Raw genomic sequence first — 144179 nt, 5'->3', positions numbered from 1 at the left:
GTCAATGGCTATGTCATTCTTGGATACCACATGCCCTAGGATGCATCCATGCTTGACCCAAAACTAGCACTTCAAGGGATTCAATGCCAGGTTGTAAAGCCTGCATCGTTCAAAGACTACTTGCAGCTTCTCCAAGTGTTTTGCCCGGCTAGAGTGCATGCATAGGTCATCTACAAACACCTCTAGCTCTTGTCTAACCATATCTTTGAAGACGGTGCACATTAGATGCTGAAAGGTTGCAGGTGCATTCATCAACCCAAAGGGCATTATGATATAAGCAAAGACGCCCTACTCATTAGCAAATGCGGTCTTGTGCCTATCATAGAGATGTACTTGCACCTGGTTGTATCCTGAGAAGCCATCTAGAAAGCTATAGGGCTCTTTACCTGCTACCCTTTCGAGCATGTGCTCCGTGTATGGTAATGGGTAATTATCCCTTTTTAACATAGCATTAACCTTCTTATAGTTCACACACACTCGAATCTTCCCATTCTCCTTCATGACTATCACGATTGATGATACCTAGTCTATGTGCTCTATTTTGTAGATGAATCTTGCCCTCATTAGCTTATCGATTTCCTCCTTCATGGCTTGGGCATATTTTGGATTCATAGGGTACGGTCATTGTTTTGCAGGCACCGCATTAGGGGCCATTGGTATGTTATGCGTCACCACTCTAGGATCCACTCCTTTGAGGTCATTTAAGGACCAGCCAAACACGTCCACATACTCTTGCAAGAGCATAATGAGACTGGCCTCTTCCCTCTTGGTTAGGTCATCAGTTATAAACACAGCTCGAGGCTTCTCACCTTTCCCTACCAAGTTCACTTCTTTGATCTTGGTGGGTCCCTCAATCAACTCACTTGTCCATCCTTTTCTTTTCGCCCCTAGCAAGATCACTCTCCTGTCACCTTTCTTAAACCTTGTAAAGTGTTCCGATAGGTCGTGTGGTTTCTTTTGTTGTTCTACCTCCAACTTCTTCATTTGACCTCTCCTTTCTGCCTTCAATCGTCTGCGCTTCAAAGTGGACTCGTAGGTCCCCCTTGGTGCATTTCATCCTAGAAGGTCAACGTATCTCTGGGTCACTCTCCATATTAACCTCTAATTCAGAATTAAACTCACAATCCTCACTAGAGGAGGGAGTCTCCCTTGGTGGTCGAATCTTAGTGGGTGTGTCCGTCCTAAGCAAGGGTCTTGCCGGTGATTGGGTTATCCCTACATGTTCGTAATCTATTGCTCCCACATGCTCCAACCATGAGCAATCACACTCCATCTACATGACTCCTCTCTCGATCTTGTAAGCACTCCCTTTCTGAGGCTTGGAGTCCTCTCTTATCTACTCTATCACCCTTCCTTCAATGTTGTATTCTATGGTGTCTATTTCTTCCTCACTTTCCTCACTAATGGAGTGGCACTCCTCATACTCATCATTGAAATGATCTCCTCTTGACTGCTCGTCATCCCCTAGACTCTCATCTTTAGCATGTCTTTCATCAGTGAGACTAAGGCCCAATTGTACATTAAGTTCAAGTCATGCACCTTAGTCCATTTCCACTTAGGTTCATCCAGGAGGTCTTTGAGGGGCTTGAGATATTAGCAGCGATGTTGCCAGTCAATTTGCCTGTCAGATACTCAAGGATCTTGTGAAGTTCTAGCATGTTGCTAAGAACATGGAAAGAGATAGGTCTAGGTCGACTACTTGAGCTCCTAGCCATCATGTAGAGTGGCACCGTGGGCTCCTTCTTTCACAGTTTTTGTAGCATGTTTGTATGTCTCCTCTTCATTTGAGAATGGAAAATCGATGGTCGCTAGGACATGCATCCAATCTCACTCATCCTCAGGGCAAGGGATATACTTGGTTAATGGCCCGTATGATTTCTTTATTGGCACATCACCCTTGAGCATGGCAGAGATGGCATCTAGGTCGTTGACCGGGGTTGTCTTCCAAGTGTCCATCTCGACCCTCACTGCTTCCGTTCGGTTTCCTAAGAAGATTAGACCGTTGCCCTGACCGTTGCCCTAGTCTTCGACAACTCTCTCGTTCCTCATCTAGGGTCGGCCTAGCAGAATGTGGTAGTCCACTCCCTTCATGACGATGAAGTTCATAGAGAACTAGACACCCGCAATCTTCACTAGCCGATTCTTCAGGACTCCGAAAGGCCTTCCTTTCATTCTGTTAGCTAGAGTGACATTGAACCTAACAGTTTTGACAAGTGGGTTTCCCCAAGCCCGGAGCATAGCATGGCTCAACACACCCACTCTTGCCCGAGTATCTACAATTCCCTTCCGTGTTACGTCTCCTAGAGCTAGGATAGGCAAGACTGTGTGCATCTCAGTGCCTTCCCAAATGGCGTTGACGTGTAGTGACTTTGGCACTGAGTGCAGGTCAAGCTGGGTATCTACGTAACTGCATCATGATCTTGCAAGTTAGCGGTAGCATGCTCCATCAGTTCTTCCACCCAGTGTTCCAACTCCTGCCATAGCGTAGGGTGCTGGCTAAGCAAGTCTCCTAAACTTAGAGTCACTAGAGTGGTTACTAATGTTGCAAGGAGGTTGTTGGTTGCTTGCCTCTCTCCTAGGTTTGTGCTTCTTGGCCATTGGTATTGACTGATTGGCTGGCCCGTAGCATCTAAACTCGGCCTAAGTGGCATCACCTATGGCATGGGTGCGTCTCTCAACCTTGGTCATGTAGGTGAGACTAGCATGCTCACGTTAGATTTTCTTGAGTTGGCGCCTAGGATGAGGATACTCCCCTACCTTGGCACTCCCTTTCTTTGCCATCTTTGGAGTGGTGGTCTCTGTCTCTACATCCGTTACCTTGTTGCTACTCTAGCATTATTACATCCTTAGTCTTAAGCGTGACCTTTGCATCAATCTTTTTCTTCCTTCTCCTTTAGCTCTTCTTTTCCCATTGAGGCTACGTCTAAGTTGCTAGGCCAAGGAAATGATATGTCTCCATGCTTCATCTGTGCTCTGGTCATGACGTGCAGTAGGATGAGTGTGTCCTCACTGTCAAATGTCTCGACTCCAAACAGCCCCAAAGGCATTGATGGCATGATTACCCAGCTAGAGGATGGATTCTGTCTAGGGTAATTCATGAAGAGATGAGTGATACCACACTCAATACATCTGAGGTCGGCTTTTTCCATATTCGCTTGTTCTCTCTTTGGACAACATGATGAGATATGGCCTGGGTGACCACAAGTCCAACATGAGATTGGATCTTTCGTTCCTGTGAATCCTCTGCCCCTACCTCTACCTAATGCCATCACAAGTATTGATTGATAGCCCATTAGGACTAGATTGCCCTTGTCATTGTACGAGATGAAAGGGTTCACATAGGCTTCATCTTCGTTAGGCTCCTCCACATAGTGGAGTAGAGAACCACTTGGTGGATGGGTTGCGTAGGGTCCTGGTGGCTTGCCTATGCCTGTCGGGTTGATCTCCATCCTAGGGACGGCTGGTCTTGCATCATTTGGTGTTGGGAGTGCTAGGTGGGCTTCTCTCCCAAATAAATTAGGTGGCTTGTTCCCTAGGTACAACGGATTATACTGCTGGACATAGGGGAATCTCCTAGGCAACCTACAGTGCATGGCATCATGGCCGAACCTACCACAATTTGCGCAAGGCCTAGATCTAGGATCCTGGCACTTAGCTGAAAGGTGGTTGCCGCCACAATGCACACATTGGACGTGTGGTCACACTAGTTTGCTCACCTATTCCTACAGTCGTGCTAGCTCCATCCTCACCTCAACTAGCTCCTCATCTTGATCTATACTCTTTCCCTTGTCATGCGTGCTAGGGAGTGATCTCTCATTAGAGGTTGTGGTCCTGTCTAAGTTCCTCTGACTAGAGTTATCACGGTTTGAGCTTTGAGAGATCCTCTCTCTCAGCTAGTTATCCACCCTAATTGCTTCATCAAAGACCCTAGCTAGCACATCTCGCTGCAAGCTGGAGTTTCTTGTTAAGGTTTTCTACAATTCCTTCCTGTAGATTCCGCTTATGAATACAGTGGAGACAACTCTTTCATTGGGTTGCTTGTTCGTTGGAATTCTCTTGAAGAGACTATGCACATGAGTGACGTAGTCTCTTATGTCCTCCTTGTCCTTTTGCACTATGAGGTTGTTAGAGTATCCTGCTTCCAAGAATCTCTTACTGAAGAGATCTTTTAGTCGAGCAAAGTTCGCTTGCTTTATCGCATCTAAGATGGTGTACCATGTCCTATCTTTCTCACCTAAGCAGGGCCCAGAAGCCGGGGAGCATTGTGCAAGGTCCGTGAGATTGTTGGCCTCGCAAACCTACTCGAATTGCTCTATGAAGCTATACGGGTTGCTACTAGGCTGGTACTTGTCCAATTGCTTAGCTACTACAGGGATTTTTTATTGGCTTTTTGCCCCATAAGTAATTCCTAGGCTTGAGAGTAGCGAGGTCGCTAGCATGATATAGTCTAACAATAGCTTTGGTGCCTTATACCACTAGGTCATCACATATTCTATCATCATGTAGTTGGCTTTTGAGGCATTATTCCTAATCCTTGCCACCCAAATTTGCAAATTTTTACGTGATAGTTGTTGGAATATTAGAATTGTAGCATGAAAAGCTATGCCCAAGAGGGAGAAGAGACCTTAAGTACAAGAAACTTACTCAGTAAGTTGCTAAAGTACAACTAAGGCACACTCTCTCATCTGTGAAAAAGCAGAGTTGGAAGCATGAGAGAGAGAGAGAGAGCTCAAGTATAAGAAGAAGATCTTGCTTAGTAAGTTGTTCAAAGGTACAACTATTACACTCTCCTCAACTGTGAGAGTGACCTTTAGGCAGTTTATATAGCCTCTGGAGAAGTTAGGGTTAGGGTTTCCCCTTGCTCTCTTGTCCTCTAGTTCATTTACACCTAGCTACCCTTATTCTCTCTAGTATAAGGAGAGTTCACATGCTTACTTCTCAACACCTCCCCCTTAATGCCAGGTGGCATTGGATAAAGCATGATAGGATGCCCCCCCCCCTTAATCCACAATGAGATACCTTTATAAATTAGGCTACAAAAGATGGTTATAGGTAGAGAGTGTTACAAGACTCAAAAAAGTCGATCGTCTATGGATTGGAAGGCAAAGTTGGCCTCCAATTCCTTAGGTACTTTGGAAATACTTGGACACTTTAGCTGGTGATATGCCCATTCTTTTTGCATTTATTGCACTTCATTTTGTCATGATATTTTCTCGAGCAATTACTTATAATATGTCATTTTTTATGATAGAAGGAGCACTTTGTAGAAGCTGTATGGACTAACACTTGCTCATGAGAAGTAAATGCTGAAATCCCTTCATTACGGTTCCTCTTCTCTTCATCCAGGTGGCATGATTGGATGGTACTTGCCAAGGTTGGGTTTGGGATATTAGTAAGGGTAGTAACAAGGGTTGGAAAGACCTTCTTTACAGACTTCAGAAGGATGGCAATGGGATCTTCATCATGAATTGGTGCTTGAACAGAGGCCAGCTATGCCATGAGCCCCTTCATATGTGAAATAAACTTGATTAGATATTCTCCCTGTTTATACTCCAAGCTAAAAAACTCAATCTTTAGAAAAATCTTGGAATTCTTCCCTATAGCTCCATAGAGCCTTTCAAGCTCATCCCACTTCTCCTTGGCAGTGAAGAGTTGGTCAATATGATGAATTAAAGATTCACCCAAATGAAGCATGATGATGGCTTAAGCTCTTTCATCATCTTTTACATCAAGGGGATTGGATGGGTCAATAACTTTGGTCCCTTTTATGAAGGGCCAATAGCCTTGTTCCATCATTTTATATTTAACAAGGACTTGCTAGGGATGGAAATCTTTTCCATTGAACTTGGAATGCCTTACATCTGCATAGGACATGGCCATTATAGGAAGGCCTTACCTATTGCCTTAGGCAATGGCAATGTCTAGTCCTTTACAGGTGGCCAAGTACGAACCAAATAGTACAATTTACAGGTGGCCTCTGGAGAAGTTAGGGTTAGGGTTTTCCCTTGCTCCCTTGTCCTCCAGTTCATTTACACCTAGCTACCCTTATCCTCTCTAGTATAAGGAGAGTTCACATGCTTACTTCTCAACATCATCTACATTGAGAGTGACATTTGGGCTATTTATATACCCACTGGAAGCTAGGTTTAGGCTTTCACTTTGTCCTCTAGTCCATTCACACATCACCTTCCCTCATGCACCCTTGCTTATAGAGTGTTAACCATTAGACGAATAAGGTAAAAAATCTGAAAAAGCTAAAGCAAAAGACAAAGGCCAAGGTAAAAGTGAAACAGAGGACGAAGGTGCGCCAAGAAAAATATGGAAGCACAAGAAATGAAGAAAAGTCCTTAATAAAGGAAAAGTTCGCACAAGAAAAAGCGCGAATCAATACTTTTGTAAAAGAGCATAAGTGCATCATGGTTTAATTTAAAGAGCGACGGGCTCTCACTTGTGCAATTTGTAAAGGTAGATGGGCGGTAGGAAGGAAGCTAGGAAGATACAAGGGCAATGGGAAAAAGGGCCTAGGCCACGGTCGGCCATGTAAAAAAGGGAATAAGGGGATGACCACCCAAAAGGGATTTAGGGTTTTGTATATAAAGTTGAAAAGTGAATGAGAAGCTCATTCTTGTGTGTGGCCAAAAGTGGCTCTCCTCTTCTTCTTCTTCTTCTTCTTCTTCTTCTTCTTCTTCTTCTTGCTTGCTTGAGCTTGTGCTTGAGAGAGGGAGTGTGAGAGTGTGAGGGAGTGAGTGTGTGAGGGTGAGAGACTGAGGAGGAGAAGCTCTCCATCTTCTCCTCTCTTCTTCTCTTCTCTTATCTTCTCTTCTCTTGTCTTACTCGCGGCGATGGAGCTTGGAGCTTTAGGATGGAGCTTGCTTGAAGCTTGCACTTGGATTGTGGAGCTACCGGAGTGTGCGGGAGAGGAGGTAACTCGATCGGCATGGAGGTAAGCTCACTACACCCGTAGATATGGATGGCGCGTCGGCTATGTGAGAGGTAGCCATTAGTGCTCGGCTTGGAATGCTTGAAACAATAAGCGGTCCGTGGGTCTTGGCAGTTGAGCGAAAGCTCCCACATTTTGGTTCGGTTGGCCGGGACCAATGGATTCAAGCCTTGAGCACTTACGCGCTTCGAATCAAGCATCGAAGGAAGGGTTTTCCCCCCGAACCGGTGCTTGAGGTAGATAGGTAGAAAGCGAGGGAGTTTGAAGAGGTATTCGATCTCCTTAGCAAGTAGGTTTTTGGTTTTTTGGATTTGGAAAAGCATGTTGGAGTAGGGTAGTTATTTGCTTTGTGATTTGGGTGCATTAGGGTAGGAAAAAAACAAAGAAAAAGAAGCATCAGGGTTTCTGCTGTCATAACAGGGTATGAGGGTTTGATTCATTTGCCGATTTGCATTTTGGAGTTTATTGGCTATTCCAGGTATATACAACTCTTCCCCTCCATCCATAGCTTTGATCTGGATGTGTATGACAGGCCATGACCTAAATCTGTGATTCGGGCGATTTATCATTGCATCGGTAAAAAAACGCGGCGCGCTCGGTGTGTCTAAGTGACGGCGATTCTAGGCCAAGTCCTAGAATCAGCCCTCGGCCCACTACCACTCGGACCACTTGACTCAGCCCACCTGACTCAGCCCTTGGACCGCTCAGCCATTCGGCCCTCGACCCACTACCACTCGGACGACTTGACTCAGCCCACTCGACTCGGGTACCCACCGCTCAGCCTATCCGAATTAATCATTTGGACCAACTTTGAAATTCGGCTCTCGGCCCTTGGCCACTCGGCCCTCACACAACCAGACTCGGACTGGCCAAATTTGACATTCGGTCCAGTCACATTCGGCCCTTCCTACTCGGCCCTCGGATGGGCTGAATCGGGCACTCGGCCCTTGCAATTCAAACCTATCGGGCCGAATTTAGATTTTTTCAAATTTTAGCCTGAAGGCAGTGAAACTGATCGAGAGATCATATAGAGCCGAAACCATATCATAGATCGATCACTGGGTTGAAACTTAGAGCAAGTAGTTTAAAATTTGGCTATAAACAATCTTTCAAATCATGTATGGCATTTACCATAACGGCCCTGTGGGCCGAGGGGGACTGCCCCCCCGGACCCCCGCAGAGGGGGCTGTGCCCCCTCCGCACCTCCCCCGAGTAGGTTGGGAAGAAAATGCGCGCCATGATAGGTCCTCCAAAACAGACCCTAGTATAGCAATGGCTCTACACGAGCATGGATTCTCACTTGCAAAATAGCAAACAAAAGCATGTACCCGAATAGAGACAAACGGAGACCCTAGAACCTCAATGCGCCCATCTAGCCAACAAGGGCAAAAAGGCCACACTGCAAAAACACATACGTGTTGCATTCGGACTGCATCTAGTCAAAGCGGAAAGCAACAACATCAAGCTAGAATAGCGAGAATGACTAGATATGACAGTCCTGATGATAAATGCTCCTTGAATAGCACTACACTAACGATCCAAGGCACCAATGGAGAATCCACATCTGGTCGTGCAATTGGGAACTCAAGGGCATTTGTTAAAAGGCTTAAATTTACAAGCCAAGACCTGGAAGATGAAGACATAGTACCACCTGCTTATCTTAGGGTCAAACTCACCGCGAAAAGAGAGCATACTATCGATGCTCTGATTGATGAAGGAGCAGATTTTAATATCTTGACCTATGAATCATGGACCCTACTAGGCCAACCAGAGCTCACACCGACTAATGCAACTCTTAGCCCTTACGGGGGATACCCACAAGCACTCATAGGGAAGTGCAAAATCCTTGTGACAATTGAAACTGAAAGCTTGCCTATCATATTTCATGTTCCTCCAAATAGTGCTAATTGTGAGAAGAGAACCCTCCTTGGAAGACTCTTTAAAAGGGCGACCAAGTGTGAGGCCGACTATGTAGCACAGAGGATACACCTGACACTACCGGGTGTAAGGATAGTCACGACCTTTAGCAAGGATAACCTCATCGAACCTCGAGGGAAAGGCAAGCTGACATAACAGTCAAGCCTGCTGACGAGAGCAAGGACTTGTTGGAAGAGTTAATACAAGCACAGGTCGAACAATGAGAACTAGTGAGTGAGTCCATGCCTGAAACAAGAAGGTCAGGAGACAATGCCAAGGACGGCCTTTGGACTTACAAATATCGTAAAAGACCCCAAAAGAAGCCCAAGCCTTATAGACGAAGGCATCGATGGAGAGTCAATACAATGCCGCAATGGAGAGGTGGGGAATAAAGCATCAAGTCCATCCACCAATGAACCCATTGATGTCTCTCCTAATAGCGGTGAAACCTCAAACACATCCGTGTGCTCTGAAAAATCAAAGCAGTCGTTGCCATCAACATTTGCTTTCAACACTCAATCCACCGACAATAGAACTCGCATCGTCCAATCAAGAGTGGACACAACGCTGTCACAACAGGGTGACAAATCTATCCCAGTCACATCTGAGGAGAATCATGACAAAATAGCAGCAAAACCTCAGGAAAAATGCACAATCCCCAAGAGCATAAGCAATCCTAGTGTTGACCAATCTTGCTCATCTAGGCCTGAGTCCCCAGCTATGCTAAAGCCTAGGCAAACTCCTAGAACCTTGCATGAGATAGCAACCTAGCAAGCCCTCGTTGAACATAGAAGTGTCGCAGAATGCTTAACTGAGTTGGATGCTAAGCTCAAGGTGTTCGCACGTATCTACATCCTTGCAGACATGGGCGCATTCCCTAAGGAGCAGCTTGGAGAATACTTGCCATTTTCCCTATCCTGGGAAGAGCAAGAACATCTTAACGAGCACTATGATAGGCTCCTGCATGAGCGCATGCGACTCATCTCTAACGAGGAAGCCGACAAACTATGCTTAACTGTAACATTCAATGATGTGCTCTACCAACCAAATCTCTTAGAGATAGAGCAACTAAAGCGACAATCGAAGGGTCAAAGTCAATTTGAGAAATGTTGGTTTGAAAACTGTGTTGCAATGGCTGAACTAGAAGCCCAAATAATGACAGTCTCAGAAGAGCGATTGGCCAAATGGCAGTCTCAAAGAGACCCAACCTATGTGGCACCAACTTCCTTTCAAGTGCTAACTGCCATTCGGGGTATGAACTTAGCTGGAACTAGGCAAGAGAACTCTTTGGCTGATAAGGTTCTCACTGAGGAGGAGCTACATGTTGCCAATAGACTCGGACAAGGTTCAATGCTACTCAATGTTGCAAAATATCTATCGATATTAAGTAAGCTGCCACGAGTACTAGATGCATGTGCCACACTTCAGTACAATCCAAAGTTCTACAATTGGCTTTTATCCTCGTGAAGTGACATGGATTCGTAAATATGTATATAAATAAACAATGATTTTTGTGTGACCTTATATAGACAATATCAACACACACAAGCAATGATAGTTAAGGGTAGGGAGAAGAGTTGGGTTTGACAGGCTAAGCTCCTCAGGTCCTCCTCTCATCACACATTTAAAAATCATGTGACCATTCCCACCTCCAAGTGAAGGGCATGCAACCCTCATTACCGCCATAGGAAGCCTTGACCAACAACTCTAATGCTGTAGACGGGGTACTGTCCCTTTCTATACACCTTTCCAGTCTATCCTTCCGAGGATGAGTCCTGCCCCACTCCATGACAATCAATCCACACAACTTAGCATAAGCCAATATCTGCTAATGGCTGGAGGCAAAACGAACATCATCATGGGGGCCATCCCTCTACAACAAACACTGCATGTCTCACCTCTCCCCTCCTCATCATATGTGCTTGATAACCCACTGTATAATCCCTTCCATGCAAATAGTTTTATCCTGCCTCGAGGCCTAATCCTTGGTTCGCATTTTGTAGGTCCCCCTACAATAGCTGATATGGAGCACCAAGTGCAGTTGGCTTGCAAGGACGCTATCGGCCGTCGAAGGAAGCATGTAGCAAAAGAGCCTCCGCTCGGACGTAGGCCAAAAGATCCCCAGGCCAGGGGAATAGAAGCTCAAGGGAGCACACAGGGCGTGGCAACACCAGCCATGCAGGCTCCTACCAAACGCTCGAGCACCAGGTGCTCAAAAGAGGAGAGGGTAGCTCGAGACAAGCAAGAATTTGACACATTGTTTAAAAGCATTCTAGAAATAGTTGCGGCCAGGGACTACACCATCCAAGTCCCAACCGACATTTTTCCCTCCCAGCCTCACAAGAGCCCCTCACCAGCACAGCCTCGGTCGCCTGACCACCTAGACTCGCCCTGCCTCATACAAATAGAGCAGCTCCATGTTGTATAAAAGGCTTATCAAATGCTACCTGGCCATGACTTTTTGTCTTTAAATGGTTAAGTGTTGACATGTTCCCCAATTGTACAAACTTTTCATATCTGTGTTTAATATATTTCACATCTTTAGCAAAAGAAAAAGCTAATCAAGCGCAGGTGATAAGTATCTAAGTCAACACCATGGAATTCAGATAAGTGATGTCTCCTTGCATTGCACTGGTTTATTATAGTTGCGGCATATACCATGCATGTGCTCTCATGAAGTGACAAGTGGATGTAGGATGATACAAGTCTTTGTGCGAAAGTGTTTAATGCCCGATCATCATAAGACCATCGACCCCACAAAGAGCCGTGACAAAGCCATGCTGCTGAAAGCAAAAATCACCCTTGCCAATCGCCCACATCGCATGGCCCAAAGCATATTCATGGGCTACGCTCTCTTTCTGGATCAAGCTCTATAGTTGGCTCATAGTAGTTGTTACCTCAATTGTACCAACATCGCATGTCGCAAAGAGTTTTGCAATATCTCAAGTGTATCTCCCCATCTCAACAACTGCTTCTCTAACAACGAGGCTAGGGCACAGTCATCACTGTAATATCCATTTCCCAAGCCTTCGAAGCTTGACATTTTCTAACCCATTGAAAGGCTGATAGCCTTAACATATTGCAATGGTTGTACTCAGGCAAGTCAAAAAAAAAAAGAAAAAGAGGAGAAAAGAGAAGAGAAAGAAATAAAGAAAGAAAGAAAGAAAGAAAGAAAAAAGCGCAAGAAAAAGAAACAAAAAAGAAAACAGAAAAAAAGAGAGAGAAAAGAAACGAACGAAAGATAAGAAGCACCCATGATCACAGCACAACACCTAGGGGTCCTCAAATTAGGTACGTCCAGTGACCTTGGTCGACTAGCTCCGTCCCTAGTCCCCTAGCCCTTTAGCATCACCCACAATTGTTCAAGGCACATCAAGGGTAGGACATACCTAGGGAGCTTGTCTCGCCTATGGTTAGACCTGTCACCGTGACCCACTTGCACAATTCCCTCTTGCACTCTACCTTAATACCATTGCAATCAATTGTGGTAAGCACCGCACGATTGGCCATGAAAAGAACACCGTCCTCATCAAGCAAGTCCAATAGCTTCCAGCTACCAAAAGTGCGGTGTCCCTGTATTCAATTATGCTACGTCGTGCAGTCACAATGCAAAGGATGTCTCATATACCTTCACATATACTTCTTCTCAACATGGACAACTTTGCTTCATCCACACATTGTGACGAGAAACTAGCCCGCAATCTTCTAACTACGTAATATCTAAGTATGCATGAGCACTCAAATAATATCTGCACCGAAGTATATACACAGTTTGGGTCCTCAAGTGTAGGACAATACTCTCAGCTTGCTTAGAGTTTAACCTGTCTCCCAAACTAATTGCACTATGTCTTGTGCACAATAGAGAAGACTAGCACTACCCCTAGGGAGAGACCACCTATGAGAGGTTTTCAATTGCAGGTATTGAAGACTCCAACAACAGTGTCATTCGCTCTTCATCGACACCCAACTCTGAATTCTTATCCTTTATTGTCCTGCAGGCCCGCCAAGAATCGTCATGTGCCGAATCCCCAACAAAGAACAGCCCTATCACCAACTCCAACAACCCTACCACCAGCCACCTAGGTCACCAACGTGCCCCCAACGACCTTCCTCCACACCACCACCAACACTCCTCCATGGCAACCACCAATGTCTCTCCCACCCACGTCTTCGGTGCATGCTAAAGCCTGCTACCTACGACGGTGAGTGCCATGGGACTGGCACTCATCTAGGAGGGGGGTAATGTTAACTGTTAGACGAACAATGTGAAAAATCTGAGAAAGCTAAAGCAGAAGACAAAGGCCAAGGCAAAAGTGAAACGGAAGACGAAGGCGCACCAAGAAAAATATGGAAGCACAAGAAATGCAGAAAAGTCCTAAATAAAGGAAAAGGGCGCACAAGAAAAAGCGTGAATCAATACTTTCGTAAAAGAGCACAAGCGCATCATGGTTTAATTTAAAGAGCGCCGGGCTCTCACCCATGCAATTTGTAAAGGTAGATGGGCGGTAGGAAGGAAGCTAGGAAGATACAAGGGCAATGGGAAAAAGGGCCTAGTAGGCCACGGTCGGCCATGTAAAAAAGGGGATAAGGGGATGATCGCCCAAAAGGGATTTAGGGTTTTGTATATAAAGTTGAAAAGTGAATGAGAAGCTCATTCTTGTGTGTGGCCAAAAGTGGCTCTCCTCTTCTTCTTCTTCTTCTTCTTCTTCTTCTTGCTTGCTTGAGCTTTTGCTTGAGAGAGGGAGTGTGAGAGTGTGAGGGAGTGAGTGTGTGAGGGTGAGGGACTGAGGAGGAGAAGCTCTCCATCTTCTCCTCTCTTCTTCTCTTCTCTTCTCTTCTCTTCTCTTCTCTTCTCTTCTCTTCTCTTCTCTTCCTCGCGGCGATGGAGCTTGGAGCATGGAGCTTTAGGATGGAGCTTGCTTGAAGCTTGCACTTGGATTGTGGAGCTACCAGAGTGTGCGGGAGAGGAGGTAACTTGATTGGCATGGAGGTAAGCTCACTACACCCGTAGATATGGATGGCGCGTCGGCTATGTGAGAGATAGCCATTAGTGCTCGACTTGGAATGCTTGAAACAATAAGCGATCCGTGGGTCTTGGCGGTTGAGCAAAAGCTCCCACATAGAGGTTCCACATACTTTCTTTATTATTGTACCTAGCAATTATACGTAATAGCTAACATGGGTGTTTCAACGAATAGTATAAAATCTATAGTGTCACTGGTCATGTTTACAACATTCTTGAGTTGAGCACATTGACAAAATGTGCTTCAAAATGGACTGTGGTGTCATGGTGTAGTTTGAGTAAGAGAGTCGATGGCAACCCATAGCTCTAAATATTATAGGGGATGAGATGGAGTATTTTGACAACTTGAAAAGTGTTATTTCAGTAGATTAGTGTGGCTTCTCCATTATTATATTTGATATATAATGGTTTAAAGTGATATTAGAAGGATCAGGGGAAACCATTTGACGAGGATCATTTGGATTCTTAGAGGTAGATTCTGAGAAAAGATAGATCAATTTGCACAACATATTTGTCTTGTTGGGTCACTATGAGCAGGTATATGACCTTTTTTGTTAATTTTTCCACAACACAAAATAGTCACAAATGCTTTTTCATTATTTGTGGTAGGCTTTTATTGTTGCAAGAGGGTTAAGATAATGAGGGCTTGCACAGTGTGCATGGAGGAGACAAGCATAGGAAATGTAGGTGAAGAGACGGAAGTACTCTAATTTTTCGAGAATGAAATAGACTTGAGTCTCTTTCAATGGGGATCTATACATAGACCTTTCAATGTATGCCATAACTATCCCAAGAGCTTGTCATGGAGCCATAGAATCGGTTGTATTTGCGTCTGCTTGTTGTTAGCTTGTTGTTAAATTCATTGACTATTCACTTATATTGGTACTTTATAATACATTTTTAAATTAATATCCTTCTTTGCAAATATATGATATTATGCTTCACCTCACCCTTAATTGATTGTGTTAACATCATTTTCTGGTTCTGTAGGTCACTATAGACAATCTAGATATACAGGATAAGCTGAGGGATGACAAATGAGGAGTTGCAAGAGATCTTCACATGTATGTCTTTGGAGTAGATGATGTGCTTTAGAGATATAGCAGACTAGGAGTTGTGTCGATTATCATATGGACATGCTACATGTTCTACCTTAGTACACTAATGCATCGATCTCTAGTAGTTGGAGTCAGTACTCTACACCAATGGAGGTGGTGGTTACAGTGGATACCTCAGAGAGCCACAAACTTCTTCTCCTCCTCATTCTAGGGGTGGTTCTAGAGGGTATTGCAGAGATACAAATGCTATGATCCCATGCCTAGCTACTACTCACACTCCTATATCAATTCTAGGGAGAGTGGCTCAGGTGCATGTTGTGGAGACACTGATATAGTGTCTCCATCCCATTGCTCAAGTGGACACTTATTACCTCCAATATTTGCTACACCTATAGGGACATCTAGTTCCCTGACTCCAAGTTTCACTTAGCTATCCGCGGTAGTGACACCCCTATGGATACTACTCCAAGAGATACCACTCCTACAAGAATGCCAAGACGAACATGAGTCTCCTAGTTATGCCCAAAAGCATGATCATAAGTGGAAGAGGGTATATCTTAGATTCATCCCACCAGGGTATGGGTACTTAGTGGATGAGAAAATTGGTGTCATGCTCATAAATGGTGAGGGAAGGAGGGTAATGGCATGCATAAGAAAGTTGTGCCAGTAAAGGAGAGTTTTTCACAATGTATGTGTTTCAATAACAAGTTGTATACTCAATTTATAAATGATTTTTGGGACATTGTTCAATACATGTGGCTAGAAGGGTGGTAAGGCCTACATCCTTGCCATCCAAAATTGTTTTTATCTTTGCAATCATCACTATTTATGTCGCAAGTAAACTACACACATTGCTATTTGCATCGCAAAGAGCGATCGATCTGTAGAGATGTGTAACTAATGATTTTAGTGGCTATGGGACACATTTTTAAATGAATAAAGAAGTTGGTATATGGCCTATATCTTCTAGTGACATAGACTATAAAAACACGTAAACAATACATGCACACATGTGCAAATACATATATACATATATGTATATATAACATGTATGCATATATGCGTGTGTACATTCTCATACACACAAACATGAGTAAGAGAAAAAGGAGAGAGAGAGAGAGAGAGAGGAAAGAGAATTGATATACTTATAAAACATGCATTTACAAATATGTATACACATACATATGTAAACACATATCCACGTACAAATAAGTAAATAAATGAATAAATAAATACATATGCATCCACATGCATAAATGTACATACACATGCACACATATGAGGTGAAGAAATATGAGAGATAAGGAAAAAGAAAGGAGAGAATAAAAATGGAGAGAGAGAGAGAGAGAGCAAATAAAAGAGGAGGGAAAATAATGAGAGGAGAGTACGTGTCCTTATGAGACAACACAAATGGACACGTATGTATAAAACACATATATATCCGCATAAATCAAAACATGTATATGAGAGAGAAAAAGAGCAAAGGAGAGAGAATGGATATATATTTATAAAATACACAGTTACATACATGTAGATATACATACAATGCATACATACATATGGATACATAACATGCACACATATGCGATGAAGAAAGATGAGAGATAAGAGGAAGAAAAAGAAAGGAGAGAAAATAAAATCGATGAGAGCGAGAGAGGAAATACACAAACCACACAAATAGATGTACATGTATTGCACACACACACACACTACATATACATTTGTGCGCACGCACAGACACGCACACAGACACACGCACAGAGAGAGGCCATACAAATAGACACACATGTATTAAACACACACGTATATATGTACATACACATACACATATATACCAATATATATGCATGTACGCCCATACGCACATGGAGCATAGAAAAAGTAAAAAGAAATAAGCGCATGTGTGAATCATACATATATACATACATGCATGCATCTGTGTGTGTGTGTGTGTGTGTGTGAGAGAGAGAGAGAGAGAGAGAGAGAGAGAGAGAGAGAGAGAGAGAGAGAGAGAGAGAGAGAGAGAGAGGAGAATAAGAATAATAATGATAATAATAATAATAAGATAGATATGAGAGGGCAAAGAAAGGAGAGACAATAGATTTTTTTAAATAAAGGAGAGAAAATAATGAGAGGAGAGTATGTGTATTTATGAGACCATACAAATGGACACTCTATATAAAACACATATACTCACATAAATCTAAACATATATATGAGAGAGAAAAAGAGCAAAGGAGAAAGATTTTAGATACGTTTATAAAATATGCACTTACAAACATGCATACATATGTATACATATATACATATATGCGTACATAGCATGCACACATATGCGATGAAGAAACACGAGAGATAGGAGGAAGAGAAAGAAATGAGAGAAAGTAAAAATAATGAGAGCGAGAGAGGGGACATATTTATGAGATTGCACAAATAGATGTACATGTATTAAATACACACATACACACATGTACACGTATCACTACAAGGATATAGGGGAATAGCAATGGCCATTTGCGACGCAAATTAGCGGCATCACAAATAGTCATCGATGCAAATAGCGATGATACTCAGACAAAAAAAATGGGCCGAAACCCGACAGTGACATTTTGCACAAAAGAGTGAAAGAGACACCAAACAACATTGTGCATTTGGGAGGAAGATGGAGAGAAAGAGAGAGAAGGAGAGCTTCTCACCAACGCCGTTGCCGTTCGTGAAGAAGAGAAGGAAGTGCATGAAGGGCGAACAGGAGCCGCCGGATCCATCCTTGGGCCTTTGCAATGAGTTCATTGCTTCCTCTTGGTTTGTTCTTGTTTTTCTCATTTTCTTTTGTTTGTTTTTGTTAAGAATGATGTGTATTGAGGGAGAAATAGAGGAAATGAGAGAGGGAGAGGAAGAGAGAAAAAAAAAGAACGAATGAGAGAGAGAGAGAGAGAGAGAGAGAGAGAGAGAGAGAGAGAGAGAGGATTAACATAAAACATACTAAAGAAAGAGAAAGAGAGAGAGAGAGGGGGAGGGAGAGAGGAGAAGGAATGGATGAAAAACAAAGAGAGGGTAAGATATTTTTCTTTAATTTCTTATTTTCTTGTTTGTAGTAGTAGTAGTAGTAGGAGAGAGAGAGAGAGAGAGAGAGAGAGAGAGAGAGAGAGAGAGAGAGAGAGATTGTTAAAGGTGCACCTTGGGTATGTTTGACGCTTCAGGAAAGCGAGTAGTGGTAGTAGAGAGAGAGAGAGAGAGAGAGAGAGAGAGAGAGAGAGGCTTTGTTAAAGGTGCACCTTGGGTGTGTTCGACGCTTCTCAAAAATGCTCATTAAAAAATGATAGAGACGGTTTGCAACGCAAATTGCGATGCTAATAGCGATGGTTATAGAGAAAAAAATAATTGTGGCATGGCAGCTAATACATAAAACAAATACAAGATCGCGTAATGAAAGCGACGGTAGAATCATGGCAAGATACAAAGGGTGATAATAACATAGTGCATAGAAAATGCCTACATAAATCATATTACCAAAAAAGAAAAGGATGTGCGCTCCATGGATCCAAAGGCAAGCTATAGATCCTCGCAATTTGAAAGCTTATCCCATCACAAAGGAGCATCGAACAGACTTTGTAAAAAAAGAAACAACTACACATCAGTCCACTATACAATAATACATTTTAATCAAATTTAGTAACTATGGACAAGAAAGATGAGTGACTTACTAGGCCGCCATGTGCATATAATCGGTTGATCAATGCAGTGAGACTGTGTCTCTCTGCATATTGAGTCTCTAGGCTGATGAGATTGCGGTTTGTAATCGAGTGCTGCAAAGAAAACAAAATACAATTGTTAGAAACATGATTGTCACTACAAGAAATATTGTAAAAAAATAAGCGAGAAGAATAAAAGAAAAACTTACAAAGTTCTCCAGATAAGTCATGTGGCCGCCACCCCCAAGATGATAGACCACTCCTGCCTCCAGTCGTGCCCTCGCTGCCTCGCACTACTATCTCCAATGTCTTGGAGAATCTGTAGCCTCCTCCCTGAGTCGGCGTCAGTCATCTACATCTAGCCACTCGGGCTTTGAGGCCCCACTCTTAAGTGTCTTGAGTGCCTTTGATCATCTGTATGACATGTATGCACGCGTGCACTCCATAATCCAACCTATGAAAATCTATCTGCTACGGTGGGTACCAGAAACTCCTCATGCAAGGATGCTACTATCTAGTCCTTACTCCCCTCTCCGATATGTTATTCCAATTATCAAAGACATTGTGCCAAAATACTTGTTGGCACAACTCTCTCATACGAGCCATCACCCTCCTCCCCTCATCATTCATGATGACGGCTCATGTCCTATCATCTACAAGGTATCCATATCTCTCTAGGGTATGTCTAAGATGTGTCCTCTCCAACATGCGACCATGCTCCCAGGCATCTCCAGGAGACCCCTATACATCTAGTGTACCTACAGGGGTGGTATCTCTCGGAGAAGCACCCATAGGGGTGCCCTGTGAACGGCTGGAGTAATTGGAGTAGATGTCCCCACAGGTATGACAAATCTCACAGGTGACACAACTCCAACAAAACGACGAGACGAAGATACTGCGTCGGTACCTCCATAATAACCACTTGAGCCACCCTCTCTCAAACCTACACGAGAGCAAGGATTAGCACATATATCTCGAGCCAACCGCCTGCTTACTGCATCCACATCTCCGCAGTATCCCCTAGAACCACTCCCTCTGTCCTGGAGCATCGACCTCATCTACTGGAAATCAAAGCATCAGAGCGTACCAAAGTAGATCTAACAGAACAACCTGATGGTGTTCGAGACAGCTCCTAGTTCGCTATATCTTTGAATCAAGCCATTTGATTCGAAGACATACGCGTGAAGATCTCCTATAGCTTCTCGTTGCTTATCCCTCGACTCATCGTGCGGATCCAAATATCCACAAAGGTCACTTGCACATACAAAAATTGATGTTAGCATAATCAATATAAATCAAGCAAAGCACGATAATATAAATCTTTAAAAAATGATCTTACTTAAAATGCATATCTTATGTATCCCTATAAGTAATTCATCAACGAATTGAGTAGATGGATGCTCCAAGTATGACGTACCCTATGGTCCCATGTCAATCTCCTTATACAACTCCGCATACACTAGAAAGTCGATAGAAAGGTCGCCACAAAAGAATGAGTCCACCTTGTTTTGAAATAATTATTGGTCTCCAATCTTTCCATCATTGTTACCCGATTCTGGCTCCTCTACATACTCCAAGCTTTTAGCGGTCCCCACCCCTTGCAATATCAACTCCTCTATTTGCATATTGTCCTCACCTACCATGGGAACATTACTTTCATCACATACTCTCGCACTTCATGGAGTTGAAGGTACAATATACCACCATGGAGGTTGTCGGGGGTTTGGATAGAAATTTACATGTTCAAAATCACGTAAAAGAGAGATTTAACTTTTGTGACGTACCATGTCGTAATAAATTTTTTAAAAAAAACATTAGTTCATACACATGTTCACAATGGACCGGTAATACAAACATGTCGCGCAAATCCATCCATCTTTTTTTGAAATCTATTTCGAGAAATCTAGATGGACCTCATCGAATTGTTGCCCACCGGGCTCCTTCTAGTACCACTTTGAACCATTGCACATCGAATAGGATCATGGAGAAGCTATGGTAATCTACCGTGATAATACTTTGCAAGTTCCCAAAATACTCAATCTCATCTATAATAGTGTTTGGATCCGTTACTCGTCATTGACTCTCTTGCTCAAACTTTGCTATGATACCACGATTAGTTGTAGAGCACATTTTGTCGCACTCCATACAAAAATATCGTCCGCGTGACCACGCCGCACTGTATGTTTTATACTATACATTAAAACAATTAATTAGTTATTATATATAAAATCTAGATACAATAGCTTATAAAATACGTCGTCACCTTTGGATTACATCCCCTCGAGAATTCCCACTCCTCAATTAAGACATTCACCCCTTCGCGAGAGACTGCAGTCAAAGCTCCATGCAACCATCGCATTGACATAAACCACGGCATCTCCTCCATGTCCTCGGGATGTCAAATCAGTCAATAGCATGTACTACGTCAAAATTCAAATCATGCTTCTTTTCGGTCTTTCCTAGCTTGCTCGTACTTAGCGAACCACGTCTCCATGGAGGAATGGTGCAACATACAAAAATGATTCACTTTCTTTTCCATTGCAACATCCATCCTTTTTTCTACCCCATTTTTAACCACCATATCTCCAGTCAATCTATCATCGTCCTTCAACAACCATAGTATACTATTGTCTGAATCCATTGTTGGTAACCACTGTGAAATATGTACTAATGCCCCAATCAACCTTTAGCCATGCTACCTTCTGGCGAGCTTGTTGTCGCACAAAGCCTTTCAGCAGGGTTTTCATGAAGCACTCTAAGAAGAACATCCATCGCATATAGATACGTCCCGAAATCTCTACTTCCTCTACAAGATGCACCATAAGGTGGGTTTGTATTGTGAGCATGCTAGTGGGCATGTACTTCTCAAATAGAAAAATAGTCTCTACTGCTCCTTGCCTTGTGGATTCAATAGAGGATGTCTTGATCTCCTTCTGTGAGATCCATTGCACTAAATTTGACGACTTGTAAATCACCCCATATATTTTTGGAGTAAGGTATTCCGCAATCGCGATCAGTAGTACAAATTGCCACAAATGAAGAAGCATTATGAATAATGACTAGACTCCAAATAGCAAAATATGCAAGCCGCTTATAATCCATTCATAGTACAAACCTGACATATCTTATGCCAATCATGGGATTTTAGCCTTGATAATTAGTTGTCTTTAGAAAACATCGACATGAGAGAATGGGTCATACCCATTGGAGTGTGGATAGACTTGATAATTTGCTTCACAATGCGCTATTCTTTAGTGGACAAAACCTAAGGAGCGCGAGGTAGTTATGTCGCCTATCATCACAAGACTCGAGCATTGCATTTGTAAGTGGTAATATATGATACTTTAGCAACTTGAAAATAAATCATAAAAGACCTTGAAAAAGTACAATTGTTTTTTGTGATGGTGCCAAAAATAAATCAACGAAGCGTATGTAGAGGCACCTGAACAACTCGGTCACACTCGCATCGCTCCATCTGTATTTTGCTTGCACACTTAGGAGTGCAAGTAGTGTCTTCAGGTGAGATACTCAACACCCATCATATAGTAGTATGGATGCTTCCTCTCTAAGTGGATCATATATCTTGACATCCATGGGTATCAATGCATCGATCATTGCCTCCATCTCAGGCTCCAAGGTTGTAGAAAAGTCTAAAAGACTGCATGTCTCCTCTGGTATTGATGGTATAGATTGGGTAGTGCCTTCCAAGTGGTGAATTGGCTCAGGTACTCCATTCATCACATGCCCACAAACTCTTCTAATTGGCTGCAAAAGGTGCACTCCTCCTTAGGATGAGACATCACCTCCCTGTAATAAATTTTAGGGCCACATCCAATGTTTTTGTATGTGATATTCAATTAGTTTGAGAATACAATGCATGATTGATATACACTTTTCTTACCGTTTGCTCAAAATCTAAGATCGCCTGATCAATGATCTCTGGTTGAAACTCACCGAAGCGTCATACGTGTTCTATAGATAATTCACGTTTTTATCTAATTGCCAGCTTACATTGAGAGCAAGGACATGGGACACACTGATTAAGATATGCCTTACGATATTGAACATCACAGTCTTTATTGTTTTCCATTTGGTCTATGTTACGATAAACAAATTGTTTTTGTTATCATTCTTTTTTTCTTTCTTAAATTGTTTGAGAAGGGATTTCTTCTCTTGTAACTCAACAAAATTAATGTATGTAAAGTCTCCATCAACCTACGGATGGGCCTACACTATGTAAAGTCTAATATGCTAACATGGGAGCGAGGGACTAGCTACCCTATGTCGGAGTGTTCCCCGTCTTGTGGTGTTGCACCAGACCTCACCACCTTTTTTTCTTTGTGTGTGACTCGATATGCAGAGCGTAGGAGGAGGTAGCACAAAGCATGTCAATAAAACCATCCATTCACCTCCAAGTCTAATCTCTCTTTTGCTTTACCAGACCTGGAGACACAGGCCTTCCGCGCCTTCCCGAAGCGTCGAACACACCTAAGGTACACCCTTAACAATATATATATCTCTCTACTACTACCACTACTACCACTACTACCACTACTACCACTACTACTACTACTACTACTACTACTACTACTACTTCTACTCCTCCTCCTCCTCCTCCTCACCTTCTCGAAGCATCGAACACACCCAAGGTGCACCTTTAACAAAACCTCTCTCTCTCTCTCTCTCTCTCTTCTACTACTACTACTACTACTACTAGCCTTCCCGAAGTATCGAACACACCCAAGGTGTACCTTGAACAAAACATCTCTTTCTCTCTCTCTCTCTCTCTTTACTACTACTACTATTGCTGCTGCTGCTGCTGCTACAAACAAGAAAAGAAGAAATTAAAGAATAAGATCTTACCCTCTCTTTGTTTTTCATCCATTTCTTCTCCTCTCTCCCTCCCTCCCTCTCTCTTTCTCTCTTTCTTTATTATATTTCATGTTAATTCTCCCCCCCCTCTCTCTCTCTCTCTCTCTCTCTCTCTCTCTCTCTTTCTCTCTCTCTCTCTCTCTCTCGTTCTTTCTTTCTTTTTCTCTCTTCCTCTCCCTCTCTCATTTCTTCTCTTTCTTCCTCAATACACATCATTCTTAACAAAAACAAATTTAAAAAAAGAGAAAAAACAAGAACAAACTAAGAGGGAGCAATGCACTCACTGCAAAGGCCCGAGGATGGATTCGGCGGCTCCTCTTCGCCCTTCATGCACTTCCTCCTCTTTTTCACGAACGGCGGCGGCGGCAGTGGCGGTGGCGAGAAGCTCTCCTTCTCCCTCTTTTTCTCTTTCTCTCCCTCTCCCTCCCAAATGCACAATGTAGTTCACTTGCTCTTTTGCTCTTTTGCGCAAAATGCCGCGCTCGGGTTTCGGCTCATTTTTTTGACTGAGTACTATGGCTATTTGTGTCGCAAATAGTAACACAAATAGCATTGCAAATGGTGGTCGCTATTCCCCTATATCCTTGTAGTGTAATAAAGAATAATTGAAAGTTGTAGCATCAACATGGTCCATATTAAATGGCTAATTGTACATAAGAGGAAAAATAATACTTTGCATATAAATGTACATATTTGTGAAAAAACACGTGTTTATTTGAGCCACCACCATTGAGAGCCTCTTTGTCTCTCTCTCCCCACACAATGCAAGGACCATTGTCATTCGCTTCTTGTTTCTATCCATCATTAACCATAGGAAGGTTGGGGCCATAAATACAAATGTGATGTTTGTGTATGGAACATATATGCTAAGAAAATGATAAAAGCATATTTTGTTTGTATAACACGATGTGAAGCATTGCTTAAGTGCATAGCACTTAGCAATATAGTAATAAGAGGTCAGATGAGTGACGATGTTTGCTAACAACCAAGTTTTAATGTAAAACTAGGTGCTTCGCCAGTGTTCTCCTAGTGCTTTGCAGTAAGGTTAAAAGCACCTAAGGCACACATACATAAAAGTAATTATCACGAGAGAGAGGATAAATGCACGAGTAACAAAGTCACTAAGTACTCTTAAATGGAATCTCTTCTATTTGCTATCCTTGCCACTAATACTTTCTCAATCACCTTTCATGCTAAAGGGTAGTGCATGCCCAAGTTCTTGTCAAGGTGCACTCTAATAAACTCCCATGCTGCTTTACAAGAGAGTGATGGGCCATGCCTCATCTTGCTTTCATCGAATGCCATTATTCTACCTCCCAACCAACTCTGAGATGTGAAACTTTGTGGATCCCTTTTTTGATTAAGGATTTTCCTCTTCTGCCAAGTGTTAATGCAATTGGTGGGGGGGGGGGTGTAAAATATATTAATTATAATGTTAATAATTAACAATGTATCTACTACCCCCCACCAAAATCATGCTCTTGCTAGTTGTGCCTCTCTCCTTTCTCTCTCCCCCTCATGCCCACCACTGATATACGATATATATTAATTCTATATAGTATACATAAAGTTAATATTATATAACTTAATCAATGTATAATGTATATTGACTAATGCAAATTACCTAGTTTGCCTATACATTATATAATTTAATGTAAATACATATAACTTAATAACTTCTATAACACTTCATTAATATTATTTTAATTTGACATAATTATGTATATTATTAGTTCTTATGCATTACTTTGTAATATTATTATATAACTAATTTATACTATATATTCAAAATATAACATAAATAAATAAATAAATATAATTGACGCAGTTGCATCATTTTATAATATTTCACACCTTTTTTTTGGGTATTTGCTACCTTCGTGAATAGAGGATGTCTAAAAGGGCAAACGAATAGAGCAAAAAAGGGCAAGACTGCGGGAAATGCAATCGAGGGAGCCAATGGGCAGCCCCGGGATAACCACCCTTAGAAAAGAACAAGCTTCCACCCGGAGTAGTATGAATCGGGTCTTATCCACAGGCAGTTCACTCTTGGATATTTCGGAGCGCGGGACTGTTGCGAGCTTCCATGGCTGCATTGTGCAGTGGCTCCTCCTCCTCGGCTCTCGCCGGCCTTCAGGAGCGGCAACCGCCGTCATACTTCCTCGCATCTCCGGCGGTATCTCCCAGCTTCTCACCAGCGGGAAGGCTCTTCGCACACAAAGGCATTTTCGGTACAGCTCTTCCTTGTCTAAAGGGCCGATTCTGCGAGGATTTCAGGCAACAGCGCAGCAGGTTGAATGTGGAAGCCGCCAAGAGAGTAGATAAGGGGAGGACCTTTCTTCTTAGCTCTACCTTGAAAGCGCAAGAAGCGGAAGTGGGGAAGGTCGCCAAGCTATGCGAAGGTATCCGAAAGTGGGCCTCTGTGAAGCAGGTTTGCTATTGTTCTCTGCTTGTCGAAAAAATGTAGAGGTGTTAACAAAGGAAAACAGCAAATGCCAGCTCTACCATATTTGAAGGCTGCCTGTTGCATTCTAGGATTTGTTAAGAGTATGACACACTGTCTAGCTTATCATCTCTGCCCTTGTCTAGAAAGTGCAATAGGCTTGAGATCTTTTAGGAGAAGAGGGTTTTATTGGTAGTTTACTCAGCTTACGAGTGAGTTAGTGCATGCCTATTTGTGGATTGGGCATAATAGAGTCTTTTTATTTCGATTTTTAGCATTTATTGGCTGGCCGATTGCATTTCTGGGCCATTATTTGGTTGGCCATCCCAATGCATTTTAGGTATTGTGTATTGCTTATTTATTCAGGCTTGCTCATCCTCAGTCATTATCATTCACTTGTAACATAGCCAATAACTCACTGTTGTACATGGTTGTCTTGTGTTTGGTAGATGGATTCCATTTCTTGAGCATATCTCTGAGTTCTCCTTTTGCAGTGTTCTTGTATTTTCTCGTTTCTCGTGTTGTGCAGTCTATCACAACTGTCTTCTATGCTTCCATTATTGCTCCCACTTCTAACATGGTATCAGACCTCTATGTTGGGCCTTGGAGTACTATTTTCTGTTGTTGCAAGTTTGCCGACTTCTGTTGCTGATCATCTATGTGTGCTACAGCAAATTTTCAGCCTGGCGACACCTACCTGCTGCCATAGTTGCACAAAACGCCATTTCTGGCCCTAAGAAACGGCGTACCGTTTCTGACCCCCCCTCTCTCCCCCCCTCTTTTTTATGACTTTTCAACGCATTCTTTGCAGGCCTTTTTAGGCGATTTTGCCCTACATTTTTGAGCCCCCACGTGAAAAAACGAGAGCCCTAATTTGAAAATTGCTGCAGCCTGCGCATGCTCATTTCTCGAATGTTGCCGGCAGCCATGGGCTCTGCACACACTTGTGTTTTGGCCTGCTCTCTCTCTCTCTCTCACGAGTCCCTCCCGAGCTCTAGCCTCTCTCTCTCTCTCTCTCTCTAGACTCTCTCGCACACTGCACACACAATCGTGGGCATTGGAGTTTGGGCCTTGGCACCTGCAAGTTGCTCTCTCTCTCTCTCTCTCGTCTCTCCCTCTCTCTCTCACACGCGCGTTTGCGCGCGATGCAGCAAACTCAAGATACAAGTGGGATTCGGGAATAATCAACATGCCAAAGGATCAAGCATGGAGTCATGTCACAGTGCTTTAAGCTTACGGAGGTGGTGGTGGCTCCAAGCGGTGGCAATGCAATTATTGCGGCATTCAAAGAGGAGGGGCAGCCACAAGGATCAAAGATCATCTTGCCCATGTGCCCAATAAAGACATTGGTCCATGTGAACATGTGCTTGCTGATGTTAAGGCTTCCATGGAGCATTGGAGGCTCAGCCGCTTGGCTCTTACAGGTGCATCTAGTACAGGAGAGGGAAACCATGGAGATGATGAAATTTTAGCAATAGGAGGTCCTATAAAGAGGAGTAGAGGAGCTTGAGAGACTGACACAATGAGTGGTGCACATACAGGGGGTTCTACTGGTGGAGCACGCGGGACACTTCAGGCAACAAAAGGTTCATTGCAGGATGCTAGTATCAAAGCGGGTATTCAAAAGCAAGCCATTGTAGAGGCCACTAGAGAGCTCACTCGATTATTCATTTCGTGTGCCATTCCTTTCCATGTCTTGCGCACACCGAGATGGAAATCAGCCACGAGGGCTGTCAGCTACATTGGATGTGAGTGGGAAGGGCCATTGTATAAGGGTATTCGGACAAGAGAGCTTAAAAATGAGAAAGCCTGCATAGAGGTTCAGTTGCAGCCATTGAAGGCCACTTGGGTGAAGTATGGTTGCATGATCTTGTGTGATGGGTGGTCTGATGTACATAGACGGAGTGTCTATAACATTCTAGTCTCCTCTTGGAAGGGGACAATGTTCTTGAGGGCCATTGATGCTTTGGCAGCTGGCACAGTGGTCACTGGCTCATATATTTGGCAGCATATACGCAAGGCAATCATGGAGATAGGGGTAGATAATGTGGTTCAAGTAGTCACAGACAATGGGTCCAATTGTGTTTCCATGGGTTGCATGCTTGAGGCTGAGTTTCTGAAGATAAGGTGGACCCCATGTGCTTCTCATTCTTTGGACTTGCTTATGGAGGACTTGGAGAAGTTAGATCGGGTTGATAGGATTTTTTCAATAGCCAAGTCCATGGTGCATTTTGTCACAAAGCAGCCTAAGGTGCAAAGTATCTACCGTTTACACAATGAGTTAGAGCTACTCAAGCCCTTAAGCACAAGGTTTGCATATATGTTTATTGTTGTGGAGAGGCTTGTGTGAGTGCGCAAGGACTTGATATGCACAGTGGTGTCCCGAGAGTGGTGTGCTTTGGAGGATAGCCAAGATGCAAAACACATATCTTTCTCACGGATGGTAATGGATCAATGATGGTGGGAGGAAGCTGAAGCCTTAGTGAAATCAATCCAGCCCATCTATTCTATATTGCGCATTATTGATATGGAGGGGATCACCATGGGGCTACTCTATGAGTACATGGATAAGGTTGGAGAGGCCTTGGACAACAATACCTGCCTTCCTCGTAGAAAGTAAGTGATTTTTATGGTTTTTGCAAATATGTATTATCATTTATGGTTTGCAAATTTATGTTTATCCACCATAGCTTCAATTGCCCATCTTGAATCCGGGATCGAGAAGCTTTGATGTGTATAGCAGACACGATGGAATTGGTTTCATAGACCAATCCATGCAGTTGCACATGTATTGCATCCCCTATGGCGTAGTGAGCATCAGTCTGCTGATGATGAGCTAGAGAACGGTATTCAGGAGTACTTTGAGAAGTGGGCAGATGGAGATTTGCAGATGGTCACGAGGCTTGAGGATGAGCTTCTCTTGTTTCGTAACCATAGCCTCTCCTTTGGTCGCTCGACAGCCCAGCTTCAAGAGACACAGTTGTAGCCTGTGTCGTGGTGGGAGAAATATGGGGCATCTGCACCTACCCTAGTAAGTTCTAGGCTAAGGCTCTAGCTTTTAAGTACTTAGTATTCATACATTGTGCATTAGAAATGTTGTGCAATCTGAAATTTCTTTTCTTGTGGATCATGATGGAAATATCTTGCTATTCGAGTTCTTTCACAAGATTGCAGCTCAGGCCCATGTGAAAGAAATTGGAACACTTGGGGCCTCTTACATACAAAGAAGAGGAATCGTTTGAGCACAGCTCAGTTGGAGAGGCTGGTCTTTTGTCACTGCAACCTTCTCCTTCTTGAGCACACCTCTACCTCTCCTGAACCTCGCCAGGTGAATGTGGACAAGGTAGACATAGAGAAGGTGAAAGACATACCAAATATTCCTAGTGAGGAGTTGGACATCTACACCATGTTGTATGAGGAGATGCCAGCTCCTGCCCATCGCACACGAGCTTCACGGAGGGCCACTTCGCGATGGGATGGTGCCAACACTTCAGCAGTTGCAGCCTCACCCTCTTCTACTAGCTCTCATTCTGAGTTAGATTCTACTTCTTCTAGTGCATCTGCTAGTGATGCAGAGGCCGAGGATCATGATGATGAGTAGTCACTCCAGAGTCTAGATTCCAGACACTTTTCAGACATTTCAGCTATTTATGATTGTATCGAGGCTTGAGCCTTAACTCTTTATCTTTTTGGTATTTTGCTTTGATGATCCACTATCCATGCACGATTGCACGTGTTCACAGTATCTTGTACTCTTCTTTTTGAAATGATATAGACACACATGGATGGTGGCAAGTGCATGTGTACTGTGTAATTTGATTAGTGTTCTCTGATAATTGATTGTTGTGGACTATAGTTAAGAGTCTATGAACTTATGAAGACTCTAGAGGGCCGAGTGGCCTGTGCGAGAAATCAAATGATATTCATCTTTGCTTTGGATTTGGATGGTCAATTGTATACAATGGTTAATGAAACTGTTTAGTTTGTTATATTTTACATGTTTTTCCCATTAAATTGTTTTGCCGTTTCTTGTCGGGACTGAAACTCCGTTTCTACTGTTTCCCGCCCGTTTCCGTTTCGCCGTTTTGGAAACTCCTGGCAACTATGCCTGCTGCAAAACTGCCTGTTTCCCAGCCCTTTTACTTACATTTTGTTATAAGTTGCCCATATTTTCATTTCCTGCATTATTTTATTTCTGATTGCATGCATTTTACGTTCAATAATTCTGCTTTTTGATTTACAGCTGTTGTGTTTTCATTATTTAATGCCTTTGCAGCTGGATGACAATGTTTTAAGCCTTTTAACTGTGTCTATTGGCTGTCATCAATGCGATTTTCCTTGTTTCTGCAGTTGTTTTAGTGATCAGCCATATATCCATTACTTGTGAACTCGACCGTGTAGTTAGTGCTGACTTTGGATGTACACTCTTTCTATTTCTCTTCTTTTCTTTATCTTCTGATCCTATCCTCTCCAAATTGCACCTTCCTATTGGTCTATTGATGATAAACTTCATGGCCCCAACTATCTCATATGGAGTGCCATCACGAAAGCATGGTTTGCGTAGAAGTGATTATGGTAAGTGGTTCCAGGAGCTATTCAATCATCAATGGCCTTAGCCTCCCATTCCTCTTTTAGACGACTGGTACCTTGTCAACTACGAGGAAGCTATATTTACATGGGATTGCGATGATGCTTGTGCATATTTTGCCCTTTTTCGATGTATCTCTAAGGTTGTTCTACCAAAGGTCACCTCTTGTAGAATAGCTTTAGCAGTATGGGAGAAGCTTCAGCTATTTTATGAGGCTTTCTCAACTATGCATGCAGTGACCCTCTATGGACAGCTCTAGCAAATGAAGTTGGAGTCAAATTATACTAACCAGTTTTTCTAACTAAATGTTAGATAAGTATAGGATCAGCTTTGACACATGTAGTTTGTGATTCTAGAGGCTCATCATGTTAGGACGGTGCTCTATAATCTCTCTTCGGAGTTTGATGGAGGAGCCAATGCTTTGCGAGTCTAGACATCATCGATGCCAGGGGAGTCTTCCATCTCTGTATGGTGGCCATGATGAGGCATTTGCAGCTTCAGAGAGAGATGAAAGAAAGTAGTTGAAAGCCTAGTGCTATCACTATGGTAAGAAGGGACAGTTGCACAAGGATTGTAAGGAGGAGGAGCAGCAACAGCAACAGCAGGAGCAGCAGTAGCAGTAGTAGTAGTTCTGTTACTTTCTAGTGTAGCTCTCCAATGCCAAAGGAGTGTGAGAGAGTGGTGAGAGGTGAGCCTTATCTATACAGGTATATAGATGCAAAGGATCCAGAGAGGGACTTCCCTTTCACATCGACTAAAATCTGGCAAGGCAGGTTTTGAAATCTTGGAGCTGGGATTGACATCTAGGTTTATGATGGGGTGGTTATTGATAGAGAGTGGGATTGCCTTCTAGTCCGAGCTCACATGAGGTGACACTTTGGTGGTTTGGCCAAAGGCGGGGAATCCATGGTTATGTATGCTGAGAGGCATTGTTGACATATGGATAAGTTTGCTACCACAAAGCATTGTTGACAGACATAGAGAGCTCTTATGATTCTTCTCTATTTTCAAGAGCTAGTATATTAAATTATTTCCACTGTCTTCTACAGACTGTCTTCTTGAAGCACAAGAGATCTGTTCTCATTTCTTCCACCCAGCCATGCTTAGGAGAATTTAGGAACCGTACGTGTCTAGCATGTTGTCAGCTGTCAAATTCTTAGGAGTTATACTAATTAATAACTCTCTTTCGAATTGCCTTGTTTCTACTTTTGTTCTTAAACCCCCCGAACCTAGTACGGGTGCCCAAGGCTCCTGGATGGTCATCTCTTGTGCTGTTTCCCCATAAGTTATATTCATTAATGTAACATTTCCTCCCCCTTAAGAATCGGTTTTGTCCTTGAAAATGATACTTGGAAGGTCCAACTGTAAATTGGGAAACCTTTTCCTTAAAGTACTTACTTGCTCCCATGTTGAGCTTTCTTCTGAATAATCTTTTAATTTCACCAAATATTCTTGATAAATAGTATTCCTTGTTCGTCTGTTACGAACATTTAAAATTCTTTCTGGTTCATGTAGAATAGATTGGTCACCTAATAGCTCTTCAATGTTATCATTTAAGATTAGATTATCCATATCACCCAATTTCTTTCTTAGCTTGCTTACATGGAAAACTAGATGTGTTTTACTACCAGCAGGTAGTTGGACCTTGTAAGCCTGTTTCCCCACCCTCTTAAGTATTGTGAAAGGACCACAATACCTAGGTAAAAGCTTTGGACATCGTCCCGTTTTCATGGTTTTAGTTTGTTTAGGCACCTTAAGATAGACCAATTCCTCTTCCTCAAAGGAGATGTCTCTTCGGTGAGTATTTGCATAAGTTCTAGCTCGATCTTGAGCTTTCTTAATATTTTCTTGAGCAAATTTTAACATACTATTCATATCCTCCAAAAAATCATTTGCTGCGTGAACCCTTTTCTTATTAAATTATTGTCACTGTCTTCTACAGACTATCTTCTTGAAGCACGAGAGGTCTGTCCTCGTTTCTTCCACCCAGCCACGCTTAGGAGAATTTAGGAACCGTACGTGTCTAGCATGTTGCCAGCTGTCAAATTCTTAGGAGTTATACTAATTAATAACTCTCTTTCGAATTGCCTTGTTCCTACTTTCGTTCCTAAGCCCCTTGAACCCCGTACGGGCACCCAAGGCTCCCGGACGGTCATCTCTCGCGATGTTTCCCTATAAGTTACATTCATTAATGTAACATAGTATGATTCATATCAACATTAAGTTCCCTTTGAGGCAACTTGATAGTGGCTTGATCACCCATTGATTGGGTATCATGGTTCTATTGTGGTGGTCTTTGTTGTATGGACTATGATGAGTCATTATCTTTATATCATTGTATTATATAAGATCACCCACAATCTGAGAGAGGGTACTAGTAGAGTAGTCAGCTTATGAGCGAGTCTGTGCATGTGTATTTGTAGGTTGGGCACTGTAGAGTATTTTAGGTATTTTTTGATGCTTATTTTTTTTGTTTCTGTCATGGCTTGAGTGAGTTGCTTATTAGGCCAAAATTTCAATGTAACTGAATTCTAAGGTACATACTTTCAATCTAATGAATGTTTCACATTGCACGTTTACTTTGTATTGCTTTTGTATAACATAGTCTTTGCCTTGTACACTTCTTCATTGAAAGCCCTCTTTCCCCCAAACCCCTCTTTTTTTTGTTGTATGGGACCATAGAATGGCTCTTGATGCTATATGTGTTGAGCTAAAAATTCCTGTTGCTTTCCTCTCTTCATTCCAAAACTTGGGATTGCACTTCACTTCTGCATCTAGTGCACTAGGAGTTGGATCCCTTGTCTCTGTTCCTAGCACTTTCTCTTTCTTCGCACAATATTCTACCCTATCTCACTACATTATCACTTTACATCTTGGTATATCATTAGGGGGAATGCCACCCTTTAACACAATGCCTTTCACATTCCCACACGTGAGCACATCTTTTTACCATGGGAAAGGTGTGATAGGCATCCCCCCTCACTATCCTCGGTCAATCACCTCTCTACTCATTAATCATCTAAATGCAATGATTCCCATCCTTTGCTTATGATGTGTCGTCACACACTCCATGGGTCACTACTACGTATTGATTTTCATCCTTCGCTTCATGTGTCCCTATCTCTTCTCCATGGGCTACTCATGCGGTCACCATGCCTATGCCTAGTCCGTCTATGCCCACATTTGGATCCACTGTATACGCTTCTCGTATGTATGGTGGGCTCCTTGGGATGAATTTCCAAGTGTACTCCACTCCCCTACCCTATTCACCCTATCCCCATTACCCACCTTATTCATCTCTTGGCACTACCACTCTTGTTGCAATAGCTAATAATGCCTTCATAGATAGGACTCATTCTAGCGGGTCGAATTTCACCCCCATTACCCACCTTATCCATCTCTTGGCACTACCACTTCTGTTGCAATAGCTAATAATGCCTTCACGGATAGGACTTGTTCTAGCGGGTTGAATTTCACCACTTGGTCCAACTTTATGTAATAAGTGCTTGAATCTTGGGGCTTTTAAGACCTTGCCATTAGTCTAGAGTATATGTCAGACCCTTGATTAGGTCACCATGAGCACATCTATCAATGGAGAGCTCGTAATGCCAAAACCAATGTTGAGTTAATGCAGGGGTTGCTTCTTGTATTCAGCACTTGTCTTCGACATCGGTCTTTGTTTCTTGTTGTACCTCGCCTCTGTACTATATGATTTTATCATTTTTGTAAAGGGTGCTTGGGCAAGTGAATAATTTCCCCATGAGGGACATTGTCCAAGTGACACCTGTTGCATGCATATTCTCATCATGTACTATCCTACTATGCATCTCTTTGTGCAGAGTAGCCCTCAAAGGATCTTGAGTTGTCTTCATTGGCGAATTTTCACCATCTTACCACCACCTCACCGTCCATACTTCATCACTGTTTCCCTTATCATCGACACTCTCGAGTGGTTGGGTCAACTTGTTTGTTTTGTGATTTGTTGTATCTACCCAACCCCTTTCACTCTCCCTATCAGTCATAGTTACTTGAAAGGCCATAAACCATATCCATTTTCACCCAAAAAAAAAGAAAAAGAAAAGGAAAGCTCAATGTGGTTTGGTCTCTCTTTGCAGGACTTGGACCCTTTATTTGATACCCTAACCTCTTTGGGGTGATTGCTTGGACTCCCTTAGTAAGATGACAATCGCGTTTGTAGTCTTTCTAGGCCATTGGGTAGTTGACGTGCACCCTTTGTCCGATTTCCTAGATGCTTTGAGATGGGATGCCTTGGGGTAAAAATGTGCTCGAGCGTTTCTTCAAGTCCCTTCTTGGTTCTAGTTTTGGGCATGAGAGGCGGTGTTGAGGTAAAAATTTCTTCAATACTAATTAGCTCTTTAACACAACCTTAATAGTAAATAACGTTTCTTTGTGGGTGTTGTTTGGCCAGGCCATTGGGCAACTACTATGCACCCTTTGTTTGATGCCTTGGGTGCTTCGGGGTGGGATGCCTTGGGGTAAAAATGTGCTTAAGCTTTTCTTCCAAGCCCTTCTTGATTCCAATTTTGGGGTAAAAATGGGATTGAGCTTTTTCTTCCAGTTCTTTCTTGATTCTAGTTTTGGGCTTGAAAAGAGGCGTGGAGGTAAAAATTCCTTCTGTACTATTTAGCTCTTTAACACAAGCTCAATTAGTAAATTACCAAAAAGTTTCATTAAACGGTTCTAGAGAGTTTTTGTTTTCCACATGCAAAACCCTAATTTGGGAGAATCCTTCCATGTCTATAGATGGATAGGCTGCCCTCCATTCAACCCCATCCTTCTAAGCAAGTTTCTCATGTTCACGTGCAAATTTCAGCCATCAGCCCACCGATAATATGTGCTATCCAGCCATCGCTGTGCCATTTTGGAGGTTTCTATTGCTGTGTTTGCTGTTCCTGGCACAAGCAGTCATGTTGTGAGGCATTTTTTGCAAAAATTAAATCCACTTCAAATAAGTTGGAAAAGACATTTCCATGAAGAGGAGCAAGCACATCCGAGCTAGCAAGTTGGTTACAGGAAGTTTGGTTTCGAGAGATTGAGCAGATGGATAGTAAGCATGAGATTTAGTCTGAAATAAGGTGGGCATTATTTGAAAATATAGAATATTGGATTGTTTGGACAAAGGTGTACTTGGAGACAAAGCTGATTTAGAAAACTTTGAGTATGGGAGATAATGTGCAAGGTTTATTAATGCCTATGAGAGTGAAAAAAGTATGCGTTTGAGAGAGGGTGTTAAGCCTTAGAAAATATTGGGAGTCGTAAGCCTTATAGTAAGAATATATTGGAAAGCTTTTAAACGCTTTTGTTTTGAAAACAGCTTTTGACAAGGACCGATGTGTTGCAGAGATTTTTGCGGAGTTTTAGAGGGCAAAGATTATTTTGATTTTGAAGCTTGGAGTTTTGTTCATACCTTGCAGGATTATTTGTCATCAATTTTAGAGTCTTGGGGAGTTGATTTTGATATATGTCACTAAAACAAAGATTGATGGTGAGGTTGAACACCGGAGCATTTTAAGATTTATTTCGATCGTTATGGGGGAGTATTATTCAGCACCGGAAGCTGATTATTAGCCACAATTTTTATTTTGTGGGTTCATGTAGTCATATTATAGAGCATGCTGATCGAAAAGTTGGTGGGTGTCGATTAAAGAACGGCTTATCTTGCAACATTCTGAAAGGTTTTGCATAAGCTTTTTGAAAGAATTTATAGAAAAGGCTTGAAAGCTATACCATTTGTTTTAAAGAGGTGTAAAGTGAAACCAATCCGAGAAGAAAATTGAGATTTGAGACGTGCTTGGAACCTTGGATTTGGGAGAGGTTGCAGGATTTAAGAAGTTTTTGTTGTAGACCAGCTTTGGTTAAATCTTGGACAGATTACGGAAGGAATTATAGTGACACAATATTAAGGTACTTGAAACAATGTCAAATTCGGATGACTTCTATCATTGATCAACTTTTGGCTTAATCTACTTCGAATTTTCGAAAATTAAAGAGGACGGAGGGCATATACTATCTTTTATTTTTGAAGCTAGAATTCTTTCAACTTTGGGGAAAGACTATGAGTGCTCGATATCTTTGAAGTATTCTTAAGATGTTCTCTATGAGCTACAAGAGGCACAACTTTTAAGATTTCTTTGTGTGTTGAGATTGAGGAAAGATTATTGAATTGATGAATTGATTAGTATCTTGGAGATCGTTACTTTCTGGGTAGCATGAAAGTTTTATGAGATATAGTACTAGGACATAACTTATACCCGCACTCCTTTTTCTTGTGTGTCTTGGGTTGTGTGAGGGATTTAATCCCGATCACCACTCGTAATACAACATCACCATTGCAGCAATTTGCCCTTCGTTTGCTGCTCCAGGTACTAGGCGACACACTGTTCTTCACTTGTGTTGCTATAGAAAGACTCCACGGCGGTCTAGCATCCATTTAGCCATTTCCAGCTGCCACTCTAATCAACTAGGTTATGGAATTGCTGCATTTGCTGTTGCCATTGCCCTAGAGGTCTTTGCCATTATGGATACACTCTTATAAATTGCGTCTTGCTACTTGCCTCTCTTCAATTGATGGTTACAACACTCGGGATTCGTCTTTGGTGGGTGACATACTCTGACACTTGTTGCTTTGTCCTTGAGCATGTGAGAGTGCGCAACAGAAGAAGAACACGAACACAGAGGAGAGGAGAGAGAAAGCAGAGAATGAAGGAAGAAAGTCTGCACTGATTGAGATGAATGCTGAATACACTGAAATGGACAGAGCAGTCCCTGCACGCAGCCCGGAGCATCAGTGAGGGGACCAGGACAGACTGGAAGCAATGGCAGCACCAATGCCGGAGACGGAGATGATGGAGGCAGTGCTGAACCTGCAGAGCACAATGCTGGAATGACTTGGGGGGCTGCTGTATATAGCCCCCAGGCCAGAAAACTGGCCGACCTGCCAAATCTGGCCGACCTGGCCAGATTTGGCCGACCAGCCAGATCTGGCCGACTTTGGCCAGATCTGGCCGACCTGCCCAGAAAATGGGCCGACTGCAGAAAAACATCCCAGTTTGGGCTGTATGACACCCACAGGCTGCCGACTGACAAGGACAGCCACAAAATGAACTGACAGAGCTCCTCTGTCTCCTGTCAGACTCTGACAGGAGCTCACAACCAGGAGATGACAGACTGAGAATGATAAAGAGCAGGCTAACACCCCCTCTCAACTCCTGGGAGAGTCTGAAGACCCAAGAACCGCATGTGATGAAGCAAAGAAGCCTGAGGCAAAGGCTTCGTAAAGAGATCAGTTGCATTGGCCGCCGTAGGACAATAGACCACCACCAGCTCCGAATCCACGATCTGCTCTCGAACATAGTGATACTGAACCTCAATGTGCTTCGTGCGAGCATGAAACACCGGGTTCTTGGCCAGAGCAAGAGCACTCTGGTTATCCACGCGCAGCTCTGTAGGTCCGGTCTGGGAAAAGCCAATCTCCGCGAGTAAGCGACGGAGCCAAACTGCCTCCATAGCGGTCGAACATAGGGCCCTATACTCAGCCTCTGTAGAAGAAAGTGCCACAGTAGGTTGCTTCTTGCTGCTCCAAGAGACAGCACCAGATCCAAGGGTGAAAGCATAGCCTGTAGTGGATCGTCTCGAATCCACATCACCTGCCCAATCAGAATCACTCCATCCAGAAAGGGTAAGCCCATCTCCATACATGGTCCCGAAGGATCAAGTCCCCTGTAAATAGCGAAGAACCCTCAAGGCCGCCTGCTAGTGATCCTGGGTAGGAGTCTGCATAAAAGAAGACAATAAAGCCACCACAAAAGAGATATCCGGCCGAGTGTGAAGCAGCCAGATAAGAGAACCGACAAGGCACCTGTAACGGGTGGGATCTGGAAAGGGAACTCCAGCTGTCAAAAGCTTGGACTCGGGGTCCATGGGGCATGAGATAGGCCGACACTCAGCCATATCAAACTCCGAAAGAAGCTCGGAGATGTACCTGTGCTGCGAGATAAAAATCCCCTGTGCCATCTGATAGATCTCCAGGCCTAGAAAGAAGTGAAGGATCCCTAGATCCGTCATGTCAAACTCCTGCTGAAGAATGGACCGTGTATGCTCCACGTGCTGAGTGTCGCTCCCTGTAATGATAAGATCATCCACATACAAGATAAGGAACACTGAAAGAGAATCCACAACCCGTAAGTAGAGGTTGGGATCATAAGCGGAGCGCGCAAAGCCACTCTGTAGAAAGAAGCGGTCAATCCGCTGGTACCAAGCACGAGGAGCCTGCTTCAAGCCATAAAGAGCCTTCCGCAGCCTATAGACATGATCCTCCTTCCCCTGCACAAGAAAACCAGGAGGCTGTGTAACATAAATCTCCTCCTCAAGAACGCCATTCAGAAAAGCAGACTTGACGTCCATCTGATAGACAAGCCAACGGTGGTGAGCAGCAAGAGCCAAAAGAACTCGTATGGTGGACATCCTGGCTGTAGGAGCAAAAGTCTCGAAGTAGTCCAAGCCTGCACGCTGTGCAAAACCCTTGGCAACAAGCCTAGCCTTATGCTTGTCCAAGGAGCCATCTGCAAGATACTTGGTCTTAAAGACCCATTTCACACCAATCACCTTCCGTTTCGCGGGACGCGGAACAAGCTCCCACGTATGGTTTCGCTCGATGGAATCGAGCTCGGCCTGCATAGCCTGTCTCCAAATATCCTGTGCAAGAGCCTCCTCCACAGTGGAAGGCTCGGAATCCTGAAGAATCTGTGACATAAGAGCATAGTTCACACATAGTGAACTGTCCCGCTGGGCCTGTAAACGTGCTGATCGACGTGGACCTGTAGAAGAAGCAGGAAAGTGAGTAACACCTGAATCCTGCATGAGCCGGCGATACCATAAAGGAATCCTGAGAGACTCCTGCTGCTGTGAGGGAGACCGGGGGGTCTTCGGAACCTGCAAAGCACCCAAATCGGAGAGGGACTCCCCCTCACCGAGTGAAGGTAGATCCTCCGCATCTGAAGAAGGCTGTGTATCCCGTGAAGATCCCGAAGTGGCAGTAGAAGAGCTCGTAGTAGACGGAGTCACATGCACCAAAGGGGAAAGGGAAGCCAAAGGAGGAGGAATAGGGGGGGTGCTAAGGGGCATCCTGGAAGGAAGTGAAGGGAGAGAAGGTGGGGGGGGGGGGGTCCGTCAATGACGAAGAAACATCTGTAATGGAACCATCAATCGGATCCTCAGAGGCCGAAGCCTCATCAAAGATCACATCCCTGCTCACCTCAAACTTCCGCGTCGTCGGGTCGTAGAGCCGATATCCCTTCGTGGTCGTACTATAACCAACGAATATAAGCTTTCTCAACTTAGAGTCGAACTTCGTCTTCCTCTTCTTCTTGTCCACATGGACAAAAGCATTGCACCCAAAGATGCGAAAATGGGACACGGAAGGCTTCTTTCCAAAGAAAGCCTCATACGGAGTCATGTCCTGTAACGCCGAAGTCGGAGAGCGGTTGCGAATATGCACCGCTATAGCCACCGCCTCACCCCAAAGGAAATGAGGAAGACTCCTATGCTCCAGCATAGATCGGGCCATCTCAATCATGGTCCGATTCGCACGCTCCACCACACCTTTCTCTGATGGTGTGTTCGGATGGGAATACTCCACCCAAATACCATGATCCTTGCAAAAGTGAGAGAAAAGGTGAGAAGTGAACTCGCCACCGTGATCAGCTCGAACGCCACGAACCTTGGAAGTTGTTTGGGTCTCCACAAACACCTGCCACTCACAGAAACGGGAGTACGCCTCGCTCTTGTACTCCAAGAAATAAGGCCACACATAACGACTAAAGTTGTCCACAATCAGCATCAAATACTTGGCCTTCCCAAGGGAGGCCGTGCCCATAGGTCCGCAAAGGTCAGTGTGAACCAACTCAAGCGGAGAAGTAGCCCTCCTAGAAGCAACCTGCGGGTGAGGCTGCCGGTGCTGCTTGCCCCTCAAGCAGCTAGGGCACAAAGTGTGAAGAGGAGGGAAATCAGGAAGTCCCTCCACCATCTTCCTCCTAGAAGCCCGGCGAAGAGAATCGAGGTTCAAATGACCATACCGAGCATGCCAAAGCAGCCCTAGCTCATGGGAAGTCCGCGCAGCCAAGGCTGTGAGCGTATAAAGCCCACCCTCCTGTGTACCAGTCCAAAGAGCATCACCTGTAGAAGCATCCTCCACTGTGACTGCATCCTGTGTAAAAATGACTCCGGTACCTAACTGAGTAAGGCCATGCACAGATAACAGGTTAAAACCCAAATCAGGGACATAGAGAACTTTGGCGAAGGAAGACCGCTTGTCAGAAAACATAGGTAAAGTCCCCACGCCTCGAATAGGGACTGTAGAATTGTCACCAATGGTGACTATACCCCCTCTCGAACAAAGATCCTGAAGCCAATCCTGACGGAAGGTCATATGTGAAGATGCTCCACTGTCGACAAGCCAAGGCTTCTCCTGTGTGGTAGAAGCTAGGGCTGTGTCCTCCTCAACAAAGACATGCACAAACGCAGATTCTGTTGTGGCTGGGGCCGCCTTCGAGTCCTTCTCCTTAGGCTTCAGATGGGGATACTTCTGCCAACACTTCTCCTCGGGATGAGTGCCCTTCCCACAATGGGGACACTTGGGCTTCTTCTCCTTCGCATCCTTCTTGTCCTTGGCCTTCTCCTTCTTTTGTTTCTTCTTCTTGCCGCCACCTGTGCCAGCCGTAAATGCCTTGGTGGAGCCACTGGCTCCCACCTCTTTGAGTCGCTCGTCATGCTCCAAGACAAGCGGGGAAAGCTCCTCCCATAGGAGTGTCTCACGGGTCCTCGAAGTGATGAGGCTGGTGTAGAAGACATCATAACGGGGTGATGGCAGCTGAGTCAACAGAATCATCGCCATATCCTCAGACGATATCAGACGACCAAGAGAGGCTAGCTCGCCTCGCTTATCCTCCATCTTCGTGATGTGCTCCTTCATGGAAGGAGAACCATCAAGATTGAGCATCCGCAACTTCTTCTCCAGGGAAATCTTGTGGGCAAATGTCTTGTGCTGATACAAAGACGCAAGCTTTGTCCACACTTCCGCCGCGGTCTGTAACCTGTGAACATGTACAAGAACAGAATCATGGAGACTCATAAAAAGAAAGGAACGGGCTCGAGAGTTGAGCCTATCCCATAAGGCTGCACGGTCCATAGAGGTGCCATCGGACGAATCCACGAGGGGACGGTCGATGGGTGAAGAAACAAGCTCCCAAAGGTCAAATGTATCGAGGATGCAGGCCACCTTGCATGACCAGAGGGAGTAGTTGGAACCATCCAACTTATCTTCCTTCGGAAAGGAAGAGAGAATTGGCACCTGAATAGAGGGAATCAAAGAAGGCATCCGCACATCTGAAGCAGTCTTCACGGAAGAAACCTTCGCTGTAGATGGAACCCTCTGAGATGCATGGACTGAAGAAGGACGAGTGCGAGGAGATTCTTCCCGATGTCGAACCTCACGATAATCCCGCCTCCGCTCAGAGGAATGATGAGAAAGAAGTTCATTCTCTGAGTCTTCAAAGCCTGAAAACTGGTAAGACATCTTCCAATCTGCAAAATACCAAAGAAAATTGTGCCGTTGTCGAAATAGGACCAGCAATGTGGTCACCAACCACCAAGACGCAGGTAGAGAGTGCCTACAAACACCTGGATCTGCAAAACGCAAAGATAATTGATGTCGATCACCAGGAAAGAGACCACTAGCACCAGGAAAGAAGTCGCCAGCAGGAAATGTGCCGCCTGGAGTGAAAGCGACCAGCAGGACAGCAAAACGCAGCCTGTAGGGAGGTCGCCCAGTAGAAAGATGGACAGCCTGGTGGTAAATGCAGGATTTCGTTGTTGATCAGTTGGCAGCAGCAGTAGGGTATCTCACTCCTGAGGGTATGTCCTCCGTGCTCTCAATCAGGCGATGATACCATGTGAGAGTGCGCAACGGAAGAACACGAACACAGAGGAGAGGAGAGAGAAAGCAGAGAATGAAGGAAGAAAGTCTGCACTGACTGAGATGAATGCTGAATACATTGAAATGGACAGAGCAGTCCTTGCACGCAGCCCGGAGCGTCAGTGAGGGGACCAGGACAGACTGGAAGCAATGGCAGCACCAATGCCGGAGACGGAGATGACGGAGGCAGTGCTGAACCTGCAGAGCACAATGCTGGAATGACTGGGGGGGCTACTATATATAGCCCCCAGGCCAGAAAACTGGCCGACCTGGCCAGATTTGGCCGACCAGCCAGATCTGGCCGACTTTGGCCAGATCTGGCCGACCTGCCCAGAAAATGGGCCGACTGCAGAAAAACAGCCCAGTTTGGGCTGTATGACACCCACAGGCTGCCGACTGACAAGGACAGCCACAAAATGAACTGACAGAGCTCCTCTGTCTCTTGTCAGACTCTGACAGGAGCTCACAACCAGGAGATGACAGACTGAGAATGATAAAGAGCAGGCTAACAGAGCATTCTATACACTCTTACATTCATTTACTGCATTGATTCATTCACTTCACACTTCACTTCTTTCATTGTGTGTGTTTATGTTTTTGCGTTGAGTTTTGAGTTTGCGTTTTGCGTTTAGGGTTTGAGTTTTGCACATCATTGTTTGAGTCATTTTGATTTTGCCATAGTTACTCTTTTTCTGTCTTCTTAGTGCAAACCCTAGGATATCTTCATAATATTCTTCATTGTAACCACCTTCTTTGTAAAGACCATGTAGGTCTCTGGTTGTATAAGGCGATGTATTGATACAAGATTAAAGCCTAAGTTAGGGATATAAAGGCCTTTAGTTGATGAATCTTGTTTCTCACAAAGAAGTAGGATTATGATGACACCTCAAACACATAGTAAAGGGTTGTCACCAATGGGGATTATGCTTCCTCTATCATGAAGATCTTGTATCCAATTGGAAAGAGAGGTCATATGTAAAGATTCTTCAGTATCACAAGCTAAGTGTTCTCTATGTAATAAGCAAGAGGAGTGCCATCTATGCATAGAGATGCATAAAGTATAAGTACAGGGATGAACGTGAGAATGACAATACTTTGAACTTAACCAACCTGATCAATTATCAACATGACAATTAGAGAGAGAGAGAGAGAGAGAGAGAGAGAGAGAGAGAGAGAGAGAGAGAGAGAGAGAGAAAGAGTGGTGCACACATCGGATGCTGTATGTTTGTAGTGAACGTCGGAAGGTCCCCAAGAACAAAAAAACTCTACTTTTTGCACAAAACTCAAGGTAGAAAGCATGCACGACATGAATAAGAGACCAATTGGGTGCAATCTCCCCCCATGCCTTGTGTGAGTGCTCCACAAAGCATGTATTTTTTTGTATTAATCATCTTGAAGCTCAAATAATAGCCCAAATTACAAAATAGCACGCTTTTGGCTTTTGAGTTTGCTTTAGCTCAAAATAGAAATAAAGCTAATGAGCGGGCGCCCAAAGAGTCAGGCATACCCAATACAATGTCCAAATACAAATATCATAATCGTACGCCCATACGCATACGAAATAATAAATAAATATCCAACGCCTTAATAAATAGGCGCGACAAAATATAGACGCCATGTCTAAGGTATGCATCCATCAAAATATAAGTAATAACTCGAATACGCGCTATTCTCCAATGCTTTCCTACGCCACTGCTGCTATCTCTACACATCAACTGAAGCATTCACAATCGTTAGTAAAATAATACAATTAAACCGACAAAAGTGAATACCTAGCAGTCTTCAGCTACATAAATAAATCAATTGGTTAGAAATCAATCCTAACCTTAATTTATCACGAGTGCGCACTTTAAACTCATAAACGTTTATTAATTTAATATGTATTTTGTGGAATCACCCGCTATAGAATCACCCATGTACATACTAAATTAATGAAACGTCCGAAAAGAATATGCATCCCCATCAACTTCTGGCACAAAGAATCCACTTTGTGTATGAGCCCCGGTCAACAAAGTTTACAGAATCCATCGTAAAATCTCAAGGAATCCACCGTGGCACGGAATTCATCGTGAAATATGCCTCCTGGCATCATACTCTCGGGGTGGGATAGCAATTGTCCTCAATTGCTATTAGCTCAATGTGGAGCTAACAGTGTGGGGAAAGCATTTAAGTCTCTAGCGTGCATGCATTGGGCTTCTTCAACAGGATGGTTTTTAAACTTGACCAAATATCTAGAATATCTACAGCCAGTTCTAATGGTCATAAAGTCAGTATCTATGATAGCTTCAGGTTCAAGTATTTCAGTCTCTTCATCTAGCAAAGGTGGGTTTTCATAAACAGGGTGTACAGGTAATTGGTCTCTAAAGGGTCGTAATAAACTAATGTGAAAGGTGCTGTGAATTTTCCAATGAGGTGGTAGTTCTAACTTGAATGCATTGTCATTGATTTTGTGAATGATCTTAAATGGTCCATAGAATCTAGGTGCTAATTTCACAACTGGGTGTTCATCTACACTTTGTAATCTACGTTTTTCTATTCTCAACCAAACATAGTCATCAACTTTGAAATTCATGGCTTGTCTTTTCTTTTTAGCTTGTTTTGTATATGATTACTGGGCTTTGACAATCATGTCTTTAACCTCATCAAAAATAGTAGCGTCTATGTTAGTAATATCATCAGCACTCTAAATTCTATTTGATAAAGATGCAACATGTGTAGACAATCTATAATCATAAATCACTTCAAACGGTGCTTTCTTTATAGCTGTGTGTGGTGTATTGTTATATGCAAACTGCAGTAAATGCAAACGTGTGTCCCATGTCTGTGGTTTAGAAATAATGTAAGCACGTAAAAGATCTAAAATAATACTGTTAGTGGCTTCTGTTTGTCCATTAGTTTCAGGATAAAATGCAGATGAAAAATCAATCTTTGTTCCTAGGTTAGCTAACAAAGTAATCCAAAAGTTATTACAAAATCTAGAATCACGGTCAGAAATAATAACTCTTGGCAATCCATGATTAGTGAAAACAGTTTTAAAAAACAATTGTGCTGCTTGAGATGCTGTTAAAGTTTTCTTACATGGAATGAAATATGCTTGTTTACTAAACTTGTCTACAATAGTCCAAATCATATAATGGTTAGCTTTAGTATTAGGTAAACCAGTAATAAAATCCATAGAAATCTGTTCCTATGGTCTTGATGGAATAGATAAAGGCATAAGTAAACCATACTGTTTACCATGATGTCTCTTAACTCTTTGACAAACCAAACATTCAGAAACAAAGTTAGATACATTAGTGTCCATATGTGGCCAATAAAAATCTTCAGTCAATGTACATAAAGTAGATATGATACCTCTATGACCTTGATATGGAGGACAATGAATCTCATTCAAAACAAAGGATCGAAATGGAACTGTAACACATAATCTCTTTTCATAAAATATGAATTCATCATTGTAAGACAGTGAATCAATAGGAATCCAGTTATTTCCAACTAATTTATTCCAATCAGCATGAAAAGTAATGTCCTGATGATAAGTATCTTTCATAGGGGTTAGAGAATCAAATGATATAACAGAAATATTATGAATGGTCGGTTTTCTACTTAATGTATCGGCCATTACATTTTCTTTACCTGGTTGATATTGAATAAGGGGATGAAAACTCTGAATAAAAGCTGCCCATTTGATATGTCGGTCAGATATTTGAGGTTGACTAAGGAGATGTCTAATACTTTGTTGGTCAGTCTTAATCATAAACTCAGAACCCATTAAGTAATTTTTTCATTGTCTTAAAGCTTGTACCACAGCTAACAATTCTTTATCATATGTGGAATATTTAAGTTCAGATGGTTTCAGTTTACAACTAGAATAGACTATGGGATGATTATCTTGCATAAGTATGGCTCCTATTCCGGATCCGCTAGCATCAGTAACTACTAAAAAGAATGGTCTATTAAAATCAGGTAGTTGTAATACAGGAGCATGGGTTAATACATGTTTCAATAAATCAAAAGATTTCTGTTGATTATCAGACCAATGATAAATAATACATTTCTTTAAAAGTTTAGTCAAAGGCAAAGCAAGTAATAAAAAATTTCGCACAAACTTCCTGTAAAAACTAGCAAGATCTAGAAAGGAACATAACTCATGCACATTTTTAGGTATAGGCCAGTTTAATATTGCTTCTATATTCTAAGGGTCAACCTTAATACTTTCTGATGACACAATATGACATATATTCAAATTTTGTTTGAAAGAATTTACTATTTTTCAGATTAGCATACAATTGATTATCTTTCAGCAACTTGAAAACCAAAGACAAATGTTCATAATGCTCTTTCTCATTTTTACTGAATACCAAGATATCATCAAAGAATACTATAACACAATGCTGATATTTCAAAAATATGCGATTTATCATTCTACTAAATGTAGCAGGTGCGTTAGTCAATCCAAAACGCATCACTAGAAATTCATAATGACCAAATTGTGTTCTAAATACAGTCTTAAATATATCAGATTTATCTAATCTCACCTGATGATAGCCAGATTTAAGATCTATTTTACTAAATATGGCAGAACCTTGTAGTTTATTCATAAGATCATCTACCCTAGGAATTGGATATCTATTTTTTACAGTAATCTTATTTAGGGCACGATAATCAATGCACATACGATAAATATTATTATTATTCTTTACCAACAAGACATGTGCGCTAAATGGAGAACTACTAGGTCTAATTAATCCTCTGTTTAATAATTCCTCAACTTGATTTTGAATTTCTTTCTGTTCAATCTGGTTATGCCTATATGGTGCTTTACAAGGTAGTTGTGTACCAGGAATTAAATCTATTTTGTGGTTTTCAGGAGGTGAAGGAGGTAGTCCAGGTGGTAGATCTTCAGCAAAATAATCTTTAAATTGTGCAAGGAATTCTTTATGTCTAGGGTGCATATGTTTTTCTTTAGCTTAAAGTTCATTCATCCAAATTAGATAAGATTTATTACTTTTGCATAATGCACGTTTAGCTTGAGTATGAGTAAGTAGTGGAAAAGCGTTAGATGCGTGCATACCATACGATGTAATGTGTTTTCCTTGAAAATAAGTTTTAATTGAATGCGTGGAATAATCTATGTCAGGATTATGCTGATGATGCCAAGGCATACCTAGGATAATATCACTAGATTGTAATGGTAAAACTAGAAAATTTTTTCTTTCAGTGCATTCACCAATTTGAATTTCTAAATTATGTACCTCTTGTGTTCCATTATACCTTGTGCCTAAGAATGCTGCTTTAATGCAATAATGCGTAGGAATAGTTTGTAATTTCAATTCTTTCACTAACTTTGCAGAAATAAAATCATGTGTACTACCATCATCATACAAAATAATCTTTTCTTTTCCATGCACTAAACATTTCATTGACAACAAAGAATGTAGAGTTGGTATACCTGGTAAAGTATCCGAAGGAATAGTAATGTCATCCTCATCTTTCGTAAAGTCAGGCATTTCCTCATGTTCTTCATCTTCCATTACTCCAAGATAGTTGATATGGACAGGTGGCTTCTTCGATTGGCAATTGGCTGCTAGATGTCCATGTTAATGGCATTTGTAACACACTATAGGTTTGGCTTTATATACATTGTTTGCAATGGCAAGAAGTCTAGGAATATTAGGATTTGACTGTGAAGATGACTTAGGGTTTTAATTGGTATTTGATGGCAAAGTAGGTGGTTTTGTCCAAGACTTACGGAAAGATGATGAAGGAAATCGACTTTGATTGAATCTTCTAAAATTTGAATTGAATTGCTTAGAACCATAGTTACCATTTGCTTGAAATTGTTGTGGACGCTTGTGTCTTCCTCGAAGCTTGTCTTCAGTGTCATGAGCTAAAGAAATTGCATCTTCAAGAGTTGTAGGCTTGAACATATTGACTTCAGCGTAGTAATGGCCAAGTAATCCAGATATATACTTGCGCTTGTGAGTCGCTTCAGGTATGTCTTCAAGCATGCGTAATTGGAGTAAGGCATTCCAAAAGCGCTCGGTGTACTGAGAAATAGGCTCACGATCTCTTTGCTGAAGAAGGTCCCATTGCTTTATGGCTTTTTCATGGAATTGTGGAGGAAGGAAATTTTGCATAAACTTCTTTTTAAAACTCTCCCAAGTAGTGGGACAATCTATGCTCTTACGAACCACAGTCCACCAAAGAGATGCTCTATCCACTAAATGATTAGTGACAAACTTGATTTTATCTTTTTCAGCGTATGTCTCTTTATGAAAGTAATCATCAAACTGACTGATGAATGCAAGAACAATCTTTCCATCTCGAGTGCCATTGAAAATACAGAATTTGAAATTTCTTTTACTTATCTTTGTTTCTTTGCGGATGGATTGAGCTTCGAGAGTCGCATCACTCCTTTGTCGGTAGTCGATCTTTGTAAATTGGCCAATTAAACTTGCAAGGCTCGCCGGGCTCTTCGTTCTTCGTCCAACTACATCATAATTAAATTCAATTTTTGTTCCATCGTAGGTTCAGGAAGATCGTCTTTAGCCATTAAATCATCCATATTTTGTTCCGTCATCTTGCAAAAATTCAAAAGATCTCACACTCTCAAAATCCAATTAGCAGGATGAGCGTAGCTCAAAGTCGGGTGTACAAGGCTTATAGATTTTTGTTTGGCTTTCACGGTCTTCGACTTTTGCGGTTGCGGGATTTAAAATCTTCGTAAATTCTGCGTATGACCTTCTACATGTGCTGAAATTGGTTCAACAAGTCTGTGTATGCGAACAGAGTCTTCCAAAGAACAACTTTGCAATTCAATGCTTTTGTGCAGGAACAGTCATTATGGGAGTTTTTGGCATAAGTCAGTTTCGACTTCTGATGACTTGATTGACTTGTGGAGTTGCAGAACTTATGGAACTTGATGAACTTTGAAGATTTAGAGGATTAGATAGCTTAGTAGCTTTAGTAACTAAAGCTTATGGAATTTTTGATTTGAGGACGTCAATATACTGTTGCCGAATTTGATGCTGCCAAGCACGTCCTCTTGCCGCTTATTGACGATTTAATTCCTGAAGCTTTTTAAAGCTTCTAACTAATCTTTTTGTTAAAGCTTTATTGACTTTGAAGTGAAACTTGGAGATATGGAAGCTTATCTCTTCTCTATTGAAAAACGACTTGAAAGGAGAGATATTGACGTGGTCCTCCGCCTTCTCAGGCCGGTCCTTCGCGATCAGAGGTTGTAAACAGAGGTTCTTGACCGCTAGGAATCCACTCGTATCGACCGTTCGCGATGAGACTGACTGTAGAGCTCGATCGTTCCAGGAGCTTCGCCTTCGCTCAAGATGGGTAGCGATTGGAAGCTCTCGATCTCAGCTTCGCTCTGATACTACTGGTGCACAGATCGGATGCTGTATGCTCGCGTAGTGAACGCCGGAAGGTCCCCAAGAACAAAAGAACTCTACTTTTTGCACAAAACTCAAGGTAGAAAGCATGCACGACATGAACAAGAGACCAATTGGGTGCAATCTCCTCCTATGTCTTGTGTGAGCGCTCCACAAAGCATGTACTTTTTTGTATTAATCATCTCCAAGCTTAAATAATAGCCCAAATTACAAAATAGCGCGCTTTTGGCTTTTGAGTTTGCTTTAGCACAAAATAGAAATAAAGCTAATGGGCGGGCACCCAAAGAGTCAGGCATACCCAATACAATGTTCAAATACAAATATCATAATCGTGCGTCCATGCATATACAAAATAATAAATAAATATCCAATGCCTTAATAAATAGGCGCGACAAAATATAGGCGCCATGCCTAAGGTATGCGCCCATCAAAATATAAGTGATAACTCGAATACACGCTATTCTCCAATGCTTTACTCCGCCACTGCTACTATCTCTACACATTAACTGAAGCATTCACAATCGTTAGTAAAATAATACAATTAAATCGACAAAAGTGAATATCTAGCAGTCTTCAGCTAGATAAATAAATCAACTGGTTAGAAATCAATCCTAACCTTAATTTGTCACAAGTGCACACTCTAAACTCATAAACGTTTATTAATTTAATATGTATTTTGTAGAATCACCCGCTATGGAATCACCCATGTACACACTAAATTAATGAAACACCCGAAAAGGATAGGCGTCCCCATCAACTTCTGGCACAAAGAATCCACTTTGTGTATGAGCCCCGGTCAACAAAGTTTACGGAATCCACCGTAAAACCTCACGGAATCCACCGTGGCACGGAATCCACAGTGAAATATGCCTCCTGGCATGAGAGAGAGAGAGAGAGAGAGAGAGAGAGAGAGAGAGAGAGAGAGAAAGACACACACACACACACACACACACATGTTGAGAGGAGAACCGGCCCCTTCGCCTTTAGAGGAATTTATTGAAACAAATCATGGGCATTAAGTGCTTGAACTATATACAAAAGAGCTGATTTGTTGCAATTCTGAACAATGGGATTTTGAAACGCTAATCTCTGCAAACTCCGGGCAATAAGTTGATTTGCTTTTTTAGTGCTTGGATTAGATCAAACCAAGTAGAAAGTGCTTCTTGGATGAGAGATTGATAGGAGAGTACAAAGCATGTGGTTGAAATTTCAGCACGAGAGCTTGTTTTAAATGAAGAAAGAGACCTATAATATATAGGTGTGGGGCTTGTGCTCTTCTAGAATTCACGTCACTTTTCTAGAAAAAGAAGCTTCCAAACTTTCTACTCGAAAATTCTCTCTAATGGTTAAGAATTTGAGATAGCTGCTGAAGACAAAATTGTTAGTTGAGAAATCCGGAGCCTTTGATGCGATCAAAATTTCCATTTGAGAAACTTCCAGAAATAGTAACCTCCTAAATTTTTAAAGTTGCGAAATTTAGCTTTTGGAAAGCTTTATTGTATAGGTTCATCGGTTCATGGTTTGTTTCTTCAATCATAAGTATCTAGTTTCACTTTTTGAAACCATTCATTGTATGGGCTTCTAGTCAATGTGACTATTTGAGTATAGAGGTCTCAATTAGTTGAGCTTTTTGGTCAATCTGACTGTCGAGTAAACTTTTAATTTCTCTTGGGCATCTCGTCAATGATGACCCAAGTTTAATTATAGGGCGTTCTAGGCAATGGCCATCCTTAAATAGAAAGATGAATATTTAACTTTTTTTTGAAACACTTATATAATATAGATTGCCTTTTAACGTATATGAGCATCGAATTAGTTTGGAATCATTGAGCCAATATGTCTTGGTAACATTTGATATATAAAAGATTTGTTACACAAAAATAGACTTGGTTGTTGTGGTTGATGTAGCATTGGAATCCTTTGCTTTGCTCTTTGCACTAGGTAGAAGACAAATGTATTTCTTCTAACATTTGCTCTCAAGTGGGCCATCTTCCCATAATGCGAACTTAAGATAACCCTTGCAGTTATCATTCTTCTTTTGTTCCTCTTTCTTTGGTTTCTTGCCCATGTGCTTTTGGTTGCAGCTTGAGGTGCTGCAAGTTGCAAAAGTACGATTAGCTGTCCTTGCTCCACTTGGACTAGTCTTCTTATGCAAGCATCTTACTCAAAGATGAAAAGTATGATGTCTTCCCATGTGATGGTGTCCCACACTTTGGAGGTGAGGAGTATTTTGAGGATCGAGAAGGTTGTATCAAAGATCTAAGAAGTCTGTGATCAAATGGTGATTTAGACCATGGTCCATCTCCATTTAATGCACTTTGCTTTGCATTTCTACCCATGTTGGCACCAGTGGTCCACACCTTGCTATCATTGCACCCTTTGTTCACGTACTACCGCTACCTTGCTTTCCCAAAAAGGAAAGTTGGATGGCTCCAACTACTCCTTGTGTCTTGCAAGGTGGAGTGCATTCTCAACACTTTTAATCTATGGGAAATCTATGAGACATCATTATCACCCTTATTCCCCCCAAACCATGGATCCACACTGAATCCATTGTTGATCAAACCGCTCTACGAGACCAAATCAGCTCCAAAGCTTGATTTTTGCTCTTCATGAGCTGCCATGAGTTTGTCCTTGTGCATGTATGAAGGATCCACTCCACAACAAGTGGGGCAGTAAATGCAAAAAAAATTGGTGTAATTACAGCGATTCGATGGTCTCCTCTTTGGGGAGTTACTCCAGCTTCTCTTGTTTTGTGATGATACCATATTAGAGCGTGCATGGAAGAAGATTAGAACATAGATAGAGAAGGGAAGAGAGAGATGTTAAGTTGGAAAAGGTGAATTACACACTAAACCTTAATGGGCTTGTTTAAACAGCCCCAAAACCTCAAAATGCTACAACAATTTCTATGTCCCATAAGCAAACCCACAAACTTTGGTTGGTTCCTCATATATAAATAGATGAGCTACGTACATAGTCACTTGGCATCCCTGATTGGTCTACCATCAGTCTTCAGCTGGTGCTCGCTTCTCCACTGCTGTTCGCACTGTTATTGGTGGATATCTCAGTCCATTGTGTGTTGTCAAGCTCTTCTTCAGCCAAGCAACCTGTCCAGTCATATTTGCAGGCTGTTTTTTCTGATCATCCCGAGTTACACATTTCCCAGAGTCTTGTGTAGATGTTGCCTATTCTAGAAGCTGCATTTTCAGCATCTGCAGGCTGTCCAACAGCTGATGTCATCATTCCACCAGTTGCGATCCTTTGTTGTCACAATCAAATGACATCATCATTGGACTGGCTAGACGTGTGTTTTCAGCAATTTGGGCTGACAAGCTGCCGCTGCCAATTCATCGACATCATCGGAGATTGCCTATTGCCTATTGCCTATTCTGGATCCATTTGAGTACATCACACTGCAACACTCAGTCAGCTCTGTCCTCGATCCTGGTCCTAGAGACAGGGGGGTTGGAGGCTCTATCGGTTACATTATTATACCTTCATGCATTCATTAGTATTCAGCATTCTTCAGATTGCGTTCTTCACGTTGTTGTACACTTTTGTGTTTTCGTGTTTGTCATGACATTTCTCTATACATTGAACATAGAGAAAAAAGTAACAAATCTGCATTGGTTAGAAAATGAATGCTGAATACTAGGCTGCATCAAATATCCCCTGCACTTTGTTGATTTGTTTAAGCGAGGGTGATTTCTTGGCCCGATTGCATGATGGACATTAATTGATGGGCTGGTGCTGAGGTCCCACACTTGAGTATTATCTTTCGAGCCCCCCCACAATGGAGAGCTCCGAGGGACGTGATCGAGTGGCCCTTGGCATAGGCGGCCCGTTTCTACCATTTTACAGAGTCATGACTCTCAGCATGGCTGATGGATGCATTGATAGTACCACCTAGAGCATCTATCACCCCTACGGTCCGGCTGAGGGCCACCATGGGGGTCTAGAGTTCGCCGTCCAGACTTGCGGCAAAGCGTACTTGCATGCCCCATAGTTTTTCCTCCTCATCAGTAGCCTCCACACCAAATAGATGCATGTTCGGTCAGTTGCAGGTTTCCCCATGAGCTTACACCTTGCATCCTCGAATGTGAAAGAAGATGATTAAACATGGCAGGCATTGATGAGAGAATGGAGGCAGGGAAATCTGGCAGATTAGCCCTAATGGTGCCACTGCTGTAAAGAGGCTGCAAGTCTGAAACTGGTTGAATGCTGCTTAGGGAGGTGAAACTGTGTGGCCGACCAGCATTTCATGCACTGACAGCATCTGGCTGGCTTGCTTTATGCCACATTGCAAAATCTGCAACACGACCATTGGCTGGAAATGCCATGAACAGCATGTGAACAGGGCTGAAACAAATGCCTTCGGGCTGGCAACTCATGAGTCATGGGATTAGGCTGGAAACTGAAATGCAATCCATGAATAGTTAGAATCCCTTTGCCTCCATCAGGCTTCGATGGAGCTCACAACTAGGAGATGACATAACTACATACATGGAATACTAACACTTTTGCCACCTATTCACTTTGATGGTTTCGTGCATTCGTGTCTTCTGTAGTTGCTGACCCTAGATAGAAGGTGCTCTTACCATTATCGGTCTCTATATATGATTTATGCAAGATGGCAGTGGCTAATCAATCTTATTCTCCATATTTTCTTTTATAGATGCAAAGTCACAATGTAACTGAGGACCAGCCACAGGCTTCTAATCTCTCTCTATCCAAGGATGCAAGGCGATGCAATGATGTGGTGAATGAGTTCACTACTATAAGAGATGAGACCTATCAAGATCAGGTTGGCTGCTGGGTACCTGAATGAGGTGCCCAGCTGTCCACTAAAGTGCCTAATGAATGGACAATAAGGGAGTACCTCATGCCCAAGACATGCATCACTTGAATAATTTTCATCTCATTTGCTCCAGGCATACATAGATATAATTATTTGAAGCCCTCTTAATTGAAGACACCTCAGGTCATAAGCTTTCAGCCTTTAATTTAGGAAAGTAATGTGTTGTAAATCTAGTTTCGGGGTTTTTTGCAAACTAAGCACAAAAATGACAGAAGACACAATATTTCATAAGCAATACAAAATTCGGCAAAATTTGTAGGGTGAGAGATATTCAAGTTCCAAACTTAGCTTTAATGGCTCCTACAAGAGAAGAAGGGGATGAGTTTGAGAGCTTGGTTTGAAGGATACCCAGCAAGCTTAAAAACGCCAATGAGATGGGTAAGAGCCTCCTACTTGGTTATGGAATCACATATTTGTGTGAATATTATTGACAATTGAGAGCCAAAGATTGATGCGCTAAATACTAAAACAATGCAAGAAGGAATGAGTGAGATGGAAGTGCACATAGCTTTGTTGGGAATAAAGGGCCACCAAGCCTTTTTTATGTGCACGGGTGTGAACACACCCTTCGCACTTGTACTTTACATAGACTATCACAAAAACCTAAAAGAAGTACAACTCATTGTACCCACACCATGTCTCTCACTCTCTACTGCTGCTCACTCTTTCTCTCTTTTTCCCCATTGCCACTGCTGAATGCCTCCATTGCACATCGGGCACCACAAACTAGTATCAGAGCTGAAGGTTGTCGCAAACACGCTTCTCGAGTTCTATGCAGGCTGCAGGCCACGCAGGGTGCATGCACAGGTGGCAGGTCAAAAACAGGAGCAGGTTGCAGCCATCTTCACTCGCAGGTCTAGGTGACAGGCAGGCCACGCTAGCCAGGCGCAGGTGGGTCACGTTGATAGGCAGGCCATGCAGGTCCAAGCAATAGTGCAGGCAGCATAGGCGACAGGTCAGCACAGGTCATGTGCAGTGGTTGACCTGCCGACAGTCTTTCTTAAGAAGAAATCATTAAAAAAAAACGAGGCTTATCATTGGTAATATTCTGCGGGCTGTTACATGTGCACAAGCATAGGTAGACAAATTTGAGAGATTGGGCATGCATCTACTCCCAAAAAGTGGGGCTTTTGGCGTACAGGTCAAATTTTACTTGATTGAGTAAAATTTGTGGAATTTTGCACACTCTTGGGACTCAGAAATTGGGGTTTTTCATGTAATTGCAATGGGATAGGCACAATTTCTTGAAATTTTGACACATTGAACCTTGCACAATTTGGGGCTTTTGCAAAATTTAGGTCATATTTGGTCTTGGTATGTACTTGTTGTGCAATTTCTATGCAAATTGAGCACATTGGACCCCGATAAATTTGGGGCTTTTGCAAAATTTGTGAAATTTTGGCAAAATTGGCTTGTGCAATCCACTCGGGAGTTATGTTTGATGTAATTTGAGCAGAGAAATTTTGGGCTTTTGATCGTGTGAGTCAAATTTGTGCCCATGGATGCATTTGCTACAATTGCTTGTGGTGTGCTGTAGTACACATTTTATAAATCTGAAAATTGATTTGCAGAGCTGAAATTTCTGCAATTACTTGGTTTTTTCATTGCTGCTTGGTACGTGCTTTGTACCTTGGTCATTTGTGTTACCGTTGGGCTCACATTTGTTGACTTTTGAGTCACTTTGGAGCTACAAATCATGACTGACAGTAGTGATAGCATCAATCTTTTGCACATTAAGAAGCTTTAGGGTGCACACAACTTTGTTATAAAGTAGAAGTAATGTTGTAATTTCTTGGTGTAAAAGAAATAGGTGAACCCCTTAAAAACAATATGGGTAAAATCAGCAACCATGGATCCAGATGAGTGGGATGAGTTAGATGAGCTTGCACGCTTTACCATAGAACTTTCAGTGCAAGTGAAACCAGCCTTTCTTCCGTGGATGGGTGGTAATTCCTTGATTACAACTTAGTTACAGTAACAACATTTATTAAAAAAACTGAGAAATGTAAATTAACTCACAATCTTGGATAATGGACACCTTGTTGGCCCCAAAACTGGTGCCCCTTTTGGCATTTCTTTAACTTAATTGAAGAAGAAGTTGATGTACAATGGGATTTTCCCTATCCCTTTTGGTATTCCAACTCTTCTTGTTATCCAAAATGACGAGCAAGTCTTCAATTTGGATTGCTCCTTGATTCGGGCAGTCAATTGGCCTTCACCACTTTGATGGAGATGGAAAATGCCCCTAATTCATTGATTTGCTGGTCCTTTCAATTGAGTTTGATTGAAAACAACTTCAGCCCTATTGAATCCAAGTCTTGAATATTCACTTTTTAGCAAGCTTCCTGAAGTTGTTGTTAAACCCTAACATTTGTTGCAGATTAGGGTTTACAGCAAAGATATCTAAAATTTCTCAGCCTTTGGTGATCTTGTTAGACAGTCATTTCCCGGATTTAATGTAGTCGACCTGCTCCAATTATTTCCTATTTTTTCGGCTATTTATAGCCGGTTTCGTGGCTCACTCCAGCATTCATTATTCAGATTGTGATCTTGAGATCTGTTGGCTGAGACAGACTGTGCTTGGGCTGACAGAGATCGAGGTCCTCAAGTCGGAGACATATGTAGATATTTTCTTTGCCCCCTTGTGTATTTCTGCACTCTTATACAGCATACTACACCATAGATTTTCTGCGTTTACACTGTCTCCTTTCTCTCTCGCTCTTCTCTCTCTGTGTTCACTCTCTCTCAGTCTTTGTCCTACGCTTCCGCATCGCTGCACTCTGACATGGTATCGGAGCAGTGAAGATGGACTGACTGAGGGTTGAACCTATTTGAAGAGGAGATTTCATCGCGACGCAGTGGTGAGCCATCAGCCATGTGTCTCCTGCATTCGTGGGAATCTGCATCGAGATGCGATTCCCAACAAAGCTTCTAGGGGGTGAAGTAAAATGCGATTCCCAACAAAGCTTCAAGGCGGTCTACTTCACCCATGGAGCTTGTATCTACGGATCTTTGTGGCTTGATGAGGACCGAGTCCCTGAAGGGGAGCTTGTACTTCATGTTGATCGCAGATGACTACAGCAGGATGACTTGGGCCTATTTCTTGACTTTAAGGTTGGAGGCTTTCTCTCATTTCAAGGATTGGCTTCTTTTTTAAGAGAACCGTTCTGGCTGGCGATTGAAGACCTTGCATTCAGACAAGGGAGGTGAATTTATGTCTAATGAGTTTGCTCGTTTTTGTGCAGATGGGGCATTCACTAGGAGTTTGCTAACACCAACACTTCCCAAGAGAATGGCATTTTGGAGTGGAAGAACCGAAGTGTGATCGAGATGGCACGCACCATGATGGAGCACCGCAAGACACCTCAGTTTTTGTGGGCCGAGGCAATGGCTACCGTAGTTCACATCCTTAATCGATCTTCCACTTCGGCCGTTGATAGGATGACATCTTTTGAGGTTCACTTCAGGACTAAGCCTGATGTCTCTTATTTATGGATCTTTGGGTGTGACGCCTATGTGCACATTTCGAAGATGCAGCGTGATAAGTTCGAGGCGGCTTCCCGACGACAGGTTTTTGTTGGCTATAGCTCCCAATCCCAAGGTCATCGTTTATTTGATCCCGTTAAGCCGTATGTCTACACGAGCCAAGATGTGCGGTTCGTGGAAGTACCGGCCACAAAGGGGAGTGAGGAGCACCCCATCCTTGGAGATCCAGGGGAAAGTTCGGCTCCGAGACAGTTTCTTTGAAGCCAGAGCCTCTTGATGGAGATTCTTCTTCGGATTCAGAGTCTTCTCTTCCACCGCCCACCCCCGAGGAGCTTCCGCCGGTGGATGTTCCTGAGTCTTCAGCAGATGGAGAGCGATGGGGAGAGGTTCGTCCTCCTTCTCGTTGGGCCCTTGACACCCTCCGAGATTTAGGGGTCGAGGGGGTCCCTGAAGAGTGGGAAGCGCAGGATGGACTGCGGAGGTCACGGAGGAATTAGGCACATTCTTCAGAGCTTGTTTGCTCCAACTATTGTTTGTTGACCTGTGTTATGCAGGATCGAGAGCCCACTTCGGTGAAGGAGGCTTTGCTGTCTAATCATTGGCGGAAGGCTATGGAAGCCGAGTTTGAGGCTATTGAGAGGAATGATACTTGGCTTCCCCAGGCTCTTCTTAGGCAGCATTCCAGATCCCTTAGTCTTTTGACCTGTCCAGGATTTGAGAGGGGGTGTTAGATAGTCATTTCTTGGACAGTTGGCAGACAACAGGTTGGTGGACAGCACGCTGCCTGTTAGCAGTACGGTAGTCCATGTCAACAGTACGGCAGGGCACTGGTACAATTGGCCAGATTTCTTGGTACAGTCGGCTAGATTTAATGCAGTCGGCTGCATTTAATACAACCGACCTGCTCCAGCCTCCAATTATTTCCTATTTTTCCGGCTATTTACAGCCGTTGCATGTCTTTAATCTCTAAAGATGTTTTTCAGTCTTGCATGGACATTTTTGACAAATGACAGTCTTTCTAAGTGGTTTTTTCAGTATTATCCATAATTAAATATTAATTTTTAGTCTTAGTGAAAATTAATCTAATAATTATTTTGGTGCCCAAAAAAATAATTTGATTGGCCAATAATTAAACTGGCTAGGAAACTTTCATTTCCAAGTGTCTGTGCATTATCTTTGACCATGAGAGAGATTGATGTTAGGTACCGTTAAACAACACTTTTTTAGTATCACCAATTTGACACTTATGGCCAAATGAATGACCTAGGCCAATAATTGGCATCGGATACTATCCAGTATTTGTGCGGCATAACTTATAGTAACTTTTCTCTTTGACATGTTGTCCCTTCCTCGGATCTCGGGCTCATAAATTTACTTCAATCCTAGTTACACTTCATATATGTAACATTTACTTAACCATGTGATTAAAAATTAATCCACATGTTAAATGAGGTCTCAAAAATACATGTTCTCATGACAGTCAAACACTATGCTTTTGAACATAGAGAAATTGAAATTTGCCTATGATATGTGGCAAAGACTTGAGTTATATGCTTATAAAAGTGCAACTAGCAAGGTTTACTGGTCAAGGAAGATACAACTATGTTTATACATTTAAATGAGTTTAACTCTATTTTCAGCTAGTTGATTGTTTTGGAGGTTAACATTGGTGTGGAGTTCAAGGCAACATTTTTGCTATGCACTTTGCTTGAAAGTTGGGACACTTTTAGGACAACAATGAGTAATTTCAATGCTATGCTGTTATATTCAGATGTGGAGAGCTCTTTACTCATGGAAGAGCTCAATAGGCAAAATATTTCAGCAAACGAGTCTTCCAAAGTATTGCATACTAGAGGTAGATCCCAACAGAAGGGTAACTCTAACAACAAAGCACACAATAAGTCTCGTGGAAAAAATGCAGAGTGCCATTATTGTGGCAAGAAAGGCCATTTCAAATGGGATTGTTTTAAGTGGAAGGAAGAGAAGGGCAAGGGCAAAAGCACTGATGATAACAAAGATCAGAAAAAGGATAGCCAACATGTAAAGAAGATTAGAAGAGGGAGTCAATGTAATCAGTTACGAGAGAGTGGTAGTGATGTACTTTTTACTTCTTTTAGTGCATAATCATTGATTGCAGATTCTCATAATGACATGCATACTTGGATTCTTGATTGAAGTGCTTCATTCCATGTTACACGACACCATGAGTGATTCTTTGACTATAGTGGTGGTAGAGATGGTGTTGTTCTCTTGGGGGATAACTATGCATGTGACATTGTAGGAATTGGCAATGTGTAGTTGGCATTTCAATGTGGTTCAATGTTCACTTCACATAATGTGAAGCATGTAGCTTAGCTCAAGGAGAGCTCAATAAGCACATGACAACTAGATGATGAATGCTATCACACCGCCTTTGGGGATAGCAAATGGAAGATATGTAAGGGATCTAGGATTGTTGCTAAAGTCTCTAAAAGTGATACTCTATATGCATTACATGTATCTAGTGTGCATGATCATGTTGTTGCCATAATCAAGCAACCAAGTGTTTTTGTGGCATAGCTAGTTGAGGCAGATGAATCAAATTGGAATGAAAGCGTTTTCTCATTTGGGTTATTTGTTGTGTTTGAGGTATGCTGATTTTGGCCATTGTGATCATTGTATTTTTGGCAAGCATGCTCAAACATCACATAAAAAGTTTCTTTTGTTAAAATCTTCACCCTTAGAGTTGGTACATTCAGATGCATGTGAGATGCCAGGGTGGCTCTAAGGAGAAAGAAATATCTTAAAACTTTTTTTGATGATGCCATACACAAAGTGTTGATTTATCCGATCCATCGTAAAGATGAGGCCTTAAGATTAAAAATTTCGTGGCACTTGCTGAAAATATAACCAACAAGTCATTAAAGTGTCTTCGTTTTGACAATGGTGGTTAATGTGTCAAAAACCTTTCATGCTTTTTGTGATAGCAGAGGAATAAAAAGGGAGCTCAGTGTCCCTAATAATCCGCCCCAAAATGCTATTGTAGGGTGTATGAATAGGACTATTAAGGAGAAGGTCTGTACCATGTTGTCTCATATTGCATACCTCATGGATTTTGGGTAGAGACTATTATGACGAGCATACACTTTATAAACTAGTCACTGAATGGGTCTTTGGGGAGGAGAGTCCCTTAAAAAGTGTGGTCACGTAAGCCACCTTCGTATATACACTTGAGAGTGTTGGCTGTAAGACATTTGTGTACATATGCAAGGAACAATGCAGCAAATTAAAGCCAAAGTCTTGTAAATGCATTTCCTAGGATATGGTGATGAGGGAGAAATGGGGTATAAATGATAGGATCCCAAGAAAAGGAAAATTATACACATCAATGATGTTATCTTCCGGGAAGATCGCATGCATAAATAGACTGAAAAGACAGAGGAAGTTAGAAGGGTTGTGTTTTGAGAAGAAATACTTGTAGGCTAGGAAAGAGTGCTTGCTTCACAGCAGCACATGTTGTAAATGACCCTATAAATGTAGGGAATGATGCTGAAATTGATCAGCAAGAAGTTCAGCATAATATATCATAGTTTCAACAAGAAAATGTGCCATTGAAACAGTCGGAACAGGTAGGACAACATGTTGAACCATTTGAATAGCAAGCTGTTAATGTAGGTTTGTAGGTTGAATAGCTAGTAAACGCTGATCATTGGGTCCATATATCTTGTAGTGGATCGTCTCGAATCCACATCACCAGCCCAATCTTAGTCACTCCATCCAAAAAGAGTAACCCCCTCTCCATAGATGATCCTATAGGATCAAGTTCCCTCTAAATACCAAAGAACACTAAAGGCAGCCCTCTAGTGATCGTGTGTAGGAGTCTTCATGAAAGAAGACAACAAAGCCATCACAAAAGAAATATCTAGCCGTGTGTGGATACTCTAGCAGTGAAGAAGCTCTCCTAGAGGCAACCTGTGGGCGAGGCTGCCTACGCTGCTCACCCCTCAAGCAGCTAGGGCATAAAGTGTGAAGAGGAGGGAAATCAAGAAGTCCCTCCACCATCTTCTTACGAGAAGCCCACCGTATCGCATCAAGACGAAGATGCCCATAACGAGCATGCCAAAGCAACCGAAGCTTGTGGGAAGACCGTGCGGCGAGGCTGTGAGCTTGTAGAGCCCATCCTTGTGTGTACCTGTCCAAAGAGCGGCACCTATAAAAGCATCCTCCACGGCAACTGCATCCTAGGTAAAAATGACTCGCGTACCTAGTTGTGTAAGACCATGGTCAGACAATAGGTTGAAGCCCAAATTCGGTATATAAAGAACTTTGGTGGAAGAAGATTGCTTGTCAGAGAATAAAGATTAAAACCCCACACCCCAAACAAGAACAATAGAGTTGTCACCAATGGTGATTGCACCCCCTCTAGAATGGATATCCTAAAGCCAATCCTTCCCGAGGTCATGTGAGAAAAAGCGCCACTATCCATGAGCCAAGGCTTCTCCTGAGTGGTAGAAGCAAGGGTTGTATCTTGCTCGATAAATACATGCACAAAGATGGACTCTATCGTGGTTGGGGTCACCTTTTGAATCTTTCTCCTTGAGCTTCAAATGGGGGTACTTCTGCCAATACTTGTCCTCGAGATGAGTGCCCTTCTCAGAGTGTGAGCAGTTGGGGCTTCTTCTCCTTCGAATATTTTTTGTCCTCTTCCTTCTTGTCCTTGGTCTTCTCCTTCTACTTCTTCTTGCTAGTTGTACTTGCAGTAAGAGCCTTGGTGGAGCTAGAACCATTGGCCCCCACCTCTCTGAGTCGCTCATTATGCTCCAAGACAAGCGGTGAAAGCTCCTCCCATCAGAGTTTCTCGTGGGTGCTTAAGGTGATGAGGTTGGTGTAGAAAACATCGAACCAAGGAGATGCAAGCTGAGTCAAGAGAATCATTGCTATATCCTTAGAAGAGATTATCTGTCCAAGAGAGGCCATCAAGATTGAGCATCTGTAATTTCTTCTCAAGAGAAATCTTGTGGGCAAACGGCTTGTGCTAATACAAAGATGCAAGCTTTTTCGACACTTCTACCTCGGTTTGCAACCTGCGAACATGTACAAGAACAGAATCTTATAGACTCTATGAAGAGAGAGGATCAAGCCCGAGAGTTTAGCCGATCCCATAAGGCTACACGGCTCTAGTAGAGCTGGACAACTAGTCATTCCTTGGACAGGCAGGAGCAAGATGCGCAACAAGCCAGATGACACGTGGCAGGTCGGCCAAGAGCAAGTGACATGTGGCAACAGGTCGAACATCTTGGCCGGATAGCACGGCTGTTAGTTGGTTGCATTTAATGCAGCTGACTTGGTTTTTTAATGATTTCTTATTGGCCTATTTATTGGCACTGATTTCAGTAGTCTTCTACAGTTGTTCTCATAGATTTCAAACTGTAGACTGCGGAGACTGTCCTCGGGGCTGACGGAGATTGAGAACTTCGAGGTGGAGACATACGTAGAAATTCTCTTTGCACCTGTGTATATTTTTGTATTCTTATATAGCATTTCATACTACAGATTTTCTGCATTTCACTCTCTTTTTCTCTCTCCTCTCTCTGTTCACTCTTTGTCTTGGTCATTTGCTTCCATATTGCTATTAGAAAAGGAAGAAGGCTGCATTTTGGGCCTTCAAGCGCAGATTTTACATTTTTATCACCTTCGGTGGGTAAAGGAGTAGGATGAGCGGATACAAGCCCTAGCGAGCTATATTCTCATAGTTAGAGGGGGTTGTTTTTTGTGTTTTGTGTTGGCATTGTAGGTGAAGATGTCTTCTGAGATCGAGATAGAGTTTGAGGTGATCATGGACCGAAAGGTGCCCGACTTACGGGCTCTTCCATCAGATCAAAAGCTCGATGGCGAGAATTACTGCATTTGGTGGGTCATGGTGCTTGGCATTTTGGAGTTCTATGATTTGGCTAAGCTTGTTACGAAGGCTATTCATTGTTCTTCTTCGGGAGACAAGTATTGACTCTCTTCCGGTGATAAGGTGGAGTTGGCAAAGGTTTAGGCACATTGGGATAAACTCAATGCTCGCATTTACTCGTTTTTATTTCTCTCATGTGCTACAACTGTTATCTCTCATATTGAGCATTTGATGGTGGCTCAGGAGATATGGTTGGAGCTCGATCAGATGTGTAATTGGATGATTGTCATGAAGCGGTGTAGATGTAGACCATGAGTGTCCACAATTCATCTTCTATATGGGAGCATATCAGCAAGCTAAGGTAGTTTCAGATGTAAGTTCAAAACGTAGGGAAGGTGATCACTTTTGAAGACATGGCAATAACTTTTCTTTCATAGTTACCACCCTGTTTCAATGGTTTTTATTCTGCCTTGATTGTTTCAGGGCGGTTCGAGACTTTTCGGTGGGAAGAGTTGGTTCCTATGGTTTTGGACCAAGAGGAGCAATTAAAAGTGATAATGCTTCTAAAATTGAGGCCTCGGTTGGTCAGTCCTCTGAGACGAAGGGCAAGGACCAAAACAAAAAGGAGGACAAATCCAAGAAGGACAAAGAAAAGGAGTCTACTTGTTACATTAGTGGCAAAATAGGTCATTGGAAGAAGGATTGCCCTGGCAAGGAGAAGAAGGAGAAGGAGAAGGAGAAGAAGGAGAAATCTTCAAAAAATTCCGGAGCGGTGGCTGCTCCCGCATTAGCTGCTTTTTTTTACTTAGAGGTGTTTGAGGATTCAACCTTGATAGCTTCTAATGTTGCATTGATGGCTTCATATATTTGGGAGTGGATTGTTGACAGTGGTGCCTCACAACACATGATTGCTTTTTCAATAGGTGTTGCTCATTTGCGGTCTCTATATGGTCAGATTCTCATCAATGATAGTTCTCTATTTCTAAATAGGGACGGGGTGACATGCCTCTTATTTCGAATAGAGGAGGTGGTGCCCATATCTTCGTGGAGCTTTATGTGCCGGCCTTAGGTACTATCTACTTTCGGTGCACAAGATTTGTGCCCTTAGTCTCTTGGTCAAATTCGATGTGGATTCTTTTCGGATTCTTGATCGTGGATTGAGACATGTGTTTTCTTTAGGTTATGAGAAAAATGGAGTCTACAAGTTGCGGTCGTCTTTTGCCTTGACTTCTCTTCTTCTTACCTCAAAAACCCTGTTCGAGCTTTGGTATGCTCGGTTTGACCACCTTTATTATGATTATCTTCAGAAGGTGTCCAAGGGACAACTTGTTCGAGGTTTGTTGGATATTGTGGTGAGCCAACAACCTTGTGTATCTTGCATCCGTGGGAAGCAAACTTGTGATGTTGTTCCCAACAAGGCTTTGAGGCAGTCTTCAGCACCCTTGGAGCTTGTTTTTAGCGATCTTTGTGGACCAATGAGGACGGAATCTCTTAGAGGGAGCTGGTATTTCATGCTAATTGTGAATGATTACAACGGGATGACATGGACTTACTTTTTGAAGCTGAAGTCAGAGGCTTTGTTCCACTTTAAGGATTGGTTGCTCTTTGATGAGAATGGATCAGGGGGGAAGCTGAAGACCTTACATTTGGATAAGGGTGAAGAATTTGCTTCTGATGAGCTTACTTGTTTTTGTGCAAATCGTGGTATTTACCAGGCGTTTTCAAATACAAACACCCCTCGAGCTGAGGTTATGGCTATTGTAGTTCTCATCCTTAATCGTTTCCCTACTTCCGCGGTTGTTGGTATGACTCCATATGAGGCGTACTTTGGGTCTAAGCAAGCTGTTTCTTATTTCCAGGTTTTTGGGTGTGATGCCTATGTTCACATCCCAAAGACACAGCGTGATAAATTTGAAGCGGCTTCCAAAAGACAAGTGTTTGTGGGCTATAGCTCGCAATCTCAAGGCTACCGATTGTATGATCTTGTTAAGCGAGATGTCTACACGAGTCGTGATGTTAGGTTTGTGGAAGTTCTAGCCTTAGAGGGGGGTGAGAAACACCCTGTTCTTGGAGATCTCGGTGGTAGCTAGGCCCCAACAATTGTTCCTATAAAGCTTGTGCCTCTTGAGGACTCTTCTTCGGATAAGTAGCTTAGTTCTTGGTCATTGGATTCACCGATTGGTCCCTTGCCGTGAGTGGACCTTCTAGACACTTCAGCAGATGGAGAGCGATGAGGCAAGATCTGGCCTCCTCCTTGTTGGGGTTGTGACATTCTTCGTGATGCAAGGATTGAGGGGGTCCCTGAGGAGTAGCAGCTGCAAGATGGCCCATGGCGTTTTCGAAGGAACCAAGCACACCACCCTGAGCTTGTTTGCACTAATTACTGTTTGATGACCCTTGATCTTGGGATCTATTATCCCATTGGTACAGGTGCTACAGACTTGGTACTTATAGGATGGAGTGATTGAGATTGGGCTGGTGATGTGGATCATCAGAGGTCCACAAGAAGTTATATCTTTACCTTGGGTGCTAGTGCTATTTCATAGAGCAGCGAGAAGCAACCCACGGTTGCCCTCTCTTTGGCTGAGGCAGAGTATTGGGTGGCGCCTTCTACTACATGTGAGACAATGTGGCTTTGCAGGCTCCTGGAGGAGCTTGGCTATTTGCAGATAGGACCTATTGTTCTACAGTGCGACAATGAGAGTTGCATTGCCTTGGCTAGGAACCCTGCGTTTCATGCTCGGATGAAGTATATCGAGATTCAATACCACTTCATATGGGAGAAGATTCTGGATGAGATCATTTCCTTGGTCTATTGCAAGACAAAGGACAATCTTGCAGAGTTGTTTACCAAGACGCTTCCCCAGGCTTTACTTCGACATCACTCCAGATCCCTTAGCCCTCTATGGTGTCCAGGATTTAAGAGGGGGTGTTAAGAGTTGGATAGCTGGTCATTCCTTGGACATGTAGGAGCAGCAGGGTAGATGACGTGGCAGGTCACCTAGGAGCACATAACACGTGGTAGTAGGTCAGAGAGGCTGGTTGGACAACACAGTTATCAATTGGCTGCATTAATGCAGCCCACCTGGTTTTTTTAATGATTTCTTGCTGGCCTATTTATTGGCCTTGATTTCAACAGCCTTCTATAGTTCTCATAGATTTCAAACTGCAGACTGTGGAGGCTACCCTCGGGTTCGACAGAGATTGAGATATTCGAGGTGGAGATATACGCAAACATTCTCTCTACACCTGTGTATATTTTTGCATCCTTATACAACATTTCATACTGCAGATTTTCTGCATTTCACTCTCTCTTTTTCTCTCTCTTCTCTCTCTGTTCACTCTTTGTCTTGGTCATTTGCTTCTACATTGCTTCACTTTGATAGGTCCATGGAGGCCCCATCAACAAGGTCCTTTTTGTGATGAGCAATCGATGAAGAAATAAGGTGTCAAGGATAGACTACCTTACACGACCACAATGAATAGTTGGAACCATCCAATTTGTCGTCCTTGGGCAAAGAAGGGAGTATAGGCAGGGAACCAAAGAAGGCATACGAACATCCAAAGTAGGCTTTTCCAATGGAGCCTTCATTGTAGATGGAATCCTCAGAGATACATGGATAGAACGATGAGACAGAGACACCGCATCTGTGCCTCCACAGCATCCATTTGAGCCATGCTCCCTGGAATCGCCATGAGAGCGAGGAGTCGCACTTGTATCCCGTGTCGACCGCGGGCTCACTGCCTCCGTATCTCTACAGCATCCCCCTGACCCTAAAGCACTCCCTCCCTCTGGCCCAAGTCTAGAGTGTCAACCTCGTCTGCTCGAAGCTGAAGCATCTGATCGCGCCGAAGTAGATCTAGTAGAGCGGCCTGACAATGTCCGAGACAGCTCATGGTCTGCCATGTCTTTGAATCTCGCCATCTCATCTGGAGACATACGCGTGAAGATATCCTATAACTCCTCATTGCTTATCCCTCGATTCATCCTGAAAAGGTCACCTGTATAGACAAAAAATGATGTTAGCATAATCAATTTAAATCATACAAAGCACGATAATATAAATCCTAAAAAAATGATCTCACTTAAAATGCATATCTTATGTATCCTTATAAGAGATTAGTCAACGAATTGAGTAAGTGGATGCTCCAAGTATGAAGTATCATATGGTCCCATGTCAATCTCCTGACACAACTCCGCATACACTGGAAGGTCGATAGACATGTCACCACAAAAGGATGAGTCTATCTCATTCTCAAAGAATTATTGGACTCCTGTATTTCCATCATTGTGAGTTGATGCTGGCTCCTCTACATGCTCCAAGCTTTCGGTGGCCTCCACTCCTTGCAATATTGACTCCTCGATTTGCATATTGTCCTCATCTATGCTAAGAACATCGCTTTGATCATATACTCTCTCACTTCGGGGAGCTGAAGGTATAACATACTACCATCGAGGTTGTCGGGGGTTTGGATAGAGCGTTGCTTTTAATGTCGGTATAAGGCCTATATCTTGTAGTATCTATATGCTTAAGAAATGGATGCAATTTTTCTTAGATGTGTAGATGCTGATTTTGCAAGGAGTGTAGACTTAAGGAGATCTACTATAGGTTTTTTCTTCTTTTTAGTAGTTGGTGTAGTCTCTTGGGTCCCTCACTTGTAGCTATGTACGACTTTATCTACCACTTAGGGAGAGTATGTTGCACCCTCTAAGGCTTGCAAGGAAGGTATATGGCCGACTCATCTAGTGGGACACTTGGGCATTATAGAAGAGATGCCTACATTGCATTGCGATAGTCAAAATTTCATTTAGTTAGCATGGAATCCTATCTTTCATAAAAAGACAAAACACATTGACATAAAGTATCACTTCATTGGGGAGGTGCTTAAGGACAAGTGCATTGAGCTTGTTAAGATCCATATGAATGATAACCTTGAAGATTTTCTCATAAAAAGTTTACCTTTTGAGCACTTTGCACACTATAGAGTGCTAGCAAGCATTTAAAGTCCAAAAAATGTATTTTGGACTTTAAATGGGAGATTTTTGGGCAAAGCCCAATGGCTAATAGCGAAGCAATTACCCTTTGTCCATGTATATATTGTATAGTCATATGTAAGTGAAGAGAATAGAGAATAAGAGTATCATTCATTTTGCACCCACATAACTCTCTTTTGTGTGTGTGTGTGCGCGTGCTGACTTAGAGGAAGGAAAAGTTAAGAGTTACTTTTCATGAAACAAGGGTTTCTTCTCTTTTCCTTCAAGCTGTCCACAAGAATCCATGGCCAAGACAAGATCAGATCTTCTCTTTCTCACTCCTATCATGAGAATGGATTACATGACCTTCTTCCATGTTTCAGGAGCTTCATTTGGAGTAGCTAATATAGCTACTTAGCATTGTTTTGGATTTTTCATACGTGAGTATGTTCTCATGCTGTTTGCGCTGCCTGCACACACTCCCCTACTGCGTGGAAAATTCAGAGATATGATGGCCTTTGAGCATTGCTAATGATCCTACTAACCCTGGGCAAGAGGTCTCTCACAAGCTTCTTCAAGATTCTTACCATTTTGGAGTTTTCCCTCTTCTTCAAAACCCTGGCTATGGCAGTTTGGGACAGCATCAAAGATTCCTGAAATTTTTGAAGCAAATCATGGGGCTTTTGTGGGCAAAGCATATTTGAAGCTTCCTCAACCATTTCCCCTCAAGAATCCATCAACATTGGATCGACATTGAAGGAGATTGAAGCCAATGGAGGTCTAGGTATTCAATGGACAGCATGAAGCTTTTATGCCATTAAATTTTGGCATTCCCTCTCAAATTTCGGGATCTCTTGGACACATTGAAGCCCTCTCTATTACCTATTGCAACCTACTTCAAGTAGAGAAGGTAATCGGTCTTCATCAACCCTCATTTGGAGCATTCATGGAGTCATGGAGCTTTCATGGGATTAATGAAGCTGAAGCTTATCAAGGAAGGGATTATTCTTGAAGATTGAAGATCTCTTGGACTGATTTTAGAAAGATTATCAAGCTCAACTCACCTATGTCAAGCATTATGGATTGAAGGTCATTCCATCAACAATGCTCTTCTCCAATCAATCAAATGAGGTACTCTAATCACTCTTAATTTCTCTTTACATCCAATTGCTGATCTCGTTTCCAATTGTTGAAGAGAAATAAGAGGATTAATGAAGTTTTCATTCATAGCCTAATGCATTACATGAAGCCTATAGGTTATGTCAGTCATTGTCTTTACTAAACCTCTTCAATTTACTAAAATGGCCATCTCTAAATGTCTCAAACTCTTCCATAATGAATGAGCATTACCCATCTACTTTCATTAACTGAAATCAGTAATTTCTTGATCTTCATTACTCAATCTTTATTGCCTAACCCTGACATGAAATTGATTGCCTATTTTGCCTCTTGATCATAAGAAAATCATTACCCAATTGGTAAGTGAGAAAAGCTTTGTAAGCAATGAGTCACTGTTGAGGTAAATACCTCTCCATTTCTCATTTACATTTCAGCCTTTTCAATTCCAATCTTGCATACCATGAAAGGGCAAATGAAAGGCAATTGTATTTCCTTCCTATTCCATGCATATCATACTGATTTTTAGAGCTAGAATTCACTTGCCATGTACATGCCCACGAGGAATCAAGTGCAGAAAATGGATGAGCACAGAAATTTCTGTAAGGGATTTTCTGTTGCTGTCTGAAAATTCCTGCAGGCAGTGAATACCATGTTCTAGTCAATTAATGACTTGTACCATCAATACCAAGCATGTACCAAATTCATAACCCTGTAGGAGAGTCTCATACAACTGCCCATACTGAAAATGACCTCTGTAATCAGTAAAATGACTGTCTAACTCAATGTAGACTGCAATCTTTAATGAGGGTATGCATACATACTCTATCCCAAACTTTAATGCTGAACCATAGTGTCTTTACCATAGGATGCATACATTTTACTGTAGCCATATGTCTTCATACATTTGCCATACATTCATGAGTACCATACATTTGCCAATATCTCCAGAACTCACTGCCCATAAACTCATATTATAGGTTGATTTCAAGTGCCTTTGAGATTTGTACCTGCACCTAAACTTGAAAATGCGTGGGATCCGAGACCCGAGGGGTTTGCAAAGTTTCCTCTCAAGCCGGGTTGCGCTTCCCTTCAGGGTCCTTATCGGTAGGGAAGGGTCACCTCTCTTTTGTCCTACCAACTCGTCCGGCATCCACTTTTCCTCGTGGGCATGTACATTAAAAGCGACGCTCTATCCAAACCCCCGACAACCTCGATGGTAGTATGTTATACCTTCAGCTCCCCGAAGTGAGAGAGTATATGATCAAAGCGATGTTCTTAGTATAGATGAGGACAATATGCAAATCGAGGAGTCAATATTGCAAGGAGTGGAGGCCACCGAAAGCTTGGAGCATGTAGAGGAGCCAGCATCAACTCACAATGATGGAAATACAGGAGTCCAATAATTCTTTGAGAATGAGATAGACTCATCCTTTTGTGGTGACATGTCTATCGACCTTCCAGTGTATGCGGAGTTGTGTCAGGAGATTGACATGGGACCATAGGATACTTCATACTTGGAGCATCCACTTACTCAATTCGTTGACTAATCTCTTATAAGGATACATAAGATATGCATTTTAAGTGAGATCATTTTTTTAGAATTTATATTATCGTGCTTTGTATGATTTAAATTGATTATGCTAACATCATTTTTTGTCTATACAGGTGATATTTTCAGGATGAATCGAGGGATAAGCAATGAGGAGTTATAGGATATCTTCACGCGTATGTCTCCAGATGAGATGGCGAGATTCAAAGACATGGCAGACTATGAGCTGTCTCGGACATTGTCAGGCCGCTCTACTAGATCTACTTCGGCGCGATCAGATGCTTCAGCTTCGAGCAGACGAGGTTGATACTCTAGACTTGGGCCAGAGGGAGGGAGTGCTTTAGGATCAGGGGGATGCTGTAGAGATACGGAGGCAGTGAGCCCGCGGTCGGCACGGGATACAAGTGCGACTCCTCTTTCTCATGGCGATTCCAGGGAGCATGGCTCAAATGGATGCTGTGGAGGCACAGATGCGGTGTCTCTGTCTCATCGTTCTGCTGGAGTTGCATCACCTTCGGGATTTGTCGCACCTGTGGAGACGTCTACTCCAGTTACTTCGACTTTTGCTCAACCGTCTGCAGGTGGCACTCCTATGGATGCTACTCCGATAGATACTACCTCGGTCGGTACACCAGATGTACAGGGGTCTCCTAGATATGCCCAGGAGCGTGGACGCAAGTGGGAGAGGACCCATCTTAGGCATACCCCAGAGGGATATGGCTATCTTGTCGATGATAGGTCAGTATTCATCATCATGAATGATGAGGGGAGGAGGGTGATGGCTCGCATGAGAGAGTTATACCAAGTTTTTCGGCACGTCTTAGATCATTGGAAAAACATACCGGAGGGGAGCAAGAACTACATAGTAGCATCCTTGCATGAGGAGTTTCTAGTTTCAGCCACAGCGGATAGATTTTCTACGGACTGAATGATGGACTACATGCGTGCCTATATGTCACACAAACGATCGAACACACGCAAGGCACTCAAGAGTGGGATTGCAAAGCCCAAGTGGCTAGATGCGGATGACTGGTGCTAAGGGAGAAGGCTATAGATTCTCGAGGACGTTGGAGTGGCGACCACACGACATATCTGGAAGACTTTGTAAGTTTTTCTTTTGTTTTGCTTGCTTTTTTTTTTGCAATATCCTTTGTACTGACAATCATGTTTCTAACAGTTAGTATTTTGTTTTCTTTACAGCACTCCATTACAAATCGCGATCCGATCGGCCTTGAGACTTGATATGTAGAGAGGCACGATCTCATTGCATTGATCGAGCGATTGTATAAACGTGGCAGCCATGTAAGTCACTCATCTTTCTTGTTCGTAGTTACCATATTTAATTAGAATACATTATTGTATGGTGGACTGATGTGTTGTTTCTTTTTTTGCAGAGTCCGTTCGATGCTCCTTTGCGGCGGGATGAGCTTTCGGACGGTGAGGATATGTAGCTCACCCTTGGATCCCTAGAGCTCACACATCCTTCTTTTTTGGTCGCCCTATCTGTGTAGACATTTTCTATGTAGTAGTGATATCTTGTCATGATTGTACCAGCCGCTTTCATTATGCAATCATGTATTTATTTCATGTATCAGTGCTATGATTTCAGTATATTTTGTTTTTGTTTACACGAGCATTGTACACAGTGCAAAAACTATTTTGTATGGCTCAAATAAAGCACTATTGCCACCAAAAAAATATTGCCTATTACCGTGGCTATTAGCGTCGCAAATACTACAAAAGTTATTGGGTGGTTTAGATGTGCAAGGAGATGGTCCAATGTCATTCATTGTGACAACATATGGAGCATACAGCTAGCTAGGAACCTCGTGTTCCATGCCAAGGCAAAACACGTCGAGGTACATTACCTCTTTGTGAGAGAGAAGATACTTGCAAGTGAGATTGACTTGTGTTAGTACATAGAATCGAATAGCTCATATTTTCACAAGGCATTGGGTACAGAGAAGTTTCGAAAATTTTGAAGCTTAGTTGGAGTTTCAAAGATACAATTGAGCTTGAGGGAGATTCTTAAGATGGCAAGCTTAACACGTGCGAATATTAATGATGAACCACCTAGTTACATGGGTCTGCATGTCTACAACTTGGCATGTCAATGATCATTCTGATACTCACATAACCACTAACTTATCACTTATTATATTTGGTTTGTTGCATCTACCTATAGTTGGCATAGTTATAGTGCCAATAGATTAGTATAGTCAGTTATGTGTTGTTTGACTTAGTAGACCACATTCCTTTATGTTGTGTCTTATCTATACTTTATGTACATTGTATTATGTGAAAGAAGAAGAATAAACCAGCAAGAAAATATTTTGGCCTCCATCTCTCTTCTTATGTTCTTGAGTGAGCTTCCTCTTGTGTGTATGGTGTTTGTTTGCCATACCATCTCAAGCAAGTTCCCCCATCACATGATTCATGGCACCCATGGCATAGACTCCTCTCTCTCTCTCTCAACTTATACCCCACCAACTTCCTTATATTTAAGCTTATGGGAAAAATTAAATGAGGGCCCACCCCTAGCATTTATATTTACATGATTTATGAAAAGACCCTTTGTTCCCTACGCTTCTATGATATTTTTAGTGCCCATGGTTGATCCCCGATGCCACAAAGTTGATATATTTTGTGAACAAACTAGGTGGGCTAGAGGCAAAGATAAGACAAGGGTCTAAGAAGATTCCAAATGAGTAATTTTAAGAGGCAAAGATATAGTTTTCTTCAAATTGCTAAGAAGCTACGTAACACTTTTTAGTGTCACAACTTGGGTTTTTCAAATTGCTAAGGAGATATTGAACTCTTTGAAGTGTCACATCTTGGGTGGTTATGATTTTTCTAGTAGCTCAAGCATATTGCATCTCAAGAAAAGAGATTCAATATACCACAAGTATAATCAATCTACATATTCGAGGACAAGGGCATGCACTTATTGGCCATTTCTCCCCCTAAGCTTAAATATGAGGAAAATAGTAGGGTAGAAGGTTCATGGGATAAACACTTAATAAAGAGCAAACATAGAAAGAAAGAGAGCAAGAGAGCAAGACAGAGTGTAATTCCACCCTCTCCCTAAAAACTCTATTTTGAAAAAGGAAAAGAATTGTTAGTGGCCCGAATCGTCACCAACTCCTCTTTCTCCCCTATACCTTCTAAGCACCAATGTTTTTCCCATTATTCTTATTTTCTCTCATATTTTTATTTAAAAATTTAAAATACATTCATGTGGTTGGACACTACACATTATCATCAGAAATCATCTTCTCATCATTGATGTTCTTCCATAGCTCTATCTATTATCTCCTTAATGCCCTCTAATTACCTCAAGGCATTGTTACTTTTATTATAACCATTACCGTACCCTTGTCTTTGCAAGATTTATAGCCATCTTATCATCACTTGTTATATTATTCTCTACCAAAATTGGATTAACTATCTTTATGGTTATTTTCCCAAGCATTATATTGATATTGTTACATAACTTCCTCCTTCGTTTGTGATCAACTAAGTCAAAGAATTTCACCCTATCAAGTTTTTGGCATACATGCAATGCAAACCTTAAAGTTGTAAAATAAGTGGAATTTTGTAGGGGTATTATCCCAATAATGGGATAACCTAGGCATCAAGGACTATGACTATGAAACCAAGGCATCACATTACACCTTTTGGACCCTCAAAGATAACCTTGCCCAACATTATAAAAAATGGAGCCCAAGTAGCCTCTACATTGGATTTCACAGTCATATCTAATTCTAAAATAGACTATAAGGTGAAGAGAATAATGTTTACCTATCATGTCATGGCGAAAATCTCAATATTAGTCCCCTATCAATTGATTTCTCGTATTATTTGGCTTACATATGCACCATATCATTTTTTATAGTAAGAACTCATCAAAATTGGCTCTTGTGGGGGTAGATGATTAAGTTAGGTTGTTATATCACATTGGCAATAGTTAGGTAGTGTTACAACTTAATAGGATCTATCGAGAATAATCCTAACTAGTAGTAGTAGTAACAACCATATATGGAGTTAGCCCTAAGGTACATGTATTGTTGTGTTAAACTAAGAGAAAGGATACGAATCAAAATTACAAATTAAAGGCTAACAAGAGCAACAATAAATATTGAGAAGAAACTATAGAAATACAAAGGGTATCCCTAGGAAAGGAAGAAACTTAAATCATTATAAAAGAAACTATAGAAATATTGAGTATCCCTAGGAAAGAAAGAAACTCGAATCATTGTAAAATGAAGGCAATTAGAGGAAATAAATAGGAAACTTTTCGACCAACCTTAGTGAGTCGAATAAAAAACAAGTCAACACCCATCCAGTTCCTTGTATACCGAATATAGAAGTGGTAACTGGACAAATAAATATCACTAAAGATGAGCTTGTTAAGTAAATATTGTTTTAATACCCTTCTAGGGTGAGGACCTCAATTTGGAGCACTAAGGGTAGATGGGCTAACGACAAAAACTACAACCAACCCAAGACTATAAATGTCACAAGGATGGCATTTTTAAACTTATTTCTTTAGAACAATTAAGTTGTGCATACAAGAGGTGTAGATGTAAGTTAACTTGTGGACACAATGAAGAAAACCCTAGATTTGGTTGGGGACATACTAATCAAAGTTGTAAAGGATAGGTGCCAATGGGTATCTAATGTTAGATTTTTGCTCTAAACATTAAATGCGCCCTTAAAAATGAATTTAGGTGGGGTTGAAGAATTAAAACATTTAGTTCTTTAGTCTAAGGTTAATAAAAGTTTGAAAACTTTCAAGTCCAAAGTGTTATGGCATGGTAAGTACTCTTCAAGAGCAAGGAGATTGCTCTCACAACTTACAAGAAAAGAACTTGAAAGAGAAATTGAACTAGAACTTGATTGCAAGATAACTCAATTACAAGAGAATGCTTACAAGAGCATGGCCTGATACAAGGCAAGACTCAATACAAGACAAGAACTAGAAGAGGACTTACCTCGCATGAGCCTCACAATTGGTGTTGGCAAGACTGAAGGGCTTGTAGCCTATGACCCTTATTTATACTATAGCGTAGGGAGGCTAAGGGGAACACATGTCGTTACAAGAGGATGCCACATGGCATGACATGCGTGGCATGCTGACATCAATAATGACATAAGTGATGATGTAGATATCTTTTAGAATGTTCTAGAATCTTTTAGAAAGTTCATGGAACCAAGGCTTGTCTCATCTTACATACAAATTAAGGGCTATCCTTGCTTGAGCATCCATTAAATTAACCGCCCCTTCTAGCACCAAATTCCACAAGGGACACTAGTGAGCTTTTGAATAGACCTTGGCTTGGTTGGGTAATGAAGATGAAAATAAAAAATATTAACATGATCTCTTTGAAGATGTGAAGCTAGCTCCCATGTTCATTCACTTACATCATAGCCCTTCCAATGGACAAGATATTGTAATCTACCTCTTAAAAGTCTCGAATCCAAGATTTTGTCTACTTCATATTCTTGGTGATCTTCAACTATGATTGGAGATGATGACTTTGCTATTCTTCCAAGAATACTAGATGTATGGCATGACTCCAAGACTGAAGCATGGAATACAATATGGATTTTCATGGACTAGGGAAGCTAGTGATGATAAATGACCAGATTTACTTGGCCAAGGATCTTGAAGGGTCCAAGGTGTTGATAATCTAGTTTTTGGGAGGGGCAAGAAGAACATAGATCACATTGAAGAAGCCAAACTTGATCTCCAATTTTGTATGATGGATGTTGCATGCGAAGAATATGTACATTTCTCTTATATTTCTCTTGAGCTCGTTTGATCTGTGTTTGCAACTTTTTATGAATATCAAAGTAGTATTGAGCTAAGTCTGTAGTAGCAGCTACATTCTTCTATTGTGATTTTACATGATTGTTTACACTTAGGTGTTGACCATAATTAGCAAAGAATGACATGAATTGAGTAGAGGCATGGGAGTAATTATTATATGCAAACTCAGCAAGGGATAATACATCCATCCAATTGTCCTGATGGTAATCGATTGTGCATCTAAGATATTGCTCCAAGACTTGATTCACTCTTTTTGTTGTCCATCACTCTATGGGTAATTGGATAAATAAGAAAAAACTTGTACTCCTAGAAGTTTAAATAGGCTTCTCCAAAACCCTTATATAAATTGGGGGGCTGCAATCACAAACAATACCATCAAGTAATTCCTGGTGATGATATGCTTGTTCCAAGAAGAGCCTTACTATCCCTTCTCCATTGATACTCTTGGTTGTTGGAATAAAGTGTGCCATTTTTGTGATTCGATCAACCACCACCAAGATAGAATCACACCCTCTCGAAGAAGGTAGTTCAAAAATGAAGTCTATGGATACGGATGATCATGGCTTACTTGGAATAGATAATGGTTAGAAAAGGCCATGAGGTCGATGACAAGGGACTTTAGCTCGATTGGACATGTCACAAGAATGCACAAAGTCCTTGACTAGTTTCCACATTTGTGGCCACCAAAAATCCCTTGAAAAACCATCTCAATCATCTTATTAATCTCAAAATGGTTTAAACAGGACATGAGATCTATGACAAGGCACTTTAGCTCGATTGCATGTGTCACAAGAACATACAAAGTCCTTGACTAGTTTCCTCATTTGTGGCCACCAAAAAATCCCTTAAAACCATCTCGATTGTCTTGTTAATCCCAAAATTCCTTACTGAGGGGAAATCATCTCTCTCTTAAATATATCCACTTGGAAAGGACCAAGAGGAATGTAGAGGAGTCCTTTATAATAGAGCAAACTTATGCTAACCCATTAATGTCATGAAAATCCCTCTAAGTTTGTTCTTCGGCTTGATGTAATTGCCCACTTATGTCCTTGGCAAATGGTTCTTTTGTAATTTCCCTCTTAACCTTTGATAAAACACAAAGTCTCTTGCAATTTTGTTGATGACTACCCTTAACTTCAATTGCTCAGATGTCAAGATTATTGAGTTCTATTGGTCATGGGCTTCATTGACAATCCATTAGGGCCAAAAATGTTTCAAAAATGGCACTTGTAAGAAAATGATTAAGTTACTAATTAGTTGAGGTTTTAAAATAATGAATCCTCCAAATTTGGCCATTCAGACGTGATTAATGAGAGAATTTATTATTCATTTAAGAGGTTAGTCATTAAATGCCTAAGGACGTTAACTCATGTCAGAGGTCACTTTTCGACCATTATTCTTTCATTTTGAATATTTTACTATCACGTTTCCCACCAAAATTACGCTTCTTTTTTCGCCTGCATTTATTTGAATCATCGTTCTCTCCTCTTCACTTTGTTTCTTAGTTCTTAAAGTAGATTTTACTCTGTCGTAAAATTTCTCACCAAAATCACATCCGGTTCTTACCAGCAGCGTGCATTGGTCTCCCTTCGTCTCCTTTCACAAAATCTTGAGAAGGTGATCAACAATCAAAAGAGTCTCTACACAGAGGATCAATACCACTTACTTGCCGATTGAGCTATAGAGATATGGTCCTCCATGGACCTGAGACAAGATCATCTTGTTAGTTTTCAACAAACCCAACTAGGTTGGGACATCCAAGCCGCATCTTTACTTCAACCCCTAAGATATCCATTCTGTAAGATTTTGTTTCAACTAAATCCAAGCTTTTTCTTCAATCTCTTCAATTTGATTCATAAGAAAATGGGTAAAAGAGTCCCATGGTGTTGATGCAAATTGGTAGGGATAGATATACTAAGGATAATCCTTAACCTAATAGAATAGAAAGTGAAAATTTTCACTTTGATCTTGACACTTGAAAATAGAATATCTTCATTATACAGTGTTGTAATATCAACTTTTTAGCAAGGACTAATTGATAAGACAAGGATAATATATTATAATTAGAAGAAAGGAAGTACTTTGATTTCTGGGAGATAAAAATATTTACTTAGTAATAGATTAAAAATATTTATTATTCAATTTTCTCTTAAAATATAAAAAAATTAAACAAGTAATAGATAGAAGTATTAGTGATATTGTGTATTATATCAACTTTAGGACTAAGATGATTTTATGTGTGCAGGATGCTTCGAAGAATATGAAGGATACAACTTCTTACTTAATATTAGCTCTTGGGAGTATTTTTCTCATCATACCCTCAACTATGATTAGCACTATGGGGTTTCAAGTTTCAATATCTTCAATTGTGATTCTTATTAGCACTATCAGATTTCAATACCTAAATGGTGGCTTGATGTCATGGGATGATACTACTCATGATATCATATCCTAGCAAATCTCTTAAGATCTATTCCCTTGATTTGTAAGAAGAAATAGAAAGGACTTGAATCTATTTCTTTCTCTCAGAACTCTGATTCTAAAGCAGATTGATTTTATAATTGAAAGCATCACTACATTATTAATGCTTTATCATTGTATATCTTTTTTCAAATGTAATATATCTCAATTTCACAAAAAAAAACCATCAAAATAATTAGTCTCCATTTCACAAAAAAAATTACATAACTTTATTAGGCTTTGAAAAAATTTTAGAAAATTTTTAGGATTTTTTTGAGCTCATTCACTATTTTAAAAATATTTTAAAGCAAAAAACGGCCTAAAAGAGACCCAAAAAATCACAAAAAAACCACCCAAAAATAGCATGGCCGATACCGTATCGGCCATGCTATTTTTGGGTGGTTTTTTTGTGATTTTTTGGGTCTTTTTTAGGCTATTTTTTGCTTAAAAATATTTTTAAAAATAGCAAATGAGCTCAAAAAAATCCTAAAAATTTTCTGAAATTTTTTCAAAACCTATTGAACTCATGGAAAAAATTCTGGATTTTTTTGATAGGTTTATGATATCACAAAAAATAAGTCATTACAAGGGGGGTGTACTTTGTACGCGCATGTTTACTCCTTCACGATACTCAGGGAGGAGGACCCCTACGGAGATTTTGTTGTGCCACTCTTGCACCATATCAAGTCATCCATGATATGCAGCGAAAAGTATAGTACCAAACATTATGCTTTTTGCCACGCTCGCGCCGTATGAATTGCTCCACGATACGGTGCGAATATGACCCTGCGAAAATTTGGCTTTGCTGCTCTCGCGTCATATCAACTTATCCTCACATGGTTGACTTTATGAATTTATGAATTATCCTTACATTGTTGCTGCTCATGCTCATAAGATCACCCTAATGAATAAAGATTTTAATATGATTAGCAGAATAAGGTACCGAGGATGATGTTTGCAAGAGAAAAATCGATGTACTTGGACTTGTTAATTATAAGAGAATGGGTGAGGTGTATGGACAAATGGTTATTAATGTTTCTTGCACTTCTGAGGAAGAGGACTATCTTAGCATATCTCATGAGGACAAGTCCATGCTAGTTGTAAAAAGGATATTTAATTGTTAGATTCTGTAGTTTATTATTGCATAAGGTAAGGCATTTTGACTCTAAAAAATTTTAGTATATAGAATAATTGTGCTATTGATTGCAAATAACACTCCTTTATTTTTGCTATTAGCTTTAGGACATTGATTGCATCTCTTAGCCAATAAATCTCTAAAATTATGTGTATTGTTGATCCACTGTTATCAATGGATTTTTTTTTGAGATTTGGTTCAAATATAACAATGTCTTTCAAAGCTTTTGATTCCATCACAACTACCATAAATTTTTTTATTACATTGGATACACTCACCAGAGAAATTATCCTCATGAACTCTCTAAGTGGTATCCATGGCCAAGGAAGAATGTGGGTTGAATGGAATACTGCTTGCTTTTTGGTTAATTATTTATTTTATTTGATTATCTATTTTAGTTACATGTTTCCATTTGCAGTGCTAGCAGGCTCCTGACTACCTTCTTGGACACCACATATGAGGATATTGTTGATCCTAGAAAACCATATAACTCTCTCTAACAAGAAGTACCATTGCAAAGTCACAAAGTCATACATATACTTATGGAAAAAGAGTGCTTTTCAAATGTCTGCAGGACAATAGATTCAAAGATACTCAAGATAGATGGAGTGAATGTAAGTCTCTTTCATATTGTTGGTTTTTTTAGGGACCCCTTTTTACCAACTTGTTACATTTTTTCTTGCAGTGCTGGCAGGCTCCTCTTCCGAAAAGTTTCTACTTAGCCAGGATACATTCGTTCTTTGTAAATTTGCTGTTTTGAAGCAAGCCACGAAGATATGGAGGGGTACAAACCATGATAAACGTATTCTTCTTGAGATTCTTCCAGCTGTCATGGACTTTTTAATATCCTGAGATATTTTGAATTTGAAACTCTGCACCGTTACCTTGTCAGGAATCTCCCAGTTTAGAGATGAAAGACTTAGCAATGGCAAATCTTCGATATTCCCATACCTATCCGCTTTAGAGGGAACCACATACTGTGCATAATATATAAAAACCTTGCATTCACTAAAAAAAGACACAGTTTGATCGGCATAAATAATGTCTGCCAATACCTTATGAATGGCATGGAAAGTCCCACTTAGGCTTTCCACAGGTTGCCATTCAATACTTGTTGATGGAAAGATATCTACAATGACGAACCGTTTGTTAGAACTTGCATAAATGGAAAAGAATTATATACGTTATTCAAATAATAACTTACAATGTGTTTGTTGGGCAACACATTCGTTTGGAGGCAAGTGCATATCCTTGGCCATGTAAACATGTTGCACCTTGACAAACCAGCCTTCGAGCATAATTTTGAAGGCAATGATACGCCCCTTCCAATGATGTTTTATATCATCTCGTTTTCTTCTTTTCACCTTATGAGAGCCCTTGCAAGATGGCAGCATGGTAACCCAATCGTTTACAACAAAGGTTTTGGGCTCAAAATTTCCATCTGCTCCCTGGCTATAGACTGTGCAAGAGTGTATTAAACGAGAAGGGCGCCTGGAGGAAGCCATGAAAAGAATGAAAGCGTAGAGAAAGAAGCTCAAAGAGGGGTGAATGAACTAAAAAGTAGCGCCAAGAATACAAACGAGTATGTATTGGGCGCCAAAAACAATATTGAAAGATCTCCCGACTTTCAAAAAACTCATTATTAATTTCATCACATCTCTGTCACGTATTTTGTCAGATTTGTAAGTAAATAACGTCTTTGGGACTCCAAAACATGTCAGACTTTAGGGGTTTTGGCTTTAAAAAAAGAGAGAATCACGAAATGGACTCCACTATCTCTAAAAAAGAGGAGACAAGAATACCATATTCTTGCACACGTGGCGAACTCTCTTTGGCCCTTTCCTTAATCCCGTGATTAACAAAAGTGCATTTTTTGAAGCGTTTTTGGCCCTAATGCAATGCCATAATTCTTTGCCTTTGTATTCTTGAAAGTACACTTTGGAGCATGGTTGATCATATACTTTTCTCCACATCAAACATACTGGAGTACAAAACATGACCTATCATTTAGGATCTAGATCCTAGGTCCCCAATATGTTAAGATGAAGATGACGACCATATTAAAGGTGGCATGTGTCACTTGGACCCAAGTCTACATCTCCTCTATTTGAAGCACTTACTATAGATTTTGGTAGTTTAGACCCAACTCATGGATTCCTAAGTTCCATCAATAATGTACATTATCCTTTGAGTTTGTTTGCACTTCGATGCAAAATCAACACTAAACATTTGAAAGGTGTTGCTTAGAAACTCATTCAAGAGACCTATGAATTAACTTACACAATAGACCTTGATTTGTGAAATCTGCGTTCTTTATTCCAATCAAAACTAACTTATGTACAAAGAAAATATTTGTTAGGGCCAAATACAACCACGAATGTCATTCAATGTAAGTATGACCTCAATCTAGTTAAACTCGATTTGAAATAGTATCTCTAACAACTACAACGACCTAATGTGTCTGTAAAAATGCAAAAACTGCAAAGGGATAATAGGGACTTTGAAACCAAAATACAATTAATCTAGCTTGCACAAACTAGAAACACCACCCAAAAGTGGCCAAAGAGCATGAAGAAGAGAGGCAGACAAAGAAAGAGTTACATAGATGTGCTTTGGACGAAGAGACAATCATCCAAATTCCAATCACAATCCAACTTGATGTGCCATCCACACAAAAAGTAGACCAACTACTAATGCTATGCATGCTACTAAATACATCCCTGAGGCTTTTTAAACTCCTCTATCATGGCTTTCCCACCTCAACAAACTAGACATTTGCCCTTCTTTCCAACCGCCTTCATCTTGGTAATATCAATTTGTTATAGTTATTCTAGTCAATCTATGGATCCTGTGTAGCATTGGTGCCCTTTAAGCAATTGAAAATGGCCTTGATAAATGTTGCAATGCACCCTACTTGACGCTATTATTCCTTAAAAAGGACAAACTTATCTTCCCACGCAACTCTCTCTCTCTCTCTCTCTCTCTCTCTCTCTCTCTCTCTCTCCGCCCTGCCCACGCCGCACCACAATCCACAGAAGAAATAGGGAAAGGACAAAAGAAGAGTGTATGCATCCCAAAATGGTGTACACAGGTCCGTATCTGTGCTCGACTTACATTCATACACAAGCTCTTCCGATGTTCTGCAAGCTGATATCGTGTAGAATATAGAAATATAGATCTACATATGGAATAGAGCATATACGTATTGCTGTAGAATAGAAGATAGTAGATATTATAAGAGAACGACTTTCATGAGAAGAATTACAACACCCAACACATGGAAAAATGGGGCAGCCTTTCTACCGACTGCACCAGTGTATTGAATTTATAACCAGAAGACGAGACTGTACAGCGCTGCAAATTCAGGCAGCCCGTAATTATTATAGCGCATAACCACTCAGCTGCAGGAAGTTCCCTCGGTTGTACAGAAAGCATAAACAACGAAGAAGTGCAGAGCCTACTTCTTCTCGCCAAAAAGGGCCTTCAAACTCCAGTTGTTCTTCTTGTCTACCTCGTCTTCCATGTTTGCACCAAGAACCCTAGCTAATATCTTTTCAAAGCTCCACTTATCTTCTTTTGCCTGCTCACTAGCACCAGGTATTTCAGAAGCAGTTTCTGGCTTAGCTTCGAGTTCCTTCCTCTTCTTTGGCTTACGTTTCATGTAGTACTCGCCACCTCTCCCTGCCTGGCCAGTAGCATCATCAAGCCCACCTTCACCCTTGGGTCCTGCATTCAGACGTGGTCATCTCTCTCTCTCTCTCTCTCTCTCTCTCTCTCTCTCTCTCTCTCTCTCTCTCTCTCTGTGTGCCTGCCATGAGTTTATCTTTTCAAACGGCCTTGAAATGTCATCTCTCCAGAAAAACACTTAATTCTTCTTAATGCAAACATTCTACTGAAATTTATCTATTAACTTTGCACGTATACTCTATACGTGAGTGGCACCAAGGGAGAAAAAAATTAAGTGGAGAACAAAATGGAATCAAGCACTATGCTATTTGAAACACTTTGAAAAAATAATAGGCAAGTAAAACTTTACACATGAAAATTCCGTAAAAATGCATTGTTTAGAAAAGGAAACGCACAAAACTTAACAAAGGGAAAATTCGTAAAAATGCATTGAATAGAAAAGGAAACGCACAAGAAGAAAAATAAGGTCTCCAAGTATTCAATGGTAGATCTTACATGTGACAGTGATGACTGTAATCACTCTATTTACTATTTAGACAAGGCACCAAAAACATAAGCAAAAACCACAAAAAGAGGACCTAAAATTTTCTATAAATGCCAATATTTACATTAGAACCATTCAAATATAGCCAGGTCAGCATTTGGGAGACTTATCTCTATTAACCTCATTTAGGGGCATGATGTGCCTATGGCATATGTTCCCCCTTTTGGTAGAACTAAAAAGACGAGAGATGTTTAAGAGGAAGTCCGATATCCCCTGAGGACTGAGACGTAAAAACCACACCACATATAAAATTGCCTGACCTAATAAAAGGTTTCTACAACTAAACGCCCTAGCTATGATACTAAGCCATACAGACTGCCATGGAACTAAATAAACCATGTGTGGCAAACCACCCATATAGGCAGCTGTTTCTACGTGTGTGTCTCATGTCCAACAGCCTGCCTGAATGAAGTGTGTTATGCAAAAGGAGTGGTCACACCAGTATAGACATTCAAAGAAGACAAAGACATGTAATAAATTAAAGTTTCAAATCTGAAGCCATTTCGGTAATAGTACTTTTTTTAAGTACAAGCATATAAAGAACTATAATGAGTGTTTGTATGATTTGAATCTTGGAAGATAAGGGCTTCAAAGATATGCAGGGCACTTTTGACTAGATCTTGTTGCTAGGTTGGGAATATTACATAAGGGGTGTTTGCCCGATTAGCATCAATGTCTAATGGAGCTCAATTGTCCTTAGCATTGTTTTTTTTAAGGGTGGCTTGCTGGGGCATTTTGCCTTAGAGAGAGAAGATTATCTACAAATTGGTGCCCTCACCGAGGGTCATTTTAGTCTTGGGATTGAACAATCAATGTAAATCAGCTCAAGATGGCACAATTTAGTGTTAGGTTTTTCTTTAGGAAGGCTGAAGGAGTATTAAGGTTTGGTCCAAAGTTGTTGAAAAGGAGATGGACATGCTAGTGATCATTGACTTATGAGGCTAGAGCAAGGATTAAGAGGTGAAGGATGGGAATTGTTTGCAAAGTTTCCTAAAGATATACAATACAGTTGGAGCTTGCTTAAGGGAGTTCCTCAACTAGCCTACTTTAGATGAAAAGGAATTAATAAAGAAGAGATGACTATTGAAGCTTATCAAGCCTTGGAAGAAAAGAAACAAATTTATAGAATCTTTTAGGCCTATGGGGATAGTTCTCCTAAGAAGATAGAAGATCTTTTGCCAAATTGGATGCAATTCACCCTGTCAATTTGAAAGAATGCACAACCAAATTTTGGGCAGCTTTATTTCACACGAGGTCATGATAGCTAAGCAAATAGGGACCTATTGTTGCAGTTCACCCAAGGATACCCATGACAATTGCACAAAGACAAAAGTGACTAGCATGGCCCGATTGCCACAACATGCAAACACAGCAATGTATTGATGAAAGGCCACATCACAAGGTCTAAGGGCTGCAAAGATATTTCAAAAGACAATACTAGAAATAAGAGCAGCAAGAGTAGATTCTTGGGCAGAAATCCTCAAAAAAGGGTCAACAAGATGAAAAACAGTCTAAGTTGTATTTGAAAAAGGCAAACAAGGCAAAGGCCATTTACTAGTAGCAAACAAAGGCGCTCAATGGAAGGCAAAAAAGCAAAGGCCATTTACCAGTGGCAAGAAAGGTGCTGAATGAAAGGCATTGTAAGATGCAAACGAATGCTATGTTTGTGAAAAAGAGGGGCATATAGCATGTGAATGTCAAAGAAGAACAAGGATCACAAACATAATTTCCTGGATTTTCAAAAACAGGGAGAGAAAAATGCATTTCGAAGTTGCAAAACAGAGTTTCAGCTCAAGGCCAAAAAGGCAAAATGGAGAAACAGATTTTATGTCTATTTCTAGGAATACTTTAATACTAGGTATACTTAAAATGGGTAAAACCATTTGTAGCTTGAGCCTCTACATAAAAACACTTAAATTCCTCAACAATATAGAGTATATGTGTAACTTAAGAGCAAGGTGGTTTCAAATGTTTAGTAAAATATGTTCAATATGTGAATATGTATAGTACAGAACATACACCGAAATTTTAAGAATAAAATACGTTGTTTAGTAAGTTCATTTAAAAAAACACATTTAAAAACTTATATAAAGTCAGCCTACACATAAAATGTGCAACTTAAAGATAGATCATGAAGAGGCCTAGTCATTGTGGAGAAGAATGAGAAGAAAGGAGGAGAGAGAGCAGAAGAGGGATTTGGAAAAAGGAGAGGGTTTAATATATATGAATGAAACTTGAAAGTGAGAGAGAGGGAGGGGAATAGAGAGGAAGACGGAGAGAACAGGAGGAGGAGGTGAGAAAGGGATAGGGAGAGGGATAGGAGGAAGATAAGGCAAGGGAAAGGGAGACGAAGAGGGGGAGGGGGGCAAGCGGGGAGAGGGGAAGCGAGAGAGAGTAGTGTGATTGAAGAAGATAGTGGCTTGAAAGTTGAGCTCAAGAGAGGGAGATTGATGAAGATGGAGGTTGATTTGTGTGGTGAGATGTGGGGGAGGGGGCTGCCCTTTATAAGGATTGAGATGAGGGAGAAGAGTATGAAAGAGGGAGGAGTGTGAAAGAAGAGAAGTTTGAATTTGTGTGAAGCCAAAAAAAAAAAGAGCAAAATTTCAAACAAAAAAAAGCACCAATGGACAGTTTAAATGGTCATTCTTTTTTGTACTGTTCAAACGCACGCAAACCATACGAAACATTCCGTATGCGCACTGAATGCAACCCTGCTTAAGAGGAGATGTGATGAGTATACAAAATTCTACCAAAGACTACAAACTCACAATCCACCATCAGTTTCAAAAACTTTCAAGACCGAGATTCAGAACTCAATATAAAAGAGTGCAATATGCCATGAATGACGGTGTCAACAATCATAAACTCATTTTGTCATATATGTCATATAGACTCCAAAAACAGACTAGTTAGTAACAATGGTGTAAAAAATAAATACATGAAACATCATCCAAATGCCATGGATCTATAAACATGATCAACAAGTCTACAAAGTACAATGTATAATGTACTCCCTAAGTGATCATGATCTATCTACTATGAATCATGAGGTATCTACTATCGTCTATGATCTAAAAAGAGTCACTTTGCATCATCCAAAGGCATCTCCTTTGTCTCGTCCTCCTCAAGGCTACTATCAACAAAACTAGTACTACTACGAGGGAAAGATAATGCATCATTATCGTCCTCATCAATCTAAAAAGCCTCTAGAGCTAAAGAGGTTCTAGGTAAGCCTAATATAGATATAAAAGCAGCCGCATATCAAAGTCAAGCTTCTCTTGCTCTAGATGATGCACAGCCAAACCATGTCCAATATGTAGGTGCAGATATCTCCTCATGAAGAATATTGTAAGTGTCTATCTCCTCCTCTAGGATAATGAGAATGTCCTCCACCTTCTCCATATCAATCTTGTCTACATTCGCCTTCATTGCTTCAAGTATGCAAGCTGAATTATCAATCAAATACAAGTTATAATAACAAAGTACCAATCTCTCTAGTTGTGTAGTCTTCAACTTGTTTCTTTTTTTGTGTGTGAAACAAAGCCCATGTGCTCCTATTTCTCTCGTCAAGACAACTACCACAATCTCATGAGAATCCCGATAGCCATTCTTTATGTCAAATTCTAATGAGACTAGAATTTAGGATTATGACGTAATTTGCTAAATCCAAGCCCTAAAACAAAGAACAAGAAGAAATTCAACATACTTACACATATTCATGGTTTATTTACCAAAGTCGGAGCACAATTTCCATACTTCTCCCACTAAGACATAGACTAAAGCTATTCTTACGCAACTTTGCAGTGGGGCGTGCAAATAAGAGAGTATGATTATAAAAGTTGAGGAGATCATCTGCGAGATGTATAATGATGAAAACATCTCCATCAACCCACTTATTGAAGTAACCTTGCAACCCCTCTTAAGCTCCTTATTTGCATACGAATGCTCACTATGCCAAAGGGGATACAAGCAATGTGCAACAACATAGAATGGTTTATGAAACCAATTCCATCTCTTATTTCACACTACATGAAATGTCCTACACCCTAAAACATTTATGAAAGTTAATCCACAAAATTGATATAAATGATAATAGATCATATATATCATGTTTTTTTTAAAATTAGAATGAATGGTCATTGACACACTTTATCTATCTAGAGAGAAGATGTTATTCTTCAGCACCTCTTCAATCTTATCCATATACTCGTACAAGAGGCCTAGAGTACTGCCCTCCATCATATGGTTCTATTAGTCACATCAAAGGGAAAAAACATCTCTCCTTTGATACAAAAATTGATGCACTATTTTCATGCACTCAATTGCTCGAAATGACTCTACCAAAATCATCACAATATCCTCCAATAATGGCATTGGCTAGTCAAGAGGATCATCAATTATCATTTATCCATCGTATGACCTACAGGTCATCATCCACATGAAGCTTGAAACCTGTACTCTCTTCCTTCTTAGGTTGACATTCCAACTACATGTGTGTTGCCATCACTGTAGGTCTACTTGTCTCCATTGCACAATCTATCAATTGCCTTCTTACAATAGTGGGCCTCATAACAACAAGGCATGCAGAAAATGAGGGTCTGAGACGTATCCCTTGCACCCCGAAACCCACTCCATTGCGTCCCAAATTTGACTTGTTTTATTTTGACTATCTACCATAAGGGGCTGCGTCCCACAATGTTAGGGAACGAGGGAGACATGGGACATTGAAGGGAAATACCATATGGCAAGGGTATGTTGGATCTACCATACCCCCTTGAGCCATATCGCATTGTACCTTTCCGTATCTACCCACACTCCTAACAGCAATGCATTACACCTTCAAACTCTACACACCTAACGACTCGCCATTGCCATGCTCAATTGCTACCTCCTTGCCATTGCACCCAACTGGCAACTTTGCCAGGTGCCTAATGACTAGTTTTCTACCATCTCCACCAACTCTCAACTTCCAAGCTCTTTGGACTACTTGTCATCTCTGCTCACACTTCATTTCCTAGGATCTTGTGGCTTTGTCATCTCTGCCAAGCTCCTTGGGACCTATTTTCTCTGTCCAAGTAAAAAACATGTAATTTTTTAGGTCCTCATCTCAAGCCCATCCCTTGTTCTGAACAATTATCTCAATTATGATGTCTAGAGGGAAAATTAGTTTATTTGACGCATGGGAACTTTTTTGCATTGGGTTAAGTAAGTTCTCATTGGTGGAGCCCTATTAAAGAAAGACCTAGAGCTGAAGCTTCTATGGAAATCCCTTGTGATTAACTAGTGGGCTATATGATGTGAACTGGTGGATTGTCTCTATTTCTTTCTGCTAGTATGTGGTTAATTATAAGTGTCATGCATTCAGGTGCTTCTTGCCTTTACTCCAAAGTCCTTTCCTGCTCAAACATCCTTCCCTACGCACCCTCCCGTTTCATCTATTCTTGTTTTGAGACATTCTTTTCCCCTCAATCACTCCAGGTTCCTTCTTTCCTGATTTTTCGGCTGTTGTTCTGGTCTATGGCAGCTTTTATATTACCACTGATGGTTGCAAACCTCATTGTGAATGCATGGTTGGGATTGGATGTGTATGCACGGCTGAACAGATGTCTGAAAATAGTGACTCCAGATGCGTATGGAGAAGGGGGAAGACACTTGACCTTTTTTTTAATTAGAAATGAGGATATTGGACATGAAACATCCCATGATTTTGCAAAAATGAGGCTTCTTTCCACTTTCTTATTTATGGCAGTATTCTGGACCGAATAGCAGAAAGCATTACATGCAGGTCTGAACAGCAGCAAACATTATGTGTACACTTCATATTTTCTGGTTTTTTCCATTATCAATGTAGAGCCATGTATGATTCAGCCATTCTACTTCGTACTCGTTGGTGTTTTCCGCATGGATAGAAATTTAAAACACTGATCGAGATTGACATAGAAAGGAGTAGTTGCTCCTTGAGGCTTTGGGTCGTCCCTTTAGAGGGACATCCCTACTCGAAAAATTGTAGGTATCATGACAGCAGTGTCAATTATGCAAAATCATCTATGCACCAGGCATCACACATTCACACACATTTTTCTGTGTACTGCTTCATATTACAATGTGGAAACCCTTCCAAGGAGATGAAAATCCACCAACAAAGTACGAATTACAATTTATAATGCAATGCGACTTAGGAGGCCGTAAAAGTTTACAAGATTTAAAATTGCACCACCAAGTAGGTCCTTTGGTCTAGTCTCCTAGTAGGACATTGTACCAAAGCTATCACTTTTGGTAGTAATAGCTGAGCATCACCAAAGATGATGTAGGAACCTCTACTTTATCAGGGATTTTTCGCTTGGTTGGTTGAGGGTGGAGAGAGTAAGATAAAGCAAACACTAACAGTTTTGCCTCCTCAAACTCATGCCCATCAAACTTGCTGTATTTATCAACACGATGGCCTAGTATGGAAATGTACAAATTTCATTATTCTATTGAAATTTTACAAACAGCATTGTTCCTTAATCATGCTAAGGAGTTAACATATGATAGTTAATGTGCAAGTAGTGAAGTTACCCTAATTGGACATCAAGTTTTGAAATCGTGAGCTAGAACAAATAGGGGAACTTGGTGGCATTGTAGAAGCAAAGTGAGGTGAAGCCTATACACCTTGCATTGAAACTAGTTGATAGAAGACATTGATATTAGAGCACAATGCAAAATACAATCCCTTTTTCAAAACATGGTATGTAGAATCATGTGCTCCCTTATGGCCTCTTTAACTCATGCATGACACATAGGTTTTATCATTGTGTTCTTCATGAAATAACTACATCAGCCATATTGTTGGCTGCCCTTGCGGCTATAAAGAATTGACTCTGTGTAATTCATGATGCCATGGTTGATACTAGGATGAAATCGGATGAAGCCAAAATCAAGTGGAGTTTGTTCGTATGCTTTGTATTGAGGGTAGTATGTTCACACATGAAGGATGATAAATAATAGCAAACCCTCCTTGGAGTCATGGATACCTAGACTCATGACATGAAACAACGAAGAAAATGAGAAAGTGTTATCTATCGAGAGGCAATGTCTACACTTTTACAATAGATTCTTGATAGATGTATAAAGTAGAAAGAAAATTTGTAAGTAGAGGTAGAACATTGCATGTTCTATTGACAAGCTTAGGGACTTAAATTTGGGTATAATTCAAATGTGCGCATGTATAGCTCAAAGGTTTATCAAAGGCCAAGATGGTGCAAAAACCTAGTGCACATTGCATTTTCTATCAACAAGTTTAGGGACTTAAATTTGGGTATGATTCAAATGTGCATGTGTATAGCTCAAAGGCTGATCAAAGGCCAAGATGGTGCAGAAGCCTAGTGCACATGAGCAAAGGCTTCTAACGCTAGTATGAACATGAGAATTCGTTGTAAATCCTCTTGAAAGATATAACTTTTTTAGAATTGAAAAGTAAAGAAATACTAATTAATGAAACTTGTACAAATCATTCTAGATTTAATATGTCACAAGAGTATTGAGAAGTACAATTTTCTTGTCATCATTATTGAGAGAACTCCGAAGGGTGATAAGTTGTTGAAAAGGAAGATTGCGACCACCCAAATGTTGTTCAAGGGTTTCATGCGGATTGTAGGCAATACTAAAAATTTGTATCACTAAAATAGTTTTTAGTTATTATGTTTCATCCAATGTATTCATTAGAGTGGTCCATACTTTCATAAATATTTTGTTGAGATGGAAGTTATGAAGAAGCTTATTTGTGAGACCATGTCTGATGATTGCTAAAGCGGTGTCATTTTTCTCCACATTGTATTCATAGGGTCTTGGATTCCCTTGAACTTCATTTGATTCCTTGTAGAAACAATCTTCCATGCACCTTCTCACATGAGAAAAATTCAGATTTGGTTGTTTAAATAATAAAGAGCAAACCTTGTGTTGGAAAACTTGCTGATGGACATTCTATACTTGGAGATCACAACGATGACATTGTAGATTGGAAGGCCAAAGGGAAGAACTCCAGAGAAGCTCACGTATTATTGGTAGTATCAAATTTATCATAGTAGAATCAAATTTAAAGAGCCCCAAGTTTTGAGGGCCTATTGCATGAATGTGTAAAGCCTTTTAAATCATTGAAGTTTCAAAAATTAGAGGGTAAAAATGGAGGGCAAGCTAGGCTCGCTATAGCAACATTGGACAGGGAATGGAATTGATAATGAATGCAAATAGGATCTCTCTTTAGAAAATATGCAAGGAAGACAAAGACCAGAAGCTAAAGATACACAAGCCTCCATAACTGTGAGCTGGCTAGAGGTCTATCTCCAACTTTCCCAAATGAGGGGAATTTGATTCTATTGATGGTGTTTCATGTGATTTGTGCCTACGGCGTTGGAGCAATTTATCTCAATTCTGTTATCAAATACAATTGATTACACAGCTTTTTACTTGCCCACTTCTTGACCTAGCATGGACCTCCTTATACATCATGCAAGGAGGAAACATCTTCCTTAACAATCCTATGCCTGAATTACTTTTGCACATTGGTAATACTCACACACATTAAAATTCAACAATGTTGGAACACATCAAAGCCCAATATTTCTGCAGACAGAACACCTTTTTAAAAAATGCCCAAAACTTTTGAGCGGTCAAAGTTTGCCAATTTTAGTACTTACCGATGGGATTTAGTGCATTTCCTATTCGCCCATCCTTTTGTTCATAAGCTGCCAGTGCAATTGGTTCTAACAAAAAAGGTCTCACCTACAATCATCAATTTCACATTAGCAACAAAATGAAATAACATCAGCACATAAAAGCATCAACCACTAGTATATTGTCTCCCCCCCCCCCCCCCCCCCAAATTAAATCTTTTACCCAAAAAAGAATAAACCACCTTACATCTTCCCAAAACTTTGTAGCCTCTGGAGAAGCTCGCAAGTCATTCATATGTAGCAAACTGTCATACTCCTCCAAGAAGTGAAAGACATTCTTATCAAAAGTATCGACATAACATTCAAACCTCTTGAGACCTGAACTTTTGTCCATCTGAAAGAAGACAATTCTTGTCAGAGAATGTTGTATCTACAACCTTTCTGAAGTAAACCAAACACACATCAATCTTCAAACACAGAACTTGTCTGAATTAACGTGATACTTGATGGACAAATATTCAGTACAAAAGCAGCCTAATGTCAAGAGATAGATATAAATCATGAGCTAGCATACTACACAGGCTCCTATTTTGTCAAACTGCTATTATTGATGATGAGAGGCATGTTGTATGCGTGACTTCAGCCAATATAAATGACAGTGAGCGGCAACTTATAGATGTTGGACATTGCAAGGGACATATCTGTACATGTAATCTGGTCCTATGGAACACGAATCAGTAGAATGAATATTACTTAAGTGATGTAGCATGAGAATGTGTAGAGGAGACTAAAGTGTCTAGGTCTTACCTGATATACAAATGGAACAATAAGACTATAATTTCTTTTTGCTTATGCTTGTGATGCCCAATGCGCAATGGAGGTATAATATTCAACAGTGGCAATGGGGAAAGAGAGAGAAAGAGTGAGAAGTAGTAGAGAGTGAGAGAGAGAGAGAGTGAGATGCACGATGTGTGGGTACAATGAGTTGTACCTCTTTTAGGTTTTTGTGATAGTTATAAGTAAAGTACAAGTGGGGTGTGAACTGAACACGTATAAAATGCATGGTGGCCCTTTATTCCAAACAACCTCCCACCTAAAGGCAGTGTGCCTTCAAGTTGAAAAAAGAATCAACTGAGTCTAAGTAGGTATAAAGCTAAAGTACAATCCAACTCCCATCATTTGTCACCGATGAACAAACCACTCTGCCCGAAGACCCTTCGTGAAAAGATCTACAGGATTATCGTCTGTATTTATCTTGACAAGCTCAATGCTTTTGCTGTCAAGTAGATCCATGATTAATGATACTTCACTTGTATGTGCTTCCTCTTTGCATGAAAGATATAATTCGATGCGAGTATGATAGCACTCTAGCTATCGCAATGGAGGACGTGTGTCTCAATAATACCAAACTCTCTCACCAAATGTGAAAGTCGTAAAGCCTTCTTGTATGGCTTAGTGGCAGCAACATATTCAGCCTCTGTAGTCAACAATGCAATACACTTCTATAGCCCGGAGATCCACGAAATTGCTCCCCTTGTGAGGTGAATGTTGAGAAACCCTTCACCCATAGTTTTGCATTCTGTGTTTTGCGTTTCGCGTTAAGGGTTTCACACTGGGGACAGCCCTAAAAAGGGGTTGGGCGCCCATAGTGGGGCACCATCCTAGATAGCCGGCGCCCTCCCTTAGGGCACCACCCTCGACAATCTCTTGCCTATTTATAGGCTGCCTCTGTCACTCATTCTTCACGGCTGATTCATTTAGTCTGTCATCTCTTCTCTCTAGCCTCTCCACTACCCTCACCCCCCTACAGGAGGACATTGCGGTTCATAGTTCATGGTTGTCTTCATCATCTTCCTTGTGCTACGGCACCCTTGTTCCCTTGTATCACATTCACTCAATGATTCAGATCTTCATCATTCCATTCATCAAAATTTCTTCTCTGTTCTCTTCTCTTCTCAATGTTTGCCGCGTTCACTCTATGTTCCTCCCCGCAAACCCTATTGTCTTGCTAGTACGTCGTCTTTTGACATGGTATCAGAACCGGATCTGCTCAAATAGTGGCAAAGATCCTCCACTCTAGTGAAGGCAAAGACCGGTTGTGGATTTGGCATCCACTTCCCTTCTTCTTTTGCTACATCCACATCCTAACTAGCAATTGCTCCCTCCTACATTTGTTGTTTTCCAGCCTGCGTTTAGGGCTATTGTTACCGCCTCCACCTTCCAATCTCTTGGCGGCTCCTCTCTGCTATTGGCAGTTGTTCTCTACAATTGGCGGTTGTTCTCTGATGTTGGCGGCTTCTCCCTGCTGCTGGCAGCTATTCTCTGCAACCTGGTTGCTTGGCCACCTCCTGCTGCGTTTGGCTTTCCCTGCCACCATCAGCACCTCCACCTGCGTTTCAACCACATAGCAGCTAGCAACAACCTTCCACCCTCTGTCCACCAGTCTACCCTATGTTTTGGCTCTACCCATCCTTGGTGGTAGTTGGCAGCTCCTCCCTGACAGCTGGCGGTGATATTCTACAGCCCGTGGCTCCTCCCTCAGTGCTACACGCTGCGTTTGTAGCTGGCAACGACTCCTTGCACCTAGCCGCTCTTCCCTAACAGTTGGCGGCACTTTATGCACTTGGCGGCTGACCTCTTCCTTCTTCAACAAGGTGCAACAGTACCCATTGCTTCTTCCCCAACAAATGACCAGCCTATTGGGTGTTCATATTGCAACAAGAACAGTCATTCCACTAATGATTGTTGATATCGACCTTTGCTTCCCACCCCTCCGGAGTATATGCGCCTTCCACCAGGCACTCCTTGTGCCACCTCTCCTTTCTGGGCCACAGAGATCGTTTTGCATCGGCTATCGCAATCTTATGCTCAAGGCAATAAGCCCTCCTAGAGACCACCCCACTGCACGAAGGTTTTTTCCCCACCCACTTCCGGGTATAGTGACTTCCACAACCCACATCTCCTCCACAACCCACTCTCCTAAGAGCCCGTGATTGTTCCCTACCCTTGGCTCATCCTAAGCCTCCTTCCCCACCCTCTTCCACTCAGGATCGAGAGGCCACTTCTAGGTGCTTTTTGACTGCTTCTTCTGAACCCCACATACCTTCTTCAACACAACAGACAGCACTTCCTTCGTCATCAAATACTTTGCAGTCCGTGAGCCATGAGTGGTTGGATTCCCTTTCTCTCCCAAACTAGGATTCAAAGGGGGATTTTCTTACTTCGCCCTCAGAGGGGCTTCCAGTTCTTCTTCGACTTCAGAGGGGGCTCCTACTTCTACTCCTTCCAATTCAAAGCGAGACCCTATGTGCCATGAAGTTCTTCACACATCACCTTTCACTTTCGAGCAATGGATCTCCTTTGAGCAATCATTTTCTCTACTCATACCCAAGGTCTAGAGGATCTACCCAGATCGGAGCCCTTGGGTATTTAGTAGTGACTTGGTGGCTAGGTCTTCGTATTCCTTCAAGCACGCAGTCACGGAGCTAGTGGCTTCTCTCCCAAGGTTGAGTCTCATGTTCTACAGCTCATCCAGTCTCCTGTCTATCTTCAAAGATCTCCTTTTAAGTGGTATTCTCAGATTACAGGGTGAATCTTCTTTGTTCCTTGGTCAGCATGAAGCCAACTCCCAAGATTGAGTACAAGCATATCCTTATGGTTCTCCGCACCACACAAAGTACGACATTCCTTCTATGCATTGCATGTTCTCATCATCTTTGTACTAGGGTACTTGGGTAAGTGAACAATTTCTTCACGAGGCACACTGTCCAAGTGACACCTGATACATGAGCATTCTTCAACATGTAGCATTGCATCTCCACCTCTCTCTCCTCTTGTTTCCCTTTTTTGGGCCTAAGAGGAGGTGTTGAGAAACCCTTCACCCATAGTTTTGCGTTCAGTGTTTTGCATTTCACATTTTGCTTTAGGGTTTCACAGTGGACAACCCCAAAAAGGGGTTGGGCACCCACAAAGGTACCACCGTAGATAGCCAACGCCCTCCCTCCGACCACCACCCTAGACAATCTCTTGCCTATTTATAGGCTGCCTCTGTCACTCATTCTTCACGGCAGCTAATTCATTCAGTCCGTCACCTCTTCTCGCTAGCCTCTCCACTACCCTCACACCCCTTCAGAAGGACATTGTGGTTCGTGGTTCGTGGTTTGTGGTTGTCTTCATCATCTTCCTTGTGCCATGGTACCCTTGTTCCCTTATATTACATTCACTCCATGATTCAGATCTTCATCATTCCATTCATCAAAGTTTCTTCTCTCTTCTCTTCTCTTCTCAGTGTTTGCCGAGTTCATTGTGTGTTCCTCCCCGCAAACCCTACTCTCTCACTAGTACGTCATCTTTTGACAGTGAATACATACCCTAAAGTAGATGTCTTGCAATAAACATGACCAACATAGTCTACATCCGTAAAGCCAACAACACATGCCTTCTGCTAATTACTGCTGTAATTCAGGGTTTACAGCAGTAAACGCTCTGCTGTCCACCAAATTTGGCTATACTCTGCTACCCATGGCTGAGAATTGCTGAGAATACTTTAGCATAGACTAGAGGAGATGAGAGAATGATGTAGAAAGAGAGAAAATCAGCTGAAATGTATATTCTGATTCGTAGCTCTGATGACAAATCTGATGGCACCAACAGCTTCAAAAGGGGGGTAAAACACCAGCTATGCTAAGCTATGCTGGCGAGCCCTCCTCTCCTACCGCCACCTCTCTTGAGGCGGAAGAGAAAACCTGCTGGCCCCTGTCCTGTCGCGGCGCGCAATCAGTCGTCATCGCCTCTCAGAGCCAAATCTGATCACCTCCTCTCCCTCCACCAAGCTCCGAATGGCTGCCATTCAACTTCCACCACCCTCCAACAGCCTTCTTCCTAGTTGCATGGGAAAGTTTTGCCGAGTGGTAGCCTTCCTAATGCATTTTCAGCCATTAAATTAATTTTTCAAAATTAATTAATTCTGAAAATTAATTTTAGTCCTTTTGACCTTGCCCAAAATTAAGCATGCCCATCTGGAATGAAATTGGCTAGGCCATTTGCAACGTGGAGTGGTTTCCAACCTCTGTTGACCCTTAGACTAGCATTAATTACTTAATTAGTGCTAGTCCCTAGTGTCACCACTAACACTTAATGGCCAAACAATTGTCCTAGGGTCCAACCTGGCACCAACTGACCACCAAAACCCAGTTGGCATAACTTAACACAACTTTTGCCTTTAACACCCACTGCATCCTCGGGGTCCTTGGCCCGTTCCCATGAAATAACTGCCATATGCATCACATGTGCTAAACAACCTTGCACATTTGATTAGTAGCTCAATCAAATGTTACTAGCAAGATTAAAACATCTCAAAATTTCACGTCCCTTTTACACATGCACTCTCTTCCGCAGATTTCAGCACTCTATTCTCTCATTCCTCTCTAACATTGGTGTTGCCATTCATTTCAGCCTGATCTGGTGCCCTCACCAATGCTCCAAGCTACGTGCACAAAGTGATCAGTCCGCATCATTGTATTCAGCATTCATTTCAGTCAATGCAGTATTTCTTCTTTCATTTTCTGCTCTCTCTCTCTCTCTCTCTCTCTCTCTCTCTCTCTCTCTCTCCGTGAATAAGTGTATATTAATATTGGAAATATTTACATCTGGCCTTTAGGCCAACCATAACGAAAGGAAACAAGTCACATTTTTATATCAGACCATGGTGGGCAACTAAAAGTCTAACACAGTTCTAGCACAGAAATATCACTCAAAAAGAACAACTGGAGTGGAGTGAACAATATCCACCCAAGGAGCAGCGATTTCAAGAAGAACCACATCAGCTGAGACCATAGAGGAGATCTGCCATAACAGTAAACCACAAATACGGGCCACATGACCATGGATACCCAATATGGAATCAAAAATGAAGGCATTTCGGGTGTGCCAAATATGCCACTGGGCTCTCTCTCTCTCTCTCTCTCTCTCTCTCTCTCTCTCTCTCTCTCTCTCTCTCTCTCTCTCTCTCTCTATGTTATGTTTTATGCTAAATAGAAACGTACTCCTAGGGAGCTCCAAGAAGGCATGTGGGTTTACCTTAAAGCCCCAAAGGACTCTTATTTAATGACTACCAACAATACTATAAATTATCTTTGAGGTATTGTAGTCGTTTCTAGATTAGTAAGAAGATTAGTATATCCTATGAGTTAGACTTACCTTCAAAAATCTAAGTTCATTCTATGTTCCACATGAGTCGTTTCAAAAAATGACTATAACAAGGTGAACAGATTGTCTCGATTAAGGAGCTCCCGCACCTTGAAGATATTGCTTGTTATGTTCCACTTGAACCCAATTTGGTTCTTGACCTTAGGACTAAAGGATCCCGTTGAATCATATATCCCAAGTATTTGGTCAATTGGAAAAACCATGATTATCTTCGGAGGGCGTCACGTGGACAGCTTGTTCGAGGGTTGCCGGATATAGTGGTGAGCCAGCAGCCATGTGTCTCCTGCATTCGTGGGAAGCAGCATAGGGATGCCATTCCCCACAAAGCTTCGCGGCAGTCTACTTCACCGATGGAGCTTGTATCTACGGATCTTTGTGGCTCTATGAGGAACGAGTCCTTGCGAGGGAGCTCGTACTTCATGTTGATCGTAGAACACCAGCCATCAACCCCCAACCTTCCACCATCAAACGCAATTGAGGCGGCCATATCCCCATACTCCCCACCTTGTGTTTTGCTAAAGCGGCATCATTTGGAGGATGTGACCACATCACACGCACACCAACCATCAACCCCCAACCTTCCACCATCAAACGCAATTGACGCGGCAAAATCCAGATACTCCCCACCTTGTGTTTTGCTAAAGCGACATCATTTGGAGGATGTGACCACATTAAACATTGTGTTTGGCTGGAGGCAGCATCCTCAAGAGGAGATGACCTCATCTGGCATTGCGTTGGTTGTAGGCAGCACCTCCTGGGCCAAGGCGGTAGCATCCATGGTGATTGGCAATAGTTTTTGTGGAGTCAACACATTCTCTTTCTATCTTGTGTTGTCAATTGCTTGGTGATTGCAGATTGGAAAGATGTCATACCATTTCTCAGGCTTTGATGGCTCAAAGGAGGAGCTCCATTCTCGAAACTCCTCTGAGCGGAGACGTTAATATCAGGAGTCTTGTGCTCGATGACGGGAGGAGTCTCCTCAAACCCATCCTTCTATCCATGTATCTCTGAGGATTCCATCTACAATGAAGGCTCCATTGGAGAAGCCTACTTTGGATGTTCGTATGCCTTCTTTGGTTCCCTGCCTATACTCCCTTCTTTGCCCAAGGACGACAAATTGGATGGTTCCAACTATTCATCGTGGTCGTGTAAGGTAGTCTATCCTTGACACCTTATTTCTTCATCGATTGCTCATCACAAAAAGGACCTTGTTGATGGGGCCTCCATGGACCTATCAAAGTGAAGCAATGTAGAAGCAAATGACCAAGACAAAGAGTGAACAGAGAGAGAAGAGAGAGAAAAAGAGAGAGTGAAATGCAGAAAATCTGCAGTATGAAATGTTGTATAAGGATGCAAAAATATACACAGGTGTAGAGAGAATGTCTGCGTATATCTCCACCTCGAATATCTCAATCTCTGTCGAGCCCGAGGGTAGCCTCCACAGTCTGCAGTTTGAAATCTATGAGAACTATAGAAGGCTGTTGAAATCAAGGCTAATAAATAGGCCAGCAAGAAATCATTAAAAAAACCAGGTGGGCTGCATTAATGCAGCCAATTGATAACTGTGTTGTCCAACCAGCCTCTCTGACCTACTACCACGTGTTATGTGCTCCTAGGTGACCTGCCACGTCATCTACCCTGCTGCTCCTACATGTCCAAGGAATGACCAGCTATCCAACTCTTAACACCCCCTCTCAAATCCTGGACACCATAGAGGGCTAAGGGATCTGGAGTGATGTCGAAGTAAAGCTTGGGGAAGCGTCTTGGTAAACAACTCTGCAAGATTGTCCTTTGTCTTGCAATAGACCAAGGAAATGATCTCATCCAGAATCTTCTCCCATATGAAGTGGTATTGAATCTCGATATACTTCATCCGAGCATGAAACGCAGGGTTCCTAGCCAAGGCAATGCAACTCTCATTGTCGCACTGTAGAACAATAGGTCCTATCTGCAAATAGCCAAGCTCCTCCAGGAGCCTGCAAAGCCACATTGTCTCACATGTAGTAGAAGGCGCCACCCAATACTCTGCCTCAGCCAAAGAGAGGGCAACCGTGGGTTGCTTCTCGCTGCTCTATGAAATAGCACTAGCACCCAAGGTAAAGATATAACTTCTTGTGGACCTCTGATGATCCACATCACCAGCCCAATCTCAATCACTCCATCCTATAAGTACCAAGTCTGTAGCACCTGTACCAATGGGATAATAGATCCCAAGATCAAGGGTCATCAAACAGTAATTAGTGTAAACAAGCTCAGGGTGGTGTGCTTGGTTCCTTCGAAAACGCCATGGGCCATCTTGCAGCTGCTACTCCTCAGGGACCCCCTCAATCCTTGCATCACGAAGAATGTCACAACCCCAACAAGGAGGAGGCCAGATCTTGCCTCATCGCTCTCCATCTGCTGAAGTGTCTAGAAGGTCCACTCACGGCAAGGGACCAATCGGTGAATCCAATGACCAAGAACTAAGCTACTTATCCGAAGAAGAGTCCTCAAGAGGCACAAGCTTTATAGGAACAATTGTTGGGGCCTAGCTACCACCGAGATCTCCAAGAACAGGGTGTTTCTCACCCCCCTCTAAGGCTAGAACTTCCACAAACCTAACATCACGACTCGTGTAGACATCTCGCTTAACAAGATCATATAATCGGTAGCCTTGAGATTGCAAGCTATAGCCCACAAACACTTGTCTTTTGGAAGCCGCTTCAAATTTATCACGCTGTGTCTTTGGGATGTGAACATAGGCATCACACCCAAAAACCTGGAAATAAGAAACAGCTTGCTTAGACCCAAAGTACACCTCATATGGAGTCATACCAACAACCACGGAAGTAGGGAAACGATTAAGGATGAGAACTACAATAGCCACAACCTCAGCTCGAGGGGTGTTTGTATTTGAAAACGCCTGGTAAATACCACGATTTGCACAAAAACAAGTAAGCTCATCAGAAGCAAATTCTTCACCCTTATCCGAATGTAAGGTCTTCAGCTTCCCCCCTGATCCATTCTCATCAAAGAGCAACCAATCCTTAAAGTGGAAGAAAGCCTCTGACTTCAGCTTCAAAAAGTAAGTCCATGTCATCCCGTTGTAATCATTCACAATTAGCATGAAATACCAGCTCCCTCTAAGAGATTCCGTCCTCATTGGTCCACAAAGATCGCTAGAAAAACAAGCTGCTGAAGACTGCCTCAAAGCCTTATTGGGAACAACATCACAAGTTTGCTTCCCACGGATGCAAGATACACAAGGTTGTTGGCTCACCACAATATCCAACAAACCTCGAACAAGTTGTCCCTTGGACACCTTCTGAAGATAATCATAATAAAGGTGGTCAAACCGAGCATACCAAAGCTCGAACAGGGTTTTTGAGGTAAGAAGAAGAGATGTCAAGGCAAAAGAAGACCGCAACTTGTAGACTCCATTTTCCTCATAACCTAAAGAAAACACATGTCTCAATCCACGATCAAGAATCCGAAAAGAATCCACATAGAATTTGACCAAGAGACTAAGGGCACAAATCTTGTGCACCGAAAGTAGATAGTACCTAAGGCCGGCACATAAAGCTCCACGAAGGTATGGGCACCACCTCCTCTATTCGAAATAAGAGGCATGTCACCCCGTCCCTATTTAGAAATAGAGAACTATCATTGATGAGAATCTGACCATATAGAGACCGCAAATGAGCAACACCTATTGAAAAAGCAATCATGTGTTGTGAGGCACCACTGTCAACAATCCACTCCCAAATATATGAAGCCATCAATGCAACATTAGAAGCTATCAAGGTCGAATCCTCAACCACCTCCAAGTAAAAAAAAGCAGCTAATGCGGGAGCAGCCACCGCTCCGGAATTTTTTGAAGATTTCTCCTTCTTCTCCTTCTCCTTCTCCTTCTTCTCCTTGCCAGGGCAATCCTTCTTCCAATGACCTATTTTGCCACTAATGTAACAAGTAGACTCCTTTTCTTTGTCCTTCTTGGATTTGTCCTCCTTTTTGTTTTGGTCCTTTCCCTTCGTCTCAGAGGATTGACCAACCGAGGCCTCAATTTTAGAAGCATTATCACTTTTAATTGCTCCTCTTGGTCCAAAACCATAGGAACCAACTCTTCCCACCGAAAAGTCTCGAACCGCCCTGAAACAATCAAGGCAGAATAAAAACCATTGAAACAGGGTGGTAACTATGAAAGAAAAGTTATTGCCATGTCTTCAAAAGTGATCACCTTCCCTACGTTTTGAACTTACATCTGAAACTGCCTTAGCTTGCTGATATGCTCCCATATAGAAGATGAATTGTGGACACTCATGGTCTACATCTACATCGCTTCATGACAATCATCCAATTACACATCTGATCAAGCTCCAACCATATCTCCTGAGCCACCATCAAATGCTCAATATGAGAGATAACAGTTGTAGCACATGAGAGAAATAAAAATGAGTAAATGCGAGCATTGAGTTTATCCCAATGTGCCTAAACCTTTGCCAACTCCACCTTATCACCGGAAGAGAGTCAAGACTTGTCTCCCGAAGAAGAACAATGAATAGCCTTCGTAACAAGCTTGGCCAAGTCATAGAACTCCAAAATGCCAAGCACCATGACCCACCAAATGCAGTAATTCTCGCCATCGAGCTTTTGATCTGATGGAAGAGCCCGTAAGTCGGGCACCTTTCGGTCCATGATCACCTCAAACTTTATCTCGATCTCAGAAGACATCTTCACCTACAATACCAACACAAAACACAAAAAACAACCCCCTCTAACTATGAGAATATAGCCCGCTAGGGCTTGTATCCGCTCATCCTACTCCTTTACCCACCGAAGGTGATAAAAATGTAAAATCTGCGCTTGAAAGCCCAAAATGCAGCCTTCTTCCTTTTCTAACAGCAATATGGAAGCAAATGACCAAGACAAACAGTGAACAGAGAGAGGAGAGAGAGAAAAAGAGAGTGAAATGCAGAAAATCTGTAGTATGAAATGCTATATAAGAATACAAAAATATACACGGGTGCAAAGAGAATTTCTACGTATGTCTCCACCTCGAAGTTCTCAATCTCCGTCAGCCCCGAGGACAGTCTCCGCAGTCTACAGTTTGAAATCTATGAGAACAACTGTAGAAGACTACTGAAATCAGTGCCAATAAATAGGCCAATAAGAAATCATTAAAAAACCAAGTCAGCTGCATTAAATGCAACCGACTAACAGCCGTGCTATCCGGCCAAGATGTTCGACCTGTTGCCACATGTCACTTGCTCTTGGCCGACCTGCCACGTGTCATCTGGCTTGTTGCGCATGTTGCTCCTGCCTGTCCAAGGAATGACTAGTTGTCCAGCTCTATTAGAGCCGTGTAGCCTTATGGGATCGGCTAAACTCTCGGGCCTGATCCTCTCTCTTCATAGAGTCTATAAGATTCTGTTCTTGTACATGTTCGCAGGTTGCAAACCGAGGTAGAAGTGTCGAAAAAGCTTGCATCTTTGTATTAGCACAAGCCGTTTGCCCACAAGATTTCTCTTGAGAAGAAATTACAGATGCTCAATCTTGATGGCCTCTCTTGGACAAATAATCTCTTCTAAGGATATAGCAATGATTCTCTTGACTCAGCTTGCATCTCCTTGGTTCGATGTTTTCTACACCAACCTCATCACCTTAAGCACCCACGAGAAACTCTGATGGGAGGAGCTTTCACCGCTTGTCTTGGAGCATAATGAGCGACTCAGAGAGGTGGGGGCCAATGGTTCTAGCTCCACCAAGGCTCTTACTGCAAGTGCAACTAGCAAGAAGAAGTAGAAGGAGAAGACCAAGGACAAGAAGGAAGAGGACAAAAAATATTCGAAGGAGAAGAAGCCCCAAGTGCTCACACTCTGAGAAGGGCACTCATCTCGAGGACAAGTATTGGCAGAAGTACCCCCATTTGAAGCTCAAGGAGAAAGATTCAAAAGGTGACCCCAACCACGATAGAGTCCATCTTTGTGCATGTATTTATCGAGCAAGATACAACCCTTGCTTCTACCACTCAGGAGAAGCCTTGGCTCATGGATAGTGGCGCTTTTTCTCACATGACCTCGGGAAGGATTGGCTTTAGGATATTCATTCTAGAGGGGGTGCAATCACCATTGGTGACAACTCTATTGTTCTTGTTTGGGGTGTGGGGTTTTAATCTTTATTCTCTGACAAGCAATCTTCTTCCACCAAAGTTCTTTATATACCGAATTTGGGCTTCAACCTATTGTCTGACCATGGTCTTACACAACTAGGTACGCGAGTTATTTTTACCCAGGATGCAGTTGCCATGGAGGATGCTTTTATAGGTGCCGCTCTTTGGACAGGTACACACAAGGATGGGCTCTACAAGCTCACAGCCTTCGCCGCACGATCTTCCCACAAACTTGGGCTGCTTTGGCATGCTCGTTATGGGCATCTTCGTCTTGATGCGATACGGTGGGCTTCTCGTAAGAAGATGGTGGAGGGACTTCTTGATTTCCCTCCTCTTCACACTTTATGCCCTAGCTGCTTGAGGGGTGAGCAGCATAGGCAGCCTCGCCCACAGGTTGCCTCTAGGAGAGCTTCTTCACTGCTAGAGTATCCACACACGGCTAGATATTTCTTTTGTGATGGCTTTGTTGTCTTCTTTCATGAAGACTCCTACACACGATCACTAGAGGGCTGCCTTTAGTGTTCTTTGGTATTTAGAGGGAACTTGATCCTATAGGATCATCTATGGAGAGGGGGTTACTCTTTTTGGATGGAGTGACTAAGATTGGGCTGGTGATGTGGATTCGAGACGATCCACTACAAGATATATGGACCCAATGATCAGTGTTTACTAGCTATTCAACCTACAAACCTACATTAACAGCTTGCTATTCAAATGGTTCAACATGTTGTCCTACCTGTTCCGACTGTTTCAATGGCACATTTTCTTGTTGAAACTATGATATATTATGGTGAACTTCTTGCTGATCAATTTCAGCATCATTCCCTACATTTATAGGGTCATTTACAACATGTGCTGCTGTGAAGCAAGCACTCTTTGCTATCCTACAAGTATTTCTTCTCAAAACACAACCCTTCTAACTTCCTCTGCCTTTTCAGTCTATTTATGCATGCAATCTTCCCGGAAGATAACATCATTGATGTGTATAATTTTCCTTTTCTTGGGATCCTATCATTTATACCCCATTTCTCCCTCATCACCATATCCTAGGAAATGCATTTACAAGACTTTGGCTTTAATTTGCTGCATTGTTCCTTGCATATGTACACAAATGTCTTACAGCCAACACTCTCAAGTGTATATACGAAGGTGGCTTACGTGACCACACTTCTTAAGGGACTCTCCTCCCCAAAGACCCATTCAGTGACTAGTTTATAAAGTGTATGCTCGTCATAATAGTCTCTACCCAAAATCCATGAGGTATGCAATATGAGACAACATGGTACAGACCTTCTCCTTAATAGTCCTATTCATACACCCTACAATAGCATTTTGGGGCGGATTATTAGGGACACTGAGCTCCCTTTTTATTCCTCTGCTATCACAAAAGGCCTGAAAGGTTTTTGACACATTAACCACCATTGTCAGAACGAAGACACTTTAATGACTTGCTGGTTATATTTTCAGCAAGTGCCACGAAATTTTTAATCTTAAGGCCTCATCTTTACGATGGATCGGATAAATCAACACTTTGTGTATGGCATCATCAAAAAAAGTTTTAAGATATTTCTTTCTCCTTAGAGCCACCCTGGCATCTCACATGCATCTGAATGTACCAACTCTAAGGGTGAAGATTTTAACAAAAGAAACTTTTTATGTGATGTTTGAGCATGCTTGCCAAAAATACAATGATCACAATGGCCAAAATCAGCATACCTCAAACACAACAAATAACCCAAATGAGAAAACGCTTTCATTCCAATTTGATTCATCTGCCTCAACTAGCTATGCCACAAAAACACTTGGTTGCTTGATTATGGCAACAACATGATCATGCACACTAGATACATGTAATGCATATAGAGTATCACTTTTAGAGACTTTAGCAACAATCCTAGATCCCTTACATATCTTCCATTTGCTATCCCCAAAGGCGGTGTGATAGCATTCATCATCTAGTTGTCATGTGCTTATTGAGCTCTCCTTGAGCTAAGCTACATGCTTCACATTATGTGAAGTGAACATTGAACCACATTGAAATGCCAACTACATATTGCCAATTCCTACAATGTCACATGCATAGTTATCCCCCAAGAGAACAACACCATCTCTACCACCACTATAGTCAAAGAATCACTCATGGTGTCGTGTAACATGGAATGAAGCACTTCAATCAAGAATCCAAGTACGCATGTCATTATGAGAATCTGCAATCAATGATTATGCACTAAAAGAAGTAAAAAGTACATCACTACCACTCTCTCGTAACTGATTACATTGACTCCCTCTTCTAATCTTCTTTACATGTTGGCTATCCTTTTTCTGATCTTTGTTATCATCAGTGCTTTTGCCCTTGCCCTTCTCTTCCTTCCACTTAAAACAATCCCATTTGAAATGGCCTTTCTTGCCACAATAATGGCACTCTACATTTTTTCCACAAGACTTATTGTGTGCTTTGTTGTTAGAGTTACCCTTCTGTTGGGATCTACCTCTAGTATGCAATACTTTGGAAGACTCGTTTGCTGAAATATTTTGCCTATTGAGCTCTTCCATGAGTAAAGAGCTCTCCATATCTGAATATAACAGCATAGCATTGAAATTACTCATTGTTGTCCTAAAAGTGTCCCAACTTTCAAGCAAAGTGCATAGCAAAAATGTTGCCTTGAACTCCACACCAATGTTAACCTCCAAAACAATCAACTAGCTGAAAATAGAGTTAAACTCATTTAAATGTATAAACATAGTTGTATCTTCCTTGACCAGTAAACCTTGCTAGTTGCACTTTTATAAGCATATAACTCAAGTCTTTGCCACATATCATAGGCAAATTTCAATTTCTCTATGTTCAAAAGCATAGTGTTTGACTGTCATGAGAACATGTATTTTTGAGACCTCATTTAACATGTGGATTAATTTTTAATCACATGGTTAAGTAAATGTTACATATATGAAGTGTAACTAGGATTGAAGTAAATTTATGAGCCCGAGATCCGAGGAAGTGACAACATGTCAAAGAGAAAAGTTACTATAAGTTATGCCGCACAAATACTGGATAGTATCCGATGCCAATTATTGGCCTAGGTCATTCATTTGGCCATAAGTGTCAAATTGGTGATACTAAAAAAGTGCTGTTTAACGGTACCTAACATCAATCTCATGGTCAAAGATAATGCACAGACACTTGGAAATGAAAGTTTCCTAGCCAGTTTAATTATTGGCCAATCAAATTATTTTTTTGGGCACCAAAATAATTATTAGATTAATTTTCACTAAGACTAAAAATTAATATTTAATTATGGATAATACTGAAAAAACCACTTAGAAAGACTGTCATTTGTCAAAAATGTCCATGCAAGACTGAAAAACATCTTTAGAGATTAAAGACATGCAACGGCTGTAAATAGCCGGAAAAATAGGAAATAATTGGAGGCTGGAGCAGGTCGGTTGTATTAAATGTAGCCGACTGCATTAAATCTAGCCGACTGTACCAGGAAATCTGGCCAATTGTACCAGTGCCCTGCCGTACTGTTGACATGGACTACCGTACTGCTAACAGGCAGCGTGCTGTCCACCAACCTGTTGTCTGCCAACTGTCCAAGAAATGACTATCTAACACCCCCTCTCAAATCCTGGACAGGTCAAAAGACTAAGGGATCTGGAATGCTGCCTAAGAAGAGCCTGGGGAAGCCAAGTATCATTCCTCTCAATAGCCTCCAACTCGGCTTCCATAGCCTTCCGCCAATGATTAGACAGCAAAGCCTCCTTCACCGAAGTGGGCTCTCGATCCTGCATAACACAGGTCAACAAACAATAGTTGGAGCAAACAAGCTCTGAAGAATGTGCCTAATTCCTCCGTGACCTCCGCAGTCCATCCTGCGCTTCCCACTCTTCAGGGACCCCCTCGACCCCTAAATCTCGGAGGGTGTCAAGGGCCCAACGAGAAGGAGGACAAACCTCTCCCCATCGCTCTCCATCTGCTGAAGACTCAGGAACATCCACCGGCGGAAGCTCCTCGGGGGTGGACGGTGGAAGAGAAGACTCTGAATCCGAAGAAGAATCTCGATCAAGAGGCTCTGGCTTCAAAGAAACTGTCTCGGAGCCCAACTTTCCCCTGGATCTCCAAGGATGGGGTGCTCCTCACTCCCCTTTGTGGCCGGTACTTCCACGAACCGCACATCTTGGCTCGTGTAGACATACGGCTTAACGGGATCAAATAAACGATGACCTTGGGATTGGGAGCTATAGCCAACAAAAACCTGTCGTCGGGAAGCCGCCTCGAACTTATCACGCTGCATCTTCGAAATGTGCACATAGGCGTCACACCCAAAGATCCATAAATAAGAGACATCAGGCTTAGTCCTGAAGTGAACCTCAAAAGATGTCATCCTATCAACGGCCGAAGTGGAAGATCGATTAAGGATGTGAACTACGGTAGCCATTGCCTCGGCCCACAAAAACTGAGGTGTCTTGCGGTGCTCCATCATGGTGCGTGCCATCTCGATCACACTTCGGTTCTTCCACTCCAAAATGCCATTCTCTTGGGAAGTGTTGGTGTTAGCAAACTCCTAGTGAATGCCCCATCTGCACAAAAACGAGCAAACTCATTAGACATAAATTCACCTCCCTTGTCTGAATGCAAGGTCTTCAATCGCCAGCCAGAACGGTTCTCTTAAAAAAGAAGCCAATCCTTGAAATGAGAGAAAGCCTCCAACCTTAAAGTCAAGAAATAGGCCCAAGTCATCCTGCTGTAGTCATCTGCGATCAACATGAAGTACAAGCTCCCCTTCAGGGACTCGGTCCTCATCAAGCCACAAAGATCCGTAGATACAAGCTCCATGGGTGAAGTAGACCGCCTTGAAGCTTTGTTGGGAATCGCATTTTACTTCACCCCCTAGAAGCTTTGTTGGGAATCGCATCTCGATGCAGATTCCCACGAATGCAGGAGACACATGGCTGATGGCTCACCACTGCGTCGCGATGAAATCTCCTCTTCAAATAGGTTCAACCCTCAGTCAGTCCATCTTCACTGCTCCGATACCATGTCAGAGTGCAGCGATGCGGAAGCGTAGGACAAAGACTGAGAGAGAGTGAACACAGAGAGAGAAGAGCGAGAGAGAAAGGAGACAGTGTAAACGCAGAAAATCTATGGTGTAGTATGCTGTATAAGAGTGCAGAAATACACAAGGGGGCAAAGAAAATATCTACATATGTCTCCGACTTGAGGACCTCGATCTCTGTCAGCCCAAGCACAGTCTGTCTCAGCCAACAGATCTCAAGATCACAATCTGAATAATGAATGCTGGAGTGAGCCACGAAACCGGCTATAAATAGCCGAAAAAATAGGAAATAATTGGAGCAGGTCGACTACATTAAATCCGGGAAATGACTGTCTAACAAGATCACCAAAGGCTGAGAAATTTTAGATATCTTTGCTGTAAACCCTAATCTGCAACAAATGTTAGGGTTTAACAACTTCAGGAAGCTTGCTAAAAAGTGAATATTCAAGACTTGGATTCAATAGGGCTGAAGTTGTTTTCAATCAAACTCAATTGAAAGGACCAGCAAATCAATGAATTAGGGGCATTTTCCATCTCCATCAAAGTGGTGAAGGCCAATTGACTGCCCGAATCAAGGAGCAATCCAAATTGAAGACTTGCTCGTCATTTTGGATAACAAGGGGAGTTGGAATACCGAAAGGGATAGGGAAAATCCCATTGTACATCAACTTCTTCTTCAATTAAGTTAAAGAAATGCCAAAAGGGGCACCAGTTTTGGGGCCAACAAGGTGTCCATTATCCAAGATTGTGAGTTAATTTACATTTCTCAGTTTTTTTAATAAATGTTGTTACTGTAACTAAGTTGTAATCAAGGAATTACCACCCATCCACGGAAGAAAGGCTGGTTTCACTTGCACTGAAAGTTCTATGGTAAAGTGTGCAAGCTCATCTAACTCATCCCACTCATCTGGATCCATGGTTGCTGATTTTACCCATATTGTTTTTAAGGGGTTCACCTATTTCTTTTACACCAAGAAATTACAACATTACTTCTACTTTATAACAAAGTTGTGTGCACCCTCAAGCTTCTTAATGTGCAAAAGATTGATGCTATCACTACTGCCAGTCATGATTTGTAGCTCCAAAGTGACTCAAAAGTCAACAAATGTGAGCCCAACGGTAACACAAATGACCAAGGTACAAAGCACGTACCAAGCAGCAATGAAAAAACCAAGTAATTGCAGAAATTTCAGCTCTGCAAATCAATTTTCAGATTTATAAAATGTGTACTACAGCACACCACAAGCAATTGTAGCAAATGCATCCATGGGCACAAATTTGACTCACACGATCAAAAGCCCAAAATTTCTCTGCTCAAATTACATCAAACATAACTCCCGAGTGGATTGCACAAGCCAATTTTGCCAAAATTTCACAAATTTTGCAAAAGCCCCAAATTTATCGGGGTCCAATGTGCTCAATTTGCATAGAAATTGCACAACAAGTACATACCAAGACCAAATATGACCTAAATTTTGCAAAAGCCCCAAATTGTGCAAGGTTCAATGTGTCAAAATTTCAAGAAATTGTGCCTATCCCATTGCAATTACATGAAAAACCCCAATTTCTGAGTCCCAAGAGTGTGCAAAATTCCACAAATTTTACTCAATCAAGTAAAATTTGACCTGTTCGCCAAAAGCCCCACTTTTTGGGAGTAGATGCATGCCCAATCTCTCAAATTTGTCTACCTATGCTTGTGCACATGTAACAGCCCGCAGAATATTACCAATGATAAGCCTCGTTTTTTTTTAATGATTTCTTCTTAAGAAAGACTGTCGGCAGGTCAACCACTGCACATGACCTGTGCTGACCTGTCGCCTATGCTGCCTGCACTATTGCTTGGACCTGCATGGCCTGCCTATCAACGTGACCCACCTGCGCCTGGCTAGCGTGGCCTGCCTGTCACCTAGACCTGCGAGTGAAGATGGCTGCAACCTGCTCCTGTTTTTGACCTGCCACCTGTGCATGCACCCTGCGTGGCCTGCAGCCTGCATAGAACTCGAGAAGCGTGTTTGCGACAACCTTCAGCTCTGATACTAGTTTGTGGTGCCCGATGTGCAATGGAGGCATTCAGCAGTGGCAATGGGGAAAAAGAGAGAAAGAGTGAGCAGCAGTAGAGAGTGAGAGACATGGTGTGGGTACAATGAGTTGTACTTCTTTTAGGTTTTTGTGATAGTCTATGTAAAGTACAAGTGCGAAGGGTGTGTTCACACCCGTGCACATAAAAAAGGCTTGGTGGCCCTTTATTCCCAACAAAGCTATGTGCACTTCCATCTCACTCATTCCTTCTTGCATTGTTTTAGTATTTAGCGCATCAATCTTTGGCTCTCAATTGTCAATAATATTCACACAAATATGTGATTCCATAACCAAGTAGGAGGCTCTTACCCATCTCATTGGCGTTTTTAAGCTTGCTGGGTATCCTTCAAACCAAGCTCTCAAACTCATCCCCTTCTTCTCTTGTAGGAGCCATTAAAGCTAAGTTTGGAACTTGAATATCTCTCACCCTACAAATTTTGCCGAATTTTGTATTGCTTATGAAATATTGTGTCTTCTGTCATTTTTGTGCTTAGTTTGCAAAAAACCCCGAAACTAGATTTACAACACATTACTTTCCTAAATTAAAGGCTGAAAGCTTATGACCTGAGGTGTCTTCAATTAAGAGGGCTTCAAATAATTATATCTATGTATGCCTGGAGCAAATGAGATGAAAATTATTCAAGTGATGCATGTCTTGGGCATGAGGTACTCCCTTATTGTCCATTCATTAGGCACTTTAGTGGACAGCTGGGCACCTCATTCAGGTACCCAGCAGCCAACCTGATCTTGATAGGTCTCATCTCTTATAGTAGTGAACTCATTCACCACATCATTGCATCGCCTTGCATCCTTGGATAGAGAGAGATTAGAAGCCTGTGGCTGGTCCTCAGTTACATTGTGACTTTGCATCTATAAAAGAAAATATGGAGAATAAGATTGATTAGCCACTGCCATCTTGCATAAATCATATATAGAGACCGATAATGGTAAGAGCGCCTTCTATCTAGGGTCAGCGACTACAGAAGACACGAATGCACGAAACCATCAAAGTGAATAGGTGGCAAAAGTGTTAGTATTCCATGTATGTAGTTATGTCATCTCCTAGTTGTGAGCTCCATCGAAGCCTGATGGAGGCAAAGGGATTCTAACTATTCATGGATTGCATTTCAGTTTCCAGCCTAATCCCATGACTCATGAGTTGCCAGCCCGAAGGCATTTGTTTCAGCCCTGTTCACATGCTGTTCATGGCATTTCCAGCCAATGGTCGTGTTGCAGATTTTGCAATGTGGCATAAAGCAAGCCAGCCAGATGCTGTCAGTGCATGAAATGCTGGTCGGCCACACAGTTTCACCTCCCTAAGCAGCATTCAACCAGTTTCAGACTTGCAGCCTCTTTACAGCAGTGGCACCATTAGGGCTAATCTGCCAGATTTCCCTGCCTCCATTCTCTCATCAATGCCTGCCATGTTTAATCATCTTCTTTCACATTCGAGGATGCAAGGTGTAAGCTCATGGGGAGACCTGCAACTGACCGAACATGCATCTATTTGGTGTGGAGGCTACTGATGAGGAGGAAAAACTATGGGGCATGCAAGTACGCTTTGCCGCAAGTCTGGACGGCGAACTCTAGACCCCAATGGTGGCCCTCAGCCGGACCATAGGGGTGATAGATGCTCTAGGTGGTACTATCAATGCATCCATCAGCCATGCTGAGAGTCATGACTCTGTAAAATGGTAGAAACGGGCCGCCTATGCCAAGGGCCACTCGATCACGTCCCTCGGAGCTCTCCATTGTGGGGGGGCTCGAAAGATAATACTCAAGTGTGGGACCTCAGCACCAGCCCATCAATTAATGTCCATCATGCAATCGGGCCAAGAAATCACCCTCGCTTAAACAAATCAACAAAGTGCAGGGGATATTTGATGCAGCCTAGTATTCAGCATTCATTTTCTAACCAATGCAGATTTGTTACTTTTTTCTCTATGTTCAATGTATAGAGAAATGTCATGACAAACACGAAAACACAAAAGTGTACAACAACGTGAAGAACGCAATCTGAAGAATGCTGAATACTAATGAATGCATGAAGGTATAATAATGTAACCGATAGAGCCTCCAACCCCCCTGTCTCTAGGACCAGGATCGAGGACAGAGCTGACTGAGTGTTGCAGTGTGATGTACTCAAATGGATCCAGAATAGGCAATAGGCAATAGGCAATCTCCGATGATGTCGATGAATTGGCAGCGGCAGCTTGTCAGCCCAAATTGCTGAAAACACACGTCTAGCCAGTCCAATGATGATGTCATTTGATTGTGACAACAAAGGATCGCAACTGGTGGAATGATGACATCAGCTGTTGGACAGCCTGCAGATGCTGAAAATGCAGCTTCTAGAATAGGCAACATCTACACAAGACTCTGGGAAATGTGTAACTCGGGATGATCAGAAAAAACAGCCTGCAAATATGACTAGACAGGTTGCTTGGCTGAAGAAGAGCTTGACAACACACAATGGACTGAGATATCCACCAATAACAGTGCGAACAGCAGTGGAGAAGCGAGCACCAGCTGAAGACTGATGGTAGACCAATCAGGGATGCCAAGTGACTACGTACGTAGCTCATCTATTTATATATGAGGAACCAACCAAAGTTTGTGGGTTTGCTTATGGGACATAGAAATTGTTGTAGCATTTTGAGGTTTTGGGGCTGTTTAAACAAGCCCATTAAGGTTTAGTGTGTAATTCACCTTTTCCAACTTAACATCTCTCTCTTCCCTTCTCTATCTATGTTCTAATCTTCTTCCATGCACGCTCTAATATGGTATCATCACAAAACAAGAGAAGCTGGAGTAACTCCCCAAAGAGGAGACCATCGAATCGCTGTAATTACACCAATTTTTTTTGCATTTACTGCCCCACTTGTTGTGGAGTGGATCCTTCATACATGCGCAAGGACAAACTCATGGCAGCTCATGAAGAGCAAAAATCAAGCTTTGGAGCTGATTTGGTCTCGTAGAGCGGTTTGATCAACAATGGATTCAGTGTGGATCCATGGTTTGGGGGGAATAAGGGTGATAATGATGTCTCATAGATTTCCCATAGATTAAAAGTGTTGAGAATGCACTCCACCTTGCAAGACACAAGGAGTAGTTGGAGCCATCCAACTTTCCTTTTTGGGAAAGCAAGGTAGCGGTAGTACGTGAACAAAGGGTGCAATGATAGCAAGGTGTGGACCACTGGTGCCAACATGGGTAGAAATGCAAAGCAAAGTGCATTAAATGGAGATGGACCATGGTCTAAATCACCATTTGATCACAGACTTCTTAGATCTTTGATACAACCTTCTCGATCCTCACAATACTCCTCACCTCCAAAGTGTGGGACACCATCACATGGGAAGACATCATACTTTTCATCTTTGAGTAAGATGCTTGCATAAGAAGACTAGTCCAAGTGGAGCAAGGACAGCTAATCGTACTTTTGCAACTTGCAGCACCTCAAGCTGCAACCAAAAGCACATGGGCAAGAAACCAAAGAAAGAGGAACAAAAGAAGAATGATAACTGCAAGGGTTATCCCAAGTTCGCATTATGGGAAGATGGCCCACTTGAGAGCAAATGTTAGAAGAAATACATTTGTCTTCTACCTAGTGCAAAGAGCAAAGCAAAGGATTCCAATGCTACATCAACCACAACAACCAAGTCTATTTTTGTGTAACAAATCTTTTATATATCAAATGTTACCAAGACATATTGGCTCAATGATTCCAAACTAATTCAATGCTCATATACGTTAAAAGGCAATCTATATTATATAAGTGTTTCAAAAAAAATTTAAATATTCATCTTTTTATTTAAGGATGGCCATTGCCTAGAACGCCCTATAATTAAACTTGGGTCATCATTGACGAGATGCCCAAGAGAAATTAAAAGTTTACTCGACAGTCAGATTGACCAAAAAGCTCAACTAATTGAGACCTCTATACTCAAATAGTCACATTGACTAGAAGCCCATACAATGAATGGTTTCAAAAAGTGAAACTAGATACTTATGATTGAAGAAACAAACCATGAACCGATAAACCTATACAATAAAGCTTTCCAAAAGCTAAATTTCGCAACTTTAAAAATTTAGGAGGTTACTATTTCTGGAAGTTTCTCAAATGGAAATTTTGTTCGCATCAAAGGCTCCGGATTTCTCAACTAACAATTTTGTCTTCAGCAGCTATCTCAAATTCTTAACCATTAGAGAGAATTTTCGAGTAGAAAGTTTGGAAGCTTCTTTTTCTAGAAAAGTGACGTGAATTCTAGAAGAGCACAAGCCCCACACCTATATATTATAGGTCTCTTTCTTCATTTGAAACAAGCTCTCGTGCTGAAATTTCAACCACATGCTTTGTACTCTCCTATCAATCTCTCATCCAAGAAGCACTTTCTACTTAGTTTGATCTAATCCAAGCACTAAAAAAGCAAATCAACTTATTGCCCGGAGTTTGCAGAAATTAGCGTTTCAAAATCCCATTGTTCAGAATTGCAACAAATCAGCTCTTTTGTATATAGTTCAAGCACTTAATGCCCATGATTTGTTTCAATAAATTCCTCTAAAGGCGAAGGGGCCGGTTCTCCTCTCAACATGTGTGTGTGTGTCTGTGTGTCTTTCTCTCTCTCTCTCTCTCTCTCTCTCTCTCTCTCTCTCATGCCAGGAGGCATATTTCACTGTGGATTCCGTGAGGTTTTACGGTGGATTCCGTAAACTTTGTTGACCGGGGCTCATACACAAAGTGGATTCTTTGTGCCAGAAGTTGATGGAGACGCCTATCCTTTTCGGGTGTTTCATTAATTTAGTGTGTACATGGGTGATTCCATAGCGGGTGATTCTACAAAATACATATTAAATTAATAAACGTTTATGAGTTTAGAGTGTGCACTTGTGACAAATTAAGGTTAGGATTGATTTCTAACCAGTTGATTTATTTATGTAGCTAAAGACTGCTAGATATTCACTTTTGTCGATTTAATTGTATTATTTTACTAACGATTGTGAATACTTCAGTTAATGTGTAGAGATAGTAGCAGTGGCGGAGGAAAGCATTGGAGAATAGCGTGTATTCGAGTTATCACTTATATTTTGATGGGCGCATACCTTAGGCATGGCGCCTATATTTTGTCGCGCCTATTTATTAAGGCATTGGATATTTATTTATTATTTTGTATATGCATGGACGCACGATTATGATATTTGTATTTGAACATTGTATTGGGTATGCCTGACTCTTTGGGCGCCCGCCCATTAGCTTTATTTCTATTTTGTGCTAAAGCAAACTCAAAAGCCAAAAGCGTGCTATTTTGTAATTTGGGCTATTATTTAAGCTTGGAGATGATTAATACAAAAAAGTACATGCTTTGTGGAGCGCTCACACAAGACATGGGAGGAGATTGCACCCAATTGGTCTCTTGTTCATGTCGTGTATGCTTTCTACCTTGAGTTTTGTGCAAAAAGTAGAGTTCTTTTGTTCTTGGGGATCTTCCGGCGTTCACTACAAACATACAGCATCCGATCTGTGCACCAGTAGTATCAGAGCGAAGCTGAGATCGAGAGCTTCCAATCGCTACCCATCTTGTGCGAAGGCGAAGCTCCTGGAACGATCGAGCTCTACAGTCAGTCTCATCGCGAACGGTCGATACGAGTGGATTCCTAACGGTCAAGAACCTCTGTTTACAACCTCTGATCGCGAAGGACCGGCCTGAGAAAGCGGAGGACCACGTCAATATCTCTCCTTTCAAGTCGTTTTTCAATAGAGAAGAGATAAGCTTCCATATCTCCAAGTTTCACTTCAAAGTCAATAAAGCTTTAACAAAAAGCTTAGTTAGAAGCTTTAAAAAGCTTCAGGAATTAAATCGTCAATAAGCGGCAAGAGGACGTGCTTGGCGGCATCAAATTCGGCAACAATATATCGACGTCCTCAAATCAAAAATTCCATAAGCTTTAGTTACTAAAGCTACTAAGCTATCTAATCCTCTAAATCTTCAAAGTTCATCAAGTTCCATAAGTTCTGCAACTCCGCAAGTCAATCAAGTCATCAGAAGTTGAAACTGACTTATGCCAAAAACTCCCATAATGACTTCCTGCACAAAAGCATTGAATTGCAAAGTTGTTCTTTGGAAGACTCTGTTCGCATACGCAGACTTGTTGAACCAATTTCAGCACATGTAGAAGGTCATACGCAGAATTTACGAAGATTTTAAATCCCGCAACCGCAAAAGTCGAAGACCGTGAAAGCCAAACAAAAATCTATAAGCCTTGTACACCCGACTTTGAGCTACGCTCATCCTGCTAATTGGATTTTGAGAGTGTGAGATCTTTTGAATTTTTGCAAGATGACAGAACAAAATATGGATGATTTAATGGCTAAAGACGATCTTCCTGAACCTACGATGGAACAAAAATTGGATTTAATTATGATGCAGTTGGACGAAGAACGAAGAGCCCGGCGAGCCTTGCAAGTTTAATTGGCCAATTTACAAAGATCGACTACCGACAAAGGAGTGATGCGACTCTCGAAGCTCAATCCATCCGCAAAGAAACAAAGATAAGTAAAAGAAATTTCAAATTCCGTATTTTCAATGGCACTCGAGATGGAAAGATTGTTCTTGCATTCATCAGTCAGTTTGATGATTACTTTCATAAAGAGACATACGCTGAAAAAGATAAAATCAAGTTTGTCACTAATCATTTAGTGGATAGAGCATCTCTTTGGTGGACCGTGGTTCGTAAGAGCATAGATTGTCCCACTACTTGGGAGAGTTTTAAAAAGAAGTTTATGCAGAATTTCCTTCCTCCACAATTCCATGAAAAAGCCATAAAGCAATGGGACCTTCTTCAGCAAAGAGATCGTGAGCCTATTTCTCAGTACACCGAGCGCTTTTGGAATGCCTTACTCCAATTACGCATGCTTGAAGACATACCTGAAGCGACTCACAAGCGCAAGTATATATCTGGATTACTTGGCCATTACTACGCTGAAGTCAATATGTTCAAGCCTACAACTCTTGAAGATGCAATTTCTTTAGCTCATGACACTGAAGACAAGCTTCGAGGAAGACACAAGCGTCCACAACAATTTCAAGCAAATGGTAACTATGGTTCTAAGCAATTCAATTCAAATTTTAGAAGATTCAATCAAAGTCGATTTCCTTCATCATCTTTCCGTAAGTCTTGGACAAAACCACCTACTTTGCCATCAAATACCAATCAAAACCCTAAGTCATCTTCACAGTCAAATCCTAATATTCCTAGACTTCTTGCCATTGCAAACAATGTATATAAAGCCAAACCTATAGTGTGTTACAAATGCCATTAACCTGGGCATCTAGCAGCCAATTGCCAATCGAAGAAGCCACCTGTCCATATCAACTATCTTGGAGTAATGGAAGATGAAGAACATGAGGAAATGCCTGACTTTATGAAAGATGAGGATGACATTACTATTCCTTCGGATACTTTACCAGGTATGCCAACTCTACATTCTTTGTTGTCAATGAAATGTTTAGTGCATGGAAAAGAAAAGATTATTTTGTATGATGATGGTAGTACACATGATTTTATTTCTGCAAAGTTAGTGAAAGAATTGAAATTACAAACTATTCCTACGCATTATTGCATTAAAGCAGCATTCTTAGGCACAAGGTATAATGGAACACAAGAGGTACATAATTTAGAAATTCAAATTGGTGAATGCACTGAAAGAAGAAATTTTCTAGTTTTACCATTACAATCTAGTGATATTATCCTAGGTATGCCTTGGCATCATCAGCATAATCCTGACATAGATTATTCAACGCATTCAATTAAAACTTATTTTCAAGGAAAACACATTACATCGTATGGTATGCACGCATCTAACGCTTTTCCACTACTTACTCATACTCAAGCTAAACGTGCATTATGCAAAAGTAATAAATCTTATCTAATTTGGATGAATGAACTTCAAGCTAAAGAAAAACATATGCACCCTAGACATAAAGAATTCCTTGCACAATTTAAAGATTATTTTACTGAAGATCTACCACCTGGACTACCTCCTTCACCTCCTGAAAACCACAAAATAGATTTAATTCCTGGTACACAACTACCTTGTAAAGCACCATATAGGCATAACCAGATTGAACAGAAAGAAATTCAAAATCAAGTTGAGGAATTATTAAACAGAGGATTAATTAGACCTAGTAGTTCTCCATTTAGCGCACATGTCTTGTTGGTAAAGAAAAATAATAATATTTATCGTATGTGCATTGATTATCGTACCCTAAATAAGATTACTGTAAAAAATAGATATCCAATTCCTAGGATAGATGATCTTATGAATAAACTACAAGGTTCTGCCATATTTAGTAAAATAGATCTTAAATCTGGCTATCATCAGGTGAGATTAGATAAATCTGATATATTTAAGACTGTATTTAGAACACAATTTGGTCATTATGAATTTCTAGTGATGCCTTTTGGATTGACTAACGCACCTGCTACATCTAGTAAAATGATAAATCGCATATTTTTGAAATATCAGCATTGTGTTATAGTATTCTTTGATGATATCTTGGTATTCAGTAAAAATGAGAAAGAGCATTATAAAAATTTGTCTTTGGTTTTCAAGTTGTTGAAAGATAATCAATTGTATGCTAATCTGGAAAATAGTAAATTCTTTCAAACAAAATTTGAATATCTGTCATATTGTGTCATCAGAAAGTATTAAGGTTGACCCTTAGAATATAGAAGCAATATTAAACTGGCCTATACCTAAAAATGTGCACGAGTTATGTTCTTTTCTAGGTCTTGCTAGTTTTTACAGAAAGTTTGTGCGAAATTTTTCATTACTTGCTTTGCCTTTGACTAAACTTTTAAAGAAATGTATTATTTATCATTGGTCTGATAATCAACAGAAATCTTTTGATTTATTGAAACATGTATTAACCCATGCTCCTGTATTACAACTACCTGATTTTAATAGACCATTCTTTTTAGTAGTTACTGATGCTAGCGAATCTGGAATAGGAGCCATACTTATGCAAGATAATCATCCCATAGCCTATTCTAGTTGTAAATTGAAACCATCCGAACTTAAATATTCCACATATGATAAAGAATTGTTAGCTGTGGTACAAGCTTTAAGACAATGAAAAAATTACTTAATGGGTTCTGAGTTTATGATTAAGACTGACCAACAAAGTATTAGACATCTCCTTAGTCAACCTCAAATATCTGACCGACATATCAAATGGGCAGCTTTTATTCAGAGTTTTCATCCCCTTATTCAATATCAACCAGGTAAAGAAAATGTAGTGGCCGATACATTAAGTAGAAAACCGACCATTCATAATATTTCTGTTATATCATTTGATTCTCTAACCCCTATGAAAGATACTTATCATCAGGACATTACTTTTCATGCTGATTGGAATAAATTAGTTGGAAATAACTGGATTCCTATTGATTCACTGTCTTACAATGATGAATTCATGTTTTATGAAAAGAGATTATGTGTTACAGTTCCATTTAGATCCTTTGTTTTGAATGAGATTCATTGTCCTCCATATTAAAGTCATAGAGGTATTATATCTACTTTACGTACATTGACTGAAGATTTTTATTGGCCACATATGGACACTAATGTATCTAACTTTGTTTCTGAATGTTTGGTTTGTCAAAGAGTTAAGAGACATCATGGTAAACAGTATGGTTTACTTATGCCTTTATCTATTCCATCAAGACCATAGGAACAGATTTCTATGGATTTTATTACTGGTTTACCTAATACTAAAGCTAACCATTATATGATTTGGACTATTGTAGACAAGTTTAGTAAACAAGCATATTTCATTCCATGTAAGAAAACTTTAACAACATCTCAAGCAGCACAATTGTTTTTTAAAACTGTTTTCACTAATCATGGATTGCCAAAAGTTATTATTTCTGACCGTGATTCTAGATTTTGTAATAACTTTTGGATTACTTTGTTAGCTAACCTAGGAACAAAGATTGATTTTTCATCTGCATTTTATCCTGAAACTAATGGACAAACAGAAGCCACTAACAGTACTATTTTAGATCTTTTACGTACCTACATTATTTCTAAACCACAGACATGGGACACACGTTTGCATTTACTGCAGTTTGCATATAACAATACACCACACACAGCTATAAAGAAAGCACCATTTGAAGTGATTTATGATTATAGATTGTCTACACATGTTGCATCTTTATCAAATAGAATTTAGAGTGCTGATGATATTACTAACATACACGCTACTATTTTTTATGAGGTTAAAGACATGATTATCAAAGCCCAGTAATCATATACAAAACAAGCTAAAAAAAAAAGACAGGCCATGAATTTCAAAGTTGATGACTATGTTTGGTTGAGAATAGAAAAACGTAGATTACAAAGTGTAGATAAACACCCAGTTGTAAAATTAGCACCTAGATTCTATGGACCATTTAAGATCATTCACAAAATCAATGACAATGCATTCAAGTTAGAACTACCACCTCATTGGAAAATTCACAGCACCTTTCACATTAGTTTATTACGACCCTTTAGAGACCAATTACCTATACACCCTGTTTATGAAAACCCATCTTTGCTAGATGAAGAGACTGAAATACTTGAACCTGAAGCTATCATAGATACTGACTTTATGACCATTAGAACTGGCTGTAGATATTCTAGATATTTGGTCAAGTTTAAAAACCATCATGTTGAAGAAGCCCAATGCATGCACGCTAGAGACTTAAATACTTTCCCCACACTGTTAGCTCCACATTGAGCTAATAGCAATTGAGGACAATTGCTATCCCACCCCGAGAGTATGATGCCAGGAGGCATATTTCACGGTGAATTCCGTGCCACGGTGGATTCCTTGAGGTTTTACGATGGATTCTGTAAACTTTGTTGACCGGGGCTCATACACAAAGTGGATTCTTTGTGCCAGAAGTTGATGGGGACGCATATCCTTTTCGGGCGTTTCATTAATTTAGTGTGTACATGGGTGATTCTATAGCGGGTGATTCCACAAAATACATATTAAATTAATAAACGTTTATGAGTTTAGAGTGCGCACTCGTGATAAATTAAGGTTAGGATTGATTTCTAACCAATTGATTTATTTATGTAGCTGAAGACTGCTAGGTATTCACTTTTGTCGGTTTAATTGTATTATTTTACTAACGATTGTGAATGCTTCAGTTGATGTGTAGAGATAGCAGCAGTGGCGTAGGAAAGCATTGGAGACTAGCGTGTATTCGAGTTATTACTTATATTTTGATGGGTGCATACCTTAGACATAGCGCCTATATTTTGTCGCGCCTATTTATTAAGGCGTTGGATATTTATTCATTATTTTGTATGCGTATGACGTACGATTATGATATTTGTATTTGGACATTGTATTGGGTATGCCTGACTCTTTGGACGCCCGCTCATTAGCTTTATTTCTATTTTGAGCTAAAGCAAACTCAAAAGCCAAAAGCGTGCTATTTTGTAATTTGGGCTATTATTTGAGCTTCAAGATGATTAATACAAAAAAATACATGCTTTGTGGAGCACTCACACAACGCATGGGGGGAGATTGCACCCAATTGGTCTCTTATTCATGTCGTGCATGCTTTCTACCTTGAGTTTTGTGCAAAAAGTAGAGTTTTTTTGTTCTTGGGGACCTTCCAGCGTTCACTACAAACATACAGCATCCGATCTGTGCACCACTCTTTCTCTCTCTCTTTCTCTCTCTCTCTCTCTAATTGTCATGGTGATAATTGATCAGGTTGGTTAAGTTCAAAGTATTGTCATTCTCACGTTTATCCCCGTACTTATACTTTATGCATCTCTATGCATAGATGGCACTCCTCTTGCTTATTACATAGAGGACACTTAGCTTGTGATACTGAAGAATCTTTACATATGACCTCTCTTTCCAATTGGATACAAGATCTTCATGATAGAGGAAGCACAATCCCCATTGGTGACAACCCTTTACTATGTGTTTGAGGTGTCACCATAATCCTACTTCTTTGTGACAAACAAGATTCATCAACTAAAGGCCTTTATATCCCTAACTTAGGCTTTAATCTTGTATCAATACATCGCCTTATACAACTAGAGACCTACATGGTCTTTACAAAGAAGGTGGTTACAATGAAGAATATTATGAAGATATCCTAGGGTTTGCACTAAGAAGACAGAAAAAGAGTAACTATGGCAAAATCAAAATGACTCAAACAATGATGTGCAAAACTCAAACCCTAAACGCAAAACGCAAACTCAAAACTCAACGCAAAAACATAAACACACACAATGAAAGAAGTGAAGTGTGAAGTGAATGAATCAATGCAGTAAATGAATGTCAGAGTGTATAGAATGCTCTGTTAGCCTGCTCTTTATCATTCTCAGTCTGTCATCTCCTAGTTGTGAGCTCCTGTCAGAGTCTGACAGGAGACAGAGGAGCTCTGTCAGTTCATTTTGTGGCTGTCCTTGTCAATCGGCAGCCTGTGCGTGTCATACAGCCCAAACTGGGCTGTTTTTCTGCAGTCGGCCCATTTTCTGGGCAGGTCGGCCAGATCTGGCCAAAGTCGGCCAGATCTGGCTGGTCGGCCAAATCTGGCCAGGTCGGCCAGTTTTCTGGCCTGGGGGCTATATATAGTAGCCCCCCCAGTCATTCCAGCATTGTGCTCTGCAGGTTCAGCACTGCCTCTGTCATCTCCGTCTCCGGCATTGGTGCTGCCATTGCTTCCAGTCTGTCCTGGTCCCCTCACTGACGCTCCGGGCTGCGTGCAAGGACTGCTCTGTCCATTTCAGTGTATTCAGCATTCATCTCAGTCAGTGCAGACTTTCTTCCTTCATTCTCTGCTTTCTCTCTCCTCTCCTCTGTGTTCGTGTTCTTCTTCCGTTGCGCACTCTCACATGGTATCATCGCCTGATTGAGAGCATGGAGGACATACCCTCAGAAGTGAGATACCCTACTGCTGCTGCCAACTGATCAACAACGAAATCCTGCGTTTACCACCAGGCTGTCCCTCTTTCTACTGGGCGACCTCCCTACAGGCTGCATTTTGCTGTCCTGCTGGTCGTTTTCACTCCAGGCGGCACATTTCCTGCTGGCGACTTCTTTCCTGGTGCCGGTGGTCTCTTTCCTGGTGATCGACATCAATTATCTTTGCGTTTTGCAGATCCAGGTGTTTGTAGGCACTCTCTACCTGCGTCTTGGTGGTTGGTGACCACATTGCTGGTCCTATTTCGACAACGGCACAATTTTCTTTGGTATTTTGCAGATTGGAAGATGTCTTACCAGTTTTCAGGCTTTGAAGACTCAGAGGATGAACTTCTTTCTCATCATTCCTCTGAGCGGAGGCGGGATTATCGTGAGGTTCGACATCGGGAAGAATCTCCTCGCACTCGTCCTTCTTCAGTCCATGCATCTCAGAGGGTTCCATCTATAGCGAAGGTTTCTTCCATGAAGACTGCTTCAGATGTGCGGATGCCTTCTTTGATTCCCTCTATTCAGGTGCCAATTCTCCCTTCCTTTCCGAAGGAAGATAAGTTGGATGGTTCCAACTACTCCCTCTGGTCATGCAAGGTGGCCTGCATCCTCGATACATTTGACCTTTGGGAGCTTGTTTCTTCACCCATAGACCGTCCCCTCGTGGATTCGTCCGATGGCACCTTTATGGACCGTGCAGCCTTATGGGATAGGCTCAACTCTCGAGCCCGTTCCTTTCTTTTTATGAGTCTCCATGATTCTGTTCTTGTACATGTTCACAGGTTACAGACCGCGGCGGAAGTGTGGACGAAGCTTACGTCTTTGTATCAGCACAAGACATTTGCCCACAAGATTTCCCTGGAGAAGAAGTTGCGGATGCTCAATCTTGATGGTTCTCCTTCCATGAAGGAGCACATCACGAAGATGGAGGATATGCGAGGCGAGCTAGCCTCTCTTGGTCGTCTGATATCGTCTGAGGATATGGCGATGATTCTGTTGACTCAGCTGCCATCACCCCGTTATGATGTCTTCTACACCAGCCTCATCACTTCGAGGACCCGTGAGACACTCCTATGGGAGGAGCTTTCCCCGCTTGTCTTGGAGCATGACGAGCGACTCAAAGAGGTGGGAGCCAGTGGCTCCACCAAGGCATTTACGGCTGGCACAAGTGGCGGCAAGAAGAAGAAACAAAAGGAGAAGGCCAAGGACAAGAAGGATGCGAAGGAGAAGAAGCCCAAGTGTCCCCATTGTGGGAAGGGCACTCATCCCGAGAAGAAGTATTGGCAGAAGTATCCCCATCTGAAGCCTAAGGAGAAGGACTCGAAGGCGGCCCCAGCCACAACAGAATCTGCATTTGTGCATGTCTTTGTTGAGGAGGACACAGCCCTAGCTTCTACCACACAGGAGAAGCCTTGGCTTGTCGACAGTGGAGCATCTTCACATATGACCTTCCGTCAGGATTGGCTTCAGGATCTTTGTTCGAGAGGGGGTATAGTCACCATTGGTGACAATTCTACAGTCCCTGTTCGAGGCGTGGGGACTTTACCTATGTTTTCTGACAGGCGGTCTTCCTTCGCCAAAGTTCTCTATGTCCCTGATTTGGGTTTTAACCTGTTATCTGTGCATGGCCTTACTCAGTTAGGTACCGGAGTCATTTTTACACAGGATGCAGTCACAGTGGAGGATGCTTCTACAGGTGATGCTCTTTGGACTGGTACACAGGAGGGTGGGCTTTATACGCTCACAGCCTTGGCTGCGCGGACTTCCCATGAGCTTGGGCTGCTTTGGCATGCTCCGTATGGTCATTTGAACCTCGATTCTCTTCGTCGGGCTTCTAGGAGGAAGATGGTGGAGGGACTTCCTGATTTCCCTCCTCTTCACACTTTGTGCCCTAGCTGCTTGAGGGGCAAGCAGCACCGGCAGCCTCACCCGCAGGTTGCTTCTAGGAGGGCTACTTCTCCGCTTGAGTTGGTTCACACCGACCTTTGCGGACCTATGGGCACGGCCTCCCTTGGGAAGGCCAAGTATTTGATGCTGATTGTGCACAACTTTAGTCGTTATGTGTGGCCTTATTTCTTGGAGTACAAGAGCGAGGCGTACTCCCGTTTCTGTGAGTGGCAGGTGTTTGTGGAGACCCAAACAACTTCCAAGGTTCGTGGCATTCGAGCTGATCACGGTGGCGAGTTTACTTCTCACCTTTTCTCTCACTTTTGCAAGGATCATGGTATTTGGGTGGAGTATTCCCATCCGAACACACCATCAGAGAATGGTGTGGTGGAGCGTGCGAATCGGACCATGATTGAGATGGCCCAATCTATGCTGGAGCATAGGAGTCTTCCTCATTTCCTTTGGGGTGAGGCGGTGGCTACAGCGGTGCATATTCGCAACCGCTCTCCGACTTCGGCGTTACAGGACATGACTCCGTATGAGGCTTTCTTTGGAAAGAAGCCTTCCGTGTCCCATTTTCGCATCTTTGGGTGCGATGCTTTTGTCCATGTGGACAAGAAGAAGAGGAAGACGAAGTTCGACTCTAAGTTGAGAAAGCTTATATTCATTGGTTATAGTACGACCACGAAGGGATATCGGCTCTACGACCCGACGACGCGGAAGGTTGAGGTGAGCACGGATGTGATCTTTGATGAGGCTTCGGCCTCTGAGGATCCGATTGATGGTTCCATTACAGATGTTTCTTCGTCATCGACGGACCCCCCCCCCCCCCCACCTTCTCTCCCTTCACTTCCTTCTAGGATGCCCCTTAGCACCCCCCCTATTCCTCCTCCTTTGGCTTCCCTTTCCCCTTTGGTGGATGTGACTCCGTCTACTACGAGCTCTTCTACTGCCACTTCGGGATCTTCACGGGATACACAGCCTTCTTCAGATGCGGAGGATCTACCTTCACTCGGTGAGGGGGAGTCCCTCTCCGATTTGGGTGCTTTGCAAGTTCCGGAGACCCCCCGGTCTCCCTCACAGCAGCAGGAGTCTCTCAGGATTCCTTTATGGTATCGCCGGCTCATGCAGGATTCAAGTGTTACTCACTTTCCTGCTTCTTCTACAGGTCCACGTCGATCAGCACGTTTACAGGCCCAGCGGGACAGTTCACTATGTGTGAACTATGCTCTTATGTCACAGATTCTTCAGGATTCCGAGCCTTCCACTGTGGAGAAGGCTCTTGCACAGGATATTTGGAGACAGGCTATGCAGGCCGAGCTCGATTCCATCGAGCGAAACCATACGTGGGAGCTTGTTCCGCGTCCCGCGAAACGGAAGGTGATTGGTGTGAAATGGGTCTTTAAGACCAAGTATCTTGCAGATGGCTCCTTGGACAAGCATAAGGCTAGGCTTGTTGCCAAGGGTTTTGCACAGCGTGCAGGCTTGGACTACTTCGAGACTTTTGCTCCTATAGCCAGGATGTCCACCATACGAGTTCTTTTGGCTCTTGCTGCTCACCACCGTTGGCCTGTCTATCAGATGGACGTCAAGTCTGCTTTTCTGAATGGCGTTCTTGAGGAGGAGATTTATGTTTCACAGCCTCTTGGTTTTCTTGTACAGGGGAAGGAGGATCATGTCTACAGGCTGCGGAAGGCTCTTTATGGCTTGAAGCAGGCTCCTCGTGCTTGGTACCAGCGGATTGACCGCTTCTTTCTACAGAGTGGCTTTGCGCGCTCCGCTTATGATCCCAACCTCTACTTACGGGTTGTGGATTCTCTTTCAGTGTTCCTTATCTTGTATGTGGATGATCTTATCATTACACGGAGCGACACTCAGCACGTGGAGCATACACGGTCCATTCTTCAGCAGAAGTTTGACATGACGGATCTAGGGATCCTTCACTTCTTTCTAGGCCTGGAGATCTATCAGATGGCACAGGGGATTTTTATCTCGCAGCACAGGTACATCTCCGAGCTTCTTTCGGAGTTTGATATGGCTGAGTGTCGGCCTATCTCATGCCCCATGGACCCCGAGTCCAAGCTTTTGACAGCTGGAGTTCCCTTTCCAGATCCCACCCGTTACAGGTGCCTTGTCGGTTCTCTTATCTGGCTGCTTCACACTCGGCCGGATATCTCTTTTGTGGTGGCTTTATTGTCTTCTTTTATGCAAACTCCTACCCAGGATCACTGGCAGGCGGCCTTGAGGGTTCTTCGCTATTTACAGGGGACTTGATCCTTCGGGATCATGTATGGAGATGGGCTTACCCTTTCTGGATGGAGTGATTCTGATTGGGCAGGTGATGTGGATTCGAGACGATCCACTACAGGTTATGCTTTCACCCTTGGATCTGGTGCTGTCTCTTGGAGCAGCAAGAAGCAACCTACTGTGGCACTTTCTTCTACAGAGGCTGAGTATAGGGCCCTATGTTCGACCGCTATGGAGGCAGTTTGGCTCCGTCGCTTACTCGCGGAGATTGGCTTTTCCCAGACCGGACCTACGGAGCTGCGCGTGGATAACCAGAGTGCTTTTGCTCTGGCCAAGAACCCGATGTTTCATGCTCGCACGAAGCACATTGAGGTTCAGTATCACTATGTTCGAGAGCAGATCGTGGATTCGGAGCTGGTGGTGGTCTATTGTCCTACGGCGGCCAATGCAGCTGATCTCTTTACGAAGCCTTTGCCTCAGGCTTCTTTGCTTCATCACATGCGGTTCTTGGGTCTTCAGACTCTCCCAGGAGTTGAGAGGGGGTGTTAGCCTGCTCTTTATCATTCTCAGTCTGTCATCTCCTGGTTGTGAGCTCCTGTCAGAGTCTGACAGGAGACAGAGGAGCTCTGTCAGTTCATTTTGTGGCTGTCCTTGTCAGTCGGCAGCCTGTGGGTGTCATACAGCCCAAACTGGGCTGTTTTTCTGCGGTCAGCCCATTTTCTGGGCAGGTCGGCCAGATCTGGCCAAAGTCGGCCAGATCTGGCTGGTCGGCCAAATCTGGCCAGGTCGGCCAGATTTGGCAGGTCGGCCAGTTTTCTGGCCTGGGGGCTATATACAGCAGCCCCCCAAGTCATTCCAGCATTGTGCTCTGCAGGTTCAGCACTGCCTCCATCATCTCCGTCTCCGGCATTGGTGCTGCCATTGCTTCCAGTCTGTCCTGGTCCCCTCACTGATGCTCCGGGCTGCGTGCAGGGACTGCTCTGTCCATTTCAGTGTATTCAGCATTCATCTCAGTCAGTGCAGACTTTCTTCCTTCATTCTCTGCTTTCTCTCTCCTCTCCTCTGTGTTCGTGTTCTTCTTCTGTTGCGCACTCTCACATGCTCAAGGACAAAGCAACAAGTGTCAGAGTATGTCACCCACCAAAGACGAATCCTGAGTGTTGTAACCATCAATTGAAGAGAGGCAAGTAGCAAGACGCAATTTATAAGAGTGTATCCATAATGGCAAAGACCTCTAGGGCAATGGCAACAGCAAATGCAGCAATTCCATAACCTAGTTGATTAGAGTGGCAGCTGGAAATGGCTAAATGGATGCTAGACCGCCGTGGAGTCTTTCTATAGCAACACAAGTGAAGAACAGTGTGTCGCCTAGCACCTGGAGCAGCAAACGAAGGGCAAATTGCTGCAATGGTGATGTTGTATTACGAGTGGTGATCGGGATTAAATCCCTCACACAACCCAAGACACACAAGAAAAAGGAGTGCGGGTATAAGTTATGTCCTAGTACTATATCTCATAAAACTTTCATGCTACCCAGAAAGTAACGATCTCCAAGATACTAATCAATTCATCAATTCAATAATCTTTCCTCAATCTCAACACACAAAGAAATCTTAAAAGTTGTGCCTCTTGTAGCTCATAGAGAACATCTTAAGAATACTTCAAAGATATCGAGCACTCATAGTCTTTCCCCAAAGTTGAAAGAATTCTAGCTTCAAAAATAAAAGATAGTATATGCCCTCCGTCCTCTTTAACTTTCGAAAATTCGAAGTAGATTAAGCCAAAAGTTGATCAATGATAGAAGTCATCCGAATTTGACATTGTTTCAAGAACCTTAATATTGTGTCACTATAATTCCTTCCGTAATCTGTCCAAGATTTAACCAAAGCTGGTCTACAACAAAAACTTCTTAAATCCTGCAACCTCTCCCAAATCCAAGGTTCCAAGCACGTCTCAAATCTCAATTTTCTTCTCGGATTGGTTTCACTTTACACCTCTTTAAAACAAATGGTATAGCTTTCAAGCCTTTTCTATAAATTCTTTCAAAAAGCTTATGCAAAACCTTTCAGAATGTTGCAAGATAAGCCGTTCTTTAATCGACACCCACCAACTTTTCGATCAGCATGCTCTATAATATGACTACATGAACCCACAAAATAAAAATTGTGGCTAATAATCAGCTTCCGGTGCTGAATAATACTCCCCCATAACGATCGAAATAAATCTTAAAATGCTCCGGTGTTCAACCTCACCATCAATCTTTGTTTTAGTGACATATATCAAAATCAACTCCCCAAGACTCTAAAATTGATGACAAATAATCCTGCAAGGTATGAACAAAACTCCAAGCTTCAAAATCAAAATAATCTTTGCCCTCTAAAACTCCGCAAAAATCTCTGCAACACATCGGTCCTTGTCAAAAGCTGTTTTCAAAACAAAAGCGTTTAAAAGCTTTCCAATATATTCTTACTATAAGGCTTACGACTCCCAATATTTTCTAAGGCTTAACACCCTCTCTCAAACGCATACTTTTTTCACTCTCATAGGCATTAATAAACCTTGCACATTATCTCCCATACTCAAAGTTTTCTAAATCAGCTTTGTCTCCAAGTACACCTTTGTCCAAACAATCCAATATTCTATATTTTCAAATAATGCCCACCTTATTTCAGACTAAATCTCATGCTTACTATCCATCTGCTCAATCTCTCGAAACCAAACTTCCTGTAACCAACTTGCTAGCTCGGATGTGCTTGCTCCTCTTCATGGAAATGTCTTTTCCAACTTATTTGAAGTGGATTTAATTTTTGCAAAAAATGCCTCACAACATGACTGCTTGTGCCAGGAACAGCAAACACAGCAATAGAAACCTCCAAAATGGCACATCGATGGCTGGATAGCACATATTATCGGTGGGCTGATGGCTGAAATTTGCACGTGAACATGAGAAACTTGCTTAGAAGGATGGGGTTGAATGGAGGGCAGCCTATCCATCTATAGACATGGAAGGATTCTCCCAAATTAGGGTTTTGCATGTGGAAAACAAAAACTCTCTAGAACCGTTTAATGAAACTTTTTGGTAATTTACTAATTGAGCTTGTGTTAAAGAGCTAAATAGTACAGAAGGAATTTTTACCTCCACGCCTCTTTTCAAGCCCAAAACTAGAATCAAGAAAGAACTGGAAGAAAAAGCTCAATCCCATTTTTACCCCAAAATTGGAATCAAGAAGGGCTTGGAAGAAAAGCTTAAGCACATTTTTACCCCAAGGCATCCCACCCCGAAGCACCCAAGGCATCAAACAAAGGGTGCATAGTAGTTGCCCAATGGCCTGGCCAAACAACACCCACAAAGAAACGTTATTTACTATTAAGGCTGTGTTAAAGAGCTAATTAGTATTGAAGAAATTTTTACCTCAACACCGCCTCTCATGCCCAAAACTAGAACCAAGAAGGGACTTGAAGAAACGCTCGAGCACATTTTTACCCCAAGGCATCCCATCTCAAAGCATCTAGGAAATCGGACAAAGGGTGCACGTCAACTACCCAATGGCCTAGAAAGACTACAAACGCGATTGTCATCTTACTAAGGGAGTCCAAGCAATCACCCCAAAGAGGTTAGGGTATCAAATAAAGGGTCCAAGTCCTGCAAAGAGAGACCAAACCACATTGAGCTTTCCTTTTCTTTTTCTTTTTTTTTGGGTGAAAATGGATATGGTTTATGGCCTTTCAAGTAACTATGACTGATAGGGAGAGTAAAAGGGGTTGGGTAGATACAACAAATCACAAAACAAACAAGTTGACCCAACCACTCGAGAGTGTCGATGATAAGGGAAACAGTGATGAAGTATGGACGGTGAGGTGGTGGTAAGATGGTGAAAATTCGCCAATGAAGACAACTCAAGATCCTTTGAGGGCTACTCTGCACAAAGAGATGCATAGTAGGATAGTACATGATGAGAATATGCATGCAACAGGTGTCACTTGGACAATGTCCCTCATGGGGAAATTATTCACTTGCCCAAGCACCCTTTACAAAAATGATAAAATCATACAATACAGAGGCGAGGTACAACAGGAAACAAAGACCGATGTCGAAGACAAGTGCTGAATACAAGAAGCAACCCCTGCATTAACTCAACATTGGTTTTGGCATTACGAGCTCTCCATTGATAGATGTGCTCATGGTGACCTAATCAAGGGTCTGACATATACTCTAGACTAATGGCAAGGTCTTAAAAGCCCCAAGATTCAAGCACTTATTACATAAAGTTGGACCAAGTGGTGAAATTCAACCCGCTAGAACAAGTCCTATCCATGAAGGCATTATTAGCTATTGCAACAGAAGTGGTAGTGCCAAGAGATGGATAAGGTGGGTAATGGGGGTGAAATTCGACCCGCTAGAATGAGTCCTATCTATGAAGGCATTATTAGCTATTGCAACAAGAGTGGTAGTGCCAAGAGATGAATAAGGTGGGTAATGGGGATAGGGTGAATAGGGTAGGGGAGTGGAGTACACTTGGAAATTCATCCCAAGGAGCCCACCATACATACGAGAAGCGTATACAGTGGATCCAAATGTGGGCATAGACGGACTAGGCATAGGCATGGTGACCGCATGAGTAGCCCATGGAGAAGAGATAGGGACACATGAAGCGAAGGATGAAAATCAATACGTAGTAGTGACCCATGGAGTGTGTGACGACACATCATAAGCAAAGGATGGGAATCATTGCATTTAGAAGATTAATGAGTAGAGAGGTGATTGACCGAGGATAGTGAGGGGGGATGCCTATCACACCTTTCCCATAGTAAAAAGATGTGCTCACGTGTGGGAATGTGAAAGGCATTGTGTTAAAGGGTGGCATTCCCCCTAATGATATACCAAGATGTAAAGTGATAATGTAGTGAGATAGGGTAGAATATTGTGCGAAGAAAGAGAAAGTGCTAGGAACAGAGACAAGGGATCCAACTCCTAGTGCACTAGATGCAGAAGTGAAGTGCAATCCCAAGTTTTGGAATGAAGAGAGGAAAGCAACAGGAATTTTTAGCTCAACACATATAGCATCAAGAGCCATTCTATGGTCCCATACAACAAAAAAAAGAGGGGTTTGGGGGGAAGAGGGCTTTCAATGAAGAAGTGTACAAGGCAAAGACTATGTTATACAAAAGCAATACAAAGTAAACGTGCAATGTGAAACATTCATTAGATTGAAAGTATGTACCTTAGAATTCAGTTACATTGAAATTTTGGCCTAATAAGCAACTCACTCAAGCCATGACAGAAACAAAAAAAATAAGCATCAAAAAATACCTAAAATACTCTACAGTGCCCAACCTACAAATACACATGCACAGACTCGCTCATAAGCTGACTACTCTACTAGTACCCTCTCTCAGATTGTGGGTGATCTTATATAATACAATGATATAAAGATAATGACTCATCATAGTCCATACAACAAAGACCACCACAATAGAACCATGATACCCAAGCAATGGGTGATCAAGCCACTATCAAGTTGCCTCAAAGGGAACTTAATGTTGATATGAATTATACTATGTTACATTAATGAATGTAACTTATAGGGAAACATCGCGAGAGATGACCGTCCGGGAGCCTTGGGTGCCCGTACGGGGTTCAAGGGGCTTAGGAACGAAAGTAGAAACAAGGCAATTCGAAAGAGAGTTATTAATTAGTATAACTCCTAAGAATTTGACAGCTGGCAACATGCTAGACACGTACGGTTCCTAAATTCTCCTAAGCGTGGCTGGGTGGAAGAAACGAGGACAGACCTCTCGTGCTTCAAGAAGATAGTCTGTAGAAGACAGTGACAATAATTTAATAAGAAAAGGGTTCACGCAGCAAATGATTTTTTGGAGGATATGAATAGTATGTTAAAATTTGCTCAAGAAAATATTAAGAAAGCTCAAGATCGAGCTAGAACTTATGCAAATACTCACCGAAGAGACATCTCCTTTGAGGAAGAGGAATTGGTCTATCTTAAGGTGCCTAAACAAACTAAAACCATGAAAACGGGACGATGTCCAAAGCTTTTACCTAGGTATTGTGGTCCTTTCACAATACTTAAGAGGGTGGGGAAACAGGCTTACAAGGTCCAACTACCTGCTGGTAGTAAAACACATCTAGTTTTCCATGTAAGCAAGCTAAGAAAGAAATTGGGTGATATGGATAATCTAATCTTAAATGATAACATTGAAGAGCTATTAGGTGACCAATCTATTCTACATGAACCAGAAAGAATTTTAAATGTTCGTAACAGACGAACAAGGAATACTATTTATCAAGAATATTTGGTGAAATTAAAAGATTATTCAGAAGAAAGCTCAACATGGGAGCAAGTAAGTACTTTAAGGAAAAGGTTTCCCAATTTACAGTTGGACCTTCCAAGTATCATTTTCGAGGACAAAACCGATTCTTAAGGGGGAGGAAATGTTACATTAATGAATATAACTTATGGGGAAACAGCACAAGAGATGACCATCCAGGAGCCTTGGGCGCCCGTACTAGGTTCGGGGGGTTTAAGAACAAAAGTAGAAACAAGGCAATTCGAAAGAGAGTTATTAATTAGTATAACTCCTAAGAATTTGACAGCTGACAACATGCTAGACACGTACGGTTCCTAAATTCTCCTAAGCATGGCTGGGTGGAAGAAATGAGAACAGATCTCTTGTGCTTCAAGAAGACAGTCTGTAGAAGACAGTGGAAATAATTTAATATACTAGCTCTTGAAAATAGAGAAGAATCATAAGAGCTCTCTATGTCTGTCAACAATGCTTTGTGGTAGCAAACTTATCCATCTGTCAACAATGCCTCTCAGCATACATAACCATGGATTCCCCGCCTTTGGCCAAACCACCAAAGTGTCACCTCATGTGAGCTCGGACTAGAAGGCAATCCCACTCTCTATCAATAACCACCCCATCATAAACCTAGATGTCAATCCCAGCTCCAAGATTTCAAAACCTGCCTTGCCAGATTTTAGTCGATGTGAAAGGGAAGTCCCTCTCTGGATCCTTTGCATCTATATACCTGTATAGATAAGGCTCACCTCTCACCACTCTCTCACACTCCTTTGGCATTGGAGAGCTACACTAGAAAGTAACAGAACTACTACTACTGCAACTGCTGCTCCTGCTGTTGCTGCTGCTGCTCCTCCTCCTTACAATCCTTGTGCAACTGTCCCTTCTTACCATAGTGATAGCACTAGGCTTTCAACTACTTTCTTTCATCTCTCTCTGAAGCTGCAAATGCCTCATCATGGCCACCATACAGAGATGGAAGACTCCCCTGGCATCGACGATGTCTAGACTCGCAAAGCATTGGCTCCTCCATCAAACTCCGAAGAGAGATTATAGAGCACCGTCCTAACATGATGAGCCTCTAGAATCACAAACTACATGTGTCAAAGCTGATCCTATACTTATCTAACATTTAGTTAGAAAAACTGGTTAGTATAATTTGACTCCAACTTCATTTGCTAGAGCTGTCCATAGAGAGTCACTGCATGCATAGTTGAGAAAGCCTCATACAATAGCTGAAGCTTCTCCCATACTGCTAAAGCTATTCTACAAGAGGTGACCTTTGGTAGAACAACCTTAGAGATACATCGAAAAAGGGCAAAATATGCACAAGCATCATCGCAATCCCATGTAAATATAGCTTCCTCGTAGTTGACAAGGTACCAGTCGTCTAAAAGAGGAATGGGAGGCTAAGGCCATTGATGATTGAATAGCTCCTAGAACCACTTACCATAATCACTTCTACGCAAACCATGCTTTCGTGATGGCACTCCATATGAGATAGTTGGGGCCATGAAGTTTATCATCAATAGACCAATAGGAAGGTGCAATTTGGAGAGGATAGGATCAGAAGATAAAGAAAAGAAGAGAAATAGAGAGAGTGTACATCCAAAGTCAGCACTAACTACACGGTCGAGTTCACAAGTAATGGATATATGGCTGATCACTAAAACAACTGCAGAAACAAGGAAAATCGCATTGATGACAGCCAATAGACACAGTTAAAAGGCTTAAAACATTGTCATCCAGCTGCAAAGGCATTAAATAATGAAAACACAACAGCTGTAAATCAAAAAGCAGAATTATTGAACGTAAAATGCATGCAATCAGAAATAAAATAATGCAGGAAATGAAAATATGGGCAACTTATAACAAAATGTAAGTAAAAGGGCTGGGAAACAGGCAGTTTTGCAGCAGGCATAGTTGCCAGGAGTTTCCAAAACGGCGAAACGGAAACAGGCGGGAAACAGTAGAAACGGAGTTTCAGTCCCGACAAGAAACGGCAAAACAATTTAATGGGAAAAACATGTAAAATATAACAAACTAAATAGTTTCATTAACCATTGTATACAATTGACCATCCAAATCCAAAGCAAAGATGAATATCATTTGATTTCTCCCACAGGCCACTCGGCCCTCTAGAGTCTTCATAAGTTCATAGACTCTTAACTATAGTCCACAACAATCAATTATCAGAGAACACTAATCAAATTACACAGTACACATGCACTTGCCACCATCCATGTGTGTCTATATCATTTCAAAAAGAAGAGTACAAGATACTGTGAACATGTGCAATCGTGCATGGATAGTGGATCATCAAAGCAAAATACCAAAAAGATAAAGAGTTAAGGCTCAAGCCTCGATACAATCATAAATAGCTGAAATGTCTCAAAAGTGTCTGGAATCTAGACTCTGGAGTGACTACTCATCATCATGATCCTCGGCCTCTGCATCACTAGCAGATGCACTAGAAGAAGTAGAATCTAACTCAGAATGAGAGCTAGTAGAAGAGGGTGAGGCTGCAACTGCTGAAGTGTTGGCACCATCCCATCGCGAAGTGGCCCTCTGTGAAGCTCGTGTGCGATGGGCAGGAGCTGACATCTCCTCATACAACATGGTGTAGATGTCCAACTCCTCACTAGGAATATTTGGTATGTCTTTCACCTTCTCTATGTCTACCTTGTCCACATTCACCTGGCGAGGTTCAGGAGAGGTAGAGGTGTGCTCAAGAAGGAGAAGGTTGCAGTGACAAAAGACCAGCCTCTCCAACTGAGCTGTGCTCAAATGATTCCTCTTCTTTGTATGTAAGAGGCCCCAAGTGCTCCAATTTCTTTCACATGGGCCTGAGCTGCAATCCTGTGAAAGAACTCGAATAGCAAGATATTTCCATCACGATCCACAAGAAAAGAAATTTCAGATTGCACAACATTTCTAATGCGCAATGTATGAATACTAAGTACTTAAAAGCTAGAGCCTTAGCCTAGAACTTACTAGGGTAGGTGCAGATGCCCCATATTTCTCCCACCAAGACACAGGCTACAACTGTGTCTCTTGAAGCTGGGCTGTCGAGCGACCAAAGGAGAGGCTATGGTTACGAAACAAGAGAAGCTCATCCTCAAGCCTCGTGACCATCTGCAAATCTCCATCTGCCCACTTCTCAAAGTACTCCTGAATACCGTTCTCTAGCTCATCATCAGCAGACTGATGCTCACTACGCCATAGGGGATGCAATACATGTGCAACTGCATGGATTGGTCTATGAAACCAATTCCATCGTGTCTGCCATACACATCAAAGCTTCTCGATCCCGGATTCAAGATGGGCAATTGAAGCTATGGTGGATAAACATAAATTTGCAAACCATAAATGATAATACATATTTGCAAAAACCATAAAAATCACTTACTTTCTACGAGGAAGGCAGGTATTGTTGTCCAAGGCCTCTCCAATCTTATCCATGTACTCATAGAGTAGCCCCATGGTGCTCCCCTCCATATCAGTAATGCGCAATATAGAATAGATGGGCTGGATTGATTTCACTAAGGCTTCAGCTTCCTCCCACCATCCTTGATCCATTACCATCCGTGAGAAAGATATGTGTTTTGCATCTTGGCTATCCTCCAAAGCACACCACTCTCGGGACACCACTGTGCATATCAAGTCCTTGCGCACTCACACAAGCCTCTCCACAACAATAAACATATATGCAAACCTTGTGCTTAAGGGCTTGAGTAGCTCTAACTCATTGTGTAAACGGTAGATACTTTGCACCTTAGGCTGCTTTGTGACAAAATGCACCATGGACTTGGCTATTGAAAAAATCCTATCAACCCGATCTAACTTCTCCAAGTCCTCCATAAGCAAGTCCAAAGAATGAGAAGCACATGGGGTCCACCTTATCTTCAGAAACTCAGCCTCAAGCATGCAACCCATGGAAACACAATTGGACCCATTGTCTGTGACTACTTGAACCACATTATCTACCCCTATCTCCATGATTGCCTTGCGTATATGCTGCCAAATATATGAGCCAGTGACCACTGTGCCAGCTGCCAAAGCATCAATGGCCCTCAAGAACATTGTCCCCTTGCAAGAGGAGACTAGAATGTTATAGACACTCCGTCTATGTACATCAGACCACCCATCACACAAGATCATGCAACCATACTTCACCCAAGTGGCCTTCAATGGCTGCAACTGAACCTCTATGCAGGCTTTCTCATTTTTAAGCTCTCTTGTCCGAATACCCTTATACAATGGCCCTTCCCACTCACATCCAATGTAGCTGACAGCCCTCGTGGCTGATTTCCATCTCGGTGTGCGCAAGACATGGAAAGGAATGGCACACGAAATGAATAATCGAGTGAGCTCTCTAGTGGCCTCTACAATGGCTTGCTTTTGAATACCCGCTTTGATACTAGCATCCTGCAATGAACCTTTTGTTGCCTGAAGTGTCCTGCGTGCTCCACCAGTAGAACCCCCTGTATGTGCACCACTCATTGTGTCAGTCTCTCAAGCTCCTCTACTCCTCTTTATAGGACCTCCTATTGCTAAAATTTCATCATCTCCATGGTTTCCCTCTCCTGTACTAGATGCACCTGTAAGAGCCAAGCGGCTGAGCCTCCAATGCTCCATGGAAGCCTTAACATCAGCAAGCACATGTTCACATGGACCAATGTCTTTATTGGGCACATGGGCAAGATGATCTTTGATCCTTGTGGCTGCCCCTCCTCTTTGAATGCCGCAATAATTGCATTGCCACCGCTTGGAGCCACCACCACCTCCGTAAGCTTGAAGCGCTGTGACATGACTCCATGCTTGATCCTTTGGCATGTTGATTATTCCCGAATCCCACCTGTATCTTGAGTTTGCTGCATCGCGCGCAAACGCGCGTGTGAGAGAGAGAGAGAGAGAGAGACGAGAGAGAGAGAGAGAGAGCAACTTGCAGGTGCCAAGGCCCAAACTCCAATGCCCACGATTGTGTGTGCAGTGTGTGAGAGAGTCTAGAGAGAGAGAGAGAGAGAGGCTAGAGCTCGGGAGGGACTCGTGAGAGAGAGAGAGAGAGAGCAGGCCAAAACACAAGTGTGTGCAGAGCCCATGGCTGCCGGCAACATTCGAGAAATGAGCATGCGCAGGCTGCAGCAATTTTCAAATCAGGGCTCTCGTTTTTTCACGTGGGGGCTCAAAAACGTAGGGCAAAATCGCCTAAAAAGGCCTGCAAAGAATGCGTTGAAAAGTCATAAAAAAGAGGGGGGGAGAGAGGGGGGGTCAGAAACGGTACGCCGTTTCTTAGGGCCAGAAATGGCGTTTTGTGCAACTATGGCAGCAGGTAGGTGTCGCCAGGCTGAAAATTTGCTGTAGCACACATAGATGATCAGCAACAGAAGTCGGCAAACTTGCAACAACAGAAAATAGTACTCCAAGGCCCAACATAGAGGTCTGATACCATGTTAGAAGTGGGAGCAATAATGGAAGCATAGAAGACAGTTGTGATAGACTGCACAACACGAGAAAAGAGAAAATACAAGAACACTGCAAAAGGAGAACTCAGAGATATGCTCAAGAAATGGAATCCATCTACCAAACACAAGACAACCATGTACAACAGTGAGTTATTGGCTATGTTACAAGTGAATGATAATGACTGAGGATGAGCAAGCCTGAATAAATAAGCAATACACAATACCTAAAATGCATTGGGATGGCCAACCAAATAATGGCCCAGAAATGCAATCGGCCAGCCAATAAATGCTAAAAATCGAAATAAAAAGACTCTATTATGCCCAATCCACAAATAGGCATGCACTAACTCACTCGTAAGCTGAGTAAACTACCAATAAAACCCTCTTCTCCTAAAAGATCTCAAGCCTATTGCACTTTCTAGACAAGGGCAGAGATGATAAGCTAGACAGTGTGTCATACTCTAAACAAATCCTAGAATGCAACAGGCAGCCTTCAAATATGGTAGAGCTGGCATTTGCTGTTTTCCTTTGTTAACACCTCTACATTTTTTCGACAAGCAGAGAACAATAGCAAACCTGCTTCACAGAGGCCCACTTTCGGATACCTTCGCAAAGCTTGGCGACCTTCCCCACTTCCGCTTCTTGCGCTTTCAAGGTAGAGCTAAGAAGAAAGGTCCTCCCCTTATCTACTCTCTTGGCGGCTTCCACATTCAACCTGCTGCGCTGTTGCCTGAAATCCTCGCAGAATCGGCCCTTTAGACAAGGAAGAGCTGTACCGAAAATGCCTTTGTGTGCGAAGAGCCTTCCCGCTGGTGAGAAGCTGGGAGATACCGCCGGAGATGCGAGGAAGTATGACGGCGGTTGCCGCTCCTGAAGGCCGGCGAGAGCCGAGGAGGAGGAGCCACTGCACAATGCAGCCATGGAAGCTCGCAACAGTCCCGCGCTCCGAAATATCCAAGAGTGAACTGCCTGTGGATAAGACCCGATTCATACTACTCCGGGTGGAAGCTTGTTCTTTTCTAAGGGTGGTTATCCCGGGGCTGCCCATTGGCTCCCTCGATTGCATTTCCCGCAGTCTTGCCCTTTTTTGCTCTATTCGTTTGCCCTTTTAGACATCCTCTATTCACGAAGGTAGCAAATACCCAAAAAAAAGGTGTGAAATATTATAAAATGATGCAACTGCGTCAATTATATTTATTTATTTATTTATGTTATATTTTGAATATATAGTATAAATTAGTTATATAATAATATTACAAAGTAATGCATAAGAACTAATAATATACATAATTATGTCAAATTAAAATAATATTAATGAAGTGTTATAGAAGTTATTAAGTTATATGTATTTACATTAAATTATATAATGTATAGGCAAACTAGGTAATTTGCATTAGTCAATATACATTATACATTGATTAAGTTATATAATATTAACTTTATGTATACTATATAGAATTAATATATATCGTATATCAGTGGTGGGCATGAGGGGGAGAGAGAAAGGAGAGAGGCACAACTAGCAAGAGCATGATTTTGGTGGGGGGTAGTAGATACATTGTTAATTATTAACATTATAATTAATATATTTTACACCCCCCCCCCACCAATTGCATTAACACTTGGCAGAAGAGGAAAATCCTTAATCAAAAAAGGGATCCACAAAG

General features: G+C 41.9%; 4 protein-coding genes across 12 annotated transcripts; 2 read left to right on the top strand and 2 right to left on the bottom strand.

Moving 5' to 3' along the window:
• The first annotated feature begins 25490 nt into the window (after positions 1 to 25490).
• LOC148012555 (uncharacterized) lies at positions 25491 to 80102 on the top strand. 5 transcript variants are annotated; one of them, XR_015689088.1, is made up of 4 exons: positions 25499 to 25933; positions 71916 to 72903; positions 73000 to 73101; positions 73194 to 73454. XR_015689088.1 is itself a non-coding variant. In XM_087669430.1 (2 exons), the coding sequence occupies exons 1-2, from the start codon at positions 25589 to 25591 to the stop codon at positions 60320 to 60322; spliced, it is 618 nt and encodes a 205-aa protein (XP_087525556.1). In that variant the 5' UTR covers positions 25491 to 25588; the 3' UTR covers positions 60323 to 67789. The 5 variants fall into 5 exon arrangements, 3 of the variants coding, with proteins under 3 accessions (XP_087525556.1, XP_087525557.1, XP_087525558.1); XR_015689087.1 differs by lacking the exon at positions 71916 to 72903 and having other exon boundaries at positions 25498 to 25933; positions 73194 to 73420; XM_087669430.1 differs by lacking the exons at positions 71916 to 72903; positions 73000 to 73101; positions 73194 to 73454 and adding an exon at positions 60050 to 67789 and having other exon boundaries at positions 25491 to 25933.
• LOC148012556 (uncharacterized) lies at positions 25940 to 29225 on the top strand. The gene has a single exon (XM_087669429.1). It carries the CDS (start codon positions 27468 to 27470, stop codon positions 28293 to 28295), a length of 828 nt encoding a protein of 275 aa, XP_087525555.1. The 5' UTR covers positions 25940 to 27467; the 3' UTR covers positions 28296 to 29225.
• On the bottom strand, positions 68013 to 143523 carry LOC148012553 (uncharacterized). 5 transcript variants are annotated; one of them, XM_087669428.1, is made up of 4 exons: positions 143089 to 143521; positions 94357 to 94503; positions 94134 to 94218; positions 68013 to 68158 (listed from the first exon to the last, which is right to left on the bottom strand). In XM_087669428.1, exons 1-4 carry the CDS (start codon positions 143431 to 143433, stop codon positions 68112 to 68114), a joined length of 624 nt encoding a protein of 207 aa, XP_087525554.1. In that variant the 5' UTR covers positions 143434 to 143521; the 3' UTR covers positions 68013 to 68111. The 5 variants fall into 5 exon arrangements, with proteins under 5 accessions (XP_087525554.1, XP_087525550.1, XP_087525553.1 ...); XM_087669424.1 differs by lacking the exon at positions 68013 to 68158 and adding an exon at positions 84506 to 84953 and having other exon boundaries at positions 143089 to 143518; XM_087669425.1 differs by lacking the exon at positions 68013 to 68158 and adding an exon at positions 84999 to 88904 and having other exon boundaries at positions 143089 to 143523.
• Positions 140560 to 142964, bottom strand: LOC148012554 (uncharacterized). Its single transcript, XM_087669315.1, has one exon. It carries the CDS (start codon positions 141548 to 141550, stop codon positions 140723 to 140725), a length of 828 nt encoding a protein of 275 aa, XP_087525441.1. The 5' UTR covers positions 141551 to 142964; the 3' UTR covers positions 140560 to 140722.
• Positions 143524 to 144179: the final 656 nt, after the last annotated feature.

This window comes from Lygodium microphyllum, chromosome 27 (assembly GCF_053477565.2).
Source record: "Lygodium microphyllum isolate KBCC chromosome 27, Lygodium_microphyllum_v1.1.10, whole genome shotgun sequence".
NCBI classification, from domain to species: Eukaryota; Viridiplantae; Streptophyta; class Polypodiopsida; order Schizaeales; family Lygodiaceae; genus Lygodium; species Lygodium microphyllum.
The sequence above is the reverse complement of the archived record's forward strand: the minus strand, read 5'-3'. Positions and strand labels throughout refer to the sequence as shown.

Excerpts from the sequence above, each read along its gene's own strand:
- LOC148012555 (XM_087669430.1), top strand. The coding sequence starts at position 25,589 with ATGGCTGCATTGTGCAGTGGCTCCTCCTCCTCGGCTCTCGCCGGCCTT. Across the intron at positions 25,934-60,049 it reads AGTGGGCCTCTGTGAAGCAG|ATGTGGAGAGCTCTTTACTC; the intron begins GTTTGCTATTGT and ends TGTTATATTCAG.
- LOC148012553 (XM_087669424.1), bottom strand. The coding sequence starts at position 143,433 with ATGGCTGCATTGTGCAGTGGCTCCTCCTCCTCGGCTCTCGCCGGCCTT. Across the intron at positions 94,504-143,088 it reads AGTGGGCCTCTGTGAAGCAG|ATGGACAAAAGTTCAGGTCT; the intron begins GTTTGCTATTGT and ends GTCTTCTTTCAG. Across the intron at positions 94,219-94,356 it reads CTACAAAGTTTTGGGAAGAT|GTGAGACCTTTTTTGTTAGA; the intron begins GTAAGGTGGTTT and ends TGATGATTGTAG.
- LOC148012556 (XM_087669429.1), top strand. The coding sequence starts at position 27,468 with ATGAGTGGTGCACATACAGGGGGTTCTACTGGTGGAGCACGCGGGACA.
- LOC148012554 (XM_087669315.1), bottom strand. The coding sequence starts at position 141,550 with ATGAGTGGTGCACATACAGGGGGTTCTACTGGTGGAGCACGCAGGACA.